The sequence below is a fragment of the Salarias fasciatus genome, chromosome 13, assembly GCF_902148845.1.
Source record: "Salarias fasciatus chromosome 13, fSalaFa1.1, whole genome shotgun sequence".
NCBI lineage: Eukaryota > Metazoa > Chordata > Actinopteri > Blenniiformes > Blenniidae > Salarias > Salarias fasciatus.
The window spans coordinates 4008788-4130683 of NC_043757.1; the positions used below are offsets into that span (position 1 = coordinate 4008788).

Genomic DNA, 121896 nt, shown 5'->3' on the forward strand with positions numbered 1-121896 from the left:
CGTAGAACATGCAGAGTTTGCTCTTTCCTGACCTTTTTCCCCAGCCTCCCTCCTCCCTCCTCATTAAGCATAACACCGATGTAAAACAGCAGACTTCTGAACATGAACACGAAGCTCATCTCTGAGTGAGTATCATTCCAGAGACACGTGCCGTGTCGGCTCGTTCCTGACCTTTCCTGCACCCCAAACTCATCTGCACCAGAAAGACATGTTGAACCAAGGTAACCTTGTGGATCGTCACTGAGCCACTCCTAATGCTGCTCACCGTCCTGGCTGCTGTCCAGCTTCTGCAAATCAAAAGAAAATCAACTTAATGAAAGCCAACAGCCGAGGAGGAGGGACACGAATGAGGTGGAAGCTTCCTCTTCTTTAATATACATGTGTTCACTCTTCTTTGAAAAGGCTTTTTTTTCCTTCTGGCATGTAATTTGTCATCTTAATAACAGATGAGAGGTCGAGTCCTGACATAAATACAGCTTTGTTTGTCAAACAGTGACTTACAGACTGCAGGAGGTGAATTTCTGAGCTGAGTGAGTCTCGCACGTGCTCCAGTTGTTCTGCTTTTAACATCTCCAGCTCTTTCTTCAGCCTGGACATAAAAGAAAACCAACTCAAGCAACAGTGATAGAAAAATTTCAGCAATTTGGAAAGAAAACATTGAGTTATTTTGACTTTTACGTGTGAAATATTCATAAAATAACATGCAGAATCAACAACAGAAACTTGCAGAAAAAGCAATGTGGCACTGTCAATAAGAAAAAGTACACAGTCATACTTAGCTCTTTCGTTCATCCCACAAAGGCAAAGTCCTGACAAATGTGACAACGGCTCTGTTTGCACAGCGAAGTTTTCAAGTGAAAACGCAAAAATTTCATTGTGTTTTGGGAAAAGAAAAACTTTTTGAAAATGCTCTATCGCCATGGAAACGGAGGAAACAACTTCCTGAAAACACTGCTGCTGCTCATGCACACTACGACCAGAGTCAGTATTTCTGCTCCAGTTTTACAGTTCAGCCTCTCGTAACAGCAATCCAACGTTGTGCTTCGTCCATATGAATGTAGTTGGACTCCCATTGTTTATGTTTACAAAAAACAACCAACAGCTCCACCTTGTGGCCCATGCCAACTACATGGTTTTCAGTGTTCGTTATTGCTGTGGAAATGGACATAACTTTCAAAGCAGCGTTGTGTAAACGTGACACTTTTCTGCAACGGTGCGCTTTCATTTGAAACGTGACTTCAGAGGAGAGACTCTTATTCGTGGACTGCTGCATGAGCTCTCCGGTACACCGGTTGGAGTGAACCAGTCAAAGCAGCCACACCGAAGCAACTCTGACACTGATAAAACTGAGGGATTAATCTTGTTCCGTTACAAAACGTACACAGTGTAAGATAAATGACACAGCTGGAGAGGGGAAGAGTGGAGAGCAGCGTAAACACTGCTAATCAAAAATGTTCACTGGAGTGTTCTGCTGCTCCAACAAGCCGCAGTCAACTCTGCCCGGTCCCTGTTATTGTGTTATTTGCTAATGTCCCCGGGGACCCTCCTGCACAGAGAGGTAAAGATATACAGAAGGCCTCTGGGGACGAATTACTAAGCATGGAGTGAACTGACAGCAATAAATCAAGTGTGGAAATTTCTCTCACATTGAGATCATCCAGTTGGAACATTCTCAGGGGCTGGTTGGTAGCTTTAAAGTATGTGGCTGCGGGATAAAGGGAAAAAAATAGAGAGGCAGATGCAAGAAGAAGAACGTATCAGACAGTCTCGGTAATGCCCAACACATCTTACTCTGGTTACACACCACTGCAGTACTGCTGCTAGGCTGATCCTCGGTGTTTTAGAGTTCCTAGTTACTTCTTGAGAAAGTACCGATGTTCCTTCGCTACTTACTGAAAATTCAAAAGCAATGCCAAAAAAACGTTTCACAGTCTTATACAGCTCTGTGGGTTGGCGTGATGGAGCCACTCATTAAGTTCAGCAGGAATTACTCTGATTCACTTCCAGAAACCGATTAATGAACGACTAAAAACGAGAAGCAGCAGAAACAAAAGGGAGGAACTACATACAGGACACAGCTCTAATAGAAGGAAGCCAACAGTTTCTTTTATGGTAAACAGGAGTTGAACAGAATAATAACGGTCACAACTCAATGACGTCACACGTCAGCCAAACAGCGGAATGATTGCATCCATCTGTTTATAACGAGACATGGAAACATGGTAGCTGAACTGAAATGGAAGTTTTGCTGTTTCTATAGAAACAGGGCAAAATGAACCATTGCTACTGTGCATCGGTTCCATGTCTATTGTAAATAATGTTTCAGCACAAGTCCGAGTACATGCCCACGAACAATGTTTGGTTTAATGGCAAAAATGATCACGAGCGGCCAGGCCTGCCAACTGCACTGTGTTCTTCAAAACATGGTCGTATAAATGCTAAAACCTTGTTATCTACGAGGGGGTACCCAAAAGTAACCGGAATTCGGCTGTAACTTTTTTTTTTTAATTTTCGCAATTATTTGAAACTGTCACCTTCAAAACACTCCTTTGGCTTGAATACAACGCTGCACCTGAGATTTTAACTGTTCAGAAGAGTCGTCATAACCGTGCGTAACTGTGCCTTTAAGATAGAACTTCGATTTTCCCTCCCCCGCTTGTATACCTGCCTTAACTTTCCGCTGCAGCTCCAGTTTCATCTTTGACAACAAAAAGCAGTCGCCCGGGGCCAGATCAGGTGAATATGGCGGTGGGGAGGCTGGCTGGTCACGGTTTTAGTCCAAAAATATGCTTCACGCACAACATCTCTGTGCGTAACGGGGCGTCCTGTGGTCTGCTGTCTGCTATGATGAGGCCATTTCCAGGCGCCTTCTAATAACCGCCTGAGGATCATCTGTCTGGATCTCCACAACACTCCCATCAGATCTGCAATGTCATCAAAAGTCCTGCGTGGATCTACCAGGACGTCTTCTTCAGTTTTTGTGAAGTTTTCCTCTGTTCTGGAAGTGGATTGTTGTCCTCTGCGTGCCTGGTCTTCGTGATCTGAGGAGTCAAGATGGCGCCGCTGTGTCTGGCAGTCCGCTTTCTCCTCTGTGTCCTGCTGTCTTATGGATTTGTAGTCGTGTCATCGGCCGTTACATATGACCGAGCTACGCTTCTAGAACTGCGTTTTCCGTTTAATCATCCTGTTAACGGGAAATTCCACAACCCTCCGCCACCACTGCTGTCATCAATTCCTGCCTTCCTCAGTCGCCCTGCCTGTCGGCGTCCAGGCAGTAAGCGCCGCAGAAGACGTGGTCGGAGAGGAGGGCTACATGTCAAGCTTCGATCCTACCTGAACCTGCCTTGGACTAGTGAGCTGATTGGACCTGCCTGCGCCGTCCCCAGTAGAGCTCGGGAATGTTACCGCTGGCTTCTTCCTGTTGGCTCGGACTCCGCCATCTCTACCCCAAATTGGTGTTGGTGGGAGAAATCCTCGCGCGGCCGTGTCCTGGAAAACCTCCGCCCGATTACTCGTATGACAGCGCTGCCTGCCGCCTCGTCCTCGCTCCGCATGGGGTTTTGCAACGCCAGATCGATCAACAAGAAAACGTTTGTCTTCAATGATATCATCTCCTCCCGCAATCTGGATTTCTTCTTCCTCGTGGAAACGTGGCTGCCACCAGGTGATGTCAGTCTGTTCTCGGAGCTCCTCCCCTCCGGCTACCTGTTCCTAAACTCCCCGAGACAAACGGGAAGGGCTGGAGGGATAGCCACCGTATACAAGCAGTCCTTGAACTGCCGCCAACTGTCCACCAGGGGGTACTCCAGCTTTGAGCTCCAAATGTTTGTATTGACTCTGCCCTGTCCCATTCTGTGTGCTGTCATTTATCGGCCACCTAAACTGAAAAAGGATTTCCTGAGTGAGTTTTCCGAGTTTCTAGCAGAGTTTATGCCAAAGTTTGATAACATCCTAATCTGTGGGGACTTTAACATCCATGTCTGCTGCCCCTCAGATGAGTTGGCCAATAACTTTAAATCTCTCCTAAACTCTCTGGATCTCACACAGTCTATATCTGGTCCCACTCACAGGTTAGGTCATACATTGGACTTAATTATCTCTCGGGGGATCACAGTATCAATCTGTGAGTTGTCAGCTCTTCCCATCACCGATCACTCTCTTATACAGTTTGGCATCTGCGCTGTTCCACCTGCGCCCACGCCAACTGCCCCCCAACGCCGCCGCATCTTTACCTCATCTGCTGTAAAGGACTTTTCGGCTGCCTTTTCTGCATCTGGCCTTTGCTCTGCTCCTGAACTGACATCTCCTTTATGTCCAGACCGCTTCCTTTCCGCCTTCCACTCCACCTGCTCCCAGATCCTGGACTCTGTAGCACCTTTTAAGACTGTGACTACTAGATCTACCTCTGTCCCCTGGCTCAATGACACAACTCGAGCCCTGAGGCGTCGGTGCAGACAAGCGGAGCGCAAATGGAAGAAAGACAGGTTACAGGTGTCACTGGACATTTTTAGGGACAGCCTCACCGCCTTTCAGAGGGCAGTAGGGGATTCTAAAAGGCAGTACCTCTCCAATCTCATCAGGAGCAATAGCCACCGCCCTGGAGTACTGTTCAAAACCATTAATTCTGTAATTAACCCTGTGTCTGTTGCTCTGAATGACGTTTCTGAACAAACCTGCAATGCTTTTAAGCAATATTTTTTGGACAAAGTTATGTCTATTAGGCAAGCGATTACACCTGTTCCTACAGCCTTCACATCCATTTCTGCTGCACAATGTGTGTTTGAGAGTTTTGACCCTGTTACTCTTGTGGACCTCAAAATAGCTGTCCAGGGGTTGAAGTCGACAACTTGCGCACTAGACACTGTCCCTACTCATATTATGAAGGAAGCTGTTGACATCTTAGGCCCATGCCTTGTTTCCTTCATAAACAGCTGTTTTAGTTTGGGCATTGTGCCAGCTGCTCTCAAGCACGCCATCGTAAAACCATTGCTTAAAAAACCCGGTCTGGATCCCTCCCTCTTATCTAACTTCCGTCCTATCTCTCACCTGCCTTTTTTGTCCAAACTGATGGAGAAGCTTGTTTTTTCGCAGCTTCTCTCTCACCTTAATTCTAATGGCATTGCGGACAAATTTCAATCAGGCTTCAGGTCGAGACATAGCACCGAGTCTGCGTTGTTGAGGGTCCATAATGATATATTGACAGCTCTAGACAACAGAAGTTCTGTTGTCTTGGTGTTATTAGATCTTACCGCTGCCTTTGATACCGTGGATCATTCCATCCTCATTTCCAGACTTCAACACACTGTAGGCCTGCAGGGTGCGGTTCTCAAGTGGTTTTCCTCCTATCTCTCAAACAGATCCTTCACGGTACATATAAATGAGTTTGCGTCTTCTGCTGCTCCTCTCTCGTCTGGAGTGCCTCAAGGCTCTATTCTTGGTCCCATTCTGTTTTCATTATATATGCTACCGCTTGGTCGACTTATCTCCAGTCACAACATCCAATTTCACTTTTATGCAGACGATCTCCAGATTTATCTTCCAGTTATCTATAATGATCGCTCTGCGTTAGATCCCCTCAATAACTGTCTCCACACCATCAAACAGTGGTTGTCACAGAATTTCCTTCATTTGAATGGGGAAAAGACTGAATATATCCACTTCAGTTCTGACCCAACCCACAGTTCCCCAGATTTTGGTTCATCCACCCCACAATTTGCTTCTGCTGTGAGGAATCTGGGTGTGATTTTTGACAATGAACTTAACTTTGAAAAGCAAATCAGTTCTGTTGTGAGGGCGGGCGTTTTTCCAACTAAGGCTTCTGAGCAGAGTTAAGCCATTCTTGTCTCGGGCAGATTTAGAGAAGGCCGCTCATGCTCTCATCAGCTCAAGACTTGACTATTGTAACGCCCTTTACGCTGGACTGAATCTCTCACTCCTCCATAAACTTCAGTTGGTTCAGAATGCAGCAGCTCGTCTCATCTCCAACTCCTCAAAATACTCACACATTACTCCGGTCCTTCAAGCTCTCCACTGGCTTCCGGTGCGGTTCCGAGTCCAGTACAAGATTCTGGTGTTTGTGTTTATGGCTACTAATGGGTATGCCCCCCCTTACATCTCAGAGCTGTTGCAAATTTATCAACCTGCCAGGACTCTACGCTCGTCAAGCCACACCTCCTTGGTTGTCCCCAGGGCGAGATATAGAAAGTTTGGTGACCGCTCTTTTGCTGTTCTTGGCCCGAAGCTCTGGAACTCTCTTCCTCTGGATTTAAAGTCTATCACTGCACTTAATGTTTTTAAATGTCATCTGAAAACGCACCTTTTTCATTTAGCGTTTGATGTTTAGCCCCTTTTAGTACTTTGTGTCTTAAAGTGTTTTTACTTATTTATTTTGTTTTACTCTGTTAAGCGCCTTGTGCTCCGTTTGGCAGTTGGAAGGCGCTTTAGAAATAAAATTTGATTGATTGATTGATTGACTCTTAAAGGGCCCAAACCACTCAGACACCCTAAGAATCCTTCTTAAAGAATGTCTGCAACATGCTGAGTGTTTCTGCCGCTGTTTTTCCCAATAAAAAACAAAATGTTTTGACAGAGCGCATATCCGTGGGTATCCACCATCTTGAAAAATTGAAGAGCGGGGTGTAACTCTGTCAACATAAACAATGACTGTCAGCTGACCGCATCACGGGGGAAGACCAAACCTGGCACAGTTATGAATGAGGTTATCCTGTAGCGACATCTAGTGGCCAAAGTCAGAACTTCATTGTATTTTTTTATTAATAGAATCAGTCCGGAAACTTTTGGGTCCCCCCTCGTATCCATCTTCTACGGCTTATCTGGGACCAGGTCAGGCTGTAGTCTAAGAAAGGATGGCCAGACTTTCCCATCCCGAGGCGTTCCCAGGTCAGTCGAGAGAGAGTCTCTCCAGCGTGTCCGAGATCTTCTCCTGCAGCTTCCTCCCACTGGGACATGCCAGGAAGGTGCCTCAACCACCTCAGGAACAGGTCCGACTTACTGTTGGCAATGTGGATCACACTCTTACTTTGGTCTTGCAGAGACCAGATGGCCCTTAGCAAAGGGCCCCTGACTCCACACTCCGGAAGCCCCTCCCCCAAGATAACTCTATTTCTGGATTTACTAAAAAAAACTTAAGCCCGACATTCGCTTGAAGCAAAACATGAATGTTGTGTTTTAATGTGATTTTTAAATCGTGTATTAGAAAATGTTTCAAAAGATAAAATGCAGCATCGCTTAGAAACTAACAAAATACTGTAACTTTGATAAAACGCCACAGAGGGAACTGCTGTTCTCTGCCCTCGGTCTTTGAAGACGGCGTGCACTTACACCCAAAAAGTAAATGCTTTACAAAATAACTTCATAACAGTCTGCACAATTGTGTTGCGAAGTTGTGGAAGAAGCCACAGGAGTTCGATCAACACCTCAATTTGTGAACTGCGGTGGCAGGTATAACAAACCCCGACACGCCGCTGCACATGGATCGACGACAGGCGGCCTTCTCTTTCTTTTATTGGAAGTTAATGAAACAATAAAACAGCCAAACCAAAATTGCGTTTTCAACAGTGGTGATTTAAGCTTGAACACTTTTTTTTTTCCCTTTATGTGGAGCTTACAAATCAGATTTTTAGGGGCCGGCGTGCTGTGTTTCAAACAGCAGACTAATGTTTCGCGCAGTAAAAACCCTCATTTGGCATTTTCAATACGGGCGAACGCTGCTGGTTTTTATTAGGTTTCCACGGAGCAACAGTACAAATAAAAGGAGCGCTCACAGGTAAGCTGGCAGTGAAGGAAATCTCACACATCGAAAAATACTTTCAAAGTCTCAAATCATCCATCTTGAGCTGAATATTCCAGGCATGTTTCCGTCATGTGACAGAGTCTGCGCTGGCCGGCGGCCTGTTTTGCACACTGAACAGTTTTTAAATGACTGTAGCACTCATTCAAATTGACGTGCATTCAATTTCCAACAATCAATAGGCAGAGAGTTAAATATGCGTTTTAAAGACACGGCGCAGCGGCCGAAGACAGGATTGATGGCTCCAGTTGGGGATGGATGTTCATAAGAATGACTGAGAGGCGAGGGGAGGCGGGAGGCGGGAGGGGGCGGCTGCCTCCGCAGAAACCCACATCCTCAGCACTTCCTGTGGCTAATAGGCTCCGGGGTAATGACTGACCGGCTGTGTCTAATGAGGCTGATGGATGAACGGGACATGCTTCTCACATGCATGATTCAGGGCTTTCTGCTGCTCTTTAATTTAACGCACACACTAAAACAAGGTTGGATAACAGAAACAGTTTTTGGCTCTGATTTAAAATTTGATCATTCTGGGTATTTGATGGGATTGTAGAGAAGACATTATCCAAATAAGAGGCATCAGCAGCAACAATGACCCTTCCTTCCTTCCTTCCTGGAACACTATTGATCTGCAGCCTTTAATTGAATAAAGGAAGTTGATTTGTGCAGGAACGAGGTGGATCAGTGCTCACCTACCAGAGGAGGTCTTCAGTTTATGGTTTGCATCTCATTTCAATTCTACCAAGACCAGAAGACGATCAGCCTTTTCTTCTGGACCTGTAGGCTTATTTTCTTTAGATTTTTTTTAGGGGGGAAAATAATTTTTTCTTCATTTTTAGTTTTTGAGTCACGTCCACAATGGATCATATTTCAACACCATTATGTTAACATCATTCAGCAGTATTTCAGATGCACAAAGGCTCAAAAACGAAGAAACAGACAGTATATGGACTCTACCAGTCTGCAGCGTGTGTAAATCTTGTGTGCACCAGGCACACAAGATTTCATGTGAAATTTTCTAGCTTTCAAATACATAGATCATAATTAAATGCCTGATTTGAGAAAGATGCGGTTAACGTCTTAATAAATCTAAACACCAAGGTTAAAGAGAAAAAGCAGATGATTCAATATTTTATGTCAAGGAATCAATAAAAGGCCTGATGAGGACAAGTGTGAAGAGGAACAGCTGGAGTCTGCACATGTTGCCTGCATCTTGGCCACAATGCCTCAAAAGATAAAAATGCACCCCGTTACTGGCAGCTTGATTTGCATTTAAGAGAAACAAGACGAAATCACATCCGATGAGGAAGAAGATCTCTCAGGAACTGCTGAGCGAGCAGTCGGCGCTCACACAGCACAGTGAAACCAACACCGCGTCTCAGTTGCAACCAGAGAAAAGCATAATGAGGCAACAACACCTGACGAGGCCGAGTTTGTCAAAAGTTTCCTGTGAGAGAATGTTAACAATTAAAATCTACTGTCAGAGTGCCACGGAGAGTCGGAGGGGATGGATTCGTAGAGACATCAGAGATGAGAAAAGCAGCTTCAATTACTGCAGGAGTATCTGACTGCTTGTTATAGCTCTTATTTTGTGACGCACACACACTCGGACTCTCTGAAGCAGGGGCATCAAACATTTCAGTTCAGGAGACACACTGGATGATTTTTTTTTCCCCCATTTGGTTGGTTTGGCTGAACTGCAGTCTCCTACTGACCGGTTTCGGCCCACAGGCCTTATATTTGACACCCCTGCTCTAAAGGCTCCATAACATCCTCACGTAATCAGCAAAGTTTCATTTTCTTCGGTTGATGCATGACTCCACTAAAACCAAAACTGTATTTATTTGCTGATAAGTTGCTGGATAAGCATCTGGAGGAAACGCTTAGCTCCACACTCAAACCTTCCGCCATCAATCACATTAACCCAAGTCTCTCTCTCTTTTTTTTTTCCTCCCTACTTGTTGACAAAATGAAATACTCTGCAGATCAAAGCCTTAATTAAGCAAAATGCTCCTAATGCTGTGTTATTTACACTTCCAGCTCTGGACTGAAGCCAGGAGGATAAAATGAGAGAGAAACAGACAAGAGCTGGGCTGACTGGTCGACTCAGCACTTCTCACAATATGATTCACTCCCTGCTCCCTGTAAATAACACCTTTTGTAATCTAATAAGCATGCAACAATGCTGGGCTGTGTTTTCTTCTCTAAGTGCATTTTAACAATAGAAGACTAACCACAGCTATTAGTGCCACTGCGCTGGATGGATATTTATCTGTTTTATTAAAGAAACCCGGAGTGCCGCGGTTCTGCTGCTGAACACTGAGCCATCTGACAGTCTTCACAAGAGACGAAATCCTCCGCTAATTAAACATCGGCGCCGCTCAGCAAGGAATATTTAAAACACCGGGAAGCTCGGTGGAAGCCCCTGTGAAATAACATTGGTAATGAACTGCTAAATAGCCGACTGCTGTGTTTACATTTTGTTTGTTTCATTCTGCTCTTTTTGTCTTTTATTTGCTTTTTATTTCCCCGCAGGATCGACTGCGGTCTCGAGGCTCGTACGGATTACTCCCCGTGACGTGGTGTAATTGTGAGTAAATCGACTGTTCCTGCGTCTGCGCGTCTCCGGCGCTCACCTCAGACAGGTGGCGTCTGTCAGGGGTTTCTGACTGACGAGCAGTTTTTCTGATCGCAGGGATTCTGTCGCCGCTTCGGCGTCTCTCAGCTGACGATCCAGGTCTGTGGTAGAGAAACAAATCCAACATTAAACTCACTTCCCTGAAGCCAGACAGACAGGCTGTCCAGGAATGTTTCAGCGTCTGTGTGTCCTCTAGTGGAAAGCAGTTTAAAAATGCGTGCAGATTTATTTGTGTCAAAAATTTTCAGAATTTAACCCAAGAAGAAAACTGTTTTCAGGCCCAAATGGGAAAGGTTAAATGTCGGCTTGAGGTGTGCCGATGACACTTTCTAAAGGACGAGTACAAAATTTAAGCTATTTCCCAATGCCAAGTATCAGTACTTACTTAACGACAATCAGGCAGCATGAAGTTTTTTCTTAAGACTTTTACACAACGCAATGTTTCCAGTGTTTACAAAATATATGTATAAAATACAATATAAAACCATGTACGGCACCTTTTGGTATACAACAGTTGGTCGATCACATTTTCCCACTTTGTGAATCCTGGATGTTACTTATTTGTGTTGTTTTTCTTCTTTTATACTATATATTCAACTTTTTTTGTGCCTACTTTGACATTTCTTTGGTGTTCACGGAGTCTGAACAGTGGCTGCATCTCACTGTCATACTTTAACGTATGTGACAAAAAAAATATTAACTAATGTGTGCGTCTGTTTAATTTTTGTCTCTAATATACTGTATGTCTATTATGTTTTCACAATTGTAGTGTGATTTGACTGTGTGTAGTAGACCATGTGTGAAACTAATCGTATGTAGTGTCTTGTGCATGTAGTTTGACATGTGAGAACACTGATGCATATCTGAGGATATTTGTGTTTCAGTAATATTTGTCATTAAATGACATAAGATAAAGATTAATCTGCCAATATGTCCATATTTATAATGGATAACCTGACATATGAAAATGCTCTCTAAAGGGAGCCATGATTGTGTTAAAATGCCTGAAACCTGCCGGTGATCAGGCACCTTTCTGCATGTCGTCCAGATGCTGCAGTTCCAGAAGGAGTCGATTCTTCTCCTCCTCCAGGGAGAGCAAGTCACTGTTGGTCTCTCTCATCAGCTCCATCTCTGACAGATCAGAAACGACGAAGAGCAGTAATCACCAGGAATTCTCAACATAATGTCACAATAATGCCGCTGAACAACTTACAAGTTTCATTTTCCCAACTGATAAACAATCAGTTTTTTGTTGAATTTCCCATGAGGGGAGATTTAGCGTCGTGAAAACGGTCTCTGTTGATCGGAGCTTTTTGCTCTGGTTGAAGACAACAGCCAATTCTTCAGATGAACTCTGAATTTGATTTATTCACTCCAATGATTAAATGGATATCATAAATCAGGGATGTCAACTATAAGGACGGTGGGCCAAAACCGGCCCACGAGAGAATCCAATCCGGCCAAACCACAAAGGTAACAAACGACAATTAGCCTCAAACCAATGCTGTGTTTAAAGGTTATGATTCGGCCCACCTAAGATAAAGCTGGATTGCATGTGGCCTCTGATCAGGAATGTGTGTTTTCTGTTATGGATTTCTAATCATGCTTTCTAACAAACCAAGTGCAGCTCAGTCTTTTATTCTTCTGCTTGTGGATTTTCCGCTGTCCTGATGAAAACTGAGCAAATCTAACTTTCAAAATGACTTCACGCCAGACTTTAACCTATTTTATGACCCGTATCAGTCAGTTTCAAAGATAAATGACCAGATTTTATTTCCAACTGGACAGATCCTTCTTTTCTTTGAAACCTTCTATTTGGCATTTTCTCAACCACACAAGTTTCTCTTCATTCAGAAATCACAATTTCTTACTTTACATATTGCCATTCCTCCTTCTCTACAGTTAAAAAAAAAAGTCTGTCAACAGATGTATTGAATGATAGTATCATGGTCAGACCTGTGCTATATAATCCATTTGTGCTTGACTATAAAGCATTTTATGACCTTTGTATAGTGATTCCTCCTCCCTCTCAAGGTCCAGGAGCTCAGCGTGCATCTGGCTCTCCAACACTGCGCCTCTGTTCCCCACAAGACTGAAGTCATTGTTGAACTTCGAGATTTCCTCCAGAAATGTTTCTTCCTCTTCTTTTGCCTCCCTCCTCATCTTGGCCTGGTGTGAGGACAGAAATCCTGTGAAATGCTCCCAACAATAACACCATCGCAGGTGAAGCAGCCAGCCTCTGCTGCTGCAGCCAGAGAGCCTAAAAAAAACGTGACAGCAGGCGTGTCAAACCTGAGGCCTGTGGGCCCAAACCGGCCCGCGAGAGGCTCCACTCTGGCCCGACAAACCACCCAAGGAAATGGAACAACAATTGTGTGTTTTCATGTGTTTTATGAATTTGTGCTCTCCCCTCTCAAACTAATCTCAAAGAAAACTTTTATTTTTGAGACAAATTTCTTGACCAAAGCAGACAACATAACACTGAGACCCGAGCCGAGTTATTTCTGATGCCGACTGCAAAGGTGATCATGTTTTCATCATAAACGTCTTACTATCTCTCTTCCAGGAGTTTTCAGCCACGCTGTGATTCAAAGCTGACAAGCATGAGGTACAGAATTTAAGTGCGGAGCGACGTCGGGCCGGCTCTGCTGGTAGTCAGTCTCTGGTGACTGAGTTTTGGTCCTCAATTTATTGTATCGGGGATCTTTAAAGTGTACCAGAACTCTGTGCAGCACTGGACCTGATACTGGTATCAACGCCATCAATGCATTCCTCATTCATTTTTACATTTTATTGTGTTTTGCACCATAAAGTTCCTTTAAAATTGGCTTCATGGCTTCGACATTTTTATCATGTATACTCTGCAGAACAAAGGAAAAGTTCATAGTTTAAATTTAAATGTTATTCTGGCACTATTCTCCCAGGCCGGCCCACTCAAGACATACTTGGACTGAATGTGGCTCCAGAACTAAAATGAGCTTGACACCCCTGTTTAACACAATTGCGAACAGAAATATAGTCAAGATTATGTTATTATTGCACCAAATAAATGAACAATATATATACAAGAGACCTACATTTTGAAATTGCAGTGGGCCAGTTGTCTAAGTTTTCGGGTATTTGAGGAGCAGTTTTAATGAGAGCAGCCTCACAGCAGCAGAGAGGAACGACCTGTGAAATCACTCCTTCACACTCCGGGGTGAGAGAGTGTGTCGCTGCAGCAGCTCTCCAGTCAACTCAGGGTGTCCTTGTTCATTACAGAAGAGAGATATAGACAGTCCCTGTTGTGGGACAAATAAGGGATTATATTATCTTACTAAATAATCTGCTCAGTTGATTTTTATTAAGTGAAATTGTGGGTAAAATAGTCACTTTCCAAAAGTATAAAGTCTTAACAACATACATCAAAACTCGACATAAGTTTTCACAAATACATAAAGTGCCATAGTTACCTTTGAATTTAAATTTAAAGTTTTTCATTGTCATGGCGCAGAGTGTGAGTGATCTTTTTTTTTTATTTTTTTTTTTTTGCCAAAAACAATTACAGTGGAAGATGTCTACAATCTCAACATGAAGACAATTTTAATGAAACCTTCTGGAACAAAATACAGTGGAAAAAGCCAAAAAAAAAAAAAAAAAAAGCCCAGTAGTGTGATAGGAGAGGGTTTGCTGGCTTTCATCGCAGCATCACTGGGTCTCAGCTCGGGTCTCAGTGTTGCGTTTACTACTACTCGTAAGAACTTTGCTTTTGTTAGTTATAAATCAATGTTTTCCTCACAGTTTTTTCCACTTCGCTGGGTGGTTTGGCAGCCTGACTGGGGCCTCTTGTGGGCCAGTTTGGGCCTATGAGCCTTATGTTTGACTCCTCTGGTGTAGAGATTATTTAAAGGGTAAAAGAGATTTAATAAAAAAAACAAACGGGTAAATATCGGGATAGGCACACAAATTCATGAACACTGCTTTCACAGATGGTAAGAAAAAGACCAACAAAACATTTTCTTTTTCAGATGGACAAATAAACAGAACTGATAAAGTTAAAGCTGTTTGTCATTTTGTTATTAAAAGAAATTTTTGTTTTTTTTCTGAAAAGAATCAAAATCTTGTTTTGCTGTATAAATATTCTCAGTCTCTGGGCAGCTCAGAATGTTCTGATTTGTTTCTTGTGTGAATAAAATTCACTCCCAGGACCATTTCTGCATCTGGTCTCCTGTTGGACAGCATATTGAGTAAAGCATTCAGTGATTATAGCAAATTGTTAGGATAGTAATGTCTTCATGGGAGCTGATGCCTGGGTAAGTAAAAAAAAACCACATTTCCTGCTTTGTCTAAATATTCATACACTTCCCAAAGAGTAACTTTCTGGCTCAACCTGGTATCTTTATAGTAAATATGATTTAAGACGTAGCCCAAATATTGACTCAGACTTCAACCCACTAGATGTTCCCTGAGGCGGCCGTTCTCGCTGAGCAGCTCCTCCATTTGCTTCAACATCTGCTCTTCACGTTTCTTCTCCAGATTGTGCTGGAACCTCACGGCAGACAAACGCCGAGCCTGGAGCGCAGAGAGATGATTGGAAAGTCAGGACTTTGACAGACTGAGGTTAGAGAGACGTGGAGCCCATCAGTGATGCTCCACATGTGAGAGATATGTTCAGGACCTCTGGGGCGGAAAGGGGAGGCGAGGAGAATGTTGTTAGAGCAGCTGGCACCATCATTATGAACTGTATTACTGCAAAATCTTGTGGAGAAAAAGCAACAGTTTGACACTGACAAGCTTTTTCCATCAACAGCGTCTCATATGAAGGGGAGGAGAGAAGCTTTCGGGGCTTATGAAATACTCCACATCAAGAAACATGAGAGCAAATAACAAAAAAAGAAATAAGTAGAGAAAATGAATAAATTTGTTCAAATAAACAGTCACAGGACATATAAACTCATGCACTGATTCAGGCAAATGAAAACAGAACCTTTGTAGCATTTTGGATCTCCGTTTAGACAGCGGAGCTCGAAGCAACCGGAAACAACTTCCCGAAAACACTCCATCTCCACGGAAACAGGGAAAACGCTCAGGCTCCGTCTGCGAGTAGATGGCAGAAACATTCAGTGGAAACATTAGCTGTGGTTACATGGACCAAAATGAATGTGATTAAAATTGCACCACATAAACACTTTGATCTGAACAAATTTGCTTCATCCAATTGAAACGTTGATCGGATGAGGTGGTCCATGTAAACACAGGTAGTGTTGTAAAATGGGAGTCCCAAATAAGTGGGACATTATTGGGACACTAAACACTGAAATTACTTAGCCTTAAAAAGGCGAAAGATGAAATTATTTCAATGACTTGCCCAGAGTTGGGGCACAGTTGATGATTGGAGGTTCAATAAAGCAGCAACTGAAAATATTTTGGGTTCCTTGTTGGGCTGAAGTGAATAAATAAAAGGAAAACGCTGTGAAAAGTGTCTTTTTATTAATTAATCTGTACATAAATATGTTTGGAGAGTCTTTATAAACACAGGTTATCATTAAACTTCTTGTGTTTTGGTCTCATTGTCTCAGTCTCTAAAAAAAGAAGTGCGCTCACTTGTGAAGTCAGGTAAGCTCCTCCTTTGCTGCCTGTCACTTGTGCTCATTGCTGGCGGCATGGCAGCAGAGGGGAACAGCAGATTCTCAGTGAACACAATCAGCCTCCAAGTTCTCCAAACACTGTAATTATCTTAAGACAGCTCTCATAAACTGTAAGCTGCTTCATCATGGAACCTGTAAACACACGGTGCAGTAAATACACCCCTGCATATCTGCTTGATGTAAACAATTTATGAATAAAAAGAAAAAAAAAACACCCAGGTGCCTTTTCCTCGTGGAGTTAACACACGTTCTGCTATATTCAGCAGCTTGTTTAATGATACCTCTGATCGGAGGCCCACTTTTACAAGCACAGGAAAAAGTTGGCAATATTTCTGAGAGGTCAAAGAGCGTGCCTTCGACATCATATCTCACACATGCTGAGAGGTTTCACTAATGTTATCCGGTGGAAATTAGCCATTGATTTTACAGTGGCACTTGTAATCGATCCTTTGTGCCGCTGATGAAATGAATGGCACAGATTAAGTGCTTTCCATCATAAAGCAGATCAGCTCATCAATATACCAATACGCACTTCTTTTTCTCATGTGTCAATGCCACTTAGACTTTACGCTGCCTGGAGGTACAACAGCAATTACTGATATTGTTTTTATTTGCTTTAAACCTGCTGGAAAATATCGTAAAATGTGAACTGTTCCTGATCCGAGCTCCATGGAGGAGTGTTTCTGCCATATTAATACGCCACCATGGAAATAAGCACCAGGCTGTGCAAACATTAAGCCGTTTTATCATAAATCACTTGCACTATCAAACAGGCCACAGTTGCAGTGACCATTTATTTTCACTGGCACACAGTGAAATGGATGAAAACGGTCCATAAGGCTCCCAAATTAAATGCAACTGGCCCATTTTCATTTGGTAAAAAACGAATAAGGCTGATTAAAACTATCAAAACTGATGAATTCCTTTCAGAGCTTAATGTTAAATAGTACCTGCATCTATCAAAAAGAGGCAGCAAACTGCAGTCTCACCTTTTCATCAAGTTCCTCTTTGGTGTTTTTGTACTTCTTACAGGCGTTCTTCATCTTCTCGTTGCATCTGATGGAAGCTAAAGACAGAAACATGGTTTTTAAGAATCCTTCCATAATTAATTGGGATATAAACAATACATTTTATTACATGTAATGTATGTAAATAATAATAATGTGGTGCTGGTTCCAAAAAGTGTTGTCTAATGTCTGTCTAATGCTAGAATCTAGCAAGGTCAACTTATCACTTCATTTCCAGTTATTTGGTTAAAGTTATAGTTCAGTTCTAAAGAGCTAGTTAAAGGCTAGCCAGCTCACCTGTTTCTGGTCGTTTCTGCTCGGTTAAGTCTTGTTCATTCTGAGGGTTTGGCTGGGAAAGTGTGCCTGAACTCATTTTGGCTCTCTGTCTGTTTTAGGCTCCTGCAAACAAGTTAAAGAAACCCAACGAGTAAAAAAATTGGCGGACAATGACTAGTTAACAAGTTATGCTAACTAGCTGAACACTACATTAGCAAAGCCCCTTCTTTCCTTCTGACTAACTCAAGCCCGGATTGGTTAAACCAGCCTGTTAGAACCAATCATCACTCACCAATCAATCCTGCCAGCCAATCAGAGGGAAGAATGGGTGTGCACGAGTCGGCTTCACCAGTTCCTTGGAAATACTGGGGAAAATGAACTCTTTGTGGAAAAATGAAGAAAAAAAAACTCTAAATAAACCAAATCGCATAGCTGGACAAAAAGTAGGTTTGACTTCTTAGAATCGTGAAATATTCCTTTTAATAGTTGTTTTATGCAGAGGTGAACACAACTAATGTCCAGTGTACGTGAATGCATCATGAGTGTGCAAGCTTGTCCAAGCATAGAGCAGCTGTCAGATAAGTAAAATAAATAATAATAATAATAATAATAAACAAAACGTAGAATTAAAGAAGAAACAGTGTTTTCCGATGTTTTAGTCACCGATTCTGCTCTGTATGTGTTACAGATGTGTTAGTTAACCCCCTGTGGTCCTCTGACAGTTGAGTTAATCCTTATGAAGTGCTGCATCTGCACAGGTAATTCATCCAGAAACTAATTCGTCCAGATTGGCCGGGTACATTTGTCACATAATTCCTGACTTTGACCAATTTTCCTCGTTTCTCAGCTGGGACTGCATTAAAAAAAAAAAAAAAAAAGAGGAAAAAAATCTTCTGATCCAGTGCCATGAAGCACATTACCGTGTGAAACGCTAAATGACCCAGAGACTACATCATTCTGACATTCATTTGCAAAATTAATATCACATATTGATTGAAGCCTTTCATAAATCACAGGACTGAGCCTTCCTCTGACTGGCAAGACTCCCCTTGGAGACTGGAACAGCAAAGTCATCAAACTGTAAGCAGACAATTATCCCACATAGCAGCCTGGGCCTGTCGTTCATTTAGACCAATTTTCTGTCTCTTTTCCTTTCCCCTAGAAAAGAGGAATCTGTGGACATATTGGCTTGTGGCATGCCCATTTAACAAAATTGAAAGCCATTTTTTTCTTTCCACCCCTAGAAGTGGCTGCACCCTGCAGGATTGATTCATCCCTACCTACAATCAGGACTTCCTCTCCAATGAAGGGGATTATTTACTGACGTTCAAATAAGCGATCATCCCATCTCGGAATAGACCTGCTCTCCTTCCTCCTCCTCCATCTGCATGCATGTGTGCATGTCCAGGACTTGATTTACAAGAGGTGGGCGCCAGCGTCCATGATTGATTCAGCCCAGTCTTTAATGCAGAGAGAGGTTCATTGACATAGTCTGGTCCCATGTATTTAGCCAAGTGGATTAGCCTCTGAATAGACAATATAGACAATCAATGGACCATAGGAAGAGATACCGATGACTTGATGCTTAGTTCCTGTTATGACCATCATCTAAAATAAGGGGTGGCAAACATAAGGCCTGTGGGCCAAAGCCCTGACCCGCAAGAGGCACAAATTTCAGCAGTTTACTGGAGTGTATCGTCAGTCAGTCCATGGTTTGAAATAGTAAGAAAAAAGTAGAGGATGTTTTTAAAATGAGCTGCACGGCAGAAGAAGTGTGATATTGCAGGAGAAAGAAGAATGCCGGCTTGGTGCAGGACACGTGTGAGAGAGGTGTGCCGACAGTGAGGTGTCGGCCTGGCAGAGAGGGGATTGCACCGCGAGTCAACACTGAGCCCTTTTTTATTTGCAGCGCTGATCGACAGGCTCACAGATGAAGGTGGGATATGAGTCGGGGTGTTTCTGGATTACAGAGTGACCTGGAGTAAGAGTCGGGCTCAGGTTTAGGAGAAAACTGAGAAGTAGAGGTCTGTTTTGGAAAGTAAGAAAGTGAAAACTGTGTGTGTGTGTGTGTGTGTGTGTGTGTGTGTGTGTGTGTGTGTGTGTGTGCGTGCATGCGTGTGTGTGATTGGGATGGAAGACTGACACGGTGCAGATGGAAGGAGAGGAAGTAAAGCCGAAGTTTAAAGTTCAAGTCGAAACTTTTATTGCACCTTGGGTGTCTGAACAGACGACAATGGTGAGACAACTTTTCAAAAATTCTTTTTCAGTAAAAACGGGAGAATCATCACTTTTTTCCTGAAGCGGGGGTGAAAACAGCTTTAGTTCAGTATCGGTGACTCTTTAAAAAAAGGTGATATTTTGAAATGTATTTCCACAAAACACTGCTCTGAAAGCCCTTTTATAGTTTAAGATGAATCAACGAACCCTTACTTAAAAACTGTTAAAAACAGGAACAGAATGTCAGCGGCTCCTCGGCTGAAGTGAAGTTTCATGAATGTGACATGAACTACTTTTTTTTCTTTTTTCAAATCACTTTTGATAAGCTCTTTGTTCATTTTGACTATTTCAGATTGAATTCAGTGTTGGAAACGTTGCAGAGGGCCTCTGCCGGATCCGGCAGTGACCTTTACCTCAGCATGGCCAACAGATGGCGACACTCCCACAGCGTCCACTCCGCCGTGCGCCTGCCGGGCTGGAGCAGATCCATTCATACCTCCAGACAAGCACCGCGACTGGATCCCAACTGTCCTCACAGCCACTTGCAAATGGGATTAAAAGTCAGACTGGGAGGAGCCACGCACACGCACAGACACACGCGCGCACACTTTGTGGGAAAAGGCAGTTTGCAGAGGACTGCGCCGGCTGAAATGCGCACCAAAAGTGTCACCAAAGTGGCCATGCACGCCTCTCCACGCCGCTCTGGTGCTATATTAATCAGGTCACACACATGCACGCCAGTGTCACGCTCTTTGCCCTCCCTTCAAAGGCAGTTCACACAGCGGGGGTCCTTTGAGCTGGTGTCAGGTTGAAGGGTTAAAATAGTCCTAATCTCCCTCTTATATATTTTCTTAATATAACCAGTAAGTGAGCTGAAAAGTTTATTGAAATCGTAAAGAAACTGCTGAGAGTGAAGTATGTTTAATACTGATTATTTGACTTCCTGCGTAAAATCGCCATTAAAATGCGGTGCGCTTGCGGTGATGGTAAATTTATGATGAGATTACAGTACTTCGGGGTGAGCAGGGGATGGGTGGATGGGTGGGGAGGAGGTGGTGGTGGTGGTGGTGGTGGTGGTGGGGGGGGGATGAAGCTGGCACTCTCCTCTCCTGCTGAATGCGCCAGACAAGCAGTGGGACTCCAGTCGGCTGTGCGCGCTCAGACGCACAGACGCAAAGCATCCACCGCTGCTTTCAGCTCCCCACCTTTTTTTGTCTGCGGTGAGAAGAAGGGAAATAAAGCAAGAAACACTTGATTTTTTTTTTCTTGTATGAGAGTCAGGACGAACTGAGAATCTGGATTAGGCACTTTTTTCTCTCCTCTTTTTCTTTTGGAGCTGGTTTTTATTTCTCGCAGGATTCGAGCTGGATCGCTTCTCTCACGCACAGCGGAGCGCACACTGCTGCACGGTTTCAATGGATTTTAACACAGCGGAAGTACCCTGGGAATTAAACTACCGTTAAGTTGCTTTTCAGTTCGCCAAAAAAAAAAAAAAAAAATCAAGTTTTGTGTTTTCCCCACATGCAGAGGAGAACGATGATCCTCGCAGCATTCTATGTTCTTCTGCCTCTTTTTGGTAAGTTTAACTTGCCTAACGCAGTCCGCTGCGTTTTCAAAACCTGTTTATTTCTTATTTGCGTGCGCTTTAGATGGAATATAGGGTTATATTGAGGGGTAATAAGAGGGGAGACGCTGCGTGGTGGAGGCAGCGGCTGCATTTCACTGATTCAGTCGTGCGCGATCCAAAGTGCTCAAAAAGTCAATCGTGAGCTTTTTTCACAACAATGAGTGGAAAAGTACATTTTAACTCAACTATATCTGTTGAATACGCAAATACACATCTGCTTATGATTAATTGTTTCCCATTGATGCGTAATTGCGCATTATTCCGTGTTGTTTTTTATATGAAGTAGAAAACGTGGTCATATTTTATCTCCGTGAACAGCTTGCTATTTGTAAGCTTTGAATGTTTACTGAAAAGTAACAGGAGGAAAAATAAAGTTTGATGAACCGTCCTCACTTTCCAGATGTGTTGTCGCACGCGGAGGAGAGCGTGCGCGCGGGCGCCGCGCGGCTGGACTGCGTGCGGGCCAGCGAGCAGTGTCTGAAGGAGCAGACGTGCAGCACCAAGTACCGCACCTTGAGGCAGTGCGTGGCCGGCGGCAAGGAGAGCAACTTCAGGATGGTGGACGGCCTGGAGGCGAAGGACGAGTGCCGGAGCGCCATGGACGCGCTCAAGCAGAGCCCGCTGTACAACTGCCGCTGCAAGAGGGGCATGAAGAAGGAGAAGAACTGCCTGCGAATCTACTGGGGGATCTATCAGATCTATCAAGGTTGGCTCTGGATTTACAATGTACAAAAAAAAAATAAATACATGCACGTTACAGTAGTGGGGTAAAACATATGGAATGCGGGCCAAAACCTGCCCACAGTCTAGCCCGACAAAGTATGCTTAACTAATCATACTTTAAGCTCAGTTTACTCAAAAAAAAACAAGTGAAAACATCACATTGTCCCATTTTGGATGCTTTTTTTATGACTCTTTCGCTCACCGCCACTGACAGTGCTACTTTATGAAAACAAATTCCGAGGTGGAAGCTTTGTGAAATCCTCCGAGTGAGTCAGCTCTGAGAGAAGGTGGGAGCAGTGCGCATGCGCACCTCAGCCGGTACGGAGCTCGTCTGCTCATTGCTGAGTGGATGAACATCTCGGCCTCCACAGTGCCATGACTCGTCCATATTCTAGCAGTGGCAGGTTTATAGCTGAGATTCACCATAAGAGCATTCAGTTCATCATCCGTCCATATGAATGCCAAGTACTCTCAGTTGTTAGCATTTATAGCGTTTATCGCTCCACCCGGTGGCCTGGCATGCTAACTACACCGTTTTCAGTGTTTCTGCCATTGTCATGTAAATGTGAAACTTTTCTGAATCAAACAAACCAAAATTGATGCGTTCTCACTTGAAACATTGGCTTGTAAACAGGGCCTTAGTCCCCTTGTGGAAATTCCCGGTTTCTGCATTGTCGAACTCAATTTGGAGCATGCGGCGGTGCAGCCATGTTGGAACGCTCTGGGAGGCTGATGGAAGTCAAGGCCGCTGCTCAGAGGATCACAATGCTGATCGTCAGCAGTGGGATTCGAGCTTGCGAACCTCAGATCCGAAGTGTGTTTCTCTAACCTCTCTAGGCTAGATTGTTTAAAAAAAAATTAAGCAAAATCATCCACAGTGGAAGCCGAGTATCCTGATAAGTCGACAAATCGTTTTTCAGACCAGCACCATCAAGAAAACAAAGGACTGTAGGTATAAAACATGTTGCAAATGTTTGTTAGGTTATTTATATTTATGTGGTGAATATTGGTGTTTTCTCCACATCAAACATCAGGCCAGGTGGTGAATCAAACCTGCAACCCTCCAATGCAACAGCTTCAGTAGAAATCTTTGAGACATGTCTTTGCACCAGACGTTTTCATAAAAATTGGCTTTGTGTCGAGATTGTCAGCATTTTCAGCAGTAATGGTTTGATTTAAATATTTTGATGTCTCTATTTTACTGGTCTGACCCATTAAGGATGAAATGGGTCTGAATGTGGCCTCTGAACCAAAGTGTGTCTGACACTGCTGCACGACAGCCTGGAACAATAGCGCTCCACTTCAGAGTGTTTCCTCGAGATGCCACACACCCTCTCAAAGTCCCCTGGGAGTTTTTGTTTGGGCTAGACGGCTACATTTAGAGAACACCCCGCAGCTCTGGTTAATGTGAAATGGACGTCCCCCATGGGTTTAATCTGCCCTGTAAAAGAGAGCGAGACGATCACTCGCTCCAGCTCCTCCCATTGCCCAGTGCAGGGGGGGGGGGGCTCCAGCACAATGCCCTCCTTCCCTCGGTGACCCTCCCTTCTCTCTGCCACCACAAACACAGACACTCCTGAAAGTAGCACGCAGCCAGTGCTGATCATGCACAATCGCTCAGTTTTTCATCCAAATCCGGCCCCCGACTTGGTCCACAGCCATGATCCTACAGAGCCGGGACATTTTTTGACCTCCTAAATCACTTTCCTTGAGGGTAATGGAGCGTGAAGCCCCTCAGCGCTCGGTTGTGCCATCTTAAAGTGTTGATCATAGCGGGAGGGGGGGGGTGGGCGGCTTTTAGTCTCCAAACCGCATCCAGTGAGTTGACTTCCAGTTGCGCAACACAGCTGACCAACCTGCCTAATCAAGCGTGCGGCTTTGTGCCAGCGTGCGTATCGACTGACCCCAATAACCCGCGTCACATGCAGGCCAGAGCCAGGGCTGAAGGGTGATAAACAAAACAGGAGGGGGTTAAAAACAAATCCATCTGTTCTTTCTAATACGTGGTTTTCTCTCTCTCTGGCAGGGAATGACTTCTTGGAGGATTCTCCCTACGAACCGGTGAACAGCCGGCTGTCTGACATTTTCCGCCTGGCTCCCATCATCGGTAAGAAATCCCTCCAGTGGAGGGTTTCCTCATCGGTCACCTGTCTCAGTTGAGACGCGGTCCAGCTCCACGCTGTGCATGCTGTATCTGAAGGTTTTCTCTGTGTCCAACAGTCCCTCCTCTCCACAACCCGTGTCTCTCTCCCCCCTGTTCTCTCCGCCGGGTCCACTGCATGCCGGCTGGAAGCCACCTTGCATGGGGAGCTATAGTTCTGAGTCTCATCAAGCAGTGGTTTTGGGGGCGGGGACTCTTTGTCACTGGTGTGAAGCCACTTGTTGAAAGGCTCTGAGTGGCATGACGAGCACTTTTCTCCTCTGGGTGGAGGAGAGGCCGAGCCCGGCCTCTAGATGGCGATGTTATTCCCTCCTTCGCAGCCTTGTGGAGGTGCTCCATGGTCACACAGCTGAGATTGTTGTGGATATTTGAAGAAGAGAGAGATGTCTGACGCATGTATGAGGCGTCACTCATGTAGCCGCTTACGTTTTCATTACCGCACCGCAGGTGACGAGCGCCGTGTCGAATCAAACTGGCAGTGTCTGCCTCCACGTCTCCAAAGGATGAGGCTGATATTTTGACCCCTTTCTGATAAAGAGGAGCTCGTTTTGTTTCCGTTTCCTCTGTGGTTTTTCATCTCACAATGAGCTGATTTGAAGGAAGGGTGAGATCATAATGTGGGCGGTGAGAAACTGAAGACAAGCCGTTGGACTGGGTACAGACTTCCCGACCGAGCCAGGTTTTTCTTTTTCATTGAATCGGCATAGAAGCAGAGGTGTACCTTGAAAGGGGAAAATGTATAGCATGGCCTTCTTTCCTTCTGTTAATGTGTTAGCCAGGCCCGGCAAGGACATCGGCGCTGAAACATGTGCTCTGCAGCATCATAGTTCACAGAGCCAGCAGGTGCCATTTCCTGACAGTCAGAGCCGTGGGTTCCAGGTAGATTTATGGCGTCTTTCCTCTCGTGATGGCAGCCTCTTCATACTTGGTGTCCAAATGCCTCTTTACAGTGATGGATCACTTCGATTTTTTTCCCTCCTTAAATGTAAGAAGCTGGCATTTTTTTCCCCTCAGAGCAACTTTGTAAAGAAGGTTCAGTTTGCATGGAAACAGTTTCAAGTGAAAATGCAAAATTTCTGTTGCATTTAGGGTGTTGGTTTACACGACAACAGAGCTCAAAGCTGCTGAAAATGATACTTTTCTGGCTCTGTCGTCATGTAAATGGGCCAAAACAGGGCCTAATTTTCCATGGACTAGTGGCTCCCGTGTTCGACCTCTAAATTCATCACTTCTGAAGTTATTCATTTATTTACTGAAGTTGACATTTAACAAAAATATACATTCATGATTTCCAGACAAAGATTGGACAAGAAAAAGTGATGCAAAGTAAAAGTAGCTCATAAAATAAAGATACAAACTTCATTTTCTGAAGAGATAATTGAGACTGAGCAAACCTTAAAATGAGCTTCTGGGCCACATGAAAAGTGAGCCCCATGATCATGTTCCGTTAGACTGATTCGGTCCCAGTCTTAATTGTATCATAATTACTGGTACATTTTTCTAAATCTTGAGTTAAGCACAAAGGCCCTCCCCCCCATAAACACTTTTTTTCCACAATTTTGTGAGGAAACAATTGCTAGCTGTGCTGTCCAAGGTGCCAGACACCAACCAATAATGTAATACTGGCCATTTTAGATATAATAAAGCCAATAATACCAGCGATTTTCTTTTGATTGGAGGGTTTTGTGCCTTGACGGCGGGTCAAGCAGAAGCAAAGGGCCACATACGGACCCTGAACTCCACGATGCCAACATCAGAATCTCAGGAACTTTACACTGTTATTTTGATAAACAAGACTCGACACACGTCAGTCCTTGAGCCCAGTTAGAGAGAACAGCACTGAGTTTTAACTAGATAAAGGAAGCAATTGAGAAAAGATTACTTTAAACATGAGTTCAGATAAAGTAATGACTGAATCATCTCCTCACCCGTCGGTTGGGAACTGCCCGACTAATCAAATGTTTTTTTTTTCAAACACCTCTTCATGGTCTTTTTTCTTTCGTGGATGTCGGATGTCCGTCATTAAACTGCTGTTCTGGAGAGCGTCGTCTCAGTGTAATGGTGATGAGTGCGGAAGAGACAGAGCGGGAGGACGGCACGGGGGGGATAAATCTGCAAAGGAGGGGGGCATCTGGCCATTAGAGGAGAATCACCGAGCGGGAGAGAGGGGAGCTGGAGCGAGGGTTAATCTGTGAATAGGAGGATGAGGCTGAGAGGACAGAGAGCACAGAAACACAAAGGACCAGATTGCTCTGCCTCTTTGGCTTTTTGGGAGGAAATTAAAGGGCGAGGTGACAGAAGAAGGATGGAGGCAGAGATGATTAGAGCCGGTTTTTGATCGCAGAGATGGGCCCGTATGTCTGAGGTCCACACTGCAGCGGAGCGGACTCCGCAGTGAACTAGAAATCTGCAAAACTTCCAGAAAACTGGTGTACTTTAAAATAAAAAGCACTATTAGGAAAAGTTCTCTTTGGGGATTCTCACTTATGCTTCACGGAACTTGAGGTTTTAGCTGGAGTGCAGTAAAGTACTAAAGCTGATTAGATTTCTTTCTGTATTCTCTCTTTTCTCTGCTCTCTTGTATCATCTACAGCATAAGTGTCAAACACATTTTAGTTTAGGGGCCACGATGCGGTCTGGGCCGGACTGGTAAAACAGTGCCACAGCACCCTCTGAATTTAACCTTTAAAGTTTTTCTTTTGTTGTGGTGCTGAGTATATTTGATGATAATGTTGATATTTTCATAAGAACAAAACAGTTACAACTAGAAATGACGACAATCTCAACATGAAGCCAGTTTGAATGAAACCTTCTGGTGCAAAACGCTGTTGCATGATGTATGTTTTCACAGACTCGTCCTGATAAAATGGCCTTGAGGCTAGTTTGACAGCAATGCGGCAGCATCTCCGACATCTCAGCTGGGGTCTCAGTGTTGTGTCCGTTACGCTAAAAAAAAAAATAAAAAAAAAATCAATGGTGGATTGGTGGCCGAATTAGAGCCTGTTGCGAGCCAGTTTTGGCCCACGGATGCTATATTTAACACCCCTGATGTACATATTTCAGTTGGACATGCTATGCCACCAATATGAGCTTCAAACTGAAGCTTTCCCTGATGATACGTTTGTTTGTGTTATAATCGTTAAACTCGGTGAGCAAAGCAGCTTAATTTTAGCTCTCAGATTCAAGGCAGTGATTTGCGGTGCGCCTCCTATTTAGGGAGACTCACTAAACACGCAGGTCTGTCACAGCCAGGCGGTACGACTCTGTGATCCCCGGCTATAGGAACAATAGGCGGCGGCGGTGATCCTGTAAATCCATAATCGACCCCGCGTCTCTGCGAGAAGCCACTAATCTGGAGCGACACCCACACGTACAGCGTACAGATGCACCGGATCACGCACTGCAGCGCCCCACGGCCACCTGTTCTCCGCCACGCGTCCACAGATGTCACTCTTATTTCATCACGAGGAGGTGGAGAGACGGGATGTCAAACCAAAGGCCCGTGGGCCAAAACGGGGTAGGAAGAGGCATGCATAATGCAACGGCTATAGGAGAAGGGCTTCAGACAGTTCACTGTAGTTTTTTTCTGCCAGAAGGTTTATTTATTTGGCTTTGTGGAATTGTAGACTTTTCCAAAGTTTAATGATATAATCAGGCAATTTGTTCTGCCTGAAGTAAAGTGCGTTTGACATAGAGAAAGCTATAGAAACAAAACAAAGTAAACACATCCCGACCCTCGATAAACAATACCCGACCCTTTATTGTGAAGGTGTTTTTGAAACGTGGTTTCCCCACAAGTTTCCATGGAGTCAGAGCTGGAGCTTTGTCAATAAGTTTCACCTTGAGAGCCGTTTTCAGTGGCTCTGAGCACCGCTGCCTAAACGGACACCCAAAACAACAGAAATTTACCTTTTTCTCTTTGGATTATTGGTGTTAATACTTGCTCTTACGCCCCGTTTACACATTAACTTTTAAGGAATTTTGCACGTCATGTCACCATTTCCTCTTCACACCAGACTGATCATCTGAATCCTTTCCCCCCATCGGGCCTTAAAAGTGGATTTTTTGAGGAGTGGTTAACAGTGTTTAACATCCTGTGCTTCCTGTGCTTGTGACGGATTCATTCCAGATCATCTGACTTTTTCGCCACAATCTGAAGTCGTGCTCGTTATGCCAAGTTGTGAATCTGTTTCTCATTGGAAATTCTAAAATTGATATCGTCACAAATATGTGATCAAATAGTTCTAATCAAAAATCCACATTCCGGGTCCAGTATGTGCACACGTGCAGATGACGCGCAGCAGCGCCGCTGGTTTGAATCAGCTAATTATTTTCAGATCCTTACCTGAGGCTCGGTGCTTTTGCCCTTTGGGAGACGAGTGAGTCACGGTCAGGAGTGAGCAACGCCGTGCTCTGCGCCGAGAAGTGAGCAGCAGCAGCCGCCGCCGCTGTGTGAGCGGAGCTGCTGCGTGCAGTAGTTTAATCTCACATCTGTTTGATGAAACTCAGTTGTGTTGTTTTACCGGAGCCGCGTCGTCGATGAAATGTGGGCACTGTCACAAATGCATGGGTTTGAGACTGCTGTTGGTTATCAGGCGTTTTGTTTTTTTCTTTACTGGAGAAAAGCGGCCATAAACAAGCAGAGACGACACAGGTGATCAGAGAAGTTACGTAGACATGGTCTGCGGCATGTAGACGGCTTTAAAGGCTGGTTTTTCCTCAATTTCCAGTAATAAAATAGAAAGTAAAGCTGCTTTATCTGTTCAACGTGTGAAGCGGAGAGGAAGGAGAACAAAAATAAAAGCAGAGACATGTATATATAATGTATAAATAATGATGATGTGGTGAGACCTGTCATGTCAATTATTGATATGTAGGTTGATCATCCTGCAGGATTATATTGTTAATACAGGGGGAAAAACAGGCTTGCTTATTGTAATCAAGCATCAAAAGGATTTCCTTTCCAAGGATTCTTTTTATTATCGCATTCACCAATTCATGCGTCAACAAACGAGTTTTCATTTCTAAACAGACTTGTAGAGTTTTTAGAGCCAAAGGCCACAGCTCCACTACTCAAACCGCTGATAGACTTCAGAAACAATAACGACGCCTAACAAATGTCCTCTGGATTCTTTCTGAAGTCCGCCCTGAGTGCTCCTGGTCAGCAGATATTTTCATGAGATGTGACGATTCAGGGTGGAGACATAACGGACCGTTAGACCTGAACGAGTGCTCCTTTCACACTGCGTTTCGAGTGAAACATCGTTTTGTGTTTTCTTTTCAGAGCAGTTTTGAGTTTCCACACGGTGCTGTTGGTGGTTTTAGTAATGAAACCACCTTCTACTGCAGATGAAGCGTTTTCTCAGGCTGTGGCGTCCATGTGCAGTAGCTGCGTTTCAGAAATGTTGCGTTCTCCCTTGTTTCCATTTTGGACAAGTTCCACCTTGGGAGTAGATCTCACAAAGTTGCATTGTAGCTTCTCCAAGTACCGCTGTCATGCAAACAGACCATCAAATTAGAAGTTCTCCATTTCACTTGAACATGTTTTCTTTTTTTTTTAAATGAAGTTGCTGATCGTCTTTAATCCCTTCCTCATTGAGATATTCCCTTTGTTCAATCCATTCATCACTTTTTCCTCTGTAGTTCTGCTTCATTATGTCTCTTTAAAGTTCCTCTATTGCCTGTTTTTCATGGATCTGTTGTTTTAGGTTAAAAAAAAGTACATAGAAATGTTCCTGTAGTCTTTGAACAGCCTGAAATGCTGCTGCCTGTTCACGTCCAGCCTGTCTGACAGACTTTGAAAATCAGTAAAGAGAAAGGCAGACATCACACGGGGCAGAAAAACAGTAATCTTCCATCACAAAATATGAGTTCATATCCACTCTGAGGTGCTGGAGAGCGGTGGTTACACGAAACGGCTGCCTTTTTCCCGACCGGTCGTGTACGAGTCGGTGATCCGTGCAGGGAGGTGCGACGCATAGACGGAAAGCGTAACTCAGATTCGAGTGGACTCCAAATTACTGCCATGCTGTTTGGCCCAAGGTGCTCCAGAAATCAAAGCAGCCCAGGAAACAGATGAATGTGCAGCCCAGGTAGTTTTGTATTATGATATTCATGAACTCCTTGCTGTTCCCGGTGCCCTCCCAGCCCCCCGATGAAAGAAAACACTTCGCTCACTTCCTTCCGTCGTCGCGCCTCCTCTATCATCTCCATCAATGCTCAGAAGTAAACGTTGGTGCCGGAAGGGTATTGTTTTCCATAAATCAGCATTTATTAAGGAATGAAAATAGTTAAAACTCAGAAAGTTATTTGAAAATGAATCAAACACCAAACAAAAAGCAGGCGACAACCAAACAAAACACAAGTGCGATCTTAAGGAAAGTGCTGACTGCAGCAGTTTTCCGTCGAGGACTTTCCCGGAGTGCAGAGGTGCTGAATAAATGGTTTTTGTGCATTTTCTACGCTCACTCCATCCATTCATCCGGGAAATGATACTAAGTTTTGGTTGCATCCTGGTGAAAAACATCCAAGACGAGTGATAGTCTGGATGACTTGGTTCTGCTTACATTCACACAGCTACACACATTAATGCTCCATCTATTTGACAAGGCTTTAAGTGAAAGTGCATCGGTTTTGCGTTTCCATCACAGAAAAGTTCTGCCTTTGTATCGGAAGGTTTTGAAAATGATGTCTGCCGACACAGAAATGGCAGAGACGTCACAGAAGCACCCTCCCCCCCCGAAGTAACGCCACTGTTTAAAAAGTTGGGTTTTTTCGGCATCTCAAAGCACCATCGTCGTGTAAACGAAGCCCCAAAGTGCAACGAAAGCCGTGCGTTTTCACTTGAAAATCATCAGTTGTTCCCAAATAAACATTTCAGAACTGTGGGGGAAACTCCAGAGACACGTACCCAAACTCTCTCAATCCGGGGATTTGTTTCTGTGAGAACAGAATTAAGCTCAGCACAACACAACCTAATATAACGTATTATCAGTCATACATCTCCTTCAGTCAGTCTCACCTGCACACATCCTAGAAAGTGATTCATGGTGCGAGTTTGTGAAGCTGTGCTTTTATACATAAATCCCAGCATGCGTTTGTGAATGCTTGGGAGTAAATGTATTCTTTTTGATAGAGATCCGACGCCATAGTTGCGACTTGAGGTAAACACAGGCGCTGCGGCTCAATGACGAGGTGTCGGGGTTTGAAAACGGATAAGAACATCACAGATTCCAGGAGGTGCGAGCTATGAATAAAGATGACTTTATTCAGCTATCATTTCCCGCTCCACCCTGCGGACTGACCTTTTACAGTTGTTTGTCAGTAACCGAAGCGATAATACGGCGTTCAGGACGGCGGCGCTTATCTTAAACTATTTGTGCTTCGCAACTTTTAAGTAAACATGACAGTCTCTCCAGCAATTACAGAGCAGTCGCACAGAATTAAAGCGGAAACAAACTTCTAAACTCGGTCTCCGTGTCCTCGGATGTCAAGGGCATCAGGAGGAGTTGCTGAAATTCAGCTGAAGAGTTGCCGCCGTTTATCTCCAACCTGTGCCTGGTCCAGATTTTCCACAGGCACTTCGGCAGTAATCAGAAGCTGTGTTCCCTGCCTGGTAATGAATTTATTCCCCGCCGTTGCGTATTGATGTCTGCTTGGCTTAAACTCTCTCCTTAAGCTCTGTCCTCCTCCCATTTGGCTCTCTGTGTATCACCCACTCACCGCTCATAAGCCCCGATACACCAAAGCTCAATATTGTGTCTTTTCCATGTGTCAAGACTTCAAACGCATCGTCGTGTCCTCCCTCCCTCCCTCCCTTCCACTGCCGAAGCACAGCGGCGGCGCTGTCTGCACGTGTGTGTGTTGCGAGTGTGTGGAAACATCTGTAAGTGCGTGGAATGCCTGTCAAGCCAAGGCAGCGCTTCAAATCCCCCTGCGCTGACACACAGGGCTGAGAGGCTGTCAGCACCACTCAACCACTGGCTGCAGAGGAAGTCACTCTCATTATGAGCTGCCAATGTTTGGAGATAAGAGTGTCTGCCGCTATCTCTCTCCCCGCTCCTGTTTGTGTGTGCGTCTGCATCTGTGTGTTTACGCGAGCGCCAGATAGAGTCAGGGAGGGAATGCAGAGGAGTTACAGAGGTACAAGCATAATTTATTGTGCTGTATCTTCTGGAGCGAGGGAGTGGGAGAGTATCCTGCATCTCCTCTTAACTTTATTTTGTATTTGTTGGTTGACTGAGCACAGTTTGCTTCTTTTTCTGTGCCGTCTGTTCAGTCCAGTGCATTTGTATCAGCAAGTTTCTTCTGGACTTATATAGTGCAGCGGCGCCATCTTATTCAGCTTCATTCGGAGGAGTGCTTCTAGATATCGAGAATAACAGATTTTTATTGTGGAATTTGTTATAATTGCTCAAGTTTTATGAAGCTTGGTAATTGGTTTGTTAAATGTACAAACATTTGATCAGTTGATGTCTCTCTCGTGCACTGACTGTGGGATTGCATTAAGGATGCATTTACTCGACAGTGGTACTCCTAACTTCTGCACATGCTCAGTAGAGGGACAATTAAGAATGTTGGCCTTCAGAGCGTCCTGACTCCCAGTCCAGATTCTCTACATATCGCATTGCTCTGTGTGCTTGTGTGTTTGGTTTTCTGACAAAAACAACAGTTGCAAAACCTTTGAGATAAAAACACAAGAATGAAGTGTTTTGTTTGAAACATGTAGAAAGAAGAAGCCCTCTGAGGCAACTTTTGTTGTGATACTGGGCTATATAAAAATGAATTGATTGATTGAAAGATTCACAGCGACAAATCTAGTTTTTTCAACAAATTCCAATTTACTGTTGAGTGCATTATCAATCCTGAAGTGACTTTGTTCTCCTGACAGCAAACTGGACATAACAGTGTGTATCTTCAGTTCACAGTGAAAAATCAGCAGCTTTCAATGAACTTTGCTTCTCTATAAAACTGTTCGAAATTTCAAAAAATATTCATTCGTGCAGCTTGAATGACCCGATTAGAAACAGGCTGAATTCAGTCCCCTGATGAGGGCAATAGTTGACAAAGTCATACTTGGTTTATTTTCTTGCATTGCAGTCGTACACTTCTGACCCCAGCACACTCGTTCCACAGAACACTACTCCATGTTAGCTTTATGAGTCAAGCCCCCCAGAGCAGACTTCATTCAAGGTGCTTTTTCCTTTTATCTGCAACATCAGTCACCAGCTCCTGGAAATTATGCTTCTGAACTGTTTCCCCCAATTATGCTGAAAAGTGGCGGCGTTACACAATGAAGTATGTTCACAACAGCTTTGTGAGAGATGGTAATGCTGAGTCAGAGAGGTCCCTCTACTGGGAATTCACTGTGCAAAGGATGACATTAAACATTTTCAAGTCAAAACTGAAACTTCAGCTGTGTTTTGGTCCTTTGTTTACAAGGCTGTGGGACTCTGAGTCACCAAAAGTGCAACTTTTACTTTTTGAAAAAAGGCTCCCAAGGCGTAACTTCGCGAAAAGTGTCCGACTCCATGCAAACAGGGCAGTGCAACTTTTCTGAAGCACAGCTATGAACCATTCTTCTGCACATGTCTGAGTAGATGGACAGTAACAAACATGGCCACCTCCACAGTGTCATGACTTCCTGTCCTGAAGTTTCATAGCCGACAGTCAACCACAATAACAATCCAGCTCTGTCGTTTGTCGATACAGGTTTCCGTATACTCACTATTTTTAAAGTTTATGGCGTATTGTTCTTTGCTCTGTGATTTCACCCCCAAAAAAAACATCGCCAACTAATGGCCTGGCATGCTAACTGCACCATTTACAGAAGACTTGGTTTTCAAAATGCTGTTTCCGAAACAAAAAGACAAATGGCACGTTGAAATGTCGCCGTGTAAACAGAGCATATGACTGTCAAACCTGAACTTTGACTGCTACTGATTAAACATCTTTGATTTAAAAAAGTCCTTTGTTGGGGTATTATTGGTTTTTCTTCTTTTGTCTTAAGTATTGCAAAAAAAAAGAGGGTTTCCAGTGGAAAGGTCATCAGTCTGATCACTCCGATGCGCATATCTTTGAAATGTTGAAGGAAAAGTCCACACAGAAAGGCCAACAAACCCCAGGCGAACCGCCGGGCCCATAACACCCCTCTCGCACCGTACTTTATTATCGTACAGTTCAAAAGAGTCCAGAAGTGCAGAAGACCCTGAAAAAGTCCGACTGAGACTAATGATGTTGCAGGAGTTGGCTCTCTCTGCTTCCATTAGGTCCGCTCGGCGTCTCTATCTTCCCCCGCCGTTCCCTCTGCCGTGCTGACGTCCAGCAAGTCCTCATTTACAGTCTGGAATTTGTCTGCACTGCATACAAAAAGCATCATCCTCCTGTGAGGTAGTTTGTTTTGTTAAAGACTCCCAAATCCACTGCTGCCATCACTGTCCCTGCGCAGTGAAGCCTAATCAATACGGCACTGTGTTAGATTGGAAACTCGAGGCTGTGTCTACAAGAATCTATCGATTGCTCCCTTTTTTCCGCCCTTGCCCTCCTTGGTTTTTGCCCGTGTTCTTCCGTTCAGGCCCAGATCAGAGGCTTTATCCTTCAACAAGCTTTGAGGTGTACAGTTCCATGTTCTGTCGGGGATTCGGGTTTTCACTGACCTTGTCTCTTCTCTGTATATTCTCTTTTCTTTTTTTGAACAAGTCGTGCAGCGTTGTGTATGCTCGGTTAAATATAGATGGATCCTTGAAGATTTTGGCAGAAAGAAAGAGATTTAAGGAAAATCCCTGCACATTGTGGAAGAGAGATAATTCTGATTCAGTGGTAGCTGTCAACTTGCATTGAAACAAAAAGAAACAACCTTGTTTAGATTAAATCCAAATCCCGAAGGCAAGGTCAAGCAAACACCTCTGTTTTCTGTCTCCTACTGAATGTAGGTGTATTTATTTTTACATTTCATCATTCAAACCCGATCCTTTCATATTCCTCCTCCCCACATCAGCCGGTCACCGAATTCACCGCAGGGTTTCCAGAAGTGACTGATCCAGCTGTGGGGCCGTTGGCAGGGATAATTCTAACAGCAGCCTTGTCTTCAGGTTGCCAATCCAATCGCCGGCGCTCGCACCGCGGGCCAAGAAAATCATTTAGTCGAAAGTGACCAGATTTGAGTCCCTCTGAGAGGTCTTTGATTGGATGTGAAGTGGAGGGGTGATTCATCATAGTTAATAAAGGCGGCTGACAGCTCCAACCAGCGGGAAGGAGCATGTGCCAGGTCTGCCTCCCGCTGCTGCTTTATGCTGCATGCAAATATGGACAATTAACTTTTCACATACGCGGCTGTAGACAGCCTACGCAGGTAGTTATGCAGCAGTGTGCGCGCACGAGCAGTCGGGCGGGAGTGGAAGCGAGAGAGACGAATCGCAGCAGTGTGCAGTTAGTGACTGCACAAAGACTGGAAAGTAACAAACGGGCGCTCATTCTTCGGCGTCCGTGAGCAGGTGTTGCTTGTTGAAAGTGGAGTAGTAAGCTAATTGCTTATTTTTCTTGAGAGTATTGGCATTTTGGGGCGAATTGGCCACATTTAATTGTCACTGTTAGAGTGGCTGCATTTCAATGTGGAGTTAATGCTGCTTTAGAGTGACAAGGAATCGGTGAAGCTGTGCTCACAACGCCACAGGAAACGCGTTGATAACACTGCAGATAACCTCAGTGTCTTCAAAGCACATTTTCTGTGATAGAAAAAGAATAAAGCATGTGAAAAGTCCATGAAGGTATCATGAAAAAGATGATCATTTAAAAATGTTCTGCTCACAGTCATAAGTTAGCATCGGAGTGGCTAATTTTGATCATCCCTGTTCAGGAAGTAGTTTGAGTCACACAGCAAAAGAATAGCAACAAACTTTACTTTTGTATTAATTTTTGTGCTGGTTTTTCCAAATTGGACTTAGTAGGTAATCTGTTTTCTGTTTTAAAACAAATCAACACAATGTACAGAGATGTCAATGTTTTGCAGATAAAGTTGAATAAGAGTGCTTGATACATTTTTTTTCCAATGCTTATGACGATACTTGTCATGTTATAGTTATTTAAAACGGCAGCAGGAATGCTTTAACTTCGTTCAAGTCATGTTCTTGGTCCTTTAGTCCCAAACATTGGTGGAACCACTTCAAAGTGCGTGAGAGTCAACCACAACAGCGCGCCATTTCTCCAGCGTGATTGACATGTTGGAGGACCAATAGTTGAGACTCGCATCACGCCATTCATTGGCTCAAACATCGTCCATTATACCTTTAATGGTTATAGCATATTGTGTGTTAATGTTTATAGCATATTGGCCTTTGTGGCAAAAACGATGTGTTTTCACTTGAAATGTCATGTAAATAAAGCCTGAGACTCCTCAAAGAACCACTGCGCTCTTCCAGCATTTGCACCTGTCTGTGCACGTCAAGGACTTCAACTTTTTACCAGACTTAGTTCAGAGATGTTGCAGAGGCTGTATTCACAGGGTTTCCTGCTTCACGTCCCTCCGCAGCCATTATATCTGCATAGTCAATCCAAATGCATTTAAAGTCTTTTGTAAATCAACACTGAGGGAAACGTCGTAGAAATGAAGTGTGGCGAGTTAATAATGATGTGCCATAATCGCACGGCGCTCCGGCCGGCCGGCCGGAGGCATGACTGACCGCCAGCAGGTGCGCCGAAGCTGCGGCCTTGTGTTAAGCTGCCGCTCTAAGCCCTCAGCTGCACACAGTTCAACTCGCAGGATTAGCTGGCCTCGGCTCCGGCCGTCAGGGCTTTCACTTGCGCCGTTGTGTCTTAATAGAATTTCATCCTCCACCAAAAAGCGAACCAGGCTGCACCAAGCTTTACTGCTTCAATCTTTTATAGGAGTGGGTTTGTGAAGTCCTCTCTGGAGTTGGAAGTGCTCAAAACAGACCCGTATTCAGGCAGTTTGAGTTGACCTCTTTTGCCCGAGTCCTGCTGTACTGTACATGCTGTTTTAAATCTGGAGGAGACAGTTTCCACTTTCAGAGTCCAGCAGGGAATCATTGCAGAGGCAGCTATGCAATAACTGCTCTTTTTTCTGGGATTGTTTATGTCTCTGAAGAGAGTGCGCCAGCGGATTCTTTGACTTTGGTGTTGTCCAACAGTGCGGAAACAATTGTAGAATATTGTGTCTGTTTGCAGAGCCTTTGTTTAAAAACCCTAATTGACCTCGATTTTATTCACGTTTTATTCAGAATAGTTGTAAACCCAGGACTGATACGTTAAGAGACGCTGTAGTTTCAACAACTGTTAATAATATCTGACATTCATTGTCATGACAACTGCTACACATGTATATAATTGAAGTCATGGCCGTTAAAAATACTTCCATAATGCAAATTCTGGAGAATGTAAATTGCATTGCCGTACATACTGTATAATTATTCACCTATAGTCACAGACGTCCAGATCCTGCAGCTACATATTACCCTTTTATGCTCAACACTATACAGTATTACTGTTCCTGATTGTCATGATTATAAAGTCAAATCCGAATTCAACTAAAATTCACTATTTCTTCATGTAGATCAAGTGGGTTGGTGTTCAGAACTGGACCCTCCTGTGTGCCGGTTTTAGCCCCCGGGCCTTTTGGTTGACAACCCCCGATGTAGAGAGTGAGGATGTCTCCTGATGTGTGAGAGTTAATCAGATTTTAAGTACATTAGAGTTTTGTTGTTTGGGGGGTTTTTCCCAGCCTGCTGGCGAAGCTTCAATCACTATGAGGAGGGCAGAAAGGTGGACTACAGAGACCAGAGGGGGAGTAAACAGTCAAAACAATGCAGTATGCATTACTCTTGAAATTACCAGGGCAGTCGGTACAGACTTCGTGTCCAGGGAATTCTAAATCGGTGTGATTTTGTTCCTCCAACGTTTTGCTTTTGAGCTGCACGTATTTCCCTCTGCTGCTCGGTGCGGTTCACCGTTTTCCCCCTGCTGGCCAAGTTGCTCTGTGTCCCCTGTGATCATGTTCGTCGACAGCCACAGAGCGTCTGATTAAAGCGGCGTCTCGAACCAACAAACGGCTCTCTTTGGAGAATAATGGCGTCGCCCCCTTCGCGCTCGTCTTCCCCCTCTGTGCTTCTCCTTTTGATCACAGAACAGAAGCATCCCTGAAAAGCAAACATGGCCTTAAACAGACATCCAAGAGCATACAAGTGCACACGCTCTCATGCTCACACACACACACACACACACACACACACACACACACACACACAGCATCCAGCTGAGCTCTTGTTCCGTGCCAGTCTCGGAGATGTTAAATGAGGGCATTGATACATAAATTTGCATCTGTTTCATCCAGCAGCCCTCCTCATAACTAAAAATCTATAACTGCATGCCCCCAATTTAGCAGGCGGCTTGAGATGCTTCTATTCTGAGCTCGTTTCATGTGAGGCTGGCGTGCCCGTTTGATCGATCGGCCTCGTGCGCGCACTCTCCCTCACACGTAAGTGGGCCGAACAGCGATCCTCAGCGCGCTTGTTTGTGCCGCGTGCCAATCGGTAATCTAGATAAACGCCGCTCGGATGGTTGTGTCGCTGCAGCTGGGCCCTGGACTTGCGGGGATGTGGGCTGTGGCGCTCGCCGTCGCTCCTGCTGAGCAGGTGGGACCAGCTGTGGTTTCCTTGATTAAAGAGCTCAGAGCTTTTTCTCACTTTGTCTGCTGCGGATAAGAACTATACTCCCTCGGTGATGCTGCAGAGCTGCGGTTCCTCTTTCTCTTCTCTTCTGCACAAGACCTCTCCTTTGTGAAATACAGGATCACGATCGGCCTTGCTCCTCTGTGCTCCTTCTACCTCTGCCCACCTTCTGAATTCACCCAGAATGTGACATTTGCCTCTTTGCGGAATGATCTGAATTCCTTCTTTCCGATTCTTGCCTGACCTTTCCCCCCCCTTTGACCTACGAGTATCCCTTCTTAACTTCTGGAGTCCTGACCTCCCTGTGACCTTTGTGAACCCTTGGTGACCCCTGATGGATGTTCGTTGGTGGTCCTGAATGCGGCGCATCTCTTGCAGAGGGTGGGGAACCTTGGAGCAGCTCCTCCACCTCGGCTCCCGACAGGGGGGGCGCCCCGGGCCGAGGGAGCCCCTCTTCCACCGACCTGCAGGACCCCAGTAGAAACAGGAGGGCCCACCCCAATTGGGCCATACTGGGTAATACAGTAGAGCTGTGTGTGTGTGTGTGTGTGTGTGTGTTTTGTGTGTGTTTGCATGATTGTTTTGAGAATCTCCAGCTCCGTGTTCTCGTCATAGACCTGTGCTCAAGGCCAGCCGGATGTTTCAGTAACTCCTTTGAGGGTCTTAAACTTCTCAGACAACCTTATATCAGCTCTTCATGGACTGAGGCTGGTGTGAAATTACAAGTAGTAAGCGCCAAATTTAGAGGATTTAAACCCAGTTTACTTGACAACATTTGAGTGAAAATGGAAAACTTGAGTTTGGGGTGTGGTTTACACGTTAATGATGCCCTTCGCCACTGAAAACACAATTTTTTAAAAACCACTTCCAAGATCAGATCAGATTTCATTTCTATTCGTCACATACAGTAATCAGTGAAACGTAGCAGATGAAATCTTCACTGTCTTAGTTTTTTTTTCGTCATAGAACTTTACGTGTTCCCCGCTTATCACCAAGGTGGGAGACTCAGTCGATCACCTTCACGCGGGATCTGTCAGAGTAACTCTGTCGTCTTTGCGATCTGATTAAACCCGCTGAAGGTTCCGGTTTCCCCGGCGGATTATCGGAGCGCCGTGTCAGTCTCGGGGCCCGTCCGTCTCTCCTTCTGCTCGCCTGCTTGGTCAGCTGTGTCAGTGGAGGGTTGACGTGTCCTTCAGAAGCAGCAGATGTGCTTCTCCGGAGAAGAGACGGAGGGCTGGGATGGAGAAGTGGCAAGAGGCCGTGAAAAGCGAGAAGCTGCGGATGTGTCATATTTTGATATTCCCACCGCGCCATTTTGGCTTATGAATTTCCATTTTAGAGGGCGGTCAATGTGTGAGACTGCTACATTAGTTTTATGGCCAAAAACAGCTTATTGCAGGCTGAGGGGAAATGTTCATTTTGCATCACAGAAAAGTTAACTTCTAATGTCTTTGTGAATGAATTTGAACATCATTTTGCAGTTCGCGGTGAAATGTGCCGCCACCGTGCCTCCGTATATACTCCGGGACATATGCGCCGGAATTTGTGATGAGGTTGGACCGTGAAACGGCCGACACACATGTGCTTACACACAGACATTTTCTCTGACTGCACACCTCATCTAACCGAGAGCAGAAATACACTCTCACCAGTAAGCACCCCCGTTTTCCCCTGCAAGCCTCGCCAAAGGCAGGATGACATCAATGAAGCTGTGAGGTTAAATCATGCTGAGTTGTGTGTTCTGACTGAAACCTGAGGGGCTGCACGCTCCTCTCCCTCCATTTCACCAGTCTTTCACTCCACCTGGTTTGATGCGCACTCTGAATTAAATGGAGATATTTCGGAAGCAACACCGTCTCAAGTGAAAGGAACGTCTTTCCGTTTTCATTTGAGTCAAATTTTACGTTTACACAGCCGCTGTTTGGAAAACAATATCTTTGTCACAAAGGCTTTAAATGGTATAATTAGCATGTCGGACTTCAAATTGGTGCTGTCGGTTGTTTTTTTTTTGTTTTTTTTATGAGAACAAAGAGAAAATATGCTTAAACAACGTGAGAAAACAGACTTTCTTATAGACAGACGGACAAGTCGAATTGTTATAACGGCATCTCTACAACAACCACGTTCCAGGAGAACCTGGACTGGGAGTCATGATGCTCTGGAGGAAAACATCGTTATTGTCCGTCTACTGAGCATGTGCAGAAGAGCGGTTTACTGCAGCCGCGGTGAGCTGCACAGTGACGCGTCGAGATGCAGTTTGACTGATTTCAAAAAGCTGGACTATCCCACGAGTCCAAAGAGCTGGGATGTTTTGAGAAAAGCTGAGTTCTCCACAGAGAAAGAGTGTTTTTGAAATATTCCAAAACTGAATTTTTAGTGGTTTTGAGCACCTTTGAGTCAAAAACATTGTGCCTGTTGATCTGCTCTTGCAGACAGAGACATGAGTTGCTATAATTCAGGTACAAGAAGCATCAGTCTGGAAAGGTTTTGGATGTTTGTGTCAAGCGAACCCAAACTGCTAAGCTTTTTCATATATCTGAAAATGAGTTACAACAGAGGAAAAGTAGCAATTAAGAGTGTACTGACAAAATGATTTTATAAAATATTCCAGTCTTGAGAAAAAGTGATTTTCAGTGTGAAAAAATTTTTTTGGGAGTTATTAGTAGAGGAGTAGTCACCCAGCCTGGTGTTACCTGAAAAATATTAAACGGTAAAATATAAATATGTGTAAAGGTAAGGAAAATGTGATGGCATTTCATTTTATGGTGGAAAAAAAAAATCTGTAAACCCATAAAAGATCTTAGTTGTTACCAGAAAGTTTTCAAAACCCCACTCCAATCACCACATGTTGCTAAAACAATGTGTTTTTACCAAGAAAGTGAAATATTTGTTTAGTTTTATGAAGAGGAAAAAGCTGGAGAAAAGAGCTGCTTATTTGCACCATTAAAGGTTCAGTAGTTAATCAGAAGTAGCTAATTGCTCAGGGAAGTAAAAAATGTCTCAATCTACTCCTACATTCGTAGTTAGCTGAAGGAAAAGTATCTAACTATCGTGACCAGATAAATATCGGACATGGCTGAAGACCGGCACACTTCCTCTGATCCACAGGCAGGAGCACACAGGACCAAACCGCATCAGATCCAGGGCTGAAAACTTTATAATCAGCACAAGTCCATTCAGAGTTTATGAGTTCAAAGCCTGAAATTATAAAGATTTCTCAAATCACGTAATAGAGCCAGAGAAATGGGGTCCAGATGCCCCCCCGCCCCTCCCTGTGCCGCCTTTGGGTGCAAACATGGGAATGAAAGCTGCTTAACCTCGGCATGTTCTTAGAATACTATCGTTAAAAGCAGCCAGGTTGCTTTCTGGGAATATTTAATCTTATTAGTTAAACTTTATATTTAAAGCACTGCTGGATTTTTTTTTCTTTTTTTTTTTCCTCACTTGAACTGATTTAGAAAAATGAGCTGAAGCAGCTAAAACCCTTTTAGATTGAAAGAACGCTGTGCACGAAGACAAAAAGCTGCGTCGGTTTCACGGTATGCATCAAGTCAATGGTGTCGAGGAGTGAAGTGCGTTAAAAACGGTAGAAATGATTGATTGATTGAAAAACTATTCATCCCCCCGAGGGGCAATTCATTGGGCCAGAGCGGCAAATGTAAACTTTAAAGTTTCTTTTACGTGATGGAAGATCAGATTATTTGTGACAATTAAGGATTAGTTAAAAACTGCAACCATTCTGTTTCTATGACAGGGATACGGATGCAGCGAAGGGCTTCAGTTTAAATACTGTTCCCCAAAAACATTCATCTCCTCAGGTAGTAACGGATGTGAAAGTTGCTACAGAGGAGAACATGAAGGAGAGGAAATAAATCAACTTCCCCAGGATTTATGGGAAACACTCGGTTCAGCTAAATGGGATTTGATTCCAGAGCTGATTCCGTTGTGTTCTTTATGCAGTAATTGCAGTTTCCTCACCTTCTCCATGTCGCACCATTCACGTAAACCAACCCCGTAGAAACTGAAGTGTCGCCACCAGCTGCCCAGTTTCCTCGATTCATAGATGAAAGACTGAAGTTCAAAACACTGTCAAATATCCATCACTTTCATTTAAAGAAGGCGGGACAACAAAAAAAAACATAAAGAGGAATAATCATGTAAATATTGCAAACACAGCTGGGCACGGGAGACCAAAAGCTTCGCCATCAAACATGAAAGACCATCATGGAGGATGACGTCAGGCTGCCTTTGATTGGCCCGTTTGATTAGATCAGAGCTCCGAAGCGTCCCTGTGACAGACCGGCCAGATGGCCTTCATAATGACCCGAGGAACGACGGACAAACGAGCGCAGAACAGTGAGCCACTGCGTCAGCGCACAGGGAAATTTGTTTTTTTTTTTTTCGCTTTAAACTTGTTGATTTCCCTGAAACAGCCATGTGGCGAGCAGCTCGGGTTGAAAGCAGAGTCAGAAAGCAGCTTCACCCCGGGAGGCTTTTCACACCGATTCTCAGGGAGGTCAACAGCCTTTCAGAAAACCAAGAGAAAATCAACTCTCCGGTTTGAGAAACTGTTTTCTTCTGTGTTAGATAATGAAGAGAAGAGATAGTTCTGGTGAAATTTCACGAGAGTTTAAGTCTTGATCCAATTTAGGATCCAGATCGACACTCATTTTGGCCCCGCTGAAATATTTTAAGCAAAATACGTCATTTTTGCATTTCTGTTGCAGTAAAAAAACGTTTTGAAAACGATGTCCGTTGACAGAAACACCAGAAACACTGACAAAAAAAAGTAACTTAGCACACCCGGCCACTAGTGGGTGCTGTGGGTCATTTCTTCTATGAAGCTACAAACACATGAGCAGAGAGAACAATACCCTGTTCACAACAATAATGGAGAGTCCACCGACGTTCACATGGACAGAGGAAGCTGGGTTGCTCTTCTGGGCGACTCTATGAAACGACGCAGTCCAAGGAGAAGACGGACAGAGTGATTTCACACTGAAGGCTGCCATTGTTTCTATTGACATGAGCAAAAAAAAACTTGACGACAGCCGTAGCGAGCAAGGTTCTGTTGCATTTCATGTAAACAGTCATGGAATCGAAGCAGAAAATGCAATGAAAGTTGTCCATTTTCACTTGAAAATGCTTCATTTGTAAACATAAGTTTTGCAGAAGAGCGACTTACAGTCACTGTAGGAGAATGCGGTAATCTTACTGCCAGGTTAAACCGAGGTCAGCGCTGCGGCTCCCTGAGTAACAGCTTAACCACCAACTACTTAGATGGGATGTAAAAATAAATTGGGCGTAAATAAAACCTCCGGATCACTTTGACGACCGCAGAAACAAACTATATTGAATACTTATCACGTTGTAAAATTGCTACTGCTTATATTGATTCTCTACATTTTTCAGAATGATGCAGCCCCGGATTGTGAAAACAATAAAGGCGACAGAGCAGTCGGCGTCCGTCCGCCACCCGGAACACGCTGCCGTCATCTCGTAGCTTGGTTGGCTCGGGAGATTTGGCCACCGGCGTGCCGACTTCACAACGAGCCATTATCATTAAATGAGAAAGCCTGAAATCTCCTCCCGAACCGAATGAGTCACGACCGTCTGAACGAGAGAGCTTACTCTAAGTCCGCGGCGCTCATGACGAGCCACGCCCAGAGTGTGTATCCCGTCTTACCCATGCTCGGAGACTTCCCACAATCCCACTGATATGAAACTCTGACGGTTATTAGGAGTTGTGTAGCCGCCGTGAGCCCAGCAACAAGAGGTTTCTATATAAAGGGTGAGCAGGAGCAAAGGGTCGGATGGAGACATCTGTGCAGATAAAAGGTGGAAATGTGTGAAGTTTCTCCATCTCTGTAACAGCTGCTGTCATGCAGAGGTCATCCAGGTGGATTATTTGATTTACAGGTGTCGAGCATGAAGCAGTGCTGGACGCGAGACAGAACACCACCACCATGTTCCTGTTTTTGTAGAGGCTAAAAAAGTCATCATCACTCTTTACTCGAACAAATAAAATATAAGGCCTTAATGACACCTTTCACATTTGTCAAGATTTAGTGAAGACATCCCTTTCGTCTCACTCTCTCCGATACTCCATTAATTCCTTCTTATAGTTACACAATTACTTATCCGTCCTTACGAGGGAAATTATAATAACTAATGGGGCCGATAAAGAAGTGTTCCGCTGCCGCTCATTACATTAGCCTGATTGCTACTGCAGTTGTAAAGCCGATACGATATACTCATTTAATTCAATAAAAAAAAGTGTCATATTAGTACAATGTCATGTTTTCCCATTATCAAAAGACACAAGACCTAAGAACTGAAACCACGAGGTTGTTTATGGAAATTCTTCTATGATAAAAAGGTAAATTATTTAAAATGAGCGAGAAGTAGGTTGAACAGACTATTTAAGAATTAAAAAGATAAAACAGAACTATTTTAGATACATGAAATATCAGGATTCACATGAAAGTTAATAGGCAAAAAATACAACAGTCATTTCAACGTATTTTTACACAAAAAAACCCAACAATCGAGCATTAGCAAGCAGAGGAGTCAGTGGAATGGAAACAGTCTGTTTCAACAGGAAGAAACTGCAGAGCCAGACTCAGAGGAGGAGGCGGGTGGACGGATTCAAACCCTGGTTTGGGCCGATGGTGACACGAAACCTTCCACACAGTCCACACAGCCGCACAATAAATGTTACCATTAAGAAAAGCTACAAAATACCTGATTAAAGCTGAACAAGAAACAGCGATACATGGTTAAACAGCGATCAGCAAAACCAACATACCCACAATTCATTACGCAGGATTAGCACGCAGTGCAGACTCTAATTTCATGTTTACTCAGGACCGTCTTCGCCGCCGCCTCCTCCTCCTCCAGTTATTTGCCCGAGCGGAGCGGCACAGGTCACTGAGCGTGCTGCGAGCCCCGGAGGAAGCGCCGCCGCCGCCGCTGACGAGCCAGGCAGCAGCGAGATACCCTCCACCACCCCCACAGGTCCCTGGCACAGGGCCACACACTCCCCGCGAAATGTCACACCGACTGCTCGCCGCTCGCCGTTCACACCGACACTCAACGCACACGTGGACTTTGTCCACATGCGCTTTTAATAACAGAAAAAATAAACATGATAATGGCAAGCTGCGTCGCAGGAGAGCTGGAAATAACACGGACAAAGGCGATTATGAGAATTCGAGCTGGCATGGATGGACCACCTCAAGGGAGTGATGTGCGTGCGTATGTGTGTGCGTGTGTGTGTGTTTGTACAGGCATGGTGTGAGTGGTTTTAAGGTCAAAGAAGACAGTAAACAGCGGAGCCGACCGACCCGGGGTCGAACCACTTGAGGCTGTTGGCCTGGACGACACGCCGAGTGAAATCACTTTTTCTGAAGTCTGAATCATGTCAGTCGGGAATACAAAAAAATAAATAAAAAAATCCAAGGAAGAGGCTCGTCCCGCTGACTGGCTGCGATGGAGATGGAGATAGAGAGAGTGGCAAACAGAGCCGGAGATAGCGACGGGGAAAAAGGCAGAGACGGATCGCCGCCGTCGCGGCCGCGGCTCTCCTCGTGCGCGTGTCCATCACGCCGGTTCCTCTGCTTGCGGCCGGTCGCTACTTGTACTTCATCCATTATTCACAGCCTCGCGCTGAGGGAGAGCGGGCCGCTGATCAGCGTCCAGCCAGAGGGAAGCAGAGGTGGAGGAACGGGATGGGCAGGTGGACCGGAGACGGGGCTGCTCAGCCACACATGTCGCACTGTGCTCCTTTATTTCTCTTTGTTGGACTCTAAAACAGCTGGGTGCACGTTAACCCCCCCCCTCTGGAGCCGAGATACAGCATCGGTCTGACTACTGTTAAGGAGAATAATTATTCTCCCTGTGTCGCACGGCGACATGGTGGTTTAGTCTCGTCTTTAAATTTCTGCTAAACAAGCTCGTTGTGCTTTGAGTTTAATTTCTTCTCTCCACAAAAACCCGAAACGTTTTCACTTGAAAGGCTGAAGGGTAAATTACTGCTTTCTGTCGAAGTTTCTCTCCCCGGGTGGGATAACGCTTCAGATCCAGTTTAAAGGATAACTTTGGTTTAAACAGTTTTCACGTTTTTAGAACGAAGGACAATATACTCACCCAGAAGACTTTTCTGATCCAATAAGTGGTTCGGGAGAAATTTAGATCCAGAGTCAAGCTGCAGACATCCATATACTGTTAGCCAATGGGGCATGTGTGGCGCCCGCTCCCAAAACGGCTTTAATCGTCCAAAAACTCAGTTTCACCAATATTTCCTCATGGTCCGCTCACGCCACTCCTCCACGACAACCTGGTGTCGCAAAGTACATGCTGCTTTTCACTCTACAGAGATCTTCTTCTTCTTTGGAGCTGGTGGCGACCAACAACTTGGGTGCACAGCGCCACCTACTGTGTCTCTTGGTGAATGTACTTCAATTTACATCCTGATCACCATATTCACTTCAGAGATCTGTAAAACCGCAACAGCAGGTATTTTGCGACACCGGGCTGTGGTGGAGGAGTGGCGTGAGCGGACCAAGAGGAAATATTGGTGAAACTAATGAGTTTTTGGACGATTAAAGCCGTTTTGGGAGCCGGCGCCACACATGCCCCATTGGCTAACAGTATACGGATGTCTGCAGCTCAACTTTGGATCTAAATTTCTCCCGAACCACTTATCGGATCAGAAAAGCATTCCGGGCGAGTATATTGTTCTGCTTCGTTATATAAACAACGTGAAAACTGTTTAAACCGAACTTATCCTTTAAGACCTCATCGTATTTGCAGTTACAGTAACTTCGCGGTTAAAGGAATACTCCGAAGATTTTGGACCCACGCCCTATCCCTATCATTTACAAAGTGAGATTAGCTCATAAATACCTGTTTTGTGTCCATTCGTCCAGTGCCTGGCTAACAGCTGTTAGCATCGTAGTTAGCTTAGCTCAACTACGGCAGGTGAAGAGGAGACAGAGCCAGACTGATAAAGTGGACAAAATCCTCCTTCCAGTGGTCCAGGGGACGGCGTATTAGCACGTGAAGTAAATCCGAATGGTTATATAGCATTTTTAAAGACGTGTTTTCTTTTCAATCCCTTAAAATAATGTTTTGATCCACACAGACCTGCGCATGCGCAGTGCTCCGCAGAAGGATATACTGGAGCACAGCAGTAGAAGCATAGACTCAGCCGCTGTGCGCCGGTATATCCTTCCGCGGAGCACGATGCTGTGTGGATCAAAACATTATTTTAAGGGATTGAAAAGAAAACACGTGTTTTAAAATGCTTTATAACCATTCGGATTTACTTCACGTGCTAATACGCCGTCCCCTGGACCACTGGAAGGAGGATTTTGTCCACTTTATCAGTCTGGCTCTGTCTCCTCTTCACCTGCCGTAGTTGAGCTAAGCTAACTACGATGCTAACAGCTGTTAGCCAGGCACTGGATGAACAGACACAAAACAGGCATGTATGAGCTTACCTCACTTTGTAAATGATAGGGATAGGGCGTGGGTCCAAAATCTTCGGAGTATTCCTTTAAAGCTTTGGTTGCGATTCATTTGAAGCTGTGACTGGGGTCAGAGGTCGGTCCATGGTCAAGGTGAACATGAGGGACAGTGTTCAGTTCAGGTCACAGCCAAGCTGGAGATGCTGATGCTGAACTGTAAGTTAATTATAAAGCTGGACTCCAGAATTATTGAGATGAAGGTTCGAGTTCCAGTCAGGTACTTCTGGTCCGGGTTAGCGCTGTGTCAGGGGTCTGCAGACCTCTGGATCCTTTACACAGCGAGTCTCTGTGGCGTTCCCAAAATGTTGTAAATGTTAAGTAAAAACTAAAGACAGTCATTGAACCTCAGCGGTTCTTACTTGTAGCTCTTTACTGTCATAAATGAACATTAACTGAAGTTTTGGTTTGTGAAGCAAAACTACATATAAAGGTTTACAAGCTGTTTTATCTCTAACGTTAAATATATTCTGCGGCTCCAGATTTATTTCACGTGGTCTGAAAGGTGCAGAAGTGACTCAAGAGGTTGCGTTAGATCGATGAAAACGACTGTGTGTGTGTGTTTGTGAGTGCATGTGGGCTTGTTTGGTACAGAGAGCCAGGGACCCTGATGGGTGATTCACAGCACTCCACTGTCGAGCCTGTGGAGGCCATCCTTCTACAACAACAACAACACACACACACACACACACACACACACACACACACACACACACACACACGAGCAGGGGTACCTACAACCCACCGGCACCAGCACGCAGTGACGGCGCCGTGGCTCAGATCTCGGCTGGAGGTTTGACGCGGCGCCGCTGAGCCGCTCCGTCCGGCTCAACGCGATACTCTGGAAGACGAGGCAGGAAGTGAGGGCGTACTGCTGCGGGAGCGTTTATAGACGGTGCTGAGCAGCACTGCTTACTTTTTCTTTTTTTTTTTTTTTGAGGGTAGAAGACACCAAATGCGCCATTCGGTTGTGAAACTGCACTCCGTCAGAGAGGAGCATGACTTATGACTCCAAGCATCACTTAGATTTTGAAAGACGGGAGAGATTAAAGTCGTTCCACTAAAACGTGTCGCCCTTAAATCAACATGTAATGAGCAATAAAATCCAAAATGGACATTTATTAGTGTCGTCAATCTTACTTGAATCCCATAACAAACAAAACCCTTTCCCTTCAGGGAAAACATTAAACCTCCACGTACATAATGGTACCTGCATATAAGTGAGCATGCAGAGATGTTTGGAGTTTTTATTCCTCTCAGTTTTAGGAAACTGCTTCACAGAAGGCTTCGCAGTTTTTAATGAGCCAATATGTTCTCTACTTAGTTTTGGAGAAAACATCAACAAATTTGATTTCCCTGTGTATGAAAAGAGCATCTGCACTATCATCCTAAAACAAATTCATAAAATAAATGAAACACTGTTCATGATGGAGCGAGGAATTTCACCATCCAGGGGAGACTCGGAGGAGCTGCTCCGTAATGAGAGGAGCCGCTTTAGGTGCTTCGATCAATACAGGTTCATCTGGAAGGATCTTGGGATCTATCCAAGAGAGCTGGAAGAGACTGTTCTGCAGTGTTTTCAGGTGCTGGAGAGAATCCCAGATTCTTCCTGGACTGGTCACCAGCTCATCGCAGGACAAACACTCACACACAATGAGCAAGGCAGGGCAGGGCAGGGCAATCCTCCACCAAGCTAAAACTCGACCACACCTGTATCTACAGAGCTCTCCTTCACAGTTCAGAATGTCGGATTTATTCCAACTGATGCTCGTGCTCAAAGGATCTCCAATACAACCCGAGACGTCATGCGGAAAACCGATAGATTTATTTCACATGTGCAAATCCAATTTTAAAAGCCCCGGAGCAGGTACAGCCTCCAGCTGAGCCATCCACTGCTAGCTGTCTTACAAGGTGGTCTAGCACCATGTTTTCATAGAGAGTAACAGGGATGCAGCCATGCCAGAATCATATATTGGGCCATGATTCTGCACTTAGTGCTCAAACTTCGAAAAAGCTCAGACAGAAAACCAGCAAGTATACGAGTGCTGTCCGTGGTTCTGAGATGCTTTAAAATTAAACAGAATGACAAAAGTATGATGGACTGTAACATTACATTCTGCCAAAGTCTCAAGAGCAGGAGGAAGACGGTTCATACAACAGCAGCAAGCGAGTCAGCAGAGACGTTTGGAGCAGCGGAGTTCGCCTGATGCTGCTTATTAGTTTAATTGCTCAGTTACTTTTCCTCCGACTCATGCTATATGCTGAAGAGTTCCGGGCCTCACACACTAGCATAAGCATGACTAAAGTATGACTGATAAGATCATTAACGGCGAACTGGAGCGTGCGGCAGCTCACGGCGAGCTCGGCCCCTCAGCCCGCAATGCGTAGCGTTTATCTGCAGGAGCATATCATTTGCACGTGGACTAGGAATTGCACTTGATGGCATCTAATCTGTGCCCATGTTGATACTTGGTATGAACCAGTAGTTCAAGATTGATGCTAACCCTTCAAAAAAGTGGCGTTGGTCAACCTCCAGCAGCAGCCCTGCCCGCTCGCCATCAGCGCCTGGAAACCATCAGCTGGCCTGAGTTTACCCTGCTCAGGTCATGTTGTTTAAGAATGAAGGGAAACTGTAAAATAAATTGACCTATTTAGTTTTATTGAGCTGTAGAGTGTGTTCGGTAATATCCAACCTTCTTGTCACATTTTATCCACATTAGCGTTAAAGGGTATGAAGCTGATCCAAACCCTCACTGGACTGAATCCACAGGAGTTGTAGTGGGTTTTAACTTGTTCATTTCTTAAGTGCACAATTTTTCCCAAGCCAGATTCCAGTGCAGTAGTTTGGGAATTAAAATTGGCCACTCAAAAGAACAATCCTCAAACCCTCTAATGTAGTCTGAGGCCCCACTACTGAACTGAGAAACTTTTTTAAAGATTTGTGTTTATCACTCTCAAGTAGTGGAATAATATAGATAAAATAAAACCCTCAATACTTTCAGACTCAAGTCCAGTTCAAAGCTCGCGTTGCTGACTATAAACAAAACAAAAAAAAATGTGTTCAATTGTTTTAAAAACAGCCAAGTGCTCCTTTCGTCACCGTTAAGCTTCGTGTAAGAAAAGCAGCACTTATTTTATATATCAGCTAAAAACACACTGCAAGTCTGCGACTTCGACGAACACAAGGTTCCTGAACTTCAGAGCTGGAGCGATTGTCAGAAACCACAAAAATACAGCCATAAAATCACAAATCCAGTGTTTTCACTTATCACGAACCGCATGACGGCAACGGGCCTGTTTGCGCCAGATCGCCGCGGGGCAGATTGAGCTCGGCGAGCGCGGGGGGGAAAATGAAGAAAGTAATGATGTAAATATTGAACATTTGGACCCACAGTGTGGTCGTTCAGCTGTGCAGCTCTTCAGCGCTGCTGTAAATGCTGTTAGCAAGCGTTCTGGTTTGGTTTGGCTCCCATAAGCCAACTGTATATTTGACATATGAATGTCATAACAGAGCGGTGTGTGTGTGTGTGTGTGTGTGTGTGTGTGTGTGTGTGTGTGGCTCACGATGCAAATCAAATGCAGGTTGTGTTTTTTCTTGCTCTTCTCCGGCTGCCAGACCCCAGCCTGCTGGGAACCTTGGTGCATTTTTCAAAAGCAGTGGTTTGATTTGCGTCGGTTTAATTCACGGGCCAAGTTTGTGATTTGTGGTTTTCGTGCACTGCGGAGGTTCAGGCTGGGGAGGTTTCAACAGAACCGCAGAACATCAACAAGTATCACGTTAGAGCGTCGGTTCCCCTCAGTGGTCTGGAAAACAACTCTCAGTCGGGAGCCTGATTTTTTTTTTTCCTCCTGTTTTTCTTCTTTATTTTAAACAAGTAGAATTTGATTATCTTAACGCAATTTGGAATTTCTGATTTTTTCCAGCAAAATCTTCCACGTCTAGCTTCCAATCCCACTTTTTAAAAATCAGCATTGCGGGGGCTGAAACCAGCCGTTCAACCAGCTCATTTATTTCTATTAGAATAGACAAAGAATCAGTCAGTCACAAGCTGAAAAGCCCTGGACAGAAAGTCAAGTCTGTCCGACTGCTGCTCACTGCTGAACTGATTAGTTTTTACGACAGAATGTTTTCAAGTGAGAACGAAAAACTTCTGTTGTGCTTTGGGTGTGTGTGTGTGTGTGTGTGTCACCCTGACCCATTGAAAACACAACTTTTCAAAAATGCTGCCTCTGCACATGGTGGTTGGAGGAAATCGGATTCATTCACAAAAATGAATGCAGTGTGTCTCCTCATTCTTGAATTCAGCAGCGCTTCTCCAGTGAAGCGTACATTCACCACACCGTCACAAGCAGAGACACTTTTCATTTCTTCAAAGCAGCCGATACCGAGCGGACGGAAACAACAGAGACACTTGAAGTGTCATCGGATCCTCGGTTAGCCCGACGCGGGAGGAAAGAGGTTATATCAGTCACACATCCTGATGAGGACATCCTCATCAGGAGAAACACTCAACCTCACGATGACACCAGTCGGGGTTCAACGGTGAAGCTCTGCTCTGCCCTCCTGTTATATTTTACAGTTTTAAAGATTGCAAAATTCTGCCGAAAACTTCTACATGCCCTTCTTCTGCTCTTTCATTGTTTATTTCTACCAGTTTTTCAAAGATAACCAAAACATCCAAACTCCAGTAAGTAGTTAAGCATCTGTTCTGTTTTTTTTAAAACCAGCTTTTGCATAACAGACAGGATGTTAAACTGTCAGAGAGGAAGAAAGAAAAACATACTGGATGGTTCGATTTGGATGTCTGGTGCATGCTAATTTCTGTGTGTAGGCGTGTGTGTGCGCGCGCGAGAGAGACACTCGATGCAGTTGTACTAATGAGTGTGTGTTTAGGTCTGCGTACATCTCGGATTTGCTCCTCCGCCAGTGACTCGTTTCGGAATTGCCCTACAGTGTATTTCATGGGAAATTCAAGTTATAGCGTCTTAGAGAGTTAAGGTCTGGGGTTGGATTTGGAGTGTGTGTGTGTGTGAGAGAGTGTGGTGATGGGGGTTTCAGGGGAGTGTGTGTGTGTGTGTGTTAAAGAAAGGGGACAGACAGTGCAAGCCAGCGAGCGTAGGCAGTGTGCTTAAACTTGAGAGATTTACATGCAAAGCGCTGGTGCTCCTGCATCTTAACTTGGGGAAGTGAAGGTTGAAATGTACTCAGTGCAAATGCGCTTACGACTGGCAAGGAAAACCAATTTCATTTACAAGTGGGAACTCAAAGTAATATATTCCGACTCTCAACCACACTTCATCTTAAGATGTTTGACTTGTTTTCCTGACTGGAGATTTACACCCACGGAACAAACCGGGCCACGGCATGATCGCTTAATTCATCTGCAGCTGTTTGGCCGATGCACTCCCAGACAGAATTAGCTGCCCGTGTGCACACTTACCAATGAATTAAACGGTGCAGTCACTCTAATCACTCAGCTGGGAGAGGCAATGCCTTTCGCCCTAATATTTCCATTGAGGTGCTTCCACTTTAGCTTGGCTCGGATCGTCGCTCTTCGGCATGTAAAGTACACCTTTCCTCGGGGCCGCTGCGGAGTTATGGAAATAAGCGGGGGGAGGGGGCTGGGATCTCGCTGCTCGTGCGGTGAGTAAATGAATGTGGAAGCGTGCATTAATGCAGCGGTTCATTTGTTGGTCAAGAGCAAACGTGATCCCAACAGAGCCCGAGGTCATTTCTGCAAGTTCGGTTCACAAGGGAGCAGAACTCTTTAATTCTGCAGCTTCCAAGGCCCTTAATCTCTCCAGATTAAGGTAAAAATGTGCATGACGGCAGTAACCTGAGGGGTTTGAACGAGTGGATGTGAAACACTGTCAATGCTAATCACTCAGCTTTTTTATATTATTGCACTAAGTGTTTTATTAACTCAGTTTAATACCAATTTAAGTGCTGCTTCAACTTGCAAATTGAAGAAAAGGGAATATTAAATTGAGTTATTCAGAGAGGACAGACCTGATAGAAATATGGGAATTCTCATTCGCCCTTCAAGTCTGCAGTAAAACCCTTCATTTTTTTTAGAAACTCAAGTTTTTCTAGAATTTGGTGTTCGATTGTTATTTGTTAATTTTTTTTATTCTTAATTTCCAATAAAACAAGCTTTGCCAAACCGGTACTCAAAATCTTGATGCAAGGATCCTCTGCAACACTTGTAACTTAAAAGGTCAAGTACAACATCTTAAATGTTCAAAATGCTTTTTCTTATTTAAGTCTCTCCAGTCACCGTGTCGTTATTTAAAGATTGAATTGCTGTTTGTCACCTTTTGGGAATCTCATGTGGAGAGTGCACACCTGCGCCATGTTTTCAAAGATTTTGAATACTTTTAGCATTTTATTTATGATAAAGTCAACTTTTATCATCTGGAAGCTCTGGACAGCAATGTTTGCACAGTGATTCACCTGAAAGGTTGTCTGACATTCATTTGTGAAAGTACAAAAAAGAAGCAAAGTATAAAAACCCGTCAGTGTGGGATCTTAAAATCTGCTGGTTACTTTTTAAAACACGTAAAATATTCAGTCGCATTAAAGTGTTCCTGAGTTTTGCATTGGTTTTATCCTCCTGAGCCAACTCCAGTTTTCTGCTTTTTATTTGTGTTGTTGCAAAAATCAGACGTAAAAACGAGAGTCACCCATTACGCTGAATACTTTTTCAGCCTTAATCGGCTAATTTCCCTCTTTGTTGTCAGCTTTTTACATCAATTACACGCTTCTCTCTGTAGTACTCGCCCGAAATCACCTGCCCACCCGTCTCCGCTGCTGAATTATCCCCCCTCCTCTCACCTGTGCCGTCGCTCCTCCGTTCCTCGCCCTTCTCCTTCCTCCTCTTCCCCCTCTGCTTTGTGCCATGTTGTAGTTGGGATTAAGTGCTCAAACTGCCAGTTACGCTCAGCTCGCCCGCGCTCCGCTCCCTGGCCTGAGGTGTATTTACACAAAGAGCTGAATAAGTTGAAGGCAGGCCCGAGAATATTTTATTTCTTATTCCGGCTCGGCTCCTGAAGGGATAATCACTTTTCGGATTTGCTTGTCGGAGAGACGTTAGCAGGACCTTTGGGAATTCTGGTCTGGCAACCCGGGGAAGTTTTTCTGTCAGTTCTGGCTCAGCTGGTCTCACAGGTCTTTATCCAGTCAGAGTTGGTGGTTCGACCTTTCATCCTGGCCTTTTTATACGTCAAGATGTCCTTTGGAGAAACATCCAACCCCAAATTGTTTACAACTGCAGTTTTTTGAATGGTTGTATTTAGGAATATGACAGAAGTCTATTTCTTCAACTTGATTCTGATGGTTTTCTAAAAAAATCAGCCCACTTTATTTTGGTTTACTGATACAAGCCGAGTTCCTTTCACTCAAAGCCTCGGTCAGCTGTAATAAGAAACCAGTTGATAAAGCTAAATCCATTCTACTCAGGGAAATAAACCTCTCCCTGATGTCTCTTTAGTGGCTTAGCATGGAAATCCCTCGTTTCCAAACCATAAATCAGGATGCCGGGAGCAGATGTGGCTCGGTCAGAAGTGGCCTGGTCTGCTCGGGACTGCAGCTAATCTCATTGTCTACACGGAAGATCGTATGGCAGCTCGTGTAGCACTCACACGTTGGCCAAGCTAATTGCGGAAAGCCAGCGTGAAGTCTCAGAAGAGCAATTAATTACCGAGCCCTGGCACCGTCTTTCTGCCTCCTTTTGTTTTAATCATACATGTGCTGCACGTTACCCAAGGGCACAGGAAGAGCGGCATGATGGGCCCTCTGCGACGGCGGCTGAGTCACTGCGACGGCATCCTGCAGCTACTCCGTGAAAACGCTGTGTTCAACACAGATATGTGGCACCATTCATGATTATGTAACGCGAGATCCATAAAACTGAAGTAACAGCTGCAAATGACAGAGCCTGGCTTTAGGGCTGCCCGCAGTGTGGATGGAGACGTGTTGAAATGGATTATGGGGATGAATTCTGCTCAAACAAAGAGCTGGTTCTGTCCTGCAGCCGCATGACGGCTTGAGCCCCTCAAATAAACTCAACAATAATGATAATAAAGCAAGCAGGGCTCTGGCATCAGATATCAGTATCGGCAGATATCGGGATTCGGGATAGAAGCATCCCTGGCAAAAGTATTCCCGACTCCCAAGTTGCTCTATGGAGAGTTTTCATATTCTCCCTGTGCATCAGCAGGTTTTTTTTTTTCCCCCACCAGGCAGTCAGTCAAAAAGAAAAGTTTTTATCCCTGTATTACCTGCCCTCTCAGGGCCACAGAGAACATTTTTCATGCAATTTTTTTCACCGGAAAGAAAGAAATTCACACAATGAAAAAAGCTTATTCCTTTTTTTGTGTTTTGTTTTTTGCTCGAGTTTTGCTGTTCTTGCAGTGGTTACCACTCCTCACATGGATGATGTCCAATGTTTGGAGAACTTTATGAGAAATTTCCATCATGTGCTCCTTTACACATGACCAGGTGACTACTGCCAAGAGCTTTTCTTAAAAGTACTTAATGTGTTGCAAAAGTGAGTTTCATAATCTTAATTGTTTGAGATTAAGATTTTTAATCCCTTTGTTTCAATGCATTTCTTTCATTTCTTTAAGGAGCGCTGAGAGTTCTCTGGGTACAGTTGCTTTGGTTTACAGCAGCATCACATCCTCAGCCGAACAGAAACCACTGGACTTTGCATGTTACTGTTGATGCAGCTTCCTGGGAGAAGAGAGAAATGGGGGGAAAACTGGCAGACATGTGGATTTTACTCCTGGTGCTGTCGCAGCCACACAGAGCCGGGAGGGAGGGAGGGAGGGAGGGAGGGGGCACGAGCAGAGAACAGTCTGACGGAGTGAGGTGGAGTCCGGCCTGACCTCCCGCCCACCTCCTGCTGCTCCAATTATCAAGCATTTTGATTGGTCCAGGAGAGAAAAGGCAGCCAATTAGAGAAGTTATCAGCAGGGGGGCTTCCAGTCCAGCCTGCACATCCATATGTTTCCAATTTGCATTAACATTAAATATAAATTGGGGAGGAAAAAAAAATCTATAGCTGATTTTTTTTTTTTTTTTTTTTTATGAGTTGCAAAGACAAAGTGAAGGAAAATTTACTTTTAATTAAAAATAAAGCGTCCCCTTGTGTTCTCATTTATCTGAAACCAAGTACCAAGTGTTTTATTATTCCGTCTCAGTCTTGTGGCCTTTATGCAGTGTTTTAAAGCTGCTGTTGTGTTTGCATTTCACACAAAGAGCTCGATATCAGTGGTCAGTGCGCACCATATGGTGCTGCGTGTGTGTACAGTAGGGGACAGATTATTCAATAATTCACCACACTGCGTTTGAAAGCAGCAACGGAGTGCTGCAGTGTACACTTATTACGCACTTCCCCAAGTGTTTGCCAACAGAAGCAGGCATTTGTTTGCAGTTTTCGACTCCCACCTGTGTGGAATTTGTGTTTTCACAATAAAAAAAAAAGCTGTGAGATTTAACATTTAGGTCATGTTTTCTCTCTCAACTCTGCATGAATTGGTAAAAACATATCACAGGCAGATGTCCGGATTTTGCAGAACAGAAGTCACATCTGAGTTTGCATAAATATTCTCTCAATATTTCTGATAAACAGCAGCTTGAAGAGAACGGGCCATTATCGAAACGCAGTCACACAGATCTGCAGAGGCTACGTTTCTATTTTTGGACAACATGAACTTAGCAAGTGTCTGACTTGATCGGAAGAGGGCGGTTTAGCTCAGCCGAGTTTCATCTGGAGTGGGCGGGGCCAGTCAAATGGCCTTCAGACTTACATTTTTTTTCTTTGTTGTGTTGCAGAGTGTATGTGATTGAAAACATGTCAGTTTTTCACTAAATCAAACAATTTTGACTAAAAATGTGGCCAATGTCAAAATAAAGCCAATGTTATTGATAACTTCTTATGGAAAATACAGTGAAATAAAGAAAAAAAACCTTATATAGCTATTATACTTGTTTTTACAAAGTCACCCTGACAACATGGTTTTGAGGCTGGTGCTAGTTTGCTAGCTTTCATGATGCATATCTCAGTTTGGGTCCACGTGTTATATCCACAGCTCTCAAGAAATTTGTTCAAACTTATCAATGTTTCCTTGGAAGTGTTTACAGTATGCTCGATGGCTTGGTGGGCCGGAATAGAGCCTCTTGCAGTCCGTTTTTGACACGTGAGCCTTATGTTTGACACTGTATTTCCGCCTTGGGAAACATTTTCAATACGTTGTGTTTTCAGCACTGTTGTCACGAAAATAAGTTTTCTATTTTCACTCCAAAATGTGAAACGAAAACAAACTCGACGATCCGAGGAGCTCATGATTCCAGCAGCGACCCGTCCATCCACCCCGTCCTCCTCCAGAACGCATGCAGGCATCGGGGGGGTTTCCAGGCACAAGCCACCTGTATATGTGTGTGTGAGGGGTGATTTTATTCCTCCTCCTCCTCTTCTAATGAACAGTAGAAACAGAAAGGCAGACAGCTGAGCGGATGCAGGCAGACAGATCGAGTTGTGGCAGCAGAGACTGATCCAATCAAAGTTCTTGTCCGTTTTTAGCTGAATTGCGACGCCACCGCCTGAGATATTGAGAGTGAGACGAGTCTGTCTGTGAAATGAAGTTAAGAGCAACAGATCGAGGTTGAGAGTGTGTTATTGCTTTCTTGCTTGCCTCTTTTCCCCCCCCCCCAACCCAGAATAATCAGTTTAGGGTCTGCGCCGATGCTCGGATCCAATCATCCTGCCTGAGTGACGGACCGACGGACGGACGCGGCGCGTTTAAAAGACAGACTCACACACATAAACTAAACTAATGTGGACTCTCAGACACATAAATGTTGGCGCTCAAAGTCACAATCATGTGTACCTCCTGACCCGAACGTCGATTTAAACAGCAGTGGACTCATTTGTGAGCGTTCTATGGGCGGCTGGCGGCTGAAGAGACGGTCTATTAGGAGATTTGTCTCCTCCTGACGACAGATACACTTCAGTCTTCCCCGTGCAGGTGACACTTTCAAAGACGGGGATGTGTTTGCCCTGCTAAGCTCCGGCTCTCATTAGCATTCAGACGGATGAGACACTTTAAAGCTAGCTGGTACTCGGTGTCCCGGACTGTGGGAACTGGAAAGGTTTATACTGTAACAGTGAGTTTGTCTCTGGATTTGCCGATTTTCCATGGGGGCTGATAATAACTGCTTCAGTCTTTCCTGTAAAATGGTACGCACGGCTTGAAGTAACATGAGTCAGCGTGGGTTTGTTAATGGGTTTTGTAAGCAGCTGCATTTCAGTAAAAGAGCACAAGATTTTCTTTATCGTCAGAGTATCCACATAGAATGGACTTCAGGTGCTTATTGGGTAGATGAAGGTCTGGTTTACACGACAACCGTGATCGAGCCTCTGAAAACTGAACTTTTTGAAAATTATTATTGTATTGGATGCTGTTTTACAGTTTTAAAGTATTTTTTGAATGCTTCTTCAGTCATGATGTAGGTCAGAACATTTTTGGCCCAAACAGTGAAAATGGTGATATCGTAGGCAGGTATTTTGTTATTGTCCATTGTCATGGCTGATTGTCTATCCGTCTGTTAGCGTTGAAAACAATACCTCAACATGACTTGTTCTGCTTCATTATTCTCAGTTTTAATACAGTCTCACCTGTTGATTCCGTGACCTTTGTTGCTCCAAGTGAAACCAGTCGTTCTTCATTTCTCGATCACCGTTTTTAAGCCGCTTTCTTCCAGGGTGGTCAGGATGTTTCATTTGGCCACAGTACTACACCCGATGCTTTTCCTGGCCCTGACCGAGGGCCTTGTTCAGGGGTCCACAGCTTTAACCGCACAGCTGAGATCACATTCAGAACAGTTGTTTTCAGTCTGACTTATAGACTCTAAATGTCATTGTAACTTCACTTTAATTGAGCATATCCACGAGACAACCTGTGACTTTTTATTTTCAGTACAATCAAAGGAAAAATGCATTTTATTAATCCCCTCGGGGGAATCACTTCTCAGTACTTCACATCCCAGCATATACGCTCTGTGAAGCTCGCGTCTTTAACCAAGCAGTTTCCAACCTTAACTCTGTTTCTACGCTAGTTTCATCATTTTCAGATTTCCTTCACGACTTTTCCACCTCGTACTAAGACATCACTTTACGTTTCAATCCGCCGCCTTTCTTTGTCATTGACAGTCAGTGCGGGTTCAGCGAGCGACTGCCAGCAGCCGGATGGAAGGATTCCCTCCTCCGGTACCCTTCTTGATCACTGATTAGCCTCGGCATTGATAAATGACTAATCATTAGGTTATTCAAAAACGTCCCTCTCTCTGGGAAAGGTATCACTCTATTTGCCTGTGATAGTGAGTCGGAGGCCATTAATCACTGTTTGATCATGTAGCGATGTCCTGCCAGGAGCAGCATTCGTCCTTCTTCCTGTGGAGCGCACCTTTATCTCTTTTTCACGTCTCAAACACTAATGCCATCACAGTGCTGACAACATTTCTCCGTTTCTCTTCTGACAACCAGCTTCCAGCACAATCCCATTTTTACTGGAGATTTTGGAAAACTTGAAAAATGTTTGTGGACGTTTTCATACTTTCTGAAATACTGTCCGTAAACACGAAGCTATGGGCTTCATCTTGTTCCCACGTGGGACTATAAGTTTCAAATGAAGAAAGAAGCACCAGTTAGATCACACTTTAAAGAGTTCTTCTGAAGTTCACAGGTATAAAGCTGTAATAAATTCACTTTTGGAAGCTTTCTTTCCCAGTTTGGTGTAAATGGCTGAACCTCTTATCACCCGCTTTTATCTAAAACCGTCATCTGAGGAAGGGCCCCGGTTTCCCTCCCGAATTACGAGCCGATCCACCGTGTCAGCCTCTCCAAATGGCAGCACTGGGCTCTTATCGCTAAGTAGAAATAAATCCTTTCTCTCCCGCTCCTCTCCACTCTGATTTCCTCCTCTTGCACTTGTCTGTCATACAAGATCATTTGAGGGTCGGCGCCGTGGTTTCGCCGCTGCCGTTATCGGAGTGAGTCCGTCCTCTGCTCCTCCATTCTTCTTCGGTCCGGGGTCACAAATCACTCCGGAGGCAGCTTGATGTTTCAGGGACTCTGCAGGCGACTCCAAGCACGGCGCCGCTCTGCTCGTTTGCCGTGCTTTACATAAAGACTCAGTTTTCATTCAGAGCTTGCGGTGTAGGTCAGAGGTCACATTGGAGTAAAAGCAACTACTGTTCAACTTGATTCAATAAATTAAGCCGCTGAGCTGAGTAAACAAAAGCAGTAGAACTCGGAGTAAAAGCGGATTTTATTAATCAGCAGTTTTCAGTTTGACTTTCTGCAGACAGGTATTTAAAAAAGGCTGTAATGGCCAATAAGTTTCCAATTTTAAATAAAAAAACATTTTTGAAACGCGTCATAGCAGCCAATAATGTAATAATACATTTTATTTATAATGCACTTTACATCTCAATGAAATCCCAAAGTGGTACAGCAATGTAGCAATAAAAACTTTACAGTTTTGCTTTTTAAAGATTGTTGATATAATTGATCACATACAGCTACATTTAAAATGGCAAAAACACGTTAGAACGGCTCCATACTCATGAAAGAAGTGGAAATGATTTATTTGTAAGAGCAGAATGCAAATGAACAATATGAATTCTGCTGTCTTGCTCACAGAAGTCAGACCCTGAGGGCCGTTAGAGGTGAGACGGTTCATACATCTAAAAACAGTGTGTTTCAGTGGGAGCTGGATTTGTGAGAAGTGTGATGAGAAGAGCGTTGATTTTACAAAAGAGCACTGCTCAAGATTGTCAGGCACAGAGGCATCAATTATCTACTATGTTCAACCTTTAGGAATCGGTTTTAAATGATTTTAGTCAATAAAAATGTAGAACAAAGGATTACATCCCTTCTCCTCTTTCTGAAAGCCATTCATCCATTCATTTTCACTCAGGTTGGTCCTTTACTGGGAGAATCCACTATTTTTTTTCTCAGCATTCTCATTTTCACATCTCGTGTTGAAGGAGCAGCTCACATTGGAAACAAATAGGAAACGATACATACTGAACAGGTGTTTTAGTTTTAAATTTTAGACTTTCACCAGGTTTTCCTGCTTTCATTTCACAATACTTTGTTTCCTGCAGGATGGAACGGTTTGAGAAGAGGCTGCATAACATGATATTCTTACATATTGTGATCGTGATACGACAGGATAAAGAACTAGTCAGGCACGTGATTTTGAATTCTTTGGGACTGGTTCGCTGCTTTTTGTGATCGGCAGTGTATTTTTCTTATTATTTCTAAGCTGCTGTGCTTTCTCTCCTGACTTCCGGCCACCAGCCGTGATGGAGTGTTGAATTAACTGGGCGAGCTGCGTTAGACTTTCCTCTGACAGGATGGCTATGTTAACACGCAGAGCATGAACACTCGCTGCATGAAAACATGTATTTCATCACTGCTCCCTCAGTGTTTCGCAACATGTTTAATGCAAAAGTCGATATCATGACTACGATGATTTTGTGATTTATCATACAAGGCTGAGTCCAGAAACGAAAGCTTATGTTGTCATTACAATGATTCATCCAAAGAGCTCTGTTTGCATGCATATGGAAGAAAAATGTGTGCAATTTGCTATTAAATACATGTACAAGCTTTTTTTTGGGGTTTTTTTTTGTGGTGTGTTCACACCACAACTGTGTTCAGAGCCACTATAAATATGCAGAAAATGCAGCTTTTCTGAAAACATGATTCTCTTCATAGAAATGGGAGAAAACCATGCACACAGTAAATGCTCGCTAATTTTCAGTGTTTCTGCCGTTTCTGTGTCGGCGGGCGTCGTTTCAGGTAAACCAGGCCTTGAGCAGGGCGTATCCGCTGGACTGCTCCAGACGGGCTCTCCGAGTCTCATCTCCAGATTTCTGGTGGACAGCATTTTCGTTTTCTATCGTGTTCACTTCCTTTCCACTGGCCTCCTCCGTCTGCTGCGGATCACTTAACTCCGTAATGAGTAGCTGCGCTTTGTCGGCAGACGAGGTTAATTTGTTGACTTTGTCTCTGCCCTCTGTGATTATCGTGAACACGGCTTACATTTGATTTGGAAGGAGGCATTTACACACAGAGGAGGCCATATTTATCACATTTCTTCTTCCCCCTCTGGTCTTGTCCTCCATCTCCTCTGCCCTGTGGACGTCTCACCTCGGCCCCTCTGCCCACTGGCTCTGCGTTCCAGACTACACTCAGCCCACATGGCTCTCTCCGCCCCCCCTCGCCCCCCCGGCTCTGATTCAGGCCGATCTGAGCATTGATTTTTCCACAGAGCTATCAGAGTTGTCAAGGCTGGGCAGAAGTGCTCTTGCCAGGGACAAGTTATGAACGTTATTAAGAAGCAGCTTTGGGGTGGAGAGCAGGGCGGATGATACAAGACACACACACACAGCAATAATCAGAGCTGAGGATGCAGCTTATTTTAATATTCATTGTTTTTGGAAGCGGCGTCGTTCTGTTCTCTCGAAGCTCCCTTGATTCATGTTGTGTTGGCTAATTGGACGGCTACCTGTCCTCCCCGGCCTGTCTCAGAGGTGTGTTTGTGTAGCCGAGGCCATTTGTCAGGCCGAGTACCAGTGTGTGAGCGGCGGGGGGAAATCCCGTCTGGAGGCAGCGGCGGCTCTGATGGATTTCACAGCATGGCTGCGAGCGACCGGCTCCGGGCTGCAGCCGGCATCTTTATGCATTCATGAGAGCTGAACTGAGCAGAATTGAACTTTAAGATGGACTGCTCCGACCACAGGACCCGCGGCAGCCATTTGTGATGTGTGCGATGTACTGTATGTGTGTGTGTGAGTGTGTGTAGGTGCGTTAATGGAGGTAGAGCCTAAGCTCTGCAGTCATTCATCCTTCCAGCCTCTCTGCCTGGGCTAAGCTGCTGTATTCATCCCGAGATGTTTACATCCAGCGGGGCCAGGCCTCTCCTGCTCAGCATCACCGCTGACAATCTGCCCCTGCAGCCCGGCAGCCGGCCCGATAACGACCCCGACACACACACGCCGCACAACTTCACTGCAAGAGAGACTTCAGCCATGACCTGGAAGAGCCACGCTCTGAAAATAGCCAAAAAATAAACCGGATATTGAAGTGAACTGCTGAGGGAAAAGTCAGGTTTTACTCATGGAAAGATGAAAATATGCTTCCATCAATTAAAATCATGGTTCCCATCTGTTTTCCTCAACTTTACAGCAACTGTGTTAACGTTAGCTCATGCGTGGATTTACAAAAATGAGATCCTTTAAAGGAATACTCCGAAGATTTTGGACCCACGCCCTATCCGCGGAAGGATATACCGGCGCACAGCGGCTGAGTCTATGGCTGCTACTGCTGTGCTCCGGTATATCCTTCCGCAGAGCACTGCGCATGCGCAGGTCTGTGTGTATCAAAATGTTATTTCAACGGATTGAAAAGAAAACACGTCTTTTAAAGTGTTTTATAACCATTCGGATTTACTTCATGTGCTAATACGCCGTCCCCTGGACCACTGGAAGGAGGATTTTGTCCACTTTCGTCAGTCCGGCTCTGTTTCCTCTTCACCTCCAGCAGCTGAGCTAAGCTAACTACGATGCTAACAGCTGGGATCCAGCCGCTGGACGCACAGACACAAAAAAGGTATTTAATAATAATAATAATGCATTGGTTTTATATAGCGCTTTTCAGGACACTCAAAGACGCTTTACATTGCATTATTCATTCACACCATACTTGGTGGTGGTAAGCTACTGCTGTAGCCACAGCTGCCCTGGGGCAGACTGACGGAAGCGAGGCTGCCAATCTGCGCCATCGGCCCCTCCGACCACCACCAACCATTCACTCTCACAACTTTCATACTAGGCAAGGTGGGTGAAGTGTCTTGCCCAAGGACATTTATGAGCTTATCTCACTTAGTAAATGATAGGGATAGGGCGTGGGTCCAAAATCTTCCGAGTATTCCTTTAAAGCAGAACCAACCTTCTGCACATGCGTAACTAGATGGACAATAACAAACATGGCGGCCAGGCCATATTCTCCTTCTGCTGAAACAAATGGTTTTATTTTTTCTTTGATTTTTGGGATAAAGTGCTGAGATTTAAATGTTAATCATTACATGCAATACTGACATTAATCACATAATTTTTCTGCAAAATTTTCATCAATTCTCAGCTCTTGGTTTTATTTGATCTTTGAGTAAAAATGCATCAATCAGATGAATTGACTGGAAGAGAAACATTTACTGCTTTATAAAACCATGCAACGCTGTGGCACAACTTGTCAATCATCTTCTTACCATTTAGAAAGTGACGGCTCACTCTTTCATACACCGTTTGTTTTCCCTCTCCTTCACTTTGCTGGAGCATTCAGGATCCCGTTCAGCCATTGTTGTTTTGTTTTTGTTTTTTTTTTTTCTTTTCTAAGTGCTAATGCAGCCATATTTATAGCCTGACGCCCCGGGGGAGGCAGGCGCCGCCTCTGGCTATGCTAAAACAGCAATTGTACTTTTTCATAGGTTATTAGGCATCGATTTTCCCCCGGATTAAGAAGGCGTCATAATGCTAAGCAGGAAGAAATTGGAAATGTGTCTCAATATGCTGTTATCAGCTGGGAGAGAGTTGAGGCAATGCTCCCGACACACACACATACACACACACACACACACACACACACACAGCCAGGCATAGCTGCTTTCGTATAACCACACACGTCCAAAAAGTTGTGTAAAGTCCGAACTGTGAATATGAAAATACATTTATACACTGAAAGAGGCGGAGGCTCCTTAAAAAAAAAAGAAACACTCGTCTCATCAGCATATGAGCAGCCTCTCCAATTAGCTCCCCTTATTATTCCAATCTGTCAGATGGAAGGGAGCACAGCAGAGAGAAATCAAACATCCCCGGGCCAGGCACATTTAACATATCCTCTCAGGAAGGCGGACGGGGAAATTAAACACACACACACACACACACACTCTGCCCGTGTTGTACACCTGCAGCTATCTATCATGAACCGGGATGGAGATTTGAGGGGAAACCGTTTGGTGTGCGCTTGTTTTATCCCCCTCCGCCTCCTCCTAAACGCTGACACGCATCCACACGCTGGACGATGGCCAAGACAATAATGGAGCCTGAGTGGCTTTTCTTCTTCTTCTTTTTTTTTTTTACAACAGCACACTCGAAGTGCACTTGGGTGGGATGACTTGCATTTGTCTGCAGGAACTATCAAAAATGATAAGGATGGCACTTTACTTACAGTCGGTGCTGAGGTGCACATTTTACGCTGCGCTTTGCCTCCCAGGGAAACTTTGATTTAAGCCTTTGTAGTTTATACAAAAGTGGTGAGAGTGTTGTGTCAGGCTTTAAAGGCCGTTTTTCTGTCACAATTTACAAGTTGAGCTCCCTGGATAAACTGCAGCTCAGGTGCAGGACGGGCGCTTCATGACTGTGCAGAACGCCTCAGAGGGAAGCGAGCGCAGCGGCGAACGTTGAACGATGAGAAGCAAAGTGACAATGAGGAAAAGAACTACAAAAAAATTCTGTTTCACTTTAAAAACAGACATTTTTTCCTCATTTGTTGTATTTGACTTCAATTTTGTTCATTTTTTGCTTTTATTCTAAGCATTACAACTCCATTTTTTACTTTCATTTTTGATTTTTTTGACGTAAAATTTCTGTGTCATCAACAGTTGCTGTAGAAGTTTCGGGTTTACTGTCCACATTTTATAAATAATCCAAAACTTTCTGGCATTTTGCCCCCCCTATTAGATCAACTTGTTGATTTCATGATAAAATTTTAACTTAAAACATGAAATTTTGTTGTTTTGGCTTGTTATCATTCCCAATTTTTTTTTTTTTTTTTCTAAAAACAGTTGCAACCCCTTGCTGCTGAATGAACAGATAATTAAGATATTAGTGAAAGCACTTGGACCTGGAAGTGGTCACAGAGTTCTCCCTCATGTTATTTTGAACTCGTCATCATGCATTTCCAATGAAGTGAAAGCACATTGTTGGTTTTTGGAGTGAATATTGTGTCGTCTTGGTTTTTTTTCTGTAACCTGCAGCATTTCATCACTGCAAAGAGCACGCCGTGAGAATTGCAAAGTTAACAAGTATCTGCAACTACGTGCACTTGTCTATTCCAAATATGTTTGCAGAATGTGCAGAAGTGTGTAATATATTGAAATTGGCTGAAGAAACACATTAAGGTGCTCGCTTGTGATGCTGGAGGTGTCTGAGGAATGGGTGGAAAGTTTGAGTTGCGTGAGGTTTCCCAAATTAAAATGTGGCTGGAAGGGAAACGGGAGGCGGGGGGAGGTGAGGCGGGGGGGCGTTACTACACAGTGTGTATCTGCTGCATGTGTGCAAACATGTGCAGCTGTTTGACCCAGATCTGGATGCGTCTTTCAAGGTCAAACCGCGTCCGCAGAATTAGACGAGTCAATAACTGCGATTCAGCCCGCGGCCAACAAATCACGTTGTAGTTTGAAATGTTTGCAGACAGCAGCATCGCAGTGCGTCTCATCAGAAAGAAAACCAGCGTCTCTCCAGTTCTCTCATTTTCTGCCTTTGTGAAGTTTCCCCTTTGCAGTTCCATCACTTTTTCCAGCCACAGATTCATGGCACATTTGCGCGGAATAAATATTGTTTGAGCGTCTGCGCTTCAGTATCAACCTTATTGAATTATAAATTACTCTCTCCCTGTGAAATGCCTTCAGGTTAATAGACATTCAATGAATAAATAACAGGAAAACTCAACACCGAGTTAGGGAACAGGATATGCAACGTTTTAATGATTATTTCAGTCCAAATGAATGAATTCTTTTGTGCACTCAAATTGCACTTGAGTGCACCGGTTGCTTCACATTTTAATTAATGCACTGGGGTCTTTAATATGGATGTCGGTTGAGCCATATTGTGCTGGCAGCAGTTAAAAGAGAATTAATTCTCCACTTCGACATTGTCTCTTTTAATTGAATAAATAAAGCCGTTTCTCAATCTTTTTTTTTTCCTCCATCTTTTTGAACAGTGATTATCGAAGCACACCTTAATAATGAAAGGTGACTTGATTTTCTTTGTTGGATGAGTAGTTGGAAAAGATGTGGCAGAGCTTATCTTAAATCAATGAAAGCAAAGCGGTAAAGAGAAATCTCTGTGCCTTGTTGGAATGACCATCAGTTTGTTTAGGAGACATTTTCACGTAAAAAGGCAAAACTTTCGTTGCGTTCTGGGTGTTCATTTGCACGACATTGAAAACGCAGCTTTTTGAAAATGCCCTGACTCCATCGCCATGGAAACGGCGAGAATTTTTTTTCGCAAGTGCTGCTACTGTGGATTTGGAATCAATTTCTTTGTCAGTGGAGCATATTGACAAATCCAGATGTGCGGTGCACAGATTTGCACATATGGATGAATATGTAAGTGGACTAAATACAAACATGGGCGTCACGGCCGTAGTAAACAGATCTTCTGCACATGCTCAGTGGAAGACAAAAACAATGTTTTCCTTCCTCCAGAGCGTCATGACTTCCACTCCAGATTGTCCTGGTCTTGTTCCTTCAACTCATTTGAAGCCAAATTCATGAGGAGACGATCAGGTTCATGAGCATCCCAACTAAAGTCACCACATTGTCGCAGGAGTCTGGTTTCTTTTGATACGCTGCATTTTCTTTTCCAAAGTAAGCCTTACTTTCCTGCTCTCTGCCGTCGATACTCTCACTGTGGCCCACTTGATGAGAGAGAAAAAGCTCTCTGGTGCTCCTTTAATGGCCGCCTCCGCTCGGTGACCCCGGCGACCCCTCAGTTCACTGCGGATCACCTCTTTTGTCCCCCTCAGCTATCACGCTCACACGGACACCGAGACACATCAGAAACCCAGCAGGTGAGGGCGGACACCCCCTCCGACACCGCCGTCTGGCTGCGAGGCGCGCCGCAGAGCGGGGGGGAGGCTCGCTGCAGCTCCACCGTTTGAATGGATTGAAATCATATTTCACAGCAGGGAGCCGCGCCAGGAAATGTTACGTGTGAGAAACAAGAGCAGCCCTGGCTTTACAAATGGTCGGGCCAGGCGTATCATTTAAGCGGAGCCCGGAGCCGCAGGAGCGCAGCGATCAGTCAGGTGTTTCAGCGCCGTTCAGCAGCGCTACAGCGCCTCGCTTTTCATTCAGACCGTTGCCTGACGGAGCTGCTCTTTCTCCCGCATCACATTCATGATCCAAATCTGTAGTTTTATTTGATCTGTTCAGAAAGATTGACATCTGGGACGTACTTCCTTTACCTCCACGTGCGTGCTTCCGTGTATCCGAGGTGTTTGCACAGCCGTTACTTTTTAAATCCTGCACGGACTGGAGGTATATTGTAACCGTTAACCAGCTTTATGCGTTTCTATGCAGAGCGGTAACTTTACAGCTATAAAAACAGGCTGTAAAGTACTTTAACAGACAAGCAGGAACAATAAAATCTACAATAACAAACCGAAACACACAATTCAAAGAAGTGCGGCTAAAATTCAACAAAGACAAAAAAAAAATAGAGCAATAATGGAGAATGGAAAAGCTTGCTGCTGTTTGTGCGGTGACTTTCAGTTCGGTGGAGGACAGACAGGTTGCATGTGTCAGGGTTGTTTTTAATACATTTCTGCAATTTAGTTTCAACGCATTTCATCCTGCGTGAGCTGGACCAGTAATGAAGTTCCATTATGATCTTTGAAAATAGACTTTGAAATTGTTCATTGTTGTGGCTCAGAGTCTGTGAATAACAGGGAAAATGTTTCAGCGTCGGTGTGAAGCACACATTCCTGCACCTTTTACAGTTTCTGCTTTAAAGGAGGCGTCTGAGGCTCCTTCCAGAAAGCTCTGGTTGACTTATCTCGTTGAATTTGCTTGAAGAGTCGTTCCATCTGTGCGAGGAACCGGCAGAACACCAAGAGGAACCCTCACCGCCGGAGTGTAACGACTGCCGTGCCCAACCATCCAGCACAACTTTCTCCCCGAGAAACTTTACGGCGGCGTGACGTCGCTCCACATCTGCCTTTGATGGCTCGACGGGGCGGTCAAAAGGTCGTCTGCAGGAACACGTCACAGTTCACGCACGGCTGGGTTTTAAGCGACTGAACAACCCAGTTGATCATCGGCGACTCGCAGGAACGGGAACTTTGAAACTCAGGACGACGGAACTCGGCAGCGCGTTGTTCCCCCCTCCTTTGGCCTTCGGGGTTTGGTTGGAGCATCATTGAGCCTCCTGCTGAAGCTAATAAATCCAGCTCCCCTGAGGAAGCGGACCGACAGCCCATTTCCTTTGCCCACGGCTCTGCCAGGCCATATCTCAGCTGAGAATGGATGGAGGAATAGATTGGCCAACAAGTTGAGCGGCTGACGAATGGCTGCTCCGGCTGAACAGCAGGGGACCCCGCGCTCTGGTCTCCCCCCACGTTGTTTATCTTCTCCATCATCTTTACAACCTGGGAACATCCACACTTTATCAGGAGGGTGGAGGAACCCTGACATCTGGACTGTGTCCACAAGACGGGGAGTTGGGTTTCTGAACGCTGACAGAGGGAGTCGGAGCGCAGCGGCTGATGGGATCAGTGATCCTCTGAATTCACTCTGTCATGTTGATCATTACAGGACAAGTATTCTGTTTTGACTGCAGTGTTGTCTCATCCATATTTAATTCAATTTGACTTTAGTCCTGACATTGTTTTCAAAATGAAAACATTGCTTTATTTCAGAAAAGTTTCACGTTTACACAGAAATGACAAAATCGCTGAAAACAATTTGTGTCCCGAGATGGAAATCAATACAGTTCAGTAAAAAGGATTTCATGACTGACTTTCTGTTGCTGGTAAAAGTCACAGCTGTGGTACAGGATTGTTTTCTCACTCTTTGTGTCTGAAGCCGCAACTTTTTCCAAAAGACGCATCAACAGAAAGTCGTTTCTTTAGCATGCAGGATTCTTTCCATGCAAAGTTAGTTTTCAAATGCAAATGTAAAGCAGTGCAGAAAAGCCTTTTGACCAGTCCGCCAAGCACTTTAACACAGCATTTCAAGTGAAAACGCATTGTTTTTGCATTTTTATTACAAGAAAGTTGCCTTTTCTAACTGCTGTCATGTTTCAAACATGAGTCAGTTTTGACCCAAACCTGCAAGCGTTGAAAATAATTCCACATTTAGTCCGACTGGGTTCGGCTGCCGACTCCTGGGCGTATTTAAAGCAGAAGTCGTCGTCAGTGCAGACTAGTGGAGGCAGAGGGTGTCGTCTGGAGCGTCCGTGGGGTCGGAGGTCGCAGGTCACCGTGCCATCGCTCCTCCATCACCCCAGATTCACTCGGTCTCGTCGGGAACTGTTGGTCGAACCGTGTCAGAGGGCGAGGATGGATGGCAGCCGGTGGAGGGTTTACAGGCGAGGTCGGGAGAGCGTTGTTTGACTTCTTTCAGACAGATAAGGATCTGCGGTGTGACGCCGTCCGGGTGTGAGCAGACACCGGCGCGTCAGTCTCTTCTCATAACAGGAATCCGCCTAATGGACGGAGTCCAGCTTCTTTCTGACGCCGTGACAGAGAACTGATGAGAGGAGCTCCCAGTTAATAACACAGGCCGAGCTTTCAAACGTTAAGTATTGTTTTCCCGTCCGTCCCTCACCCTGGTTTCGCTTCATTTGAAGGATCGCTCCTCTTTGTTAAAGCCTGAGTTTAATTAAAACATTTTTCACGAATCCTCCCGTTTTTCTTTTGTCTGGAAAAAAAAACCCCACAGCATCTTTATCAAAAATGTTCAGTTAAGAAAATTTCTCATATCGGTCAATCTGGATTTAATCTGACTTTGTGATTAAAAGAAGTCCTTAAATAATTACAGGTATATTTACATAAGTTTTTTACTAGGTTCAGCTTGTTTTATCTGCAGTTTCTCAAGAATGTCAAAAGAAAGGAAGCTTCAAGAGTCCAAACAGCCACCAGTTCCACACAGGATACCGCCAGTATTTGTAGTGTATTGATTATTATGTAACGCAGTGTTAAAAAAAACAGTTTGAAGCCGTTTTGATTCAGTTTGTTTTAACAGTGTTTCCTCCAGATAGTCAAAGCTTCCTCGGTCGCCGTGCTCCGCGGGAATAGTGGCGGCTGCAGTCAGTAGAAACTGCGTTCTGGGAGGATTTGTGTTTCCAGCTGTGGCCAGTCTAAATCCTGACGTGAACGCACCGTTTACTACCTGTTGAGTCGCTCACGTTGTGGATTATTCTCTGTGAGAAGTGTGGTTCGAAGTAGATTAAACTTCTGGTGACAAAAGAGCAGATGGTGGCAACTTGGGAAGCTTTTTAAAAACTTTTACAGTTATTTCTTGCTCAGAACCAAGGGTACGGTCGGCCTGATTGACATGAAAATAAGAGAGATCATATATTCTATATGTGTCATTAACCAAAGTGAAACACTAGTCAAAAAAAATTTAGAATTCCTGGTTTGCATGAGGATATTTCCAAGTAGAAAACTTGACAAGTGTTTAGCTGTTCATTTACAGATAATGGTGCTTAGAGCAACAGAAAACAACTTTTTAAAAACCGATTGTTTATGATGCCAACTAGTGGCCTGTTATGGTAACTACAGGTTTCCAGCTGTGTGAAACACAACAGTGACGAAGTCCGACTTATAAAGAACTTCAGACTTCCTGGTTGTTATGTTTGTTTCTGGATCTTCTTGCAGTACTGTACGGTTCAGCCACGGTGTCGTCTTTTCGCCGAGTGTGAAAAGAGCCGTCTTTGCAGTATTTGACATGTTCGTTGAGTTACTGAACAGAACAAACAAATGCAAATAAAGCGCTGCAGCCAAAGAGGACGTGAAGGTGTTGAAAAGTATCCATGAAGGAGGTTTCCGGAGTGAGCAGACGCAGAAAGCGGCGCCGTCGTCCAGCGAAGCCGCGGTGTCGGGGCGGTGGGTGGAGGAGACGCTCCGTCTGCCTCCGCTGCTGCTCACAGGTTCACATCCCAATCAGGCAGCGACGGTTGCTTCAGTTGAGCTTCGGGCTTTAATTGTTTTAAGATTAATTTTCCTCTCACCTATTTTTTCAGCCCGTTTCTGATTTATTCACAGCCTGGAAGTGTGAAAACAATCGGCGGTGAAGTTTTTAGTTACATAATGATTCAAACTTTCACTTCGCTTGAAATTTTGTATGATTTATTCTCTTTACAGGACAGTCTCACCACTTTTTAACTCGACTCAATTGAGCTGTGATCGATCATATCTTGAACATTGCATTTAATCCATATCTATTTTCTAGCTTGACGTATGAGACGAGCTACTTACGTGCAAGTCTTGTACACCCTCCATTTTTGCTCCCTTAAGTTTCATAAGTGTGTTTTTAATTACATATAGTCTAATTTGGTGCATTTTGATGTTTTAGTTTTCGATTGGATGATTCTTTAGTTCACATATTTAGCATTTTAAATATTTTACAGAAGTAGTTAGAATTTTCTCATTTTGTCTTTGAGAGGTGAATTTACCAATGCCCTTGCATACGAATCCAAAAAAAGCTCTATAATCCCACATCTTTTCAGTTCCATAACTTATTGTATGCACAAATCAGTTATTCAGATGTTTCAATCAAATGGCAGAAGAAACATTGTTGTTCAGTCCAAATGACATTTCCCCATCATTCATTAAAAAAAGCACCACTCTTGCCAGCTATATTTAAGTTATGACTCACGGATGAAACTCGGGGAAAAGCAGTCTTACTCAGCCGTTTTCCGAGTGGCTGTGATGAGCTCCTCTGACTCATCCTCAGGTCACCGCAGACCTAATTGTCATGTTGCTGGATTCAAACCAGCATCTCTGCGGGAAAAACAAATAAATTCGGGCCAAATTCAATATTTTAAAGCCTATATGAGCTGATACTATGACGAACCTCTTAAAAATGCTGTGCAATTTCATTTATTCTGTCTTATTTGGTCTTAAAAGTAGAAAAAAAAAGTCACTCATCTGGTTTTCTCAGGCTCATCAAATCTCCAGCAGCGTTGCAGAAGACATGTGGAGTCACTTTTTCAAGACAGGCAGGAGTCCACATATCCAATTCCCTAAATTGCTTCTGACATGTAAAATTATTAGTCGGGGCCCTTTTAACTGGTGACCCTTTTAGCTGCCTGATCAAATCTTCCTCCACAGTAAAAGAAAAAAAAAAGACAGATGGTAAAATTAAAGACAGGGCTTGGACTGCATGCTGGCTTTTGTTCAAGTCTGGGAAAACTCGGGGCTCAGAGTTCCAATTTTCAGCTATAAACAAAGTGGTACATTTTCTGAAAATGAGTATTTTAGACAAATTCTTGCATTATGTGGAATTTTCATGATCGGTTTTTCAATCAGTCAAATCTTGCAAAAGTAACTTTTTTTAAATTGATCTGTGACATCTCAGCTTTAACCGAAGCCAAAAGAGAGACAGCAGCTCTGCAACTCGTCGCCTCAGCGTAATTGTAACTACTAGTCATTTAATCAAAAGCTGACAAGCACAATAACTTTTTCAAGTGAAAAAATGCAAACTACATTTTGTGTGTCCGTTTACAGGAGGCAGGTGCTCTCAGCCACTGAAAATGCAACTTTGTGTCGCCTGAGGTGGAGTTTTTTGAAAATGCTGTTTCCATGGAAGCACATAGAAAACGCAGCTTCCCTGACACGCTGCTACTGCAGACGCACCATGACCAAAGCAAACTGTTTTGTCTGCACATGCTCAGTTGAGTCGCTGCAATAACTAGGTCGTCTGTCAATATATCAGTGCACTCGCCATTAATGTGTATCGTTTTTTATCTGTGAGGTTTCATTATCTTTAAGAAAAACAAAATTGAGACAAAAATACTTTTGAAACAAAAAAACAACAAAAACATTTTCTTTAATATCATGCAAATGGGGCCTTTTGAGGCAATAATGTCACACTAATCAAGGAAATGTGCAGTTTTCATGTGCATGTTTGTCAGTAGGGCTGCAGCTGTCGATATTCTACCCTCATATTTCAGTGATTATTCGGGTAATCAAACTACATTCTTGTTTTTTTAAAGTTGGGACTGATCCCAAACTTGAGCCATTTTTCGCCTGTAGCGGACGCTCTCTCTGCTCTCGGCCAGAGTGCCAACTTTTTAAACTCCGAGTCTCGTGCATCACTGTTAACCGTCCCTACAGAACACGATCTGAAGTGGAGCTACAGTGATAACTTCAAGGAATACTCGAGTATTTCTTGTAATCGCGATTTCTTGTAGTAATCACTGCGGCTGTATTTGCCAGTTGGAGTCATTTCTGTGCTGACCGCTCCTCGTCCGATCGATGGCTGAGCTGCACCGCAGTGCTGACAGAAACTTTGACAGTTTGTGTGTGGATGTGCTGGCTTGTGCTTTTCTGCCTGTGTGTGTGTGTTTGTCTCTGAGTAACTTGATCAATTATTAATTGTTTCAGTAATGGGCCCAGAGCCTCTGGAAAGGCTCCATGTGTCCCTGATTAATACGGCCACGGCGCTCGGCGCTCGGCGCACTTCCTCTCTCACCGCCGCAGCGACTCAGGAGAGGCGGCGGCGGGAGGGAAACCCGCTGAAAACATTGGAAAGGGACGTGGGGAAGTTCGACGGGGGGAGGCGAGTCGTCGTGGAGCAGTTAGCAGGAAAAGACAAACAGAAAGAGAGACGAGGAGTGACGGCGTGAGGCGGGGAGTTACGAGGCGGCGGGGGAATGGAGCGGGCCTCCACTGCCCCGAGTCTCCGGCGGCGCCGCCGAGCGCAGACCGGCCACGTGGGCTGGATGCGGCGAGCGGGTAATCGGGTTTACGGGCGGCGTGCGGCGACGCCTGGCCTCCGGGAGAGGAAACGCGGTCAATCACGGCGAGCGCGGCGGCGCCGTCCACTCGCTGGGATTTATGTCACCTGTTTGAGGCACTGCAACGTTTCTGAACATGAACAGTAACACCGCGCCGTGACCCGGCGAGGCTGCAGTCGCAGGGTGATGGATGGTTTAAACAGAGTTGTTGGAAAGCATGAGGCTGTTTAAATATACATCAGCGGCTGCCGCAGTCACTTAGCTCCGTGAGCAAATCAAAGAGCGGCCCGAGTCTTGCAGGAAAACCCCAAACTAAACCCCTCCTCCCCCTCCCGTCGCTTCACTGTGCTTTATACTGATTTTTTCTTTTACTATTCCTCTGTTGTCCTCCTTATTTCAGTCATTTTTCTTTCCTTCACCTTTTTTAAGTGTTCTATATTTCCACGCTTTTTAAAAGTGTGGGTTTTTTTTGTAAAACCACTTTTTCCTTCCTTCTCCCTCACTCTCTCCTCTCTTCCTTTTGTCACTAATTTCTTAATAGTTCCTTATTTCAATATTCAGTTTTTCAGTCTCTGTTCCTTCTTTCTTCTCATCATTTTTTTCCTCTTTCTTCATCCCTTCACTGTCAGTTTTTTTTCTGACACCATTTAGTGTTTCGTCGCCTTTTCCCCTTTAGTCTTATTTCACCTTCAATTTTCAGTCACTCTCACTCATTTTAACCGCTTCCTTCATTCATTTGCACAAAAACTTCCGCCTGAATTGAACCGTTTTATGCTTTTCAGGACTGTTTGTTTCCGTTCTGACTACGCCACGTTTTCTCTGCACCTGTGAAAATCAAACACTGAAAAGTCATTTATGGTGTTTAAACTCACACCAGCACCATTGATGGAGTTAACTTTTTGACTTATTTAAACGGAGGAGACAGTCAGCATCACTGCTTTACTTGTGCATCAGAGGCTGAAGTTGCTTACTTTTCGTTTCCTCCCTCCTTGTAACTCTCGCTCAGAATCTTTGCGTTTCGGCAGCGGTGGTGAAGCGACCGGCGCCGGACGCCCGGGGTGTAATGAGTGAACGCTCGCCGTCTATTAGAGCAGATTAGTTCATGTTGCCCCAGAGGCTCATCCAGCCTGCAGCTAATGTCCTGTTTATCTCCTCAACATGACTGACCACACACACACACACACACACACACACACACACACACACACACACACACACACACACACACACACACACACACACACACACACACACACACACACACACACACACACACACACACACACGAACACCCCCCCCCATCTGCACTCAGAAAACCCTCAGCCTCATTTGTTATAAGTTTCTCCAAAGAGGGAAATAGAAAAATAAGCAGAGTGTACAGAAACACCCGGAGCTCAGCAAGACGAGAAACCAAGAATTATTTTCTGTTTGAAGGACCTACTTTTGAAGAAACTGTGTCTTTGTACCCATAATTAATGTGCCCTGCTTGTTTTCACTAACATCCATGTTAGGACTTTTTCTTTTTTTTTTTTATTAAAGGATTGGACAGTTTGACTTTTTACACTCTGACACAGTTACATCTGTGATCCATCAAACAACAATATCCACTGATATGCCGACGCTCGCTTACGGGACGCATCCTGTCAATACTCCCTTCACCGCCTGGAGCTCGCGGTCCAGTTTTCCAGCGGCAGCCATCGGAGCGCCGCTTCTCCCTCTGTGGTGAAGCAAATCGTAAATAAAAACACGTTACGGCGCCGCGGGCGAGGCCCCAGTCGGCGTCACATGACGGAACAAGCTCTCGCCCATCGACGCCATTGATCCGCTGATCAGTCGATGTGATTGGGGGACTTTGGATTGGAGGACACCGACCGTGACGCCTCCGCCCGCGACGCGCTCCCATTTTAATAAAGCTCAATTACGAGGCAGTCGTCTCTACTGATGGCGTGATTTTCCCGGCGCGGCGTTCAGTGATTCGATTGTCTGTGAAGTCGCAGATAAGAACCAGTTCCTGTGATTTGTTTCTCATCATCTCGCTGCGCGGCGACGCAGACGCCGCGGTCGATCCGCGACACGGGATGATAGATGCTTTCATTCCAGAGATGTCAAAGAGATATGGACATGTGTAAGGGCGTGCTCGTGTGTGTGTGACTGAGGTTGTGTTTTATGCATTAGCAGATAAAACACCCCCCTGTCCTGTGTAACCTCTGCTGTAATGGTTCTGTAATGAATATCCATAAACCACAGACAGCAGGCGTGTACTCACAGTAACCACACACACACACAGGCACCCAGACATGCAAGCATCCAGCATGTTTCAGTCTCTTAAGAGAAAGAAGCTAATAGACTGTGCCACATTTGCAAATTCACAAAAAAAAAGAACCCAGTTATCAGTCAATCAGAAAAAAATTAATGGTTAACTTGAGCACAGCGCCGTGCAGTTGGAGGGCTAAAAGCTTGTATTGAGTTCTGATTCAGAAACACATGTGCATCAATAGAACGTTTGCACAGATCAGGCAGGAAATCAGATTTATTGAGACGACGTACCGAGACGACAACAGAAACAACGTGAGTCGGTGCCTTATCTGGTCTGGCGGAGTAACGTAACGTTTGACTTTCAGACAAAAATCCCAAATGGAATCTCAAATCTTCAAGAACTCTGAATCAGTCACAGTAGTGAAACAAATCTACAAGAATCTGATCCAAAACAAGACAAGTTGTTCATGAATGCATGGTTTTATCCTGATCTTAAATGTCAACGTGTTCCACTCCAGAGGTGTCGGTCTCCACCCAGCACCTGTTTTCACCACTCTGCAGATGAGGACTATTTAAAATGATTTATTGAAAGAAAGAAAAAAAAAAACTATTGCCAAACTGTTGACACACTCCCCTCTAGACATGTCAACATTGGTTCTCTTCCAACAAAAATGGTCCTTGGCGAGGTTTACAGAAAGATCTTCATTGGACTTAAAACATCTGTCTCCTTGACATGTGATGTTTTTAAAACTCCAGTTTTCCTGAGCCATGATCCATCCATCCGCCCCATCCTCCTCCTCCTCACATTACACCTTTTCTTGATCCTGTTTTAACTACAATCACTAGATGTCTCAATATATAATCAAATTTTTGGTTTTCTTAAACAGTAGTAATGAATGTAAATTAATTTATGTGATGTTTGGAAGTGAAAAGAGTATTAGTTTGATTCTGGGTGTCCCTTTAGATTTGACTCTTTATTAATCCCCAGGGACATTCAAGTATTCATCAGCACAAACACAACAGAAAGCCAAAAAAAAAAAGACAGGATCAAAATCAGATTGACATTACCATGAAGGTTAGCGCATAAAATACTTGTAATTTTTAAAGTCTATTTAAATACCAGATGCATTTGAAGTCCAGACACTGTTTGCATGTCTCAAGGAAAAGTGATTTAAACAGCTCAAATGTGTTCGGAGAATCTAAAAACGCAACTTTTTGAAAAACAGCCCAACGTGACGCATCGGCTTTGGCTGTTTTCCACTGCAGTCCAACAATCAGTGCAGCCAGAAGTAACAAAAAGTCTGACGTTAACTTTGTCCTCAGCATCAATCAGCCGAGCCCATAAACTGCAGAGCAGAGAAAATGGATTTAAAGACACTAGAAATCACAACTGCAGATGTCTAGACGTCTCAGGGCAATTTGAAAACAGACGAGGAAAAAAAGAGGAAAAAGGATAAACAACTGTATCAGCATGGCCTGAGTGAAAGGCCAACACACACTCGACACACGTCTGCAGAGGCTTTCTTTTCTCGCCGTCTGTCAATTTCACCTTGATGTGATCGAATAAGCTCACAGATCCCGGTTCAGTCGGAGCGTCTTATAAAATAGGTGGAGGCGCTGCGTTTCAGCCGCCGCGGCGAGGCCAAGCGGCGGGCCGAGGCACCCAAGGCCAGCGTTCATTTCTTCTGAGTGCTTTCTGTTTGGCCTGGTTTTATTGGAGGGAACAGGATGGAGTTATTGGGTGAATCAGACGGCGAGGGGACGCAGAGAGGAGAGTGAATAAGAAAGAGAAAGAAACACAAAGGGGTTCAGTCGGATAAAAAGGAACAAGCCCGGCTCTGCCGAGCGTCCACCGGAGGTGCTGCACGAGGTTGTTTTTTTTTTTTTTTTTTTTTTTGTTTAGAAACGAGACAGCGGCAGTCATCAGTCGATGTAATTAGACCTCGTCTGAGCACACTGACCCCTTGTTCTCATGTTGCCAAATAATGAGCGTGCGGAGGAAGCGGTCGGTCAGTAAATGAGCCTGGGGTCGCCTGTCAAGTCATTAAGTAATCATTAACTAATCTCATTTAATCGTGACCTCATCGCCCGCCCCCTCGCCGGTTCCCCGGCCCGCCGCGCTCCCAGCAGGCCCGGCGCTGTGGGGAGAGCGCTCAGACAATCGCGGCCTGTGGCCCGGAGACGGCGAGCGCTCGCACAAAGCTGCGTTCTCAGAAACCAACAGACGGTTCAAGACAAGGGCTTTATTATCCAGCTTCTCTCTGTTGGGAAAAGTTGTGAAAAATGACAGAAGCAGGAAGGACTTGGTTTCTCAGTTTTGTCTTCTATGTATGCATGGGTACTTTCCACAACCTCCGGTTTGTGTTTCAGGGGAAAAGGACATTATAAATTGCCTGTTAATGTAATGTGTACCAATTTTTCTGTGAGCCTGAATCGATCAGGTGCGTCAAACCTTTTCGATGTTGCAGGCTTTAATGTTGAAAGTGTTTCTCGAATCGGTGAAACGTTCCATTTTAATCATTCCTCTGCCAACTAATAGGAGCCACATTTCTGGAAGTTGTTTGAAAATGAATTTGACAGTGGCTCTGCCCTCTGGTAACAAGCCTTTTGTTACAACTGTGAGACGAATTTAGGTGCTCTTCCTCTCTCGTTCATCTCTTTGTTTCCACTTTCACCGTCACACGTGCTTTTTTATTCCCCCACTGCGCCTTTCTTCCCCAAATCACGCTTTTCCTCTCTCTCCCTCCATCTTTCTTCTTTCGTCCTCTCATCTCCGGAGCCGTTGTCAGCAGTCTGGACGCTGTCTGCAGCACTCGCTTCTCTCTCTTTTCTCCTTATAAGGCTCCTTTCATAAACCCTGTATCTCGCCGTCCCGTCTCGACCCCTCCCACTGAGTTTTCCGCTTTCAACCTGCCAGCGGAGGTAGAGGAGTTGTCATCCATCTTCCAGCCAGACTCTGACACGTCTGGATGTTAAATTAAAAACATATAGCAAAAAAAATAGAGAGAGAGAAAAGTGGGTCTTATGCACCCAAAGTGTCCGAGACGCTGCAAAGAAAATGAATATCATCCATCAAACAAGCGAGAAAACAAACGCCGCTTGTATCGCTGCAGACGTCTGGAGCAGAGAGACAACAGGCGGACGTCGGTTATCTCCACAGCCAAACAGCAGGAGCGCGATCGGAAGGATCAATGCGTGTGAATGGATTTAAAACAGAGAAGTCGTATGAAGGCATCTCGGCGGTTTATGGGATTCAGATTGAGACGATCCAGGAAGCAGTTCCGCCTCAATGGAATCATTTCATGAACCGATGGAATCAATAGACATGGATTCCAGATCAACATGATGGAAAATGCGTCATGAAGTTTTTTTTTTTATATATACTTCTGCTTCGCTAAGCACTAATCCCTGATTACACATTGTGAGTATTGTGTGTATCAAGCGGCAAAAATTTATCTCTGAATTGTGGAGTTTCATGAAAAACGCAAAAATTTGCAAGAATCAACAAAAAAAGGAAGTACATTCAACAGGTGTTCAATTCCCGCTCAAGATGAAAACAACTCGGGTTCCTCCAACAATTCCAAATATTAAGGAGTCGGAAAGAAAAACAAAGACCTCACATCTAACTCCATGAGTCTCTTGTATTTCCAAGTCGTGAACTCCAATAACTCAGAGTGACCTTTGGAGATTTTAAACCAAATCATGACTGTACAGCGTTAACAATGAGGACATTTCCAAGTGGCCTCTACTTGTGTTTAGTGCGTCGCTGCACTCAGAGCTAAATCAAATCCCGTCCACTTTCTCAGTGATTAATACCAAACTGTTCTGCAGAGTGTTTCTCCACACTAACAGAATCTGGAATGGGGAACAGTCACGTGAAATCGCAAACAGGACGACCTTCCAGTTGCTTATTTTAATATATAAAAAAGGTGTAATATGCAATATTTCTCCAAAGAAATGGGAAATATTTGCAGATATTGCACAGGTTATGGCTTCTGCTGGTTCCTTCTCACATTTTCAGTGAATACATGAGAATGAACATCACAGTTTTGGGTGAAATACAGACTTTGTATCCTATCGGTACCTGGTATCAGGAAGCAGTGAAAGTTTAATACTCCTATTTTTAAAAATTGGTTTCTGTAAATCACTGCAATGTCATCAGTTGCCAACAGTGGTTTTATTCTACTATATCCTGCCACCAAAAAAAAAAAAATCTCATGATTTCTAACAAAAGGGTTTTCTTTTCACCCACCAATTGTTTCTGGCAACCGTCCGTAAAAAAATGGCTCCTGATCCCATCTTCAGCGGCGCCGTCGCCCACAATCCGAAATAGATGCATTCATCCAGTGATTCAGAGGAACAGGCTCAGATTAAGAGAACGATCAATCATCCCTTTTTATGGAGCAGAGATGCGTCTTTCTCCCACTTCCCCGTCCCGTTCAGTCATCTTGAGACCGATCAAATTTATCTTGCAAAGCTTTTCAGAGCCGCTGCTCCCCAGATAGGAAGCAGTGTATCGGCCTATTGTGAGCAATGTTGCAAATCAATGAACCAGGCTGATTTATGGGAATATTGAATTTTTCTGCAACCCCCGCCCCCCCCCGTCACTGTGAGGAACTTTATTTGTGAAGTCTTACAGTTTCCTGAGTGGTGACACACCGACTCCCGCTATCTTTATTCTGAAAGAGTTTTTCTATAAAACGCTGATTTGATGGGTCGATGAGAAAATTTGATTGCGTTCACACTGGCCGCTCCTGCATTGACCTGAAAGTCACCGGCTTGGTGTGTGTTACTCCATTAAGTTAACGGAAGGCTGGAAAAAGGGCGATGAGATGAGAACGTCATGTAATACGAGACGTCCGAGTGATACGAGCTCCTCCTTTTATTTATCATCCTGCCTCCATTAAACCCACATCAACACCAGATGAAGACTCGTCCTGCAGTGGAAGTGTGTATTATTCACTCTAATGTGCTCATGTAGTGTGTAACATGAACTTGGTTGTTTCCCTTTTCATGCGTTTGTGTCCTAAACAGAGGGGAAATTACACATCATGATGGTTTCGTCTGTCTTACTCTGATACTTCTTGATGTATTCAAGACTTGTCGGCGTACAAGAAGTGACAGACGCTGTGAAAGATGACTGACAGCCCGCAGAGGAAGTGGACTCAACAAAGGCGTGCGACTTGTCGAAGTGGCGTGGACAGCAGAAAAGCCTCCCGAAGGGCGACTCGTCTCTGTTCCGGCATAATTTTTGCGGTTTATTCCTGAAGGATCAGCAGACAGGATTGTGCTGTGTTAAACAAAATCCTTGACGCATTGGTAATTTGTGACTAATTACCTCCTGGAGCTCAGGTTCAGTGGCGCATTTGTGAAGATCTTCAGTGGCTTGATTCACGATAGTGAGTTAAAAAAAAATAACACTTATGTGGAAAATCATCCATGTTCTATCCTCACTTTATATAGACCGGGGTCACAGAGATGCTGAACTTATTTTAACCAACGTGGGATTTCAATTTTATTTATAGAGAACCAAATGCTGCAGTTATTTCAAGACACTTTGACAATTCCAGTTGAGCAAGCAGAAGAGACGGCTGAAAGAAGAATTCCCTTTTAACAGGGAGAAACCTACAGACCCAGAACCGGAGGTGGAGGCTTTTCTTTTGGGGGACAGAAAGGGGGAAAGGAAGAGGGCAGGCAGATTGTGAGGAAGGATCCAAACCCATTTTTGGCAGAAAGATGATGACCAAACGGCTGCTACTCAACCACACAGACGTGTAGAGCTGGGAGATACGGTCCAAAATACAGCTCTTTTTTTGGGTAAAATGGCAATTTGTGGTATAAACTTTTTATTCCTCGAAGTTTGACCACAAATACAATTCTGGGTCATTATCACAAACAAACTGCAAAACCTGCACTTTTATTAACCACAGCAAAATTCACAAGAAAAATCGTAAAACAAGTTTGATGCAAAAAAAAAAAAAAAAAAAAGTTAGTGGGGTTGAAACTGACTTCTTCAAATATTCCACAACTGCGTGCGTGACACCACATTCTTTGATCACTGAAAATCAGATCGATGTATCCACATTGTTACAAAAAAGCCGCCTTTAGCGCAAAGGTTCTTTGTGTGACGATGCAATGTTAGGAATTAATACTAATTTTAGGAATTCAACCACTGGTTAACTTCAACACATCCACTCAGGGACAGCAGTCCCACCACTGCCCATCCTGCACTGGCCTGCGAGTCAGTTCTCAAAAAACTGTGAATCATTGGTCTTTGTGTGTATTGGCAGGGCGAGGGGCCATCTCACACATGTTTGGTAGTTTCAATCACTTCAAATAAGTATTTTACTGTCAAAAAAGTGTCAAATACATTTGGATTAAAATCAGAGACTGTTTCTTTTGATCAGTGAGCGAATATAATTTCTCTTAGTGTTTGCTGTTGATGTGCCTGGTCATAATTTGGATCAGTTGTCGTTAGCAGCCTTTTTCTCAGTCTATTTTGAAATTGACCGTCTTAAAGGAGTGTACTTCTGTGCTCATAAGCACTACAAAAGCATGCCAGAAACTATCATAATAAATGACTGAATGCAGCACTGCATGTATGCTGAAGCAGGTAAATAGTTCCGACATATCATGACCACTAAGCCAAGAAATGAAGCATAACAGAACCATCAGAAATAATCCAACAGAAGACCTAACCCACATTCAACACTGGAACAAAACAAACTGAACAGGTGCCGATTGATAAATGTTGACCCATATTTATATTCTTGCAATGCAGCCTCGTCACAAATGTTCCCCAAGTCTGACGACATAATCCAAAGAACGAGATCCACAGTTAAACAGAGGCAACGGCGAGCCAGCTCTCTGCAGCAAGTGGGGAGAAAGAGCCAAACACACACACTGTGCAATAAAAAAAAAGCTTCTCCAACAGATGTATGCATGTTCATGCATGAACGCACATTGTATACAAACAATATTCACATATTATAGAGCAACGGAACAGGAAAAAGAGAAGCTGCACCTCACGGCTGGGTGCTTTAGCAACCAAGAGAAGAAGAAAATAAGCTCCTACCTTTTGACGTCATGCAGCAGATCTGAGGTCATTTCTTCCTGGTCCAACGTCAGAAGTGTGCACACTCATGATCACTTGCACATTGTACACACAAATGAACAAACATGCAAACATAGAACAGCAACAGTAGAAAAGCAGCTGCACCTCACGGCTGGGTGCATTGACACAACCAAACATAACAAAACCTGGACTTTTGCAGCAGATAATGTAGCTGTGATTCACTTTCTAGCTGGGCCAACACCACACAGATCAACTAAACTGTGTGCACACGTGTTAAACTGCTTGCACATTGTATGCACAAACACTGTAGAGTAACAAACAACAACAACACAAGCTGCATCTCAAAGCTGGATTCAGTAAAACCACCAAGCATGAGAAGAATCAAATGAAATCCTCGCTGTTGCCGTCATACAGCAGCTCTGAGTTACTGTACTTTCTTGCTGGTCCAACACCACAAACAACCTAATGTGTGCACACTCGTGCATGAAATCACTTGCACATTATACTATGCTGTACACAAAAGCAACAGTACACAAACATTGTAAAGTGACACTGCAAAGAAGTTCCTGCACCTCAAGGCTGGGTGCAACAAACCCAAGCATGAGGAGAATAAAGTGATCAGGTCCTACTGTCCATGTCTTCATGCAGCTGTTCAGAGGTTCTCCGGTTCACGTTTCCAAGCAGATATCCAGATGATGTTTCATTCCAATTCTCTTATTTCCAAAGTTGAAGTACTCTGATCCAATGGGCCCTTGAACACACCGTCAATGAGAAATTAATGCTTTAAATCTGCACACTCGCGAACACACACACACACACACACACACACAAAATATTGCACTCTGCATACAATGATACTATTAGTGGAATATATGGAACATTAATACAAAACATTTGCCATTTGGTGAAATATTCAGTCCCTTTCGCCACACTTTTCCACCATACTGACATTTGTTTGTGTTGCTGGAGTTCAGTGCAGATATGATCCGAAGAAACGACTCACCTGTGATGCCCAACTCTGATGTTATGAAATCAAGTTTTTCATGCAAGATAATCATTTTGGTTTGTATTTACTTTTTAAATTTACCAGACGTCCCTCTGTGTTTGCTGGATGGAACCACTTCCTCTGCCTGCAGCTGTGAAGGTGTGCTCAGGTTGATTAACTTCAGGTGTGCCTAATTAACAGCCATGGTGCATTCAGGGAAAACTGGGAAAAGGAAAAACTTAACTTTCTGAGGTTTGGAGGGGGAAAAAAATCTGGCATAATCTGACAGATCTCTAATCTCAAACATACTTTTTTATTCTGTTCCAGTTAATTTAAAGTTTTGTTTGCTTTTCAAACTATAAATGCTATGACTTAAAAACTCTTATTTTCCTCAAAATTGTCTTTAAAAGTTAGGTTTTACTTTGTGAATCGATGATCAGAGACACTCTCTTTGGCTGTTCTCTATTTTGTTCAAAATTTGGGTTTAAATGGGTGAATAGCCAACATTCATTTCAATTTACCTACGCAATTTTTTTCAAGCACATTTGTAAAGAAAAAAAAAAGAAAGTATAAATGTGACAATAGAAACGTGTTTGTCAAACTTATGTAGACATGACTTTGCTTGTTTCTTCACTTGGATATAAACAATACATTTTAAAGTAGCAAAATCGATTAAATATGTAAATTAAATGTGGAAAAAAATGCTAATTTGTTACATTAATGTAATTATTTGTATTGAGTGATTTCCACCCCTTGCTTTGTAGTCCAGCATACGTTAACTGGTGTGTGTGTGTGTGTGTGTGTGTGTGTGTGTGTGTGTGTGTGTGTGTGTGTGTGTAGATAATGTCCCCTTTCCAGACATTATCACTGAGTGACAGCCACTAAGTTGTTTGACATTTATCAGCTGATGTTGTCAGATGAACACAGTCAACTTAAAAATAGAAATTTACCAACCGATGGCTGAGTTTCCAGCTCCGCGAACGCACCGTTCACACCGTTTACATTTTAATCAGAATTCCATTACATGATCCACTCACGGCTCACAACAGGCCCAAAGCAACCTGGAAGGTTGTATCTGAAAGCTCACCGGCTCCTTCTTCCTTCTTCGAACCGAGGATTTACTCCCGCTGTCTCCTTTTCCCAAGTCCACACTCTCCAGTCCCGCCAGTCCGTTGCTTCTCACTGCCCTGGGAGTGTCTGCCTCCAACCCACCTGATCACCAGCTCACCTCCACCTGGCGCTGAGTGGGCGTGGCCTGAGGCACAGCTTCAAATTAAGTTACAAGAATAAATAAATAAATAAAAAGAATCAAAATCTGCAGAAACACAAGCAAAATCACCGTCAACTATATAAAAACTTGACAAGTGGTTAGTAAATATTTCTGGGATTAAATTATCATTATGAACAGATGAAATTGTTGGTTAGGAAGAGTTAAATGCAGATCACTAATTTCCCCAATGGGATTAATAACGTTCTTTAGTGGAAACCAGGTTTTCTAAATGAAATAAAATAAAAGCTGATGTATTAATGTGTTCACAGTCAATACTTGGAAAAAGAAGATAAACTCTGAACCTGACAGCAGTCTGAATCACTCATCAGGACACACAGCTGTGTGGTATGATACAGTATTTTCCTGGAAAGTCTCTTTAAGCGCTCCGAAACATTTTAGTTGTCTGATTTCATATGATTTAGTGCAACACATTAATCATTGGCTGCCAAATCTCAAGTCTCAGCAGTTTTTTTTTTCATATGTGTTGCTCACACAAGAGGAAAAGTGTCCAGTTGGATTCAGACTGTTAAAAGAAATAAAAAATCTGATTTATGATCGAAACAGTGAATCAACGGAACCTTTGTCGGTCTGCAGCAGTGTGGGTGTGTTGATACTGAGAGCCACTGTGTGATCAGAGTCTGGATGTCAACCACCAGCAATTAGAGAGGATCAGCGAACTAATGAACAACGAGAATGAACAATTCCATTCAATTCAGCTTTATTTATATAGCACCATTTACAACACAGTCATTTCTTGACACACAGAACATCTGTAGCTGTCTCATGGGAGAGGGACTGAAACACGAGGGCTGGAGAGAAAGTGAACGATCGCTGCAGATAAACTTGGAATCCTGTTTTCTCTGCTCGACGTTTTTGCAGAGGTGTTTGGTGTAAAGTCATCACAGCAAAGACAGGTGGAGCTAGAAGTTTGCGTGGATTGAAAACAAACACATTTAATGCAGCTGCGTGTAAAATCTAGTCTACTAACATGAAGGATTGCGTGGAAACAACTGAAACCGAGCTACTGTTGCTTTATTTTTTCACTTTCAGTCATGTCTAAAAATGTCATATTTTTGCATTTTTCCATTATTGACTCCAGCTTAAATTACTTTATTCTATTCTATTCTATTGTTGTTCCCTTTGTTTAAGTGCAGCGCTGCCAGTATTTCCTCTGCCTTCATCCGTTGCACTGATCCAGGTTCCAGAGCGTCTCTGTTGGCAGGTAGATTAAAACGTGTGTACCGTTAGTCGTCAAATCTGACTGCCGGTAATCCCAGTGATCTATTCATCAGGCCTCCGCCGTGACAGCCTCCCTCTGTCTCTTCTTCCCGGCTCTGTGCAGCCCGAGTGCTGCGCTGGCTGCACGGAGCCGCCATCCCTCAGTATCGATCTGAGAGTCCGGGGCCGTCAGATTGCTTTCAGCAGCCATCACCTCCTCCTGTCATAAAGGAAAAGCTGCACAGATTTCAGCCCGTTTTTAGAGCTCCGAAAAAGAAAAGGGAAGAAAGATGGCTGATGGAAACACAGCTGTGGCGTTGTTCTGGAGGGTGTGGACAGAGCGGATTGATGGGGAAAGGGCTGATGTTGTTATTGATGAGCTATTTGGACCAGGCGGAGGAGGATCCATCCTCCTTTCTCTCTTTTTTTTTTTTTTTTCATTGTCTTATCTCGTTTTTCTGCAGTCAGCAAAAGTCTTCACAGTTAACTGTTTTGCTGTGGACAACGTCGCCTTATTGGCTACTTCTTCGACTTACTATCCTCCCTTTCTGTCTCCATTACTCTCTCACACACACACACACACTCACACACCTGAGAGGGCACCAGCAGGACTAATTATGGACAACAATAACACCCCCCCACACACACACACACACACACACAGTCGCGCTACTCTCCCGGCTGTGTAACAAATTCATTGGCACATCGCTGCCACTATTGTAAATCAATGTGACAGACTCCGAGGTGCCGTGCTGAATACATTCATGCGCCACGAGCTCGCCGCTGCGACTCGCGCCGGCACCGGAGTAAGCAGGCTCTCAAGTCGCTCGATGTCTGCATGAATCTCCGCCGCGGACTGTTTGATGTGCGGTCGGGGAGCGAGCGCCGAGCGCAGCAGGGCTGGGCGATATTGGGGCCCGGGGAACAGGAGCGGGCGATTCGAGCTGGAGACCGGCGCGAGGAGACGCCGCCGCTCGAAATTAAACCCGAGGAAATGGGTGCTGAGGGTATATCCAGATATGAAGGTGGCAGCTGGGCCGAGGTGCCGAGATGAGCAGAGAGAGTTTGAAGCCCCAAAGCCCGGCGTGAGGATGGCGGTTGGGTCTTTCTGCTCTGCGGGGTTCATGGCTGTTGTGTCGGCGTTGGGGCCGGCGGCGGGGGCCTCGGTGGCAGCCGGCGTTCACAGGTGGTGCGGCGTTTGTTCGGCGGGAGCCCGACAGATGTGGAGAGCTGTGGGAACGAGAAGGAAGCATCAGGAGCGACAGTTGTGTGTTTCATCTCCTTTCAATCATCTGTGAGAAAAGCAACTGCCGCGGCATCTGGGACACCCCGAGAAACAAAAGGCTTTTCCTTCCACACTTTCTTCTGCCTGCTGAGTGACAAATTATTTTTGTGCCAACATGGAACTTTGGCTCATGTCGCACATTTTCTACATACATTCAGCCAGTAGGGCAACGGTGGAGACAGAGGCCGTGCAAAATGAAAGGTGAAAACCGAAAATGATGCAGTTAGCATGCCGGGACACGGAATCCCTCAGTGAACTCTGGGACCTGACTTCTTGGCTCCTCTAATATCACCTCCAGCAAACGACCCCTGCCAGGAATCTTCATCAAACGCCCAAAACAACCGAGCCATACATCCATAGGCTGTAGGAGTTGCTGGTCGATCGGCTTTGATTCCACAAAGGAAACAGTTCAGCCGCCTGTATCTGTGAACTCAGTGAGAGTAAACACTTCATCTCCTTTCACCTCAACACTTCAGCAAACGCTCCGGAGTGTATGACTTACCTGAGGCCGGTGAAACGCGCTCTGTCACTTTGCTGTGGTAGTTTACTCAGTATAGACTGATACTCATGATGTTAATCCCTTAATCCTGCGTAGAAATTCAAGCTTCTTTTGTGACGTCTCCCTGGCTTTAATGCGGCCCTGGCTGATTAATTATCCAACAAAATATTCACAGCCACACCTGAAACACTCTGGATTGCAGTTCCGCTTGCAGCACCTGCTGGCGCGCGGTGCAGCAGCTTTCCAGGCAGGTGCATCTGCGCGGCGTTGGAAATGTCAGCGTGGCCATAAACAAAAGCAGGGAGTGAGTTGTTTTCCGACAGCGATTATCATCTCCGCGCATATTTAATGCACACATAAAGACAGCTGCGTCTTTATGGCAGTTTATGAAGTTGTAACTTTTACCCATCGCTCGTATATCCTATAACTTTTTTTTTTCTTTCTTGAACTAGATAAATCCATAGGTGATCAGAAGATTCCTGTATAATGGAGGTGGTTTGTGGTCAGTGCGGGGTGTACGAGCGTGATCGGTGTGGGACCAGGGAGCTCTGTGGGGGCAGTTCACAGAACAATACTGTGCTGGAACTGTGTTTGTGGAGATTATTAAAAAGACATATATTCCCGCCGCAGCCCCACAGGGCCTGCTCTTACCGGCTGATCTCCGCTCCGGCAGTCGGGTTATGAAACCCGCCTCGCTAGAGATTCATCACTGTGGAGAGACGGAGCGCTTCTCTCCTTCTGCTCCTCCCAGTGTCCTCTCGCCTTCATCAGCTGCGTCCCGTCGTTCGTCCTCAGCCTCGGTCTGTTGAATGTATGGAAGAATATATGAATTAAATGAAGCACATGTGTCAAACTTCTGTCCGAACAACATTGACTGTCTCGCTGGCGCCTTGCTGTCAGCTGCTGTTTGCCGTCATGGCGAGACTTTAGACGCAGTTTCCCCGACATCCTCAGTTCAGGGTGTTTATTGAAGGAGAACTCACTGAGATGAATCAATGCATTTTCACAGGGGGGAAAAACATATCAAGCAAATGCAGCGAGACATTTTTCATACAGACCGGCCAATTTATCTGCCATCAACATAGCAATAAACGTTTCAATGAACACTTAAATGAGATTTTCACTATAAAATAAACTGAATCAAATGTCTGCTGCTGACAATGAATTTTAGTCTCTTAACTTGCGTGAAAGAAAAACTTTCAATTGCGGTTTAATTAAATCCAAGCAATGTAACATGAGATTTCCACCTCTTTCTAACAAAACAATGACACCAAATGGGTGTAAAAAAAATCTCTATGGTGGATTTTTTTTCCCCCAGAATTTACTGGATTTTAGAACAAAATGTGCTGAAATGATCACATTAAGAGGCGAGCATCAACCCCCTGTCTACCTGCAGATCTAGTGTGTGTGTGGAGAACTGTCGGTTTCATTTTGGCTGTGAGTCAGATGAAGCTGTAAAAGAGGATAAAAAAAACTGATGGAACGCGTCAAATTGAAATCTGAAGCAAGTCCGGTTTCTTTTCAGGGAGAGAATCTGGGGTGCCGTGACCTGGAAGCCAGAGTCGTCACAAGATGTTTGTCTGTCTGCTGTCAACATGAGTTGTGTATGGCGAGGGCATGAATCTGCTGAGGAGCCGCAGGTCTTTGAGGGAAGCAGGTTTGATGGTGGTGGCTTCGAGTAGTGGAACAAATTCACCCGGCTCTGGCATGCTTTCAGAAATCTAAAAAGAAAAACAGAAAAAAAAAAAAAGAAAAAAAAAATCATCTGAAACCAGCCCTTGAAAGCGGCACTTTCCAAAAAACAGCCTCGATTAGCATTTTTGCATTCCTTTTTTTAACATGCGGTTTGAAAGCTGAGACACGTTGAAGAGCAGGAGAATCAAAGGCGAGAAACTCAGCTGGGATTCAGCCGTACGTGGGTACATCCAGCTTCAGAGGTGTTGAAGGCAACCACTCCACGGCGAGCGGCGCACCTCTAATAGCGTGTTGATATTACAAAGTGCACCTGAGGGCTTCAAAAGGGAATAAGTTTGGGCTGGGATACAGGGCCAGCATAAAGTGAAGAGGAGGGAAAGTTGTGGGTTTTTTTTTTTTTAAAGCCAGCACACAGCCTCTGCCAAAGGGCTCGTATTTCTGCTCCTCCATCAGTTCCAGCACTCATAATCCCAGGTCTGAGGACGGGCAATTTGGACCAAAGGGGGGAATTTCAGGCAAGAAAATAGTTTTCATGTATGAAATTGCAGAAGCTGATGAGGTACCGGGGACGTGTTCTGCATTCAGGTGAGCGAGACGCCGGACTTGTGAGGCAGGGTGGATGAAATGAGGAGAGAAGTGAGGGACTGAACTCACTGAAAAAACTAAACAATGAAATACTATAGTGGTCTGAATATTTTTTTTTTTTCTTTTGGAAACATGCATGGAAAAGTGTCAAAAATCTGATATTGAGATTACAATGTTCTGATTGACAACAGCAAAGGGGCAGAAATAGCAGATGTCAAACGTCAGGTGCTGGAAATCAACGGTGATTCAGGGATCGTGCCGAACTGATAACAAACCAGTGCCAAATGTTTCTGCTAACAAACCATTTAAAGGCTTTAAAGTGCTGATTCTGAAATGTTTCGGATGATGTGCAATGGGAGGAGCAATGAGAGGGACAGTAGCAACGCTGGAGATCTGCTTGAGGAAGTCAGGATTAAAGAAGATGCACCGATATCGGTGTCAGGTCCGACACTGCATAGAGTACTCTTACTCGTAAAAGCTCCCCAAAACAACCTGGCAGGTATAACGTGACGTCGTCTGTCAGCAGCCGGTAGACAAGAGAGGAGGACTCATGCTTGAGATTCTGTGATTGCTCTTTTAATATGAACAATACTGGCTTTACTCCCTCTGCAGCAATTATTCACCCAAATACTGGCAGCAGGCGCAGAAAGTCTGCTGCTTCCTGGTGAGAATGACAGAAGTGCTGAATTATTCGTATCAGTACTCGGCATCGGCAAGTCTGGAACTGGAACAGGTCTGGAACTGGATGTAATGAGTCCTACATTGTGTCCTGTTACAGGTATTGAAAACTCCATAAATCCAACGTTTTTCCAGCCTTGTAAAAGACTTCTATTCAGAACAATACGGTAATTGTCTTCAACAGATTTTCATTCGAGTGCAAGCCAGTAACGCCTAAAAAATTCAAGGTGACCGGTGGGAATAAGCCGGTGTAGCTATAGACGGAAGGGTGTGAAGGTGAGGGAAAGACAGACAGTCGCACTACAGGGATCAATTACCAGGAACTGAGAGTTATGGTATTTGCTGTGCCGAGTGCCATGTGGCTTTATTGCATTGGGACGGTGTTTGGAGAAAAGGGAGATTATTAACCACACAGAAAGAGCAAGAAGTTGAGAGAAAGCCAACAGAGAGCCAGAGGAGCGTTGGATACAAAAGAAAAAAGAGACAGAAGCATGGAAAGATGAGAAAACCTCGAGGCACTTTCTTTCTTTTTTCTTTTTTTTTCCCCCTCACAACTCCACTCTCTCTCTGGTTCTGCTTGTCTTGCACTTTCAAGCATGGAGCCCATTAAAGCAGATGGCAGTGTAACTCACCACTGATAATCAACAGAGAGCGAGAGAAAGAGAGAGGGAGCAGATTCACAGGGAAGAGAGGCCTCAGGCCTCGTTTATTATGTTGGATTTTTCTATTGAATCCGACTGTGCTGTAATTCCTCAAAGTGGGAAGGAGGTACAAAGAAAATAATTCAGACAATCAATAATCGAGACACGTGTCGACCGGAACGTAACCAATTTGGTTCACAATTTATAAATTGAACGTGTGTCGCGACGAAGTTAAGGACACTTATTAATAACTGACTCGGTCAGTGAGACTGTTTCATCACAATGAAGACCAAACGGGGAGAGCAGTTGAACTCGGGGAATAAAAGTCTCGCTTGCTGTTGAATTTCATTTAAATGTTAGATTAACTAATAGAAACACAAGTGGTGCTGACGTTTTTTTAACCCAGGAGTAATTCCATTTGCAAATATTCGTACAAAGCGAAATATCTGGGTGGCAAATGGGCTGCTTTTCAAATTCTGTCGAAAGAAACATGTAAATCTGATTTTACAACCCATTTTACAGCATTAACAGCATCGTGTGTGGGGAAAACTTCTTCAGTCTCAAATACATGTTGGTAAACTGCGATAAAAACTGGAATATCTGAAAAAAATCCACTCATTCACAAGAAGAACACGCAGCTTTATCTCCAACAGCACTGCAGCCCTGTCTTCTAGCGTGATCCATGGGTCTTCTCTAGGTCACTAATACATGCTTGGTTGATTAGTTGGTGTGTGAAGTGGCCTTTGGGGTGAATGAGTTAGCCCGGCTATGGTCGGTTCGGAGTCTGTCGTCCAGAATAATCTTCTCTCTCACTCTGAACTCTAGAAAATAAAGGGGAAAAAATCATTCAGCCATGAAACCAAAGCCGAAGAGCCTCTGCTTAATCAGGACCCCGAAACATTAATTTCATGTTGAGGCTTTAAAACGATCCATTTACTGGCTAATTGTCTTAGCATTGCTTAACATAAAGTGTGTGTGAGTTTAATTTGAAAGCAGAGCCTGAAGGCTTATAAGTGAAACATAGCTGTGTTCTGAATGCTCATTTCCAGCCGTTTATGGAGCTTCATGATTATCTTCAACTGTACACAAGGTGTGTGTTCCCCTTCGTGGCGTCAGCATGTTTGTTGTGTAATCCCCTGCAGCCATGCCACCAGGACAAATCCCCGCATTTATTCTACTTAGCAAACAAAGGCTGTGAATTATAGACAGTCACCCCGGTGGCACAGCGTGGACTCACTGCTGAACACACACACACACACACACAGACACACACACACCTGTCAAACACTTTCCCTTCACCGACCCCGCTGGATTACCGCACGGACTTCACCCGGCCGGCCCTCGGCGGGGGCGTTCGGGAGGGGTCGCTGCTGTAATACGTTCTGTCAGAAACGACAATGACAAACACTGCTGGGAAAACAGGGTGACATTATATTTAAAATAGCCGTAACAAGGACGTTTCCACGCAGCGGCAGTGGTCAGGCTGGAGGCAAGGACGACGGCACGCTCACGTCAATGACACGGCCGCCGCCGCCGCCGCATCCTCCACGACTGCAGCTAACGTGGCAGGGCGCAGTTAACCCTTCGATGGCTGCAGCGCTGTGAGCTGCTGAGGCCAGTATGAAGGTCCAGAAACTGAAGATGAAGATACCTGAACCAGAACCAGAAACATCCCAGACAGGGCCTCGGCGTTTCTTAAACGGTTCCATCCTTGGGATCCGATGGAAGTTTGGTAATCCTTAATGAAGATGTCTGGGTGATTAACAACCGGGAAGGAATGGCACAGAAACGGCATAGAAAGAAATAGAAGTGGATCAGACACACACTCCAACAGTGTGATAGCTTCGGTAGTACAAAGTACTAAGGCTACTTTCTGGTAGCGGCTACAGGATTGGGTTGAGAGGGTTAATGGGGACTCAAAATAATGTCACATAACCCCAGAATCCAACTTTGAAAATTCATCTGTGGAAAAAGTTTCCTGAAAATATTCTTGGTCACCATTCCGACTAACGCTAGCTGCAACAGCTATTGCTGTAAAAACTGGAAAAACTAAACAAAAAGTAAGCATAGCCAAAAGTGGAACAAATACTCAGCATTTGTACTTGAAAAAAAGTAACTTTCAGCCGTTTTCAGATAAACGATGAAGCTAAAAAGCCTTCAGTCAACACTGAGGGATTGAAAAAAAAGAGGCGAAAGCCGATCCCGTTTACATAGACTGCAGCCTTTCAGTACAGATTGTGGGAATCTTAAACCACTGAACGACCCATGAAGGCCAAAACATGACTTGCACCCTGCCCCAAAGCCAAGAGGAGGGGGGAACAGATGGCAGAGTGGAAGAGAGACACCAGAAAAACAAGAGAACTGGAAAGGAGATGTTTGGAGACTGATGATTATGATGATGATGATGAAGAAGGAGGGGAGAGGTAGCGATCGGAATTCATCCAGAGCGACGGAGACATGAGGGAGAGGCGACGTGAGGGAGACCTCCAGACGAGTCGCAGAGCGAGAAACAGAAGATGAGATGAGGGGGCGAGGGTGGAGGAGGGGTGGAGGAGGGGTGGCGTCGAGGGGCGCAAAGGTGGGCGAGGTCGGGATTCGACCCTGCAGTGTCCCGTGGTAATTGAAATTAGGCGGGGGTGGTTGGAGGGGTGGCAGCAAGACTGGAGGAAACAGGCGACATGATAATCAATTTGAGGCTGAATCGGAAACATGAGCCACTGGAGATGGCAAGGGGGGGGGTTCTTCCCCCTACCAGGCCTCCAGATGGCCCCGGCCCCGGCCCTGTGTGGGCCCTGTCAGAGCCCGCAGTGTGTGTGTGTGCGTGTGTTTTTGAGAGACAGTGCCATCTGCTTGGAGTGCATGGGGAGTTCAGCAGATGCATTTGCCAACGCTAGGGGCGCCGGAGGGCTTTGGGTGGCGCGGTGCGTGCACGCTCACGTAGGGGCGTGTGTGGAGATTTGCTAATCTGGACTCACACACCCACAGACACACACATACTCAAGAATTTCTACACATTTATGCAGGCATGATACTGCTGCCTCAGCAGTAATAATAATGCACAGCCCGGAGTATGTTCAACAAGCTGTTCAGGCTCATATCATGACACTTGGTGGAAACTCAGATTATTCATTCAGCTCTGGTAAGAGGATGACAAATTAGCAAAGGGTCAATATGGCACACTCTGTTTTTGTGACATTATGACTGAAAGCCAGCCACAGAGTTGCCGCTTCCTCTAAATAAGAGATAAAAACAGGCTGAGATCTTGGAGTGAGTTGAGGCCAGATGATGACATACCTCAGTGCAACCTGAAACTGCCAAACTCTGCCGACAGAACAGCCGAACGTAGCTTCTCAGTGGGGAAACAGGTGGATTTCTGCAGGTGCGTGACCTATTTATCACATTACATCTACTTGGAAATTGATTTCCACTGTCAGGACAGGTGTCTTCTTTACCGTGTGAAACTCTGGAGCAGGGAGCTTTGTGTTCATTCAGTCAGAGAGGAAAGACGAGTTCATCAGACTGTCAGTCAGAGTTTGTGAAGCTTTTTTGTTGCGATGTAAGTGGATTATTAGAGCGTTATCAGAGCGGAACTGGAAGATAAAAAGAGAGCAGAGACAAAGCTCTCAATCAGACTCTTTCAGGTAAATTCAAAGCTAAATGGCCAAAGGAATTAGGCACTTACTTATGAAGCGACAGAAAAAAGTATATGGTTTATTTAGTCAAGCATAATGGTTTTAAAAAGCAAACATCAAAGAATCTTCAAAACTCTTAATCTACTAATGCTGCCGCACAGGCTCAAGCAGTGACTCGCTGACATTTCCTTCCTTTAGTTTTTCTTCCTATCCTTAATCTTCTTTCCTTCGGTAAATGTTAAAGCTGCAGTATAATTGCTCTGCCATTTAGACCAGAGTATTCACAAAAGTGTTTTGGATCTTGAAAGCCAACAAAGGCCTCTCAGTTTTACACGTAAATAATGTTAAAAACGTCTCTGGGTCTTCGTGAGCGACGGCAGTTAAGCTGTGGATTTTTAGCAGGCATATTGATATTTGGCTGCACATTAGCGATGTCTCTTGCAGTGTCTCGGCTCATAGCGAGAAGGTTGTGGGTTTGATTCCAGGTGCAGCCTTAATTTTTAAGAAAATGCATGTTTTCTTCAGGTATTTTGGTTTCATAGCAAAGTATTTTGGCAGCTGATTTGGTAGAAATATCAGTGCATAACTGGTACACATAGGAACTTAGCTGAGATGTTGATATCGAGCTTTGAATATCAGGCAGTTGGTTTGTGCCGCCAGAAACGGACGCCAAACTCCATTGGTCCCAATGGAGGTTGTGCACCTTGCAATGGTGTGTGAAAGGGTGACTGTGAAGCAGTGAACATGATCCGTTTAGGTGAAATCCCGGCCACCACAGGCAAAACCTATCCCAACAGGCTGCTTCAAAACCAGGCGATCAAAAAAAGGCCAACAGAAGACGTTCAAACTCCACACAGGCTCCAACATAACAGGGTCTAGCAATGCCCCCAAAGTTATCCTGTGAACAAATTTAGTTGTCAGTGTAACGTTAAAGTAGAGACGCAGTGCAAAAAAAAAAAAAAAAGGTGTTGGTATTGAGGGCACAACCCAGAGGTGAAGTTGCCAATTAACCTGGAAGCTGGAGAAGTGGGAGTGGATCAGAGGCAGCAGGACGGGCAGCGAGGTGAGCAGGGGGCAGGCAAGCAAGTAAGCGAGGTGACAAAGACGGACAACTACAAAGTGGAGTAATGGGACGAATTGCCAACGACTGAGTCAGCGCCGGCCGACTCCCCGAAAAGACTCCTGAAGGTTTCAGGGAGCATTCATCTTCAACCATCTCCTCCTCTGTCGCAGAACAAACAGCTTCCACCCCGTGGCCAATTAATCCATCCCCCGGACCATCAACCCCCGCACCCCCCCGCCTCGTGTCTCTTTTAATCTCCCTCTTTCCCCTCCTCCTTCGCCTTGATGTGCTGAATCTTATTAGCACAGTTTGCTCGGAACAACAACTCTCCAATCAGCCGATCGGTTTGTCGGCTCGCTAACGCTCCGGCTGCCCCCCCCCCCCCCCCCCCCCCCACTTCCCCCACTCCCTCCCTTCCCTCTAACCGCCACTCCTGCATGCCTGTCACACTGTGTTTCACCTGTTTTAATTAAGAGATTTTTCTCTCCCAAAAAATAAATCAAGAAAAGAGGGGGAGAAGTGTATGAAAATGTTAATTAATGGCAGATTGAGGGGGATCCAAGCAATTAGCGTGGGCTCGCAGATAGGTCAGCGGCGGCCACTTTGATGACTGCAAGAGATCCACACACACACACTTATCGTACACACACTTCATTATGAGTATCTTTAGGCAGCTACAGACGAGCGCTGATGTTTGATTGAGGCTAAACTGGAATGCTTGATCACAAACAGGATTTTGACCAAAAACCAAAGAAACGGCAGCTGACAGGTGGATGAAGAGGGTAAAAAAAACATATGTGGGTTACATTCCAGCTTTCTTCACTTTTTCTCTGCCTCGTTCGCTCTCTGCCTCTCTCTCTATTTCTGCACTTTGTTGTGGAGACGCTGCCGCCTGGGGAGTTGAATTCCTTTTGTTTCGTAATGATACGATCTGTAGGTGTATTTTCTGTGTTGTGTGGAGACACTCTGATTCTAGATGTTCTTTTAGTGGTTGCAGATATTTGTGTTTCAGCACGAAATGATCCCATTTTATTATTTTTGCCTTGGCATGATGGGTCAGCATGGTTTCAGTGAGGGTGAACCTACTCAGTGCAGGTAAAACCTTTGAAACCATTATGAAAAACTAAGATTTAAACAGAACATTTCAACACAGGACTGTTGATCTTGGTTATTTCAAGATGTGGAAATCAGATAGATTTTCTTTATATGTAATGCAAATCTGTTGGACAGTGTAAAACTGTTAAAAATAACATTGAAACTGCAAATTACAAAACATTCAACAGAAGCACATTCTGTGGAGTGTACTCCCATTGGATACTCTGTAATTGATTTGAATTAAATAAGTTGTAAATGCCATCGACTTTTGCCATCGATTTAGTTTTCTTTTGGAAATGGGCCATATCTATCAAAGATTCCTTGTTTTGTGTAAAAAGAGCTGCTTGTGACTTTGTTACATTTCAGTTTCAAAAAAAACTTGGGCCGTACAGTGTCTTGTAGGAATTTTGATAAACACTTATGCAGATGATGCTAATGTCTTTGTGCTTCGAGATCTGATCTTCCAAACAATAGTGTTCTTTCTCTTGCTTCTTATTGACACCAAGGCACACATTTTGTGATCAAGTTTTTCTTCGTTATGGAAGAAGTGAATGTTTCTACAAAAACTTTTTGCAATTTGCATCAAAAATGGCTTCAATCTTAACATAAAGCCAATTCTGATTATATTTTCTGAAGCAAAAACACAACGGAATGTCCAAAACTGTTGTATTTTGCAGGATTTTGCATACATCTACAAACTGTTGTTTTCCTGGTTGTTTCCTGGATTAGAGCCCCTTGCGGGCCAGTTTTGGCACACGAGCCTTGTGTTTTGCCACTTGTTCAACTTTTGCAATATACATATCACAGTAAATTTGCCAGATATTGTCAAGTTTCTGGCAGTGTTGAATCATGTTGCAGTCCTAATTACAGCTGCAGGATTGTCACCGTTTCTTCTTTTCCGCTCCCCCTCCCCCATGTTGCCAGGCGAGCCCGCCGTGGCCAGAGAGAACAACTGCCTCAACGCCGCCAAGGCCTGCAACCTCAACGACACCTGCAAGAAGTACCGCTCGGCCTACATCAGCCCGTGCACCAGCCGCGTCTCCACCGCCGAGGTCTGCAACAAGAGGAAGTGCCACAAGGCCCTGAGGCAGTTCTTTGACAAGGCAAGGCACCTCCGACAGCAGCTCATCAATAAATACATAAATAAATAAATAACAAAAAGAAGCAATGGAGGCTCATGATCGACTGATGTTGGGTAACAGCTGACCTCCACAGAGATCTGGAGGATCAAGTCTCTTCTGGATCAGTTAGAGGTTCCTGAGGGAGTAATACCCTGGACCTTTTTCTGTTCTGGGTTTTGCTTTTTTCCTTTATTTTTTTCTTCACAATGATTCACTCATCAAGCACAAAAGATGTTTTGGCTGTCGGTTCCATATTGTTAAAAAAAAAATATGATGTGAAGCGTCGTAATTACATCGCAGCTCCTGTGATGTCCGTCTGGAAGAACTTCAACTGAGCAGCAGTGTGAATACATGGAAATCTAAAAGACTGAAAGACATTGTTAATCTTGCTGTGATGTATATTTTCCTTTTTTTGACTGAAAATTCTCAGCCTGCACAGCCTCAAGCTTTGTTTCCTCTGTTGTTGAGATAAATCTATGAGCACATTCATTTGTCACAGCATCTGACATCAGATTGTAAATGCTGTGCTGATAAGAAACACTAAGACAGATCATTTTTAATATTGCGGCATATTCCTCTTTTAAATTATGCCAATTGCTTCTCCAAATTTTGTCATTTGCACATTTTTAAGTTATTTTTTTGCCTGAATATAAATGCTAAACCGATCCTTTATTAGAACAACAAATACACTTCCTGCAATCAATACATTTGGAAAATTAACATTTCTCGCTACGAAACTTCACTACATCCTTAAAAATGTAAAATTCAATATGTATGATCCGAAATACCTCAAAAGCATTTTCTTGATTTCTCTCTGTTGTTCTAATAAGAATATCTTCTCTAAACATCATTAATGGCCTTTTTTTTTGCTTGATTTTCATCACTAACATATATTAGAACATCATATCCCCTTGCACAGCGTAAAGACGCAATATTATAAATAATATTGAGTGAACAAAAGTCTAAAATTGCCCCAAAAATAATACAAGCATCTTTCTTGTTCGCTTGGTAATGCAAACAAATACATTGATTGATCAGAGCAGCTTGAAGCAGCTGTGGAAAAACTGAATTGTGGAGAAGAGACGTTAACAGTAATACAGCTGGTTATATAGATGTAGAATCCAAAATATGAAACAAAATGGTAATATTGTGCAGAATTTTCTCTTTCCCCCCCACCGTACAGGAAAACCTCTAGATTAATCTGTGAAAACATTTAAATTTTGTAGATTTACAATGCTGTCTTACAGTCATTTCGCCATTTATTCAGTTTTTTTCTCCATCAAATAAGAATCTGGTTTCATCTTGTTTGTATTGAAGCATCAGAATATCTTTAAAATGTTTTTATTATTGTACAAAATGTATCATAATTGAACACAGTCTTCTTTGCAAGAAGTTCTCATTCACCACGTTATCGTCCAGTTTAATCTTTTTGTTTTAATCAGTTAATTTAATCAACGTGTTCAGAGCAAAGCCGCTCTCGTCAGCTCATTTGCATTGAATTAGCATTAACTTCAGAGATTAAACATTAAATTCTAGACATCCACATTCAGTGTGGCGATTCCTTGCAGGTCCCTCCGAAGCACAGCTACGGCATGCTGTTCTGCTCGTGTCCGATCAGCGACCAGACGGCGTGCTCCGAGCGAAGGCGTCAGACCATCGTCCCCGTCTGCTCGTACGAAGAGAAGCAGATGCCCAACTGTCTGGAGCTGCAGGCCTCCTGCAAGACCAACTACATCTGCAGGTCAGAAAATCAACGCCCTGGTCCCCCTCAGCCTGGCCTGAACCCACACCACAACAGAAACAATGCAGCTGAACTACGAGGGCTGCTGTAGTGCAGACAGACACAAGGCATTGTGGGTATTGTAGTGGGGCTACAATGATTAGTCGACGAGGGAGCCGTGGGTCTACAATGGGCTTAACAATAAACTTGATTGTTAGTTTGACTGGTAAGTCGATACTTCCTTGTTAGCACCTTGGCGCTGGTTCGTGGAAGCCGGCCCTGGTTGGCGCGTCGTCATCAGCTCCAGTTGCAGTGATGCTGTTAACAATTGTAAAATAACACTGTGCAGCATTAATGGAAATAAATCTGACCGGCAAACATTCTCACCGAGGTGAAAATCACACTGACATTGGTTAAAATGTGGTAAAGATCTGCAGAACTCATCAAAACTCTACCAGCGCTGGATTGGAGTGGCCGTTAAAGAAAAACCATTCAAGTACCCGAAGAACAATCATTTTAAATCAACAAGACGTCTTGGTTTGAATCTGTTTTATCTTCAGTGTTTTCTGCTTCCCTCTCAGCCCGTCACAGGCATCCCACCTCTTCTCTGCAGCCAAACCTCTCTCTTGCCTCATTCTGTCATGTTTGCATAAATTGCACAGCAGCCTCTGTCGGTGTTTCATGTATTTTATCACCTTAATGCTGAAAATGCACCAAGCAAAAACAACCAACCTGGTGGTCAGATTATAGGCGGCACGGTGGATCAGTGGTTATTCCTGTTCTCATGACTAGTTCGCATGTGCTTCCTTTGCCTTAGGTATGAATGTGGAGATACACAGGTTGTTGTCGGTGTATAGAATGAGGTCCAGCTGTGCACCGTGGAAAGGTTAAATACTGTTTAAGAACACTGAAACAATTTCAAGTTAAAACACAAAACGTCGCACAAAGGTGGAACTTTTTGAAAATGCTCCGTCTCAGTGTTAACATGGGCTAAATGCAACTTTCTTGAAATGCTGCTACAGCGCTGTGCACGCACACGAACGGCTGCTCTGCACATGCTCAGTCGATCGACAATAGCAGTGTTTTCCTCCAGAGCGTCAGGACTGCAGATTCTCCTGGACTTGGGAGTTTCAGAGTTGATTGTTACTGTAATGGCAATGCAGCGTGGTCCAACTCACGGCCTAACATGCTAACTACATCATTTCCTCTGGAAACGGACATAGTGTTCATCATGTTTTAGTGTAAAAATGGCGCAAAAATGACACATTTTCATTTGAAAGGTTGCATAAATGCCACAAAACTGCTTAAGTGCTTGAACGTAATGACTATAATGCGTATGTCCGATCACCGTTGGGTTGTTAGACATCAGGTTCAGCTCGCAGCCATGTTGGATGATGGGAATTCACTGCAGCGACCAGCAGAAATAAAGAGTTTTCCTTCTTTTCTGAGGTCTCAGTCACTCCCACACACCTTTCACCAAACACCGCAGGGGTTCTGCATTAAGAGTCTCTCACTGATGGACATCTGATGCAGATCCTGTGCGTGTGTGCGTGTGTGTGTGTGTCTGTGTGTGTGTGTGTGTTCTGCAGCCTCTGGAGTCTTGTGGGTCTCTGGGATTAAATGGAAGCATTAAGCATCATAAATGAGCTCCATTTGGACTGCAGCCTCAGGTCTCCCTCCTCTTTCTCCACTCAGCAGCAGTAAATTCCAGCCGCAAATGTCTCTCCTTCCTCCCATATTTGTCTTCTTTTTTTTTTTTTTTTTATTTTTTAACGTACATTTTTTTGGGAGATGCATTTGTGGGGCCGTGTATCCGTCAGACATACGCTCAGCGCTGAACAACAGGTCTGTGCAGCGCGGCCGCCTCCCGCTCCGTTTGTCGGATGGCGCTGATGGATTAGAGGCGTGCGTCTGCAGCAGCTCCCTCGCCATATGTCAGGTGTGGTATACTGGCTGCTGCTGACAGGCCTCGCCGCTCCGCCTGCTCCGCGGCAGACTGCTGCGATGAGACGGAGCGCGCTGGGAGGGCATATATGCGAGCGTGTGATGTGCGCCGCTTGGCACACGCTCACAAGTGTTTCACAGTGGGAGGTTGTAAGTTTCACTTTCAGATGCTCAGAAATCCTTTTAAAGCCTGGATTTTCATGAGGATGGAGCACTTTTTAAAAACATTTCCATCTTTTCAGTTTCACTTTATTTGAAGAAACCGAACCAAAGCAGCAGAAACCACGAATAAATTCAGGCCTCACAGGGATACTTGACCGGTCTGAGTATCGAACTAAAAATGTTTTGTTTTCTTATTAGCTGTTTTGAACTGTCTTTGTTTGGATAATTATTTTTAAATTTCATTTAATTAATTACTTGTGTGTCTAATGTTTGTTTTTTCTTATTAATTGGACTTTTTTTGTATTTATTTTTCTGATTGATGAAATGAATATATTGTTATGATTATCATTATTAATATTTTTTTTAATTAATTTATTTATTGACAATGATAAGTATCACTAGAATAACATTAAATGAAAAATTTAGTTCAAAAATTGTAAAAATTCAAGTGTGAATGAATTAAGAAAAAGTACTTGAAAATGTTTTTATGCAACATTTATATATTTATTAGGGATTCACTGCATTATGTTTCATATAATATTAATATAAGTCAAAAATAATGATATTCAGAAAATGAAGGATTTTCTTATAAAAGTTTTAAAAAATGGTGAAATGCTTTAAATTAAAACAAAATTAAGAACTAAATGCTGAAACAGTGGGGAAAATCTTTTACATTTCTGGAATTCAAATGCAGCGTCGGGCAGCTTTGTTCTGTCTGAGTCCTGCAGTCGGTCCGTCTCACTTAAGCACGCTTCAGTCGGACTTCCTTGGGAATCCAAAACTCCGTTTCAATTTCACATGCCGCTGCACCTGCGGCCAAAGTGTAAACAAACATTTGCGGAGGCAGCAAATGACACAGAACGGACTTGGTGGCGAATTGCCTTTTAGCCTGGTTCATTAGGGGATATGAAGCGGCGGCGGCGTGCAGAAGAGGGTCATCTTCCTCCACTGAAGGCAGCTATTAAGAAGCCTAATTAAATAGAGAGAAATGACTTCCAGCGCACACTAATTTGGACTTGGCTGCGTATTTACAGTCAGATATTGGAACCACGGTTGCGTGTTTGTCTCTGAAGTAGTTGTGGATCTGTCTTGCGTTTAAGGTCACGACTCGCCGACTTCTTCGTCAACTGCCAGCCGGAGCCTCGCTCGCTGTCGGGCTGCCTGAAGGAAAACTACGCCGACTGCCTCCTCGCCTACTCGGGACTGATCGGTGAGCCCAACAGCTTTAATTTCTCTGACTGTCCGGGATCCAATTTGAAACTTTTAATGATCTGAAGCATGATTTTAATGTTCCAGTGATATTTACTTTCGAAAGCACTTCGAATGATCCTGAATTTTTGGTGGTGGAAGTGCTGCTTCTGCACCGCGGCCATAGTAAACAGTTCTTGTGCACATGCTCAGTGGTGCTCGACCTCGAACTCCATTCTCCAGCTCTTCATGTGGTCACAAACACGACAGACTGTCCACAGCCGGTCCTCTCAAGACACCAGGCTCAGACCTCACGTACACGGTGTCCAGGCAGCAGCGCCAATTCATTCTGCCTACTGCGAAACAAAAAGACCTGCTCTGGAGCGCAGCCAGCTCCGGGGAACAATCCACTGGGAGAGCGAGAAATCACTGACTGAAGCTATTTACTTTCCCTCACGGAGAGAGAGCCTATTCTTCAACCGCAGCTCCTCTGCATCCCGTTTCCCCCAGGAACTCTGCTCCCGCTGTGCACAGGAGGGAGGGGGAAAAAAAACACTAAACAAACTAAAACCTGTGCAGCAACAACAATGTATTACCCAGTTTTTACCACGAGGGAGATGTGACTTGACATTTGAAGCGTTTTGACAACGTCTTACCTGAAATGAGCCACGGCATTACACCAAATTCACCGTCCTTTCTAAAACATCTCTGTGTTCTGCTTTGCAGTTGAATGATTGATTAATGATGATGAAGAATGATTGAAATTTTAACTTTTCTGGAACAGTAGACGGTGACAGTGATATCAACTGCCTCAGATATCAACATATAACTCTGAGTCATCTGAATAGACGCTGGAAGCGAAGTCAATGTCTGTTCATTAAGCATCGTGCATCATGGCCATTCCCGTACTGAGCGCACGGCTGTGTCGTCCTCCCCTCCGACTCCAGGCACCGTCATGACGCCCAACTACCTGCGCTCGCAGAAGATCAGCGTCTCTCCCTACTGCGACTGCAGCAACAGCGGGAACAACAAGGACGAGTGCGACAAGTTCACCGAGTTTTTCACGGAGAACACCTGCCTCCGTAAGTCTCTCCTGCGCCGTGGCGCTCGTGCGCTCCTCTGAGCTCTCCTCTGTCTATTTCCATCCACGCTGCTCTCTTCTCGGCGAATTGGCCTTTTATCCCTCTGCTTTCCCTCCTCGTCTCCCCTCCCTCACCAAATATATCCCAATGCGTTGCCGGCATTGTTGCCCCGCCGCATTGTAAAGAAAGCATACGTACTGCAGCGCAGTGTGGCTCTGTGTGTGTGTGTGTGTGTGTGTGTGTGTGTGTGTGTAAAACTCGGTGTTCCTCCTGCTCCAGATCTTTGACAGAAAGCAGCTTTTTCATCCCAAACCTCTTACACAATGACTTTAATTAACAACCCTTCTTCCAACACACACTCACACACATACACACAGGCACACACACACACACACACACACACACACACACACACACACACGTGGTATCCCTCCCTCTCTTCTTTGCTTTCTGCCACTTTCTCTGCTACAAACATGCATTTTTCCCCAGTTAGGATTAATAAACCACAAGCCGTTCCTACAGAGCACTGGAGATATGAGACAGGCTCGGCGTGTACTGTGTTTGTGTATGTCTGTGTGTGTGTGTGTGTGTGCAATCAGAGCTGATTGTGCTCCTCTTGTTTTGGTTGTACACTCAGTGTCAGTCTGCCTCCACCACAGGCCCTCAGTGTAACGTGAAGCCTCATTGATTGGTGTGCGGAGGTCAGGACGCGGGGTCAGACAGGAAGGACGTCCACGCCGGACGGGCTGCACGGAATAACTCACACTTTTATGGTTATTGAAACCTTGGAACCGAAGTTTATGGCAAGAAAATGTGTCTCAGTTGCGGGAATGAAAATAAATCGCTGTCCACGCGTTTTCAATACCGCTTTAATCCCAGTTCACGTCAATAGTATATCTTAAAATCGATCCGGGGAAAGGAGAAAATCTGGGAGATGTGATGAATCTCGCATTTCTACTGTCATCCCAAATGCTTAAACAAAATATCAGTGGGACGGAAAAATAATCTGCAATCAGCCAAATTTTGATTTTTTTATTAATAACTTGATCAACAGCCAGGATGAAACTTGGCCGCTGCGTGTTTAATTTAATATCTACAAGACCTTTAAAGGTCAGCTGTGAGGGGAAAATGGAAAAAGAAAATGTTAACACCTTGCTTTTTCAAAGTGTGTTTCAGGCCACGAAGCCCAAATAATACTCCTCAATCATAAAATTAGTTATCGGCATGTAAAGGCTGCGTTCAAGACACGAGGAAGGAAAATGAATGATTTATATATGAAGTTCTGTGACATTAAATTTGAATGTGATCAAGTCACAAAAGCTTTCTGTGCTTTTGAATAGAAGTTTGTCAGCAAATTATCAGCTGCATTTCTGGAACTGGTTCAGTTTTTATCAGCTGTCATCCTTTACATATCAGGGGTGTCAAACATAAGGCCCGCGGACACAACTCTGAGACCCGAGCTGAGGGAGCAGTGATGCTGCGCAACAAAAGCCTCAACTCCATTAAAACATATCCCCCTTATCCAGCATTAACGGCTGATAGCAGCTACATTTCCCATACGAGGGTCTGTACCAGAACTGTAAAATGTCGCGGCGCTAGCCGGAGTGATAAATGAGTCCGGCGTGGCGCGAGCTCACATTGACTGCTGTCTATTAGCCGGCGTCGAGCTCGCTGCATTTACCTTGCTAATTGACTCGGTTAGGAGTTCAATTGATGAAGCAATCAAGCAGGAAACACATGTCAACGTGTCGGTTTGCCCCTGAATGGGAGTGTGCATGAGATAATGGCGTGCGTCGAAAATAATGAGCTACAGCCACTAAAAAATAAAAAAAAGAATGAGTCACTGGACTTGGGCGAAGAGGGCGGCGGTTTGATTTTTCTTCTGTCAGTGTGACGGTTAGATGAAAAACGGCAATGAGACGCAGCCTCATTTTGTCCGACTCCTTGTTTCTTGTTCTCGTCCTCGTCTTGTATTATCTCCTCTCCGTGTTTTCGCTGCTCTCTTTGTCTTTCTGCCGGTCGGGGTTAACGAGGTCGGCCCGCCGCGGATAACAAGGGCTGCCGCAGCCGGTGTGATTTCCTGTATTTCTGTGTCAATTCCAGATCAAAGAGGGTTAATGCGGGTTGAAACAAGCTCAGTTTGTGGTGTTTGCAGAGTGGAGTGGAGGAGTTCTACTTCCCCTCTCACTTGTCCCACGCTTCATCTCGCCTCGTTCGGCTCGTGCCGTCTCTCCGCCTCCGCCTCCTTCCCAGCCCTCCCTCTCTCCGCTCTCATTAAGCTTGCTCAGCACTAACTGGAACTGACAACTCTGAAGACCCTGACACACGCCGGCTACAGGGTCATGACTAGTGAGAAAGTTGATGAAAGAATAGACGGAAAATATGGGAGGTTAAAAAAAATAAATAAAACAGAAAGCGGATCTGAGAGAGGAACTCTCTGTTCCTTCTTGCTGCAGTTTAGTTCTCATGTATTTTATCAGAGGGAGAATTTAGTGAGCTGTCGAGGCGGGACCGTTTCATTTACAAGACAAATTGAGACATATTCCAATTTATCTGTGTGTAATTTCAGTGCTTTTCATTCAAAACTGTGGAATTTATGAGGACTGTATAAGCAGAGGAAATGTGCTCAGGGATATCGGCACATCGGTATCGGCTGATAGACGCTATGGGATGTCGTATGTCGATCAGGGTGTCTTGACAAAAAGAGGCTTTCCTTTAACTACAACACTTTTGCACGAGACAGGAGCCTGGCGTTTAGCATGTAGCGTCGGTGGCACACTGTGTGAGCCCCGAAACTCTTTAGCACGTAGCACAGCTCAGAGTTACGTTGCTCCAGCTGATCAACTCAACTCCCTGCACCTCTTTCTTTGTATATCCTTCTTTTCCAGACCCCCAGATCTGCCGCTACAATATTCTCCAGAAGACGCTGAAGCTTTAATGTATTCAAAGCTTTTCCAGCCTGATGCCTCCTCATTTCCTGAATGTGCAAAGGTCACGGCAGCCAGGCCAGCGCTAGTGTTACAGCAGAGCTTGTACATGTAAAGTGAGATAAAGTGGTAATGTAGACACCAGCGCTCACTGCTCACACCGGGGGAAGGTGATATCCTGTTCCCTCTGCTGGTGAAGGTTAAACGTTTGATTCGGTGATTTTTCAGCTGAAATTCATTCTGATATCTGGCAGAGAGAGAGAGATTAATGCCTCATTTTATTCTTGATAATTATTATGATCATCGAACTTTCAGTTTCGCTGTTGAGAGAATTAAAGACATAATAAAGGTACAATGTTTCAAAACTGAAATAAAAGCAGCTGAACACGGCGTCGATGACGATTTGATGTTCAAAACTTTTTAGTTTTAGTCAATGTTTATGAATGGATCTGACAGTTTACGACTTGTTCTTTCCTCGATAAATCTTGAGTATAGCGTCTCTGTTGCAGTTGCAGTGTGGGTAAAAGCTTCCTACGAGACTAGAAAGACTAAGACCTTTTCTTATAATTTGTAAACCTCAAAGTCAGACAAAATCAAATTTTGAGGAAATTAAAGGTCACATTCAAACAAAAATGCATGAATTCATCTGGCTAAGCTTTTAAAAAAATGGGCAATTTCAATCTTAGGATTCAAAGTACGACGCTCTCGTGGCAATCCCTGAGCCGACCCCACAAATGAAAGCTTTGATGAAATGTTTGCATGAGAGTCTAACTGAGGTCAAGTCAGCAAAGCAGATGAAGTAAAGGCATCTTTGACTTCCACTCAGTTCAAGACGAATCGCCACATTCATTAGATGTGCAGAGTGGAGCTAACTGAGAGGTTCTTTCCAGGTCAAGAGCAGCTGGATCAGTCGGAACGAGGGGAGAGCGAGACGCGTTATTGTCCTGAGTAGCTCCAAAAAGTCCAGCTCCACGTATTTCTGCACACGTTCTCTCAGCAGATGTCTCGTCCCTGACAGACGGCTCGAAACACTGTCAGAGGAAGCATCCAGTCGGGCAGAGCTGAACGGAAGGGAAGCTCTTTGAGGAGCGCGGAGCGGCGAGGAGACTGTCAGAGCTACAAACTCCAGACACGAAGCCGCTGAAGCACACGTCCCGACAACACACGCCGCTTCCGCGTTCAGGACGTACGCCCAAGGTTTACGAGAACATCTGTCAGGAATCAGTGAGAAACGTTCACTCACACACCGGTGGTGACGGCGGCCCAGCAAACTACAAATCTTCATACGAGCGATTTGCAAATCGATGTCCGGAGTTCAGTTTCTGTTGAAGAAAAGAAAAATTGCCTTGAACTTCCTGAAGCCCTGAGTCAGTCTTCTCAAACCGACCAGGATGACGGCGTCTCTGGTCGAACGGCATCAATCTGACCTCAGCTCGGCCTCCAGCAGGTTGATCCTCATTTCTTATCCTGCCTATTTGTGACCGGGCTTTTTTCTGAAATACACACCTGGAATTAACTAGAATGGGTGTCTGTGCTCCCTTGACCCTCAGTTGAATGAAGCAGGTCTGTAAAATGATGGAAGCCGGGAAATCTGCTGGAAAATACCTGTAATCACACATATTTCTCTTTTTTTTTTTTGCTACCAGCACATCTGCAGCTGCTTCCAAGGCTTTCAAAGTATAAATGCTGGAAATGAGCGTACAGTTTAGATCTTTTGAGTGTGATTTGATGTCTTCTTTATGAGTTTTAAACTCAGACACACACACACACGCTGTCATACATCGTGTTGTCTCATCATCTGTGCTCAGAATCAGTTTAACTTCATCGGTACAAACCTTTATTAACGTGAGTCAACAAACATGGACAAGCAGACTTCAAACCCACATTTCACCCTGTACACTGTCTAATTTGTTATATGAGACTCATTTTGTGCCTTTTTCTCTCCTAAAACTCGTACATACAACGCATTAAATATTGAAAACAGATTCCATGAACTTTTGAAGAAATATTTATGGTAATTTTAAAATACAACAGTCCCAGAAATCCGAGGACTAACAATCTTATTGTGTGTGGTGCATCATGTAGGCGTTGGTGTGTGTCTGTGTCTGTCTGCACATGTGTGTGTGAATATTTCAGTGAGGTTAAAGAGTTGTTATGCAGATCAGCTCTTCCTTCTTTTGCCACAGTATCAGGCTCATAATTCAGTGTTGAAGGGAAGAATATCATTACGTTCAAACAGCGTCTCTGTAAAGCTCAGCTTTCCTCTGAAGTGTGTGTGTGTGTGTGTGTATGTGTGTGCGTGTGTGTTTACATCAAAGCCATAGAAGGCTATTAATAGGGCCACTAATGGACTCTAATGGTAAATAGCCACATCAGCACTCAGGTTTTTTGACGGTGTGGTGAATTTATAATGGAGGACGGTGATAACAAAACCTAAGTACCTTCTAACTCTCCTTTAATTGTGGTTTAAACCGGTGCAATACGCACTTTTATTTCAACATGGGGACCAGCAGGTAGGTGATTCATGATGGGACTTGGCTTGGTGCTAAACTGACCTGCTTGCAGGCGTTTATAGTCTGTGAACTTAATACTTCGTAAGCTGAGACTTTAAAAGAAAGAAAAAAAGACAAGCAGTCTGTAAATGAAGAGTTTTATGTAAACCTGATCTTTCAGGGGTGTGGCTGTGTTTCCCAGAACACCTTCTGGTCGTGATGAGAAATGAAACAGATCGGAATGTCAGTCGATCGCTGCTGAACCCAGCTCGCTGTGGCTGAGCCACTTTATCATCAATCAGATTTAATTCTTCCACATATACATATAGGATTGTGATCATGATCACTGATTAAAGCTTATTGTGATAGTTTCTATGTATCAAGAATAACATCCAAATTATTCAATGGAACAATCATATTGGTTTGTGACGGTGAGAGTTCCTGACATTACCTGGAAGACCAACAGTACTGAAGAGCGCTTTGCTAGCTTTGACAGGAAGGAGATACTTTGACCTCAAATAGGGAGAAAAGAACAAGACGAGTGTGTAAACAAGGATCAGTACGAACGAACCGCCCCAATCGATCCAATCTGTTCTGAGTCTTCTGATGGACAAGTAAACACAACTTTTGGGTAAAGAGAACCAGGTTTTCATGTCGTCCCACAATCCAGAAACATGGAGATGTAGGCGATGTAGATTTTTGTCCTCAGTTAGCTGAGATCTTCCATAAATCTGAGCCGGATGGATGGATGGATGGATGGATTGATGGATGGATGGATGGATGGATGATAACTCAAGCATCTTTTCTCTCCCTCCAGGTAACGCCATCCAGGCCTTTGGAAACGGAACAGACGTGGGCGTGTGGCAGCCGATGTCTCCGGTCCAGACCACCACCTCCACCACCACCCCCTACCAAAGAACCCGCGAGCGCAACCCCAACACCATCGACAACCACATCAACACAGACCCCGGCATCTACCACTTCTGCGGCAGCCTACAGGTGAGACACACACACACACACACACACACACACACACACACACACACACACCTCATTGGGTTTTTATGCTTTCAGACAGTATTTCAGTTTCTGCTGTCCTGGCTGCACGATGGCGTCTCTTTTCTTAGAACTGTTCTCTTTTTGCACAGTTCATATATTAAATCCAATCGATGCCTGCAGAATCTCAGCCACAGCAGCCTCTGGCTTTAATTATGAATGCAGCGTGGTGCGAAGGCCTAAAAACAGGAAGCTGCTGAATGAATGTGTGCAGTCCCACAGGCTCCGCTCGCCAGATCTGGGTCTGAATCCTCCGCTGGTAAAATGCCACCACTATAATCCTGTGAGGGGATTGTTTTGTTTTTTTTTTTCCTTTCCACACACACACCACAATTTATGAATGTTCTGTTGCTTAAAACACAAAACAAATGTCTAAAATGTCATCTGCCAGCATCCATTGGTCTGTCAACAATCAGCGCAACACTAATAAAAATCCAGACTCCAGACATGAGAACAGTCGTGAGTCGTTACAGACTGGATGGCAGAGAAACGCACCAACAACACAAACAGGAGTAAATAGAAGTCGGTGTAATAACGTACGGCCACATTTCGTTGTTGACTGTCTTTTAGCTCCAAACCACTTCAGTAATGTGTCACCAGGAAGAACATTTGTCAAGAATAATATAACTGGTAACAACGGCGCAATCATTTAATAATATTAATGATGCAACAACAATTTGTGCCATAACTTTAGTTTTCTTGCATGTATTTGGGACGGTTCTCTACTGTGTTCTGTGCAAGTCATTTTATCACTGTATTTGTTGAAGTAAGTCCTCAATCAAGTAAATAAATTAAAAAAAAAAACTGTGATATTCCATAACTGTCTGTTCCTTCAAACACTACTGAAGTAAAAGTAATTTAATTTTTTGGAAAAAAATGTGACAGAGAGTAAAATAGAGTCTGTGTTCATTTTTTTTTTTTTTGAAAAATTCACTGAGAGGACAAAAGGTGAAATTCAAGACAAGATGAAAACTGACATTTACAAGGTGCTTTGATGAAATGCAGAGCAGGAACATGTAAGACTGGAACAAATAGAAATATTACAAAGTTCATGAGACTGAAAAAAATGAGAAAATAAAATTAGAGGAATCCATGTTTGGAAATTTTTCAATTTACAAATAAGTCAACAATGCAGTGAAAGTGATTGAAGTGAATTGAAATGGGTTAAGTTGAGATATGTTTTAAAAGTTAATTATTGACATTAACTGACTGCTTTAAACCACACACACTCTTCTGTTTTCTTCACTGTCAGTGAAAGAACAGTGAAAAGTTGAGCTGTTTGTAAAATGTTCTTAATTCAGCTCGTTCATCTTCCAAATCGCTCCTGATATTGATGGACCGACGCGTCGGCCGTGTTTCCCCCTCCCCCGCTGTGAGACTGAATCTCTCACACACACAAACACCGGTCGGCGGGATGACACCGAGCGACCGCCGCCGGCAGTCCCGCCCGGCGGCGACCGGCTCCTCCGGGGTCACGGAGGAGGAGAGGATGAAGCTGTCATTACCGGCAGAGCCGCTTCACATGTAATAACACGGCAGCTCGATGCAGCGCCGGCCAATCACGGGCCGGGAAACCCTCCTGCAATTTTCACGCAAGATCAACCCAATCTTCTTTTTTTGGTTTTGGTTTTTTAAAGAAAGACAGTTTTACTGAAGCTCTTACTGGGAGGAAGATGCTCTATAATCTGGCTCTTCCTCATTGAGATTGAATAGTGTGTGCACGTTAAATCATTCCAGATGATTTTCTTGTTTTCGTACCTCTGTGTCGCTTTCTGATTTAAGGTTTTCTTATTAATTGTTAGAGGCTCCGGCCACATGTGTTAAATCCTCCGTCTCGCTTCACACTGAACCACAACAGTGAAGCTGTGGCTGGAAAAACCACGACAATGAGCTACGAGATCCTGAAAGTACAGAGCTGTCGTAATTCTCTGTGGGTTGAAATGGTCCCGTTCTGAGAACAGGAAGTTGTGTCTGTGGTGAAACCAGGAAAACACTCAGTGAGATCAGAAGATTGATATGAGTTTACAAGCTTTGTGCAGTTTAAGCTGTTGTTCAACATCAAACCAGGTTTGTGTCCCGTTTACGTCCACATCTGACTGTTTATGCTGTTTTTACTGCGTTCAGGGCTGCATTTTAATGAAAGACACCTGATTTTGGAATTAGTATCTGCCTGCAGTGACGTGTTTTAAATATTTTAACGATCAGGGTCCACTGGTACACCGTGTTTTGATTGATTTACGTCCGTTTTGCCTGAAACAGAAACACAGCCGCTCTGTATCTCTGTGCATGAAGCCATGTCGTCCTGCAACTGCAGATAGATGCTGTTACAATCTCAAGTCTGTGCAAATACAAGTATACGTACACACACACACACACACACACACACACACACACACACACACACACACACACACTGGAGAGACTCTGTTCTGATAATGAGCTTTGGTGGTGTACTGATGCGTGTGCGCTGCTGGCACCGCTCTGATAGCACGTCAAATACAAGTTAATGAGGAGTTGTTGGGTTCGGCCATTTTTCTTGTGTTTGTCTTGTATTTCTCGCTTCTTCTTTCTTTCTTTTCTTTTTTTTTTTTTGACTCAGAAACTTCTGAGCACACACACTTAGATCGTGCGAGCCTACCTTGCTGAGCCCGATAGCCGTTCGCGCACATTTCAAGGATGAAGATGTGATTTTGGAATAATCAGTTGTAAGGATGAGGTGTTCAGTCAAGCTTTAAAGTCAACGCCGTCTAACTTATTTTATTTTAAGAAGCTCCATTCAGCACAATTCATTTTTTGTTTGGTTCAAACGGCCTCACAAAACCTCGCCATGATTCTCCCTGAAACAGTGTGTAGCTCAGCTGAGGGTTCACACTCGACAGTCGTCCTGTACGACAGGTCTGACTGGAGACCTGACCGTCTCGGTGGCGTTCTGCTGGCCGGAGGAAGGCGCTGAAGCCGAGTTCCAAACAGACCAAGAAGCCTTAAATAAAACACACGTGATCCAACACACACACACACACACACACATGCATACACACGTGCGCTCTCTTCTGAAAGCTCCAGGCGCTGTCGGGCTGCTCTTATGAATAAAGTCGACTCCGACACATGCAGGAAGTGCCCCGGACAAATATGGAAATGTAGCACATGCTAATGTGACTTTTGAGAGCGGGCAGGTATCACGGAAAATCCCAAAACACATGGACACGAGGCCGGAGCATGCATTTCTGTTTGTTGACTTCCAAATCTTTTTTTGAATTTCAATGAGCGCAGCGCTTGTTTATCATGAACAGACACTATGGAGGGAAAGGTTTCTACAGTTTTCATCTCAGGAGAAACATTTAGGAGGTCGTGGAAGAGGAGGTTCATGTCATGAAGACAAATCTGCACTGAAGGTCCGAGAAGGACGATCGTTTTATCATCCATTAGATAAAATAAAGTAAAAACCGCCTTAAAGACGCAGCAAAGTCAGAAAACATGGTTGATCTGCTTTAACTCTGAATATGGAAGAAAACACTTTACATAAAAAGCTGTAAAATACAGAATATTAACCGTCTTCTATTTTATGTTCTTGATGTCTTTCTTGTTTTTTTCTCTATTTCTTCTTTTGTTGTTTTAGGTTTTTGTTTGTAAATTGCACCTATTTATTCCATAGAATTTATAGGACGGCCGTAAAGTGATATTTCCAGAAGCTGCTGTAGCTTTTTAGCGCCATCTTCTAAACGGCTGAATTTGTTGGTTTTAATTCATCATGAAGACGCAGCAGCAATAAAAGTGACGCAGCAGCAGATGGAACAACACTTCTGAGATTCACATTTATATATCTGTTTCTTTCTTTTTTTTCTGACTTACGAAGCACTTTGTTAAGAAATATTTCAAGCTTTTTTTTTTGGACTTTATCAACAAGCTGTGAAAACTTTTGGAGCCATTATTGCTTCGTGCTGATGAGAGGTGGAAATGTTGGGGAACTTAAATCAGTGGCGCCGCACACAGATGGGCTGCCGTCGAGGAACAACTGGATGCCCAACTTGTTCAGTTACTGTGTTTCGTCTTCTTGTTTTATTTTTCTTTCAGCCACATTTTTTATTCCGGGCCGTTTTACACTCAGGCCTTCAAATACAGTATGATTAATAGACAACATTCTACTGGAACTGTGGCTGTGTGTGTGTGTGTGTGTGTGTGTGTGTGTGTGTGTGTGTGTGTGTGTGTGTGTGTGTGTGTGTGTGTGTGTTGGCTCTGAAGCAAAGGTGGAACAACAAAACACACTTTCTGCGTTCGCCTGCAACATCCTCATTTCTGGTGTGAATGGTGGAGATTCTGGAATCCTGGAGACGTTTATTATTCTGTCACACTCGCACACAGAAACACTGAGGTTCCATTCACTTCCTGGATGTGCAGAGTGTGCGTGTGCGCAGGTCATCACAAGCTCAAAGTCTTTTCTTTGGAGAAGCCAGGAAGGCCTGAACAAAAGCGCGATAGTCATAATCACATGAATAATTTACAAAACACACGTTCGGATACTGATTGCAAGGTTGGCACTGTAAATGAGCAAATCAGCTCATGGTGGGTTTGCAATCAGCACAAATGTTAATCACTGATAATCTTTTCAGAAAGTTACCTTCAGGGTCCAGACGCAGACATCCAGACTGGATGGTTCACGTCTCGCACCAGAACTTTTACATTTTGTTTATTTGTTTCTATTCATAGCTACTCATTTAGGATAAAACATCTTCAAACCACAGTAATGTACAGTATTGGGCTCCTCAGAGCAAACTGACACAGTTTTACTTTCATTCGTCTTTATTCTGTTCAGGAGGACGTCGCTCCTGCTCTCTTGTGTATCTTTTCGAACACTCTGTTCAGTATCGGACTCAACATGCACCCCTATTATATCCTAAAATGTACCTGAACATACCATCTAAAACAGCAAACAAAAGCTTTCATTTCTGCTTTATTTAACTGACAAAGCAAGAAAAATGTCCCCGAAGAAACGCAGTTTAAAATCTGTAAATAATTACAGCGGCCAACCTTCAGCTGTAATTCATCATTTTTCAGCAACACATTTATCTGAAAGCAATATTTGTTGAGAATGTGAACATGAGTCTTTGTGTTTATGTCTTGCAGGCCCAGAAGCTGAAGTCGAACTCGAGTCTCGATAACGTCCTTTGTGTGGTAAGTCATTTATAGACCGACTGATAAAAATCCTCTGAATGAAATGAACGGGTCGAGTTTCACTGTACATCGTACGATCGGATACTGTACATAAAACCGTCCAACAACCAGAAAAAAGAAACTACAAAAAAAGGGGGGGGGGGGAAACAGCTTGATTCTGGGAATTATTTTAATGAAACCATCCAAAAACACTTTTCCCGCTGTGCACGTCTCTACGATCTCACCCTGACAGCATGGCTGTGAGGCTAACGCTAGCTAGCTAGCTGCCACGGCAGCATCGCCGATCGGTCTGCTCGGGTCTCAGAGTTGTCTTATTATGAAACATGTTCAAAAATGGACCAATTTACTGGAAATCTCGTCCACTTCCTCTACACCCACCGCACAGCTTGTTTTATACCGAATCATCAAAACCTTAAAAGATAAAAAAAAAAAAAGAGCAAGTTGTCTGTTTTTAAGTCCATTTTATGTGATTTTATTGCACCGCTGGACATACGTTTGTGGGAAATATCACAGGTCACAAAAACATAAAATCACACCTTTTCATCTCATTAAGAAAAAAAAAAAACAAATATGATTTTCAGTCAGGACCAAAAAGCAATCGGACGAGCGATCGAGTCATCACAAACTTTAAGAAGTCTCTCCGCCGCCATCTCTCCGCCGCCGCTTTGTAAATTCTTCGTCTTTGTAGTTTCTTTGAGGCCGAGACGGGATGCTTGCTTATCTGGTGGCTTTTAAAGTTCAGTGTAAATGTCATTGTACAATAATAAGGCAGCGCTGTGCACCGGAGTGACATTTAATGGAGGCAGGGCCAGATCGAGGGGAGATGACCCGGCCGTTAGCTCGCAGCTTTATTAGCTAACCGGTGACGCTCCGCCGGCACATGTTGACATGTGGCGGCACGCGAGGGTTCAGAGGGCGCACACTCTCCGCGGACTGGACCCACGGTGGCATTTCCCAGGTGAAAACAACCTTTTCATGTTGTAATGTGTCACTTCACATGAGTTCGGGAAAGACTTCTGAATGGGCGACTTAATGAGGCAGCTTCACTTCAGCAGGTTGGCAGCTGCTCACTGCTGTGGAATTCACAATGGATTTACACTTATTGATGTTTTCTTGAGCTAAACACTCATCACTTTTGTTGTAGATGAACAAACAGCTGCAACTTAAATATTAAACTATGGAGACTATTAAAGGTAACTTCTTTCACTTTAAAGTAACTTTAAAATAATTAGCAACTTTCAATAACTTACCAGATCGGTAAATTTGCAGTGCTGATCCAGTCCTAGCAGCCTGCTGAATGTGATGTTTCTCTGTTGGCCAGCTGTGTGTGGCTGAACAAACCCAGTACCTGGACAGGAGCGGCTCGGGCGCCGTGCTGCGACGGCTTGGCAGCCGTTCGTGTCATTGTTGTTTATGTTGAGGATCGTTTATCAAGCTGTCTGGAGAAAACATCCGTGAATCTGCTGTGGATCGGATCCAGAGGCTGCCGCCTCACTTGATTCATGAATCTGTCTCGTGCCACAATCTGGACAGGCCGATCGGGCAGACCAGCTCTCCAAAGACGAACACATTCATCAGTAAAGCCGGGACGTTTTTACCTCTGAATACCGAGTCCCGCTTCAGGACTCCAGGATCATATCACATCCTGTGATCGGCATCGATATGTAGTAGTTTTATGGAGGATTCTGATGCATCTCTAGCAGCTGACATGCAGAATAATCAATTCAACCGCAGTTCTTAATGCCAAATACAACACAACCATTTCAAGGCAGTAATTCCACATGAGCAAACAGAGACGCTGAAAAGGAGAAAAACTCCCTTTTAATGGGAAGAAACCTGCAGAACCAGAGTCACTTTGTACAAACCAGACTCATTATTTAGTTAGCAGATCAGATTATTGTTGTTAAAATGTGTTAAATTCACAGAAAAAGTGTTAATAGCGTGAAACGTCATCGCTACCTTCATTCTTGAGTGATTTTCGTGGAGGACGTGTGTTTTCTGACACTAACCTGTTCCTCCTCTCCCGTCTGACCTCCAGGACCCTCTGATAGACGGTCCCAGCACGTCCAACGCCATCCTGAGAAACTGGGCCGGGTCCAGACGGCCCGGCGCCGTCAGCTCTCTGCTGCCCCCGCTGCTCTGGCTCTGGTACTGCAGCCTGCCCACGCCGTCTTTACCGGGCGCCTTGTAGCCGTTTCGCTGCAACACACACTACAAGGGACTGACTGTCAAACACACATTTGTATAAAAGAAATTATATCCTTTTCTTTTTTGATTATCCCTGTTGTACTATGATTTCTCCTGGATTTCTCTCTTTTTATCCCCCATTTTGATTTTTTTATGAAGTTTTGGGAAGTTTTCTTGTTTGTTTTGTTGTTTATTTTTTTGCATTGCAGCTGTGTGCTACAACAGTGATCGACTATACATGTTAACTCCGTTCTGGCTGTGTGTTCACGTGAGTTGAAAAAATAAACACTTAGGGTGGCGATTCAAAAGCTTCGACTGCTCACACGGGGGCAGAAATGAAAATACACAAGGACTACATTCCAATAAACCACAGCCGGTGGCTCTTGGAAAAAAAAAAAGTTAAATGTAAATTAGCATCGATCTCTCAGAGTTATCTGTTTTTCACCCACGTCTGTGTGTGTGTTGAGGCTATCAGTGGGATCTTTGGCGTTAAAAAAATAAACAGTCACATTCGGTTGGGCTACGTCGGCTACATCCGCAGCCTTTTCGGTGTTATTCCGTCTCCTCTGTGGTTTGTGTCCGTTTTGATAATGGCGTGATCTGGTGTTTTACATTTTTATGAGCTGAATGAAAGACACACGTGCGCATTAACTCTCTTTCCTCTTTTATTTCTTTTTTTTTCCATCAATACCAATAATTAAAATCTGAGGTTTTCAAAGTGTGGGACATGCCTCCCCCAGGGGGCGCCAGAGATTTTGAA

The 121896-nt window shown here is 44.3% G+C and overlaps 1 protein-coding gene across 2 annotated transcripts; it reads left to right on the plus strand.

Annotated features, from left to right (window-relative positions):
- Positions 1 to 21075: 21075 nt before the first annotated feature.
- gfra1a (gdnf family receptor alpha 1a) lies at positions 21076 to 121408 on the plus strand. Of its 2 annotated transcripts, XM_030106398.1 has the most exons (11): positions 21076 to 21151; positions 21603 to 21908; positions 23952 to 24032; positions 39146 to 39283; positions 101013 to 101191; positions 102778 to 102950; positions 106136 to 106245; positions 107171 to 107305; positions 113542 to 113723; positions 118902 to 118949; positions 120988 to 121408. In XM_030106398.1, exons 1-11 carry the CDS (start codon positions 21097 to 21099, stop codon positions 121138 to 121140), a joined length of 1560 nt encoding a protein of 519 aa, XP_029962258.1. In that variant the 5' UTR covers positions 21076 to 21096; the 3' UTR covers positions 121141 to 121408. The 2 variants fall into 2 exon arrangements, with proteins under 2 accessions (XP_029962258.1, XP_029962259.1); XM_030106399.1 differs by lacking the exon at positions 39146 to 39283.
- The last annotated feature ends 488 nt before the right edge of the window (positions 121409 to 121896 follow it).

Coding starts and splice junctions, on each gene's coding strand:
- gfra1a (XM_030106398.1), top strand. CDS start 21,097: ATGCAGAGGAGAACGATGATCCTCGCAGCATTCTATGTTCTTCTGCCT. Junction 39,284..101,012: donor CCCCAATTGGGCCATACTGG/GTAATACAGTAG, acceptor CCATGTTGCCAG/GCGAGCCCGCCGTGGCCAGA. Junction 113,724..118,901: donor ACTTCTGCGGCAGCCTACAG/GTGAGACACACA, acceptor TATGTCTTGCAG/GCCCAGAAGCTGAAGTCGAA.